At 30.1% G+C, this 144179-nt stretch overlaps 8 protein-coding genes across 8 annotated transcripts in view; 5 read left to right on the forward strand and 3 right to left on the reverse strand.

Annotated features, from left to right (window-relative positions):
• LOC121128025 (matrix metalloproteinase-9) overlaps positions 1 to 1593 on the reverse strand; it is a 2163-nt gene extending 570 nt beyond the window's left edge. Inside the window, exons 1-4 of the mRNA XM_040723602.2 lie at positions 1434 to 1593; positions 1155 to 1325; positions 1063 to 1083; positions 40 to 207 (exon numbers count right to left, since the gene is read on the reverse strand). Coding sequence (XP_040579536.1) covers positions 40 to 207; positions 1063 to 1083; positions 1155 to 1325; positions 1434 to 1485 — 412 coding nt within the window. The 5' untranslated portion in view covers positions 1486 to 1593. The remainder of the gene's footprint in view (positions 1 to 39; positions 208 to 1062; positions 1084 to 1154; positions 1326 to 1433) is intronic.
• A 32455-nt stretch (positions 1594 to 34048) lies between these two features.
• Positions 34049 to 61150, reverse strand: LOC121128458 (ephrin-A5). The gene is made up of 2 exons (XM_040724043.2): positions 60794 to 61150; positions 34049 to 35732 (listed from the first exon to the last, which is right to left on the reverse strand). The coding sequence occupies exons 1-2, from the start codon at positions 60904 to 60906 to the stop codon at positions 34976 to 34978; spliced, it is 870 nt and encodes a 289-aa protein (XP_040579977.1). The 5' UTR covers positions 60907 to 61150; the 3' UTR covers positions 34049 to 34975.
• An 8775-nt stretch (positions 61151 to 69925) lies between these two features.
• On the forward strand, positions 69926 to 72034 carry LOC121128355 (uncharacterized). Its single transcript, XM_040723936.2, has 7 exons — positions 69926 to 70038; positions 70095 to 70265; positions 70335 to 70361; positions 70427 to 70594; positions 70665 to 70688; positions 70748 to 70915; positions 70981 to 72034. Exons 1-7 carry the CDS (start codon positions 69987 to 69989, stop codon positions 71865 to 71867), a joined length of 1497 nt encoding a protein of 498 aa, XP_040579870.2. The 5' UTR covers positions 69926 to 69986; the 3' UTR covers positions 71868 to 72034.
• A 5679-nt stretch (positions 72035 to 77713) lies between these two features.
• Positions 77714 to 79861, forward strand: LOC139906998 (uncharacterized). The gene is made up of 7 exons (XM_071892924.1): positions 77714 to 77864; positions 77921 to 78091; positions 78161 to 78187; positions 78253 to 78420; positions 78491 to 78514; positions 78575 to 78742; positions 78808 to 79861. The coding sequence occupies exons 1-7, from the start codon at positions 77813 to 77815 to the stop codon at positions 79692 to 79694; spliced, it is 1497 nt and encodes a 498-aa protein (XP_071749025.1). The 5' UTR covers positions 77714 to 77812; the 3' UTR covers positions 79695 to 79861.
• Positions 79862 to 85312: 5451 nt separating this feature from the next.
• LOC139907002 (uncharacterized) lies at positions 85313 to 87427 on the forward strand. The gene is made up of 7 exons (XM_071892925.1): positions 85313 to 85463; positions 85520 to 85690; positions 85760 to 85786; positions 85852 to 86019; positions 86090 to 86113; positions 86174 to 86341; positions 86407 to 87427. The coding sequence occupies exons 1-7, from the start codon at positions 85412 to 85414 to the stop codon at positions 87258 to 87260; spliced, it is 1464 nt and encodes a 487-aa protein (XP_071749026.1). The 5' UTR covers positions 85313 to 85411; the 3' UTR covers positions 87261 to 87427.
• A 6297-nt stretch (positions 87428 to 93724) lies between these two features.
• On the reverse strand, positions 93725 to 95880 carry LOC121127531 (uncharacterized). The gene is made up of 7 exons (XM_040722929.2): positions 95788 to 95880; positions 95561 to 95731; positions 95465 to 95491; positions 95232 to 95399; positions 95138 to 95161; positions 94910 to 95077; positions 93725 to 94844 (listed from the first exon to the last, which is right to left on the reverse strand). The coding sequence occupies exons 1-7, from the start codon at positions 95837 to 95839 to the stop codon at positions 93892 to 93894; spliced, it is 1563 nt and encodes a 520-aa protein (XP_040578863.1). The 5' UTR covers positions 95840 to 95880; the 3' UTR covers positions 93725 to 93891.
• An 11405-nt stretch (positions 95881 to 107285) lies between these two features.
• Positions 107286 to 109214, forward strand: LOC121127532 (uncharacterized). The gene is made up of 7 exons (XM_040722934.2): positions 107286 to 107380; positions 107437 to 107607; positions 107677 to 107703; positions 107769 to 107936; positions 108007 to 108030; positions 108091 to 108258; positions 108322 to 109214. The coding sequence occupies exons 1-7, from the start codon at positions 107329 to 107331 to the stop codon at positions 109068 to 109070; spliced, it is 1359 nt and encodes a 452-aa protein (XP_040578868.1). The 5' UTR covers positions 107286 to 107328; the 3' UTR covers positions 109071 to 109214.
• Positions 109215 to 122715: 13501 nt separating this feature from the next.
• LOC121128353 (matrix metalloproteinase-9) lies at positions 122716 to 123940 on the forward strand. Its single transcript, XM_040723935.2, has 7 exons — positions 122716 to 122787; positions 122844 to 123014; positions 123084 to 123110; positions 123176 to 123343; positions 123414 to 123437; positions 123498 to 123665; positions 123729 to 123940. The coding sequence occupies exons 1-7, from the start codon at positions 122736 to 122738 to the stop codon at positions 123938 to 123940; spliced, it is 822 nt and encodes a 273-aa protein (XP_040579869.1). The 5' UTR covers positions 122716 to 122735.
• The last annotated feature ends 20239 nt before the right edge of the window (positions 123941 to 144179 follow it).

Consider the following 144179-nt stretch of genomic DNA (forward strand, 5'->3'; position numbering starts at 1 on the left):
TTAATATGTTTAGGTATAGCGTGCAAAGGTTCTACTTACTTAGACATCCCGGAGAACATACTCCGTAGGAGGTGTAAACATTTCCAGTCCCAACTGCAGTGGCACACCAAAATGTGGATCCAAAATCTGCATTTGTACAATTACTGTATGATGTACTTTGGTACACAAAAGGAAATACACAGCTAACTCCATCAACTGTTTGGCATGCTGAAAATGAAAGGAATACCTTAAATGATATCGACTCTAAAAATAATTAGAGCAGGGACAGTTGCAATACTTTTTGATTTCGGCTTTTTTCTATATCATTGATCAGATAATTTTTATTGCAATTTAGTACATGTACCCTATCACACTCAATGGCCTTTTCGAAAGCCCAGCAATGACTAATAATCTATTATCTCCCTTAAAATTATTTTGCTTATTTTTTTGCTTCATCCATTGAAAATATTCGCAATTTTATCAAATCAGTTATATCCAGTGGCATCAATAACTATTATTACAACTAAATATGTATATTGTATGATAGTTATTTGCTAATATATTTTTATATCACAAAACAAATATAATTAATTGAAAGAAATGTCAGATTTAAAGACAATTGCATCTATATGTACTTGTAATCGAATGGAAAGCAATGAATGCATCAATTATCTATTTGGTATTTGGAGCAAAATGTTCTTTTCCTTGAGTTGCATATACTGATATTTTTTTTTAAATTTTTGTTGCTTAATACTCATATGTCCTTCATCGACCCTTTGAATTCATGTGGGATTTTAAAGAGGACCAGGAAAATATTATTTTCTATTGAAGAGTATATATTAACTTAATTCTTTCAAATAAATTCTGTAAGTAATTCCTTGATCAGTTGTACAAATATGTTTTTATCCAATATCTCAAAGAAAAATTAATAAAATGACTAGTTTTTGATTCACAATATGTCTCAATATATAATCAAAATGTGATGTAAATGTTTTGAACATCACTTTTTAATTTTTGAAGGAAAACGCTCTTGCAATTGTTTTTAGGTTTCAAATATTAATTGATATAAAGGTAATGACTTACCACCGGCTGTGGTTGGAGATTCTGTAAGTACAATAGAGTAAAAAATCATATTCGATTCAGTTTTTTTAAAGGTATTTTTATTTTTTACTAACGTGCACAAGATGGAGGGCAATAATCGTAGTTTGTATAAGTTCTGCCTGCATCTACTGAGGTAGCACACCAAGGTAATGTCGAATCCATCATAGAACATTCTGAGTAACTTACTCCTAAATATTTGAATGGAAAGACACAGGGCCCACTAGCCGTCTGACAAGTTTGACTAGCTAAAAAGTAATACAATTTGAATATTCACTTTTTGAAAATTATACTTTAATTCACAAACGATAGGGGAATATTTGTCAGTGTTCAACAACAAATACTTATTAACTTACACACAGAAGTAGCTAGCGAAAAAATGCAAATAGAAGCAATCCAAATATTCATTTTGATCTTGAGTCCTTAAGAATTAGATATCTAATGATTTCTTTAGGAATATTTTTCTAAAAAGTAAACTTATTTTAATTATTTTGCATCTGGAGGAGGGAACACAAGTGTTGATCTTTTTTTTATCAGTATATTAATTATACCCATTGGGCATTTAGTGTAGTATTTGATAACAACCTTTAACAAGAAAAAAAAACTTTTTATTCTGTATCTAATTATATAGTAGTACTTGCTGAGGTAATTATAGATTTGTAACCCGGCTTTTGATTATATTTTTTTGGAACTTCTTACTACCTTGACACTTTTCATAAATTAGATACTTTTTATAAGTAAAAAATTTAATTGAGGCATGAGTAAATAGTTTTTGGATATGAAAAAATATTTAATTCTAAAAGATCCAATTAACGAGTAATATTGATTTTATTATAAGCACCGTTGTTCCATATAATTTATTTAGTTCTTTTTTAATAAAAACCAATGTATTATCATTGGATTTTCACAATTATATAATTTCAGCATAATTAATCTTTTATCAAAAAACCGGTTAGAATTAGAAGCAATGCCTCTTTTGTAAATAATAGAAAAGTAATTTTTTTAATTAAAATCACCTTGTTTTTAAATTAACAAAGTCTTATTCTTTACCCAACAAAATCTGCTTCTACAGCCTCAAATGCTTTATTTAATTATTTGTATTTGATAGGTAATTTTTTTCTCCTTTAAATTGTAATTTTTCAGAATTGGATATCCCACATAAAATATAAATCAATTTTAAAAATAGACTAACAATGTCACAAGAAAAATTTTAATGTTATTTTTTTTTGTCCAAAGTTGGTTCAAACTATTAAAAAGTGTAAAAATACTCCAAAAAAATCAGAATTGAAAATTCACAAAAATGGAACCGAACAGATCAATGACCAGGTCAAATTTGATTGCCTGTTAAAAAATTATTACCATTTGTATGACGACATAAGATTATAAAATTAATAATTAAGGTTCTGCTCTTCAAAAGTTTCCAAAAAGTGTGGCAAATAATTAATAAAACTAATTACGAGCCTGGGACTAAAAATAGAAACATAGTATGTCATATTGAAAATATACAAGAAGAAACTATCAATTTTGACAACAATCATCTTTAACATAGTTTTCCAAGAGATGATTATATTTAATTTTTGGAACTCACAATGATATTTTTGGGTGGTACTCCAAAACATAAAATAAAATTTTATGTGTATCGGTCCAATACACCACGCATGTTGGTTGTCTAAAGTATTGTTTTAGCTTCTTAAATTTGGTTATTTAAGTCACAATTTAAATTAACATCAAATGAGAAACAAGGATAGCAGAATATTTTTATCTTAATTCAAAGCATAGATCTCTGTTTCTACAGCCTCAAATACTTTATTTAATTATTTGAATTTGATAATATAACTTAACAATTATTCCAGAATTAATATTCTAAATTCAAGACGGTATAAAATTTATTTTTATTCTATTTAGTGTATTTATCTAATGATATTATAAGTTTGGCTCAATTTTATCGTCGAGTGAGTTTGGCATCGAAAAAATAATATTATTCGAATGAAAATATTGAAAAATAAAACCAAAATTCAACTCAAAAAAGTATCCATATAAAGTTTGAAGACTTTCTTACAGAAAAGTCAAATAAATTCATTGAGATACTGAAACTCCCAGAAGAGTTCTTAAAATTTGATCCAAAATTGAGGAAAAGTAACAATTATTATAAGAAATCCCTTGAACTAATTAATGCTCTTGAAGTTGTCAATGACCAAGTAGAACGAGGATTGCTACTTATTAAAGAATACAGTGGGTGATTAAAAGCGGATAAATCACAGCTTCAATTCTTATAGCAAGTTGTTGAAGAGCATTCAGAGATGTATCCGGACTAAAAAAAAAAAATATATCTGGGATATCTTAAAATATTATTCATATTACTAGGAAAAAAGGATAACCATTTATTAATATGCAAATTGTATAATGATGCTTGATAGTGTAGAAACTATTATTTTTATGATATAAATTATCTCATTTTAATGAAGTTATATTCTAGTTAAATATATTTGTATCACAGAGAAAATTAAATAATTAGTAAGGATAATTGAGTCTCATTTATTAATAATAATCAGTATAAAAAATCAGTCTAAACTTACACTTTACAAATTGGATTCCTTTTTACATAAAAAAATTAATCGTCACTCTAAAACTCTAACAATTCAACCAAATGAAAATATATCATGAAATTTGGTTCTTTTGTAGGGAAAAAATATAAAAACGAAGCGCAAAACGCTCTTTATGTATTATTTTTCTTTTCAAATATTTTCATTATAATTCAAATTAATAATATTTTTACAAAAAAAAAAAAAAAAATATATAGGTAATGTATAGGTAACCATTAGTAATTATGTTTCTAAATACAGAATGCTAGCTACCATTTGTTTTGATTTTTTTAAATATTTACTTTCCTTTTCGACTGTTGTGTTTGAAGATGGATAATTAAGGGAACATTAAAGAAAAAAATAATATTAATATATCTCTAACAGTGAAACTGTGTTACAAAAGCATTGCATATGGTCCCTGAAAATTGCAGTTAACTTTATGTTTCATATAGTTATTTTTCATTTGAGATTACAACTTGATAATTTGCAGGTCTTTTGATATTGGTAATAAGTGTAGATATAAGTAAGTACAGGTGTACAGGAGGTGTTCGCTTAAATGATCTGAATAGGTGGATAAGTAAGTGTATATGAATATTAGGTCGGTTTGATTTTCAACTTTATTCGAATTTTGATCACTGTAAACCCTTAAACATCCTCACCCAAAAGAAAAAAAAAAAAAAAAAAGATGTTGCTTTTTTAACAGGCCCCACAGGTTTTTTGATAGGCCTCTACAAAAGAGTTCAGATGTTGATTCATGGTAAAAGTGCATTCTAAAGAATGTGCATAATTTTTATGCATTGAACTAAAAGAAAATATATTTGTATGTATATATCCAGATATGGTGACTCAAAATGTTCTCTACCAAACAGCAGTCGAGTAGGGGATTAAAGGATTAATGTGGAAAAGTTGCTTTTTGGTATAAAAATTACCTATACAATACTGCATTGTCATAAGAGGTCATCTTTAGGTACATACCTCGATCAAAGAAGAGATTAAAGGAAAAAATTATTTACTTAGTGAATATAAACTTTTAGTTATTTGCATAAATAGCTTTGATACACATTTTTCTAACCTATAAAATGTATCGAAAATGTTTTCTTTCTAAAAAATAATGAATATATGATTCAACATGTATTGTTTAACATTTTCAAAAAGAAAAAAAACTAATTTTTCATTTACTAATTTTTTTTTAGTATTAGTAGGATAGCTTTAGAAAAAAGCTTTTTAATATTTTTATAGGTAAAAGCAGTGGTCAGAGAACAGGGTTAAATTAGAAAATTTTGGGAATAATAGAAGTACTACTTCCTAGTGTTAAATGAAATAAATAATAGGGGCATCCACAAGGGCGGTATAGAGGGGCCATACCCCTTCCCCAAATAAAAATTAAGATTTTTTTGCTTTATTCCAGAATTTTTATTGGTAAAGTTAAAAAAAAATTACACGAAATTAGGTATAAATTTTTTTTTTTGAATGGGCATAGATTTTAGAAGTTTTTTTTCAGATTTTTTGATTTATTTTCAAAAGAAATCCAAAAACCAATCTGCTCCTCTACCCTTGCACAGATGCTCCTACACTAGTATAGGTTAAATTAATTTTACAACAAGTTTTTTTTGGGTAAAGCCAAAAAAAGTTACAGACCTCTGAAAAAAGTTGAAAAACAAACCGGCCTAATATATATAAACACGTAGGTACAAATGTATTGATGAATCTTTTTTCTTTGTTCTAATATTTATTATTTGCTTATATGTACGTAGATCCAAGATATCAAATATATTTTATTTTAACGCTGTTCACTCTAATACTCTGCTTTTCTTTCTATGAAGGTGGGCTAGCACAACTCTCATGTGTGTACACTTGTATTGAATACAACTGACAAAAATTGGATTTTTAATTTTTTTTGTTGCATTTTCGAACCAACAACCCATACATTTAAAAAACTTTGATACACGGAGAATCGATCTTGTTTTAGAAAAAAGCAACTTATTAGTGAAAAAAAAACTTGACTTCCAGAGCCGAGGAATGGGGTCTGATATAAATAATTCTTACATAGCTCAGAATTCTGAACAACTTTTAATTATTGTCTATAGGATGTATCTGTCTCTGTTTTTGATATAAATACCAAATAAGTTTTTATTATAAGACATAAAACTATATAATTATATTTTAGTAAATACTACTGTATTATGAGCTTTGGAGTACATTTTAAATTTTAGTCTTAAAAAATTTAGATTGTATATTGTTGTTAGCGGTGGATTTGTCTGCTTCTTATCCAGTTATCCGAGTGCTGAACGTTCAATGGTTGAATTTGTAAAGTTGTATGCAGATTCATCGAATATTGATGTTGTAAATGTGGCAATTCGAGTAGGTTGAGTTGAACAACGCTGGTACCACATGAAAGTGCTCTATAATATGATGTCAATTAACTTTATAATATTAACTCTTACATAAATTCTAGTGTTGGCAGTTTAGTTTTAAAATAATTTGTGATTATTTGCTACTGTGTGTAAGGAAATTCCAATTGCTTGATATCATACACAATGTGGACCAAAAAAGAAGCGTGGCTAATTTACGAAAAACGTGATTATTATAGAATCAAGAAGAAAATAATTAAAAACCAATATGTGATATGTTTAAATACTATATTAAACAATATTTTCTATTCAAAATGTCTTCCGGTTGGTATCTCCATGCAGACTACCTATAACACAAAGAAGTCCATAATAGACCAATACAGCCATAACTTATGCAGCAATAATATTGATGACTTCTAGTCTCCCTGCATGTGACCTTTCTTTTCCCCTAATCTAAAACGCCTGTATTTTACAGTATGAGATGTCTTCCGCACCTCTCACCCAAATTTGAATTCGCTCCGAGGAGTCATAATGGCAGTGCAGTACGCCATATACACGGCCTTTATCGTCAAAAGCTGCCCATCGGATTGCCAGTATATCAGGCTGCGTTTGTTTGTATTTTTTTTTAAAGCTCATTAGGCATACCTTTATTTATAATTATGACTAACAAATACAAATGTTCTAACTGATTATAAGATATATCTGATATGGGTTAAAGAAAAAATAATAGATTAGGATCTGCGGGCACTACCCAATCAGTTTTTGACGTCAAGACTTGTAGTTTTTCTTTTAATTTTACATTACACAGTCTTAGCAAAGGACTCAGCCTATTACACTCGTGAAAAATATGTGCTGACTTTTTTATTTTCTCGCTACAGAATGTCCAATTCATACTCTCATCCTCTTTATTCGACTTATTCGTATAAACGGATGAGAAATCGATTCTGTAGCGGAGGAGCTATTTTTGCTTTGATGAAGTAATAAGGTTTTAAATAGTTTTTTTGTATCGATGTAAACCATAGGAGACCTAGTTTGTTCAAACGTTTGTTTACCAGCTTTTCCGCTGAGGTGTCTTCCTGACGTATTAGTTCCATTCTTATTCGTTTATTTTTAATGGACTTCATAGCTACGAAAAACGGAGTTGGTTGTCCAAAATACCTAGTTCCTTTGTACTTCAGGGCAAGTAAAAAACACAAAATTAAAATAAATATTTAAGTTTTCTTCTTTAAAAATCTTATGCGAACAATGGACAGAATGTCTGAAATGGTTAGTCGGAAGAACTTCTCCTTGCGTAGAAGACATTTTTTTCATTAAATAAAACTTAAAACTATAATTTATAAGATCAGCAACATATTTATTTATTTTTTAATGGGGGACATGCTAACAGAATAGAAAAACAATATTTCTCAAATAAAAGGATAACCTGGAAGATAATAACTTGTTTGAGAAAGTAGGGAGAATTGGAACTGCTTCAGATCAAATACTTTTGAAAATCATAGTTTTTTTTGTGATTGAGGAGACTGTTTTACAGGAGCATATTTTGGAGCATGCTAATGGAACATAATCTAGTGGAGAAAAATGGGAAGTGAAATTGATTTAATGAGAGGAAAAGGTCCTAATAAAATTATTGGAACACTAAAGACAATAAATTCGTTCTGAACCAGCGTTAGAATCATAAACCAAGACCTATCTTCAAAAAACCTCCCACTTATGAATTCGTAAGAGCCTGTACCGAGAAATCTATTAAACATGGCTGGAACGTCCATCAATCTGTCTAAAAGTCAAAAAATGGAAAGGCCAAGAATCATAAAAATATTGAGGTTTACAGGCGTGAAATAGGTGTCGGGCACAGCTTTTTCGACTTACAAAAAAAGATTAAAAATCGTACAGCGGGAGATGCACCAACTCGGAAAAATCCTTAAAAGCCTATCGAATGGGCAATTTGATTATTTTGTTTATAGGTTTAAATATGGAATTGTCACTTACACGTTCTCAACAAGAAGTATTTATGGAAAGAGCCTAGAAGGAAGACTTTATTTTTAATGTAACGCCTTTTTAGAGACACTTATTTTTTGTCAAAATATGAAGGCACAAGAGATTTAGGAAACAAAATATATATAAAGCTTTTTTTTGGTTGTGTTTTAATGTCCCTTTAATTGGTTGGATGGAGTTGCACTGATTAAGTATAAGGCCAACACTATAGTATTACAATTACTCCATCTAACCGAGGAATGTTGTTGTGAAATCCATTTACATATATGAAGAATTATATTTTGCTTTCTCTAGGAATCACCAGGGATCGAACGCACATTGAGTTCATGAGAATAATCTGAGAATCCCGAGCGCGTTGACACTGAGCTATGGCGATTCCAATCATAGTTTTGCATATGTATGGGTTTGTTTTATATCAGAGACACTTTTCTTTTATATACAAGGCCAAATGGGTCTCCATCAAGATGAAACTAATGCTTTTATTACAAAAGTTTTCATCATTGTGGATGAGCTTAGAAGTACTCGATCTCCAATATCATATAACTTTATTCAAGATATAGAAGTCATATTCAAATCAACAAGGACAAACACCAACGATGATTTGATCAAGGATATTTTAATGTTTTTTTTTTAAATTTTTGAGTATGGTCTTTATTTTCATGTAGTATGATGCTGTATTGTATTGTGGTTTTTGTTTTTTATTTTTAATTGTTTCGAATAATCTGCTTACATTGAAAATAGATTTTAAATAAAGTTATACGTGTGCACAATCATTTTTAAGTTCAGCAACAGATTGATAAAGATGATTTAAGAATTTTTCAATTATATATGTAAATAAATGATAGAATCGCCCTAGCTCATGGACAATGCCCTTGGGATGCCCTTGGGACAAGTTATTCTCTTGAACTTGGTGATTCCAAGAGAAAAAATATATTTAATGTTCATATATTTCACCAAAAGGTTCATAGGTTACTTGGAGTAAATGTACTATTGACATATACTTAATCTGTGCAACTCCATCTAACAAATTAAAGGAACATTTAAAAAAAAAAAAAGATCACTACACACACTCGGTGCGACAAAAAAACAGAACAAAAGAAAAGAAAACACTTGCGATGTTCCATGAATTACTAGATTTATGGATGAGTTTAAATTTTAAAAGGCAACGAAAACACAGAAGCTCACCTTTGTATTTCTATTAATAATAACGAAAGACAAATATTTTAACTCTTAAGTATTCCTTCATAAATACATTAAATAATGAAATAAAAAAAAATCTTTTTATTTGAATTTTTAAACAGAGAGTGAGCTACAAGTCATCTATTAGAATATTTTGAATTAAAAAAATTAATGTAAATATATTAAACAATATAAATATAGCTGACTATAAATTCAGATTACCAAATACTAAATGTTATAATAGTATTTTTTAATAAAAAATATAGATGTCATCTACATGCGTAGGTACATTTTGTAAAATTGGAAAATATGTTAAAAAGCTTTTTTCATCGATTTCGTAGAAGAAATGGTGAGTTATAGAAAAATACAAATCTATAGAAATTAAATGTTTATTAAGTCTATTTTGATAACTCTCTTAACTTTGTAATAAATAGAATTTAACACAAATAAAGAATCGAATTGTACTTAAAAAACTAAATTCACTTGTAATAAACACATAAAAAATTTAAGAGACATAATAACTATTATAAATTTGCAACAAGACATTTCAAATATATGTATCAGCTTTTAAAAATTGTATTATAAAAGTATAAAAATAATCATCACTCTATTAAAAAACAAATTTCCTTATTTGGTAAGGTAAAGCAGTTTTAAATTAAATAATTAGAAACTATTTAGATCAGACTATGTAAATAGTAGGTGTAAAGGTAAATTAATATACTATTATCGTTCTTAAAATTGAAATTATTACAAAACGCATTTGACAGGGAAATATAGGACTTGTAATAGGCGTTTACTCCCCAAAAACACTTGTGTAGTTGGAATAACCATATTTTCATGAGCGACATTGAATGAAAATTACAACAGTAATCTCAAGTCCATTTTTTTTTGTTCTTTTTAAACAATCAAACTGTTTAAATTTTTGTTTAACCAATCAATTCTCCCAACATTTAAAAAATACAATTTAAGAAAAAAATCTAATATAAATATGGGTGATTCCAGTTTAACTTGAAATACAAGGTATGCCAATAACATACACGGGCCAGCTCTCCTTTTCAAATTGTTGCATCATACGGATTGAGGGTCAAGCTAAATAGAAGGACTGCTTTAGTGGCGTCAAGCCGGTATGAAAAGTTTAAAAGAATATTGAATATTGTTTTGTAATCATAGTAAGTAATTTGATGAAATTTATAATATTTCTCATACGTTTGTATAGTAACTGGCGGTGGAGTCTCGCAATAAAAAAAAATATAAAAAAAAGAGAATTTCTATGAAATAGAAAAATAACTGATATATTTATAGAAATATTAAACCCGTTGTTGATTATTTGAAGGAGAATAAATTTTTTGGAGTAATCATTGCGGTGGATTTTCACAAGACATTCGATTCCATTAAACACTGCCATATACTTCGGGCTGTGAAAAGCTATTGCTTAAGCGTTTTTTCAATCTCATAAAAGCCTTGCTTTTTAATGGATTATCTACAATCGAGATTGCCAGTTGTGTATTCTTCTCAAAAGAAGCCGTATACAAGGATTTCCAGTAGCACCTTTGTTATCTATTACCTTCAATTGAAGAATTTGGTATATCTCTGCATAGGAGATATAGGGGCTATGGAGTTTCCTTAGGAAATTCTAAAGATGTACTTGATACTTATACAGATGATGTCAAATTATTTATCGAAGCCAACACTGAACGTTAGTAAGTTAGAAGAATTGAATTCATTTTTAAGTCTTTTGAAAAATATTCCCACAGGTCTGGCTTGATAATTAATAAAAGTAAAAATGCTGTTCTCCCAGCAAGGATTTGGAAGCCAGACTCCTCGACTAAACTTTTAGTTTGGAATATCAAAAATTTTAGTCATTGATTGGCAAAGACAATGTGAAACTTTCACAAATTGGTGTATAAAAAAAATAAGAGAATTGAGGAAATGTTTTACAATAGTTGAATTGTATCGTGCTAAAATAGTTTCCCTGGTTTTATATAAGGCCCATTCTCTGCCTTTTCTAGCTGAAAAGGCAATCAATTAAGAAAATTCGTGGCTGAAGGCCCTGTTTTATTCTCTCAAAAAAAATTCTTGGAGGTAGGCAATTATACTATCTTCTATTATCCCTTAGATATTTTAGATCTCTCGTAATCTTGGAATGAAACAATAGAGATAACTTAACTATATATTTATAACGACAAAAAATGTACTGCAAGATTTCAAATTCCAGATGGCATAATTTTCTTAAAGCTACATGTAAAGACTGTGGAAAACTTTTAACTCCTCCATACGCACTTTCTTAGATTATCCCAGTCTTCGAATTCCAAAACTATTTATTCCCTTAAACGTAAAGGGAGTAGATGACCAAGAATCAAAATTCACAAAACACTAGTTTTTGTTTGGGCTTTCAAAACGAAAGGGATCCCCAGGAAAGACAAAGGCATCGGAAGTAACGTTGTTGAACTCCAAAGCTTGAACATTTTTTTTTAACTCAAAGAGCCAGAATCTGGTAAAGAAGATAAAAAAGGAAACTACAAGGCAGAATATTTTGCAAGTATTCCCAACAAAATCAACTGTCAGAAAGAGGGATTTATATATGTTATTGGGTATATTGCCAAATGTATCCTCCCAAAATAAGAAATCCATACCTGCCAACATAATGTTCCACTTATTATAATTTGAGAATTTGTCTCTATTTTTCTAAATTTATGACAATTAAATATGTTTCATAATTATTGAGCAATATATTAGAAGAACTCTCTACAAATTTAAATGATTCCCTAAAATATTAAACTAATCAGCTTTATTCCTTTTTTTTCAATGCAATTTATATGCATGGTTTTTATTTTAATATTCCCCTTAGAAGTCTTACATAAAGTTATTAATTGTCTAATTACATCATTTTTCCATAAATATCTCAAGTTACCACCATTGTTGAGAAACGGTTTTATTTGTTGAGAAGACTTATGTTATATGTATTTGATTCCAAATATAAAGAAGTTCAACATTTTTTGAAAGCTTAGAATGGATAATACCCTTGTTAGCTCTTGCATTAACTAGGGGCCAAATTTTTTGATTCAATGATATCTTGTAAATATTTCTATGACAATTTTCTTTTGAAGAAATTATTCCTCTACAATTCCTAACACAATTATTTTTGTAATGCGATAAACATAAAATTGATTATTAGACAAATTATCAACGACAATTTCAGAAATTTCACGTGAGGGGAAATTTGTGTTTATTTGTCTAAATTTATAATTTAATTCGATGTCGTGAACGTTACTAAAAAAATATTTCCCAAGTTTCCCTATTTATAATAAATAAGCGTATATTTAATTTGATATACATATATTATTAATATAATCTAGGACACATGAAAACGAGTTAGCTCAATTTTTGGACCATTGAGCTCAGTTATTATGTGGCATAGCAGTAATTTATTGGTAAGAAGTTCACCCACAATTCAAACAAGTCTATGGACCAAAAGTTTCTCTATTAGTTGCACTCTGAACATGTTCTACAATGTTTACTATCAAGCTCCAAGCACGAAGATAGACCATTCGCGATATCAAAAATTTGATACATAAGAAATGGAAGTGATTTGGGGGCATCATACTGTTCATCTAAGTCAATCGGGATTATACTTCAATTATTAAATAAAACCATTAAGTCTATATCAAGGTAGTCATTCCTTAAAGTCAACAGATTATTTTTATCGAAAGAAAAAAATATTTAATATGAATGAATAATATCAAACTTATAAATATAAAAATATGCTGAAATAAAAACAAATCAATGCTAGAAACTTAGGAATAATAAATGAAAGGTCAAATTTTTATAATTCGACAATTTTTGTAGTCTAAAATTATAAATTGGTATAAATGAGTGACTTATTTGTCATAAATGAGTAACGAAAGAATATTTTTACTAATAGTATATTAGACACGTGCTATCAACAAACGGGATTTGAGTATTTAAATTGAAGAGAAAACATATAAATCAATGCGCGCTACACGCGATACAAAAAGAAAATATTTATTTATTGTCTGCATGTTTGGAAATAAAATACTCATTCTTGGGCAAGTTCAAGAAAGATTGTTTTATTTTTATTGCAAAATAAATGCTCCATCAATAATACTTAATAAAATAAAAATCCTCTAAGTAGATTCAAATAAAAAATTTTAAAGGAGAAATATCAAAATTTCCGTTTTTTTCAACATTTTACATATTTTTTAATCAAAACACATCCATGAAGAACCATTTGTTAGAACGTTTGATGGTCATTTTCTTATTTAGAGTAATTTTATGCAAAATAAAAATTTACCGAATCCTCAACTTATGTCATTACGGTACACCCTAATATATATATATAAAGATCCAAAATTAGTCTCTTTTTTTAATTATATCGCGGAATTTAAAGACAAGGAACAATCTCTGAAAGACGTAATAAAATCTCAAATTACTCCAATACATCTCTCCTTCCTCTTTAATAAAAATAAATAACCAGATTCAACGACGTAGCTCATTGGATAACGTGCTCAGGAGACATTTTTATCTTGGTGCCAATGTGCGTGCGTAGATTATCACACAGGTGATTATCAAAGAAAGAAATATAAATTATGTATATGGACTTTAAATAAGATTCCTAGGTCAGATGGATTAATTGTAATTCTATAATGTTTACTTATACTTAATCAATACAACTCCCTCTCACAAATTTAAAGAACAAAAAAAAAAAAAAAAAATTTAATTACATATCCTCTAATATCAAATTAAATTTCATTTTCTAACATCCGTATTTGCTACATTTTGAAAGTATTGAGGATTTGTTTAATAATGTATAACTTAAACCAGTGGATGATGATACTTGGACTCAACTTGATCACACAATAAAATACTTAAACTTGACATGCGCTCTAAAACTAAGTGTCAAAACTAAAATAATGTAATTTCTTTCTTTGAATGTAAGGTACGCCTTTAGAGTATCTACTTTTTTTTCTGAGGATTTGAATTGGACTCGATGAAAAGGTTGAATTACTTGCACTTGTAAGAAAAGACTTGAGGCTCAAATCGGATGGTATTATAGAAACTTTTCATGAAGAGTATCATTTATTCTTGTGAAATTCACTCATAAAATATGACTAATGATATCAACCTTCATTTGATTGTGTTTATGTAACTTTGTCTTTGCTAATATTTTTTTCGATAATGTAGAATGGACGTAAATCAACAGATTATATTTAATTGAATAATTCTCGCTCAATTTACAAACTATTATTTAATTTTGGCCGACATAGCTATCAATAGATCGTAAGAAAAATATTTTTTAATAATAGCCTTTTATAATTACTGGACTGAAATATAAGTATACTATCACGTATCAGTGAAATAATCATGTGTGTATACATTTGGGGAGTGCAATTAACTATCAGGATCATATTAATTATGTTTTCTTAAATTTTGCACCTGCAAATTTGTTTTTAAAGTAGTGACTTTACCCATCTCTATGTATATAAAAAAACCTAGAACGCCAATTAGAAAACTTATCAGTCTATCGGCAGAATAACTCAATCATTTTCAAGTTTTTGTGGAAAATAAAGGAAACTGCCTTCAGAGACGTTGGAACTAGGAGTGAAGGGGCGCAACCCTTCTTTTCACTTTTTATTGAAAACTTACATTAATGTTTACTCCTACAATAAAAAAAAAAAAAAAACGTTTTACCACACTTCAATGACTTGGACTTTTTCTACTCTTCCCACAACAGGTTTCCTAAAAATTATTCATATAAAGTCTAATGCCCTACTTCCAATAATGAAATTTGAATTGATTTTTTCATGAATATTGTGTTGAAGAATTTAGCCAAGTTGTTTCTTTTTAATGCGTATTATCAATTCATTCACGTGAAATTTAAGGGACACTATTGTTAAGTCGTATGTCGATTGAGATGCAGCTGGTTTTAAACCGTAGGCATTGAATAAAATATCTGCACGTTACAAGTGGGATAATAAAGATGATAAGAAAGACTCATGGGACAATGAATCAAGGGAATTGAAAGATATGGGTCAATCAAGAAAAACATGTGAAAACTTATCTGCTAATCAAGAAAAGAACAAAAAAATATATCGGAGATTTTTGCCAAAAGAAAGGCTCGTAAAAGTTATCAAATGGATGAAATGACCACTTAGAAAAATGAGAAGCATATGGTGAAACACCAGAGGGAAAAACTGAGGGGAAGCTTTGATTAATTTAATTGTAAGAAAGAGTCTAAAAATATGATGAATGTTTCTTCGAATTTGAATATCGATAGAATGAGCCCTTTAAAAAAAGATGATTTTGCTCAGTTTGAAAAATCCATAAATAAAAAAAATGGATATATTATAGGTTGCACCATACGACAGTGATTTTATCAATAATTATTTGAGGAATTTGTGTCCTAACTTAACTTTAACTACGCTTAAAAACGTCAATTTCCATTTCAAAAACTTTATTCTTCAAAACATTAAGAAGAAAAGCTGCAAAAAAAAAAAAAAAAGGCTACTGTCAAAATGGATATATATATTTTTTTTTTTTTTTAGATTATGGCTCATTCGATATAGATGACTTTTTGTGAACTGTTTCATTTTTTCCTCTTCTTCTTCCTATTACATGAAAGTTAATGAAAAATTGTGTGAAACATATTCCCGAGCTTCAACTTATTTCAGTATGGCTTTGAAAATATTTTTTTTTACACTAGAAATTTTTTTTTTTATCAATTCAAAAAAAGAGCCAAACCATTGATCAAATTTTAATTATATAACAATCTACTTTAATTATATTATTTTATTTTTTTTAATTGGAAACTGAGAAAAAATATATTTTCTATATATTTGGTGGTTCAACTTAAAAGAATACTTGAGTAAAAATTAAGTTATGGAGAAAAACCACTTTTATATATTGGCATATAAATATTAAAGGCCAAATAGTTTTTAGATGTATTTGGTTCAATATGGGATTTACGTTGAAATTCGTGGGATGAGCTGTTCGAAAAAATTAGTTATAGTATAGAGCTTCAATTTATTAATTTTTACTATAATTGACCTTGGTTATGAACTTTTAGATACAATCGATCATATTCATAGGCTAAGATATTTATTAAAATTGAGTGGTTATATTAATGGATTTCTCTATTTTATCATTGTTTTTAGTTACACAAATTCTCATAAATTGGTTGTCTTCTAAAGATTTGTATGTTATAAAATAAAAATATATCAAGTACTTATTTAATCCATTTGATTAACGCCATAATAGTTTATGTTGCATTGACTCCAGAAGAATTTTTCTAGACCCAAAAATTACACAGATTTGCATTCTTTTATCGGCCTGGCAATTCAGTTCTCTGATTTTGCAACTGATATTAAACATGCCAATCATCAATGTATTTTATGTATAAAGAATGCGTTTTTCTGGACCAATGAGCTAGATCGAGTCAAAGATGTTCTTATAAATCCTAATAGAACTGTTCTGAGTCATTTTACTTTAAGATACCGTTCAATGCAGACTGATCACTGCACTGAGATAACTTTTTTATATTTTAAAACAAAGTTTAAGTAATTTAAGCAAAAAATGATAGATAAATCAAATCATCACCTGGTTTTGAAGTCCTGCTGAAAATAATTAAGCTGTTTTTTAAGGGAAATGTCTCACCATTCAATAATCAGTGCTCCAGAGTCACCTTTACCTCGGAGGTAAGCAGTTTGACATTATCATTTATCATAAACTTCTCCTCCGTTTAATAATGGGGAAAATAAAGAACGTGATTGGTAATACAAGGGAATACTGCTAAAGGGGTCCCTGGTAATTACAAAGCATAGGAGACGATCTTTATCGTCCCTCTGTTTAAGTAACCATCAGAAAAACTTGATTTACTTATACAGTCTGCGGCACAGCAAGCAGAACAACTAGAGCCTGCTCTGAAATCAATAACTGATACTGCTAACTCAGATACTGAATATCAAATATCTTTCAAACGTTGAATAACTATAAAGATTTGAATAGTTTGACAAAGAATCATATTGTTCTCAATTACCAATCTCCATGGAGTGGATTATCTATCGATTATGATTATGTCTAATTCTTTATCATTTAAGAATTTTTTTGTCCAAACTGAAGCAAGAAAAAAGTTATTACATATACTCTACTTTTGACCGAAGATGAAAAATTATGTCAGTTGAATTATTTCATCTGTCTTGAATGTTAAAGAATATTTTCTTCACAAACAATTGAGCTTCTAATGTGAAAAAATGCTTCTCACCCTTTTTGAATATGTTTCTTTTTACTAAGGGAAACAGGATTGAACTAATTATCAAATTCTTGCCAACAAACAATGTGTTTGCCCAATGGTTACACCTTTACGTCGTCTAGATGCTAATACAGTTGGCTCTGCTCTCAAAAATTGGTTTTTAGATATTGGGAAGCCTTTAAAATTAAGATCGGATGGTGTTCCTCAATTTCAAGAAGAATTTGAGTACTTGTACAATAGCAATAATTTTAATCACGAGCTCTCTTCTGTCTACCATCACGAGTCTAATTGTGACCGTGAAATGAAGCATTTTTTTTTGGAGAATATCAAAAACTTTAAAGGGTTTCGTTTTGTTCCTTTGGAATGGAGAAACACACCTCGTTGTGGCGGTTCTTTACTAGCTCAATGGTTACTTGGACGTTACCAGAAAACCAAAGCTCTTGCATTACCTTCAACTTATGAACGTAATAATGGATAAGGGAAAAACAAAAGCCATTAGTCAATACACGATCTAAGCCCTTTTAGCCTCTTGAAGTTGGATCATCTGTATTTTTGCTAAATCCTTTTACCAAGCTATGGAATCAAGAGTCAACAATAATATCAAAACGTAATACGAGGTTGTACGTGGTTTGTCATAACGGCAGAAGCTATGTACGATATTGAAAAATCTTAAGTCCATTACCTATCCAATTAAAGCGTAATAATACTTTTAATAGCATTGATCCGTTTCTGTTTTTTTAAAGATACATTATGTTTTTTATGTTTTTTATCACCTGTAAATTTAGAAGAGATGATATAATCCCCCCAATTTAATCATTGTTTTTATTTATACATTAAGATATCATGAATTAGTTGTCTTCTAGAGACTCACACGGATTCATGTCTTTTTTATAGTAGAGTTACATCTCATTCATTCAATCAATTTCCTTAACCACGGAATAGTTTACATATGAATAAAAAAAAGTTGAAGAGCATAGATTTTGTCACCGAGAAAGCAAATTATTTTTATTTGTTTCAATATTCTTTACAATTAAACCATACACAGTGACAATTACTATTAGACACCATTTTTATTCAGTTTCTAAGTGTTATTTGTTATTACTCATATAAATTATGTCAAACAACATGTTTTTACCCTCCAAAGTCAATATGTGACCTTTACACCTTGACGTGACAATTCGTTCTGTGGACAAGAAAGAGCAATTGATGGTTAATATTTTTTTGTGAAATTAGATGCTATTACAAATTAGGACCTCAAGAAACACATATCTTTTGTTCAATCCTTTAAACAGCTTTTACAATAGAAGCCATGAGAAGGTTTCAACATTTTTCTTGAAAAATTCATGAATGAATATGGTGATTTAATTCTTGGAGGTTACCTCTTTATACAGATTTGAGGGTTTTCCCCTTTCTAAGTCATTGGAATGGACAGATGATATACCAAAGTTATGCTCTATTTTGCGAAGATGTTGGTTATGAAATATATTGATGTAAAAATAGTTATATAAACCATCGGAAACCCAGTGACCATATGTCAACAATTACGAATTACGGGAGGAAGAAGGGACGTTTACCATATATCTTAGGATAATTAAACAACTTTACCCTCTTTGCTTAAGAAATTTATCTTTCTTTTTTGAAGACGATAGGACATTAAAAAATCAAAAAAAAGCAAACATTTGGATTGTTTTTAAATGAAAAGCAAAGACACACACGAGCTAGTTATTGCTAAAGATAATATGGATACAATTCAATTTTGGACGATGGACTTTTCATAATAATCTATTCAAGTAGGAAAGACTAATTTCTTATTTTTAAATAAAATCATTCTATTTGTAGTTGAAAATTAAGAGCATAGACATCTTAAATATAAATATTTGATGAATCGGAACAAATTAAGTTGTATATTGTAGCTGTTAAAAATATTTAAATGTTCCTACTTCCCCCATATTTAGTACAAGAAAGGATTTAATTGTATTACTTTTGTTGAAAATGATTACGGGGCATTAAAAATATCACATCACTTTTAAATCATAAAATATTGCATTTTTTTCGTCTAGTTGAAATTCAATCCACAACTATCGGTGAGTGATTTCTTAGGATAATATTGTAATTGGCAATTTATTTTGGAATTGTTTTTTAGGGGTCAGTACCATAATTACCTTAGTATTGGCCTTGAGCTTACATTGCAATTTAGGGAAGAGTTTGATACATTTTTGTTTATTTTCCAAGTTTTCTGCTGATCGAAGCTTTGGAATGACTTAAAAATATTTTTATAATCAGCAATTTATTGATTCCTTTGATGATTTAATTGAACTAGAAAATAATACTCCCCCAAAATTGTCTGCATTGTCTATAAAATAAGATGGAGTCTATACATATTTACTATGGAACACCGTATTTATTTTAAGTTCGATATAAATGATATTTTATAATATTAATTAACAATATAATAATTAATTAAATTTTAATTAGTTCTATAAGAACAACTTCTATAAAAAGCCATATATAGCATAAAATGGCTCCTATATTTTTTTCATTTATCAACAATTTATATGAAAGAAACCAATTGAAAATATATATAAATTTAGATTATAATGTGCTTGATTATGTTGGACGATTTATCAAAGTCTTAGTTTTGGCTTTATAGATCTATTTTTGTAAATGAATAACTTGTTTACAGAATGGCCACTGTAGCTATAAATTTCAATTCATTGAAGTGAGAAGGACTGAACAAAATCTATTTCACTAAGGCCAACACATCTCTGAAAAAAATTCGATAAGATTGGATTCTTCTCGATGTTGATAGAGAGAATCACTTTTATTTTTTTTTGAAATCCTGAATGACTTTGATGGCGTGAAAGATCAAATTTGCCAGTTTTCTTGGGTTCCCCTTTTAAAAAAAAGGTTAGATCATCTGAATATAATAAGCGCATCAGTGACTTTATATATTTTTTGTTCAGACTTTTAAGACTGGAGTTGATTATCTCGTTTAATCAATTTATTGTGCTGAATGTAAAACATAAAGTGATCACCGAGAATGTCAATGATGGATAATGAATTCCTAAGAAAGGCTGAAACCTTGTAAACAAACCTATGGGGCAGTCAATGTCTGTTCGACAATGGACTTGAATGAGACTGGATCGAATGCCTTTTTGAAGTCGACAAAAATTGTAGCCTACTTGAATTATGCACAAAAGTCTACTCTATATTGTATAGAGTGTAGTATATTCTCTAACAGGCGTGACAACACAAATCCTTTATGATTCATTCATATAATGTATGGAATAATTTTTGAAAGTCTTCGGAATATCCCAGTGAGTATTTTATATGAGGTATTCAGGAGAAAAATCTGTTTGTCATTTTTAATGTGATACATTGAATTGTTCTTCTTAAGGACTAAAGTTAAGGATCCATTGTTCATGAAGTCAGGAACAAAAACATTCTTGAATATTTTCTTACAAACTTCTTCGAGGATTGGAGAAAGTAAATTTTTTAACCTTTTAAAAAATTTATAAGGCAACCCTGATTGTGCAGGGCTTTTATATTATTGTCATAACCTGGAATGAAGATCATAATTTCTTCTTCAGTGATGGGTGTCTATATATATAAATATATCATAATTTTGATCAATTTTCAGTTCTTCCAGGACCCCAATTTTTAGACAACAAAGGTTTCCATTTTGTATAATCTTTCATAATCCTCAGTTTTTGATAGTAATACATAGTCTGACCGACTTGTATACCAAACAGCTATAGTATTTGGAATCTGCATGTTTTTATGGATACTTTCTCCAGAGTCTCCGATATTTTGCCCGAGGAAAGTTTTATGGAAGTCATTTTCCCTGTGGAAAGCGATTTCTCCAGATCTTTAAAAGGAAGATATGCTTTTTACATTAAACTCCAACAATTTATTCCTTATAATGGTCAGTGTTTCCATATTCTATAATCTCCTCCAATTTTGTATTCGTGATATTATTATCCCCCTTATGTTTTCCAGACGCCTATTAGTTTTTTTTTTTAAGGCAGCCTCTCTTCCTTATGCATGAATATTTTCCTTGCTGAATTTCCGATACTTCCTAGACAATCCTATGTATAAATTATTCCAGGATGTACTAATAATCTGTTCCTATTAATGATTTCAGATATAGCATTACAAGTTCCTCCTGCTTCTAGGATAGACACATTCAATTTCCAGAAATAACTTCATGGTCTTGAAGGATTATTGAATGTGGCAAAAACTGGAGAATGGCTAATTAGTTATTAATACTATCATGAGTTCCCCAAATGGTTTTTTATCTGTTAGCGATATCTCTGATATCAGATGTTCAGAAAATGGAAATGTAACACTTAGCAATGTTGATGTGGAAGAATGACAAGGACTTTGAAGGTTCCTCGAAAATGGCTGTTCTTGTTTTGTGAGACTTTGGATACTTTTGAAATAAAAATAACCTTGTTAAATCGGTTTAGACACGAACACGTTTCTAAATGGAGAGTTTATCTGACAATGTTTGATGTGGCCGAACAAGTACATTTTTTTTTTTTTCTTGGCTATGGATAGATCTACAGTTCGGAGACTATATACTCATTATTTATAGTATGGATTCAAACATAAACAGAATAAAATGACTAGAAATTCATCTAATAACCTTTACAATCGGGTACGAACATTTTCTGGAGTGATTAATGAAAAATTATTGTATTTTTGTATTGGGAAAGTTGCCTCTCTTTGGAAGTAGTTGAAAAAGCATCTACTACATTAAGTGTGATATCTTCCAAGACGGACAGATGCCCACTATTTCAGTGATAGGATTGCAAAACATTTTGGAAAAATATTTCGGACCTTTAAAAGGAATAATAAATTATCACATATCTACATTCATATATACTTTTTTTGGAGCTGTATATGTTAAAAATGGTTGGATAGTACACAAGCTATTCCTATCAATTTATTATAACTTGTAAATTCTGTAGTCTGATTTGCCATTATCTATTCCTGAAGAATTGTATATTTTGACCAAAAACAAATTCCCGGAGGAAAGAATGGAATATATAATGTGGAATACTGTTCTTTTGGTTGATTGTAAGGAAAAAAAGACAAGCTTTTCTTAAAGTCTATAAAAAACGAATTGAACTTATCTGGTGGGCTACCTTGAACTTTGCGTGTAAGGTGGCCCACCAGTAGATCACTGTCGCTTCAAATACAGTGCAGGTGACCCACCCGTGAGTCATTTAAAAAAATATAAGCAACTTCAAAAAACATTGAAAAATGGGAGAATTTTTAATTTTTTCACCATTATTTTTTTTAAACATATTGAGTATACAAATGAATGAATCAATATAGTTCAAAATCCCATTAATAGGCAATATCTTAAATAATTTCCTTTTTTTTCAAGTATTGCCATTGTAGAACTTGTAAATTCCTGTAACAAAGGATATACGTATCTATTGAACCTCACACGCAACGTGTTGAAATTGTAAAGCAATAAACAAGAAATATAAAACTGTCCTTGATTTATTTTTAGGAAAAACAGTCGTATAATCTTTTTTTGTATTCTTGATACATGTTACAATTTAAGAGAGCTGATATTTAAATATTCGTGAATGTGATATTTTGCCAATAATTAGATACACTCATATTGCTGAAAACATAAGTTTTGCTTTGTCACAATTGGTTTGTTTCGTTTGATATATGTCAATTTGGCTTATTAAAGGTAAAAACCGTTTTTCAAAAAGGGAACTTAGTAAACGAATAAATTTTATCCTAGATTTTTACTTAATATAATGATTAGGGTGGCCAAATTTGTGTTGCACTCTTGTTAAGAAGGGCATTAGTCGTTACAGATACATCTATTCATTCATTCATCTATGAATGAGTACTCTTAAATCATTAAAAAAAAATTAACTAAACATGACCGTTAGCTTGAAGAGATACAATGGTGCAACGTTTTAATATTTTTTTATAAACTGTTGCATTTAATATGACGTCACTCAGCTATTTCCTTCCTGACGCAGATAGTTCATTTATTCTTACAAAATAATCTTACGTTTTTTCCTATTTCTTTGTAGCCTTAATGGTAATATAGATTTTTTCAAGATTTAGATATTACCTACGTAATTAATTTTTAATTATTATTGAATGATTTCGAAAATTTACAACCACAAAGATGAACTTAGATCTTCAGGTCGGTTTGAAAAAAAAAGAAGGGACTGCCTTAGTTTTGCTATTGCAGGGTGTACTTCTTTGTGTTTTCTTATATAAGTGAATTATGATCACCGTGTTTCCTTGAATCTGTATATCACTCCCATTCTCTGTCAATATATTTTCTTGATATTTGTTTCCGGTACTAGGATTTTCCATAGAATTTGATTAGTTGTGTTCTCAAAATTTCCCTAACAGACTTCATATAAAATAATTTTTCAGGGGAAATTTGACCTTAAATACACTTTAAACCCTGTAACTCACAATACATGATATGGCCGTATAATATTTTAATATGCATACATTCAAAATAGATGCTAAAGATCTAATGAGTAATACACGAGATATGAAAGTTAATAAAAACAGCATTAGTAATAGAAAACATAAGAAAGAAATAAAAATTGTCATATATTGATAAATTCTTTATTTATTAGCATTGGAGCATCTTCTAAAAAAATAAAGTCTATTTGATAACATCAGAACTCCTAATTATCTCTCCAAAACATAAATAAAACGGTACTTCTAGCTAAAAAAGAAGTTTTGGTGCACTAATATATTTTTCAAGTATTGATCACACGGATCCCCGTTTGGCTACTTAGTTAAAAGCTTTAAGACTCTTTGTATTAAACAGTACCTGGCTACAAAATTAAAACAACATCTTTTTTTTTCTATTCCCTCCTTTATTCAGAATTTTCCCCTATACCACAATATTTGATACCTTGCTCAATGCATTTTCTCTAAGGAATTACCAATTTCGAATCCTGAAAACTATTTATATAGAAGCAATTCTAACAGAAGAAAGGAAATAATACATTGAAATACATATTGTTCTTTTAATCAATTGTTAGAACAGCAGGAAAAAAGTTATTATGGGACTTATGGATCACTTTTCAGGCCCCTGCCTACATCAATCTCGTTTTCCTTAAATCTGTTTTCTACCTTAACTCTTTTTCTACCCCAAAATCACAGTCAACTTTGAAACAATTTCCTAACTCGAGCATTAAGCCTATCTTAGTTAATTTCCTGTCTCGCACTCTCTTCATACTTTAGACATGTTTTCTAAATAAATCCCTATTTCTACTTAAAGATCTTTTCCCATCATAAAAATGTTCCCTACCTCAAACTATCCCCCTACTCTAAGTCAGTATTCTAACTCCAGCCTTCCAAGCTCACCTCTTACCTTAGCACTAATTCTAATTTAAGTTAGTTTCCTACCTCAAAATCTCCTCTTATTATTTATGGTTTTTTTTTCTGCCTCAAGTTCCCCTCATACCATATATCCCTTTCTTACCTCGACCCTTCCTTCAACCTTAAATTTGTTTCTTACCCTTCTCCTATCTTGATTCTATTTCTTACCTCCAGTCCCACACATATTTTGAATCCGTTTCTTACCTCAAGCCGTGGACACTATTAAATCAGCTACCTCATCTTCAAAAGAACTAAAGAACGGTGCTTTAATTCTATTAGATTTTCCGTATATGAACAATATTTAAATAAAGATAGTATAATTTTTGCTTAAGCAAACATTTTAAACAGTCTTGTAAAAAGATAATATCCAGCAACATTAAAAAATATGTAGTTGAATCCCAGATATCTCGATACTGATTTTGTGTATAAAAATAAATCAATCTGTTATGCTCAAAATTTAAAATCTGGGTAAATCACAGCGATATAAGTTTTATAGACCGAAATCACAGTATAATTTATTCTATTACATGGGCTTATGGAATCACCTAAAAACTTAACATACATAGGAAAACCTGAATACTCAAATAAATTCTTTTTTTTTCTTTGATAATGCTACAATCAATTTCTCAGAATTAAAAATCCTCGGCTATTCTCAAAAAATTATATCTTTAAATTTAAAAATTTTCTGCTTGTCACAAAAATAAATTCAAAAATCCACAACTTTACTAAGAACTAAAATTTTTAGAAAAATTTCATAAATTAATTTTTCTCTAAAATCCTTAGATTTTCCCAAAAAATCATTTTTTTTCATAAAAAAAAATCGAAAATCTATAATTATGCTAAGAATTTTAAATTTTTTGGAAAAAAATTTCAAAAATCCTAAGCTGGTCACTAAAATTTAATTTTCTTGGAAAAAGATTTCAAATAATTAATTTTTTTTTAAATATTTCGAAAATCCACAATTGTTTAAAAAAAAGTTAAACTTTTGGGAAATAATTTCAAATAGTAATTGTTTTGGAATGAAAATTGAAAAATTCAAACTTATTTTTAGAAAGTCATTTTTTTTTTAAATAATTTGAAATTTTAATTAAACATCAAATATTGAATTTCATTGTAAACAGGGAAAATTCCTTATTCTGGGGGTAGGGGCATCCCATCGCCTAAGGACGCCCCTGCCTTTAGTTCATTCCCACAGAGTTACAAATTTGACTCTTCTCTCCTATCTACACCCCTGCTCGATTTTTTTGTAACCAAACATGTATATTGCAGATATTTGATAAGTCAAATACTTTCCCTTGATAAAACATTATAGATGAAAAAATATTAAGACAATATTGCAACATCCATTTAGAGGGATTAGTCACCGATGAGAATAAAACATGTTTTGTCAGAGTAGTCAAGATAAAATGCAATTATATAAGGTATTGATGAAACATAATTGTATGCTTGTATTGTATTAACTCAAGGTCAAAATAATATATCAATGACTGTGTTTCTTCATACTAAGCAATATATTTCTGTTACACGATACGTCCATATTTGTTCATTAAAGAAACAAATACAACAAGAAAAATAGAAAAACTTATGCAACGTGGAACATTATGATCAATTAAAGCTTCGTTTACACCTTTTTCAATATTATCATTGTTATATTGATTGTTCATAGGAGTTCATACTACCTCACAACAAAAGAAGAAAATTGCCATTATAATAGATTTCTAATAAGAATATTTTTTCAGCAATATTCTGAAACAAATGTTAAGTTAATTTTTGTTGTTATCACAAAGAAGAAACAGAAATACAATAACTACTATAGAGAAAGTGTGACATCATTAGACGACATTTGAATCTTACACATTAATAGATAATTTGTCTTTTTACCAATTTGCTCAACCCTACAAAATTCTGCATTTAAACAAATGCCATTGAGATGAATATTTTGACCCATGATTTTCCTATTAAACTCCTCATCAGATTGTGTGCTATAAAACCAACTTAATCCAAACCAAAATCTAGACTCACCACCACGCTATGAATTTAGGTATTCGTAAAAATACCCTGCAATTTTTTTTTTCGTGCCGGACGGGCTCCATCCGATTAAAACTTCTCCCCAGTAATAAAACTCCTGCAAAAGTGATCAAAATTGGATAACAATAAAGTTTTATTTCAAAAAATGGTTATGGAAGAAAATCTTATTTTATAAAAAAAATTGTTTTTTTTGTTAAAAACATGTTAATTTAGTTCAATCATTGATGGATTCCATGTACCGTAGCAAATATAGTAAAAATGAATGTAAACTCTAATACTTTTCTTATACAAAATACAATACCTGCAAGGCAGTATGAATTTGTGAAATAAGTAAGAGCGAATAGAAACTTCAAATTTTTTATTATTTGTGCCTTCAAGCTATAAAATGATTTATGTATTTTCTATTTCGGATAATGTACCGAAATATTCACGTTAATCCCTCCATTTCAAGCAGTATGCTGCTCCCAAACGGATTTTATAGTTAGCCCACCTCCTCTAAATTTGTTTGACCTTTTGAGTGAAGGGAGGTACTTTGAATAAAAATGGGTCTTCAGCCACGAATTTCTTCATTAATTGTCTTCTCAGCTAAAAGAGGTAGAGAATGTGCTTTATATTAGTTTTTAAGACTATATAAAGCTTTAAGTACAATATACTGAAACTTTATAAAAGATTTTAAATTTATGAAACGCTTTTAAATAGGTTTTATTCAATATATTTTTCATTTTCAACTTCTTCTTTTTTTTTTCGAAAAAAGATAATAGTGAACAGAGTATTCGAGTACAATTGCTAAAAGCCTGGATTACTTAGCAAGTAGACTTGAGTTCTAAAACTTATATCAATATTGGATTTGGTTATAATTTTATTCATACTATCATGCGAAGACTGTGATAGGAAGCTATCGAATAAAGAACTATTGTAGAGTTTTGAGAGAGCCATTGATCTCGAGTGAGTGGCCCCGAAGAGGATATGCAATATCTGCGGCGCGTTTCAGAGGTGCTTGCCCTTAATCGAGAATGACGGAGATGACTCTGGGCAAGTTTAAATTCCTTGATTATTGTGAAATTTTTTTTTAGATTTTATTTATTGTATGTTTTTTTAAATAATATAGTGTTTGTAGCAACTTAAATATCTATATTTTATATTAAATTGTGCCATTAACTACACTAAGAGCAATTGGCCAGTACTGCAGTTTCCTTCAATTCATCTAAAGGCAGTTAAGTAGCTACAGTTAACAGTAAAATACAATTAGTGTTGGTCTCCTCTCCAAAACAACCACTACGTACGTACGTACGCGTACGCTGAATGATAATGTGTGGGAGACGGTGAAAGGAGATGAACTTAGGAGGAGGGGGGGTAGGGAATCTTCTTCATGCGTCCAAAAAAGTCTGAAAAAAGTTACCGTATATCAGTAATGACCTTATATCCAAGATTATTATGCATTTTAATTATTTTATAACTTTAAATGTTAATTAGATTGTAAAAAAAAAACAAAGACTGTATTTTACAATACTATGCATGCTTTTTTTTTCACTACCTTGTATTGTCTGTTTTGGGGGTTTTTATATTCCTTAACCAAAGCAAAATAAGATATTTTGAACCAAATCTTTAGAAAACTCTTTGTATGTTTGGATGAAGACACAGCCATTTAGAAACTGTAGATATTTCATAGCTCAGTGTAGCGCAAAGGATGGAGTGATTGATGGGACAGATCTGAGGGTTATTTTTATATCTGTTGCTACTAGATATTCAACTTTTTGTGAGAATATTCCCTATTTGTAAGGTGCATCCTGTAATTAGGCTTTAAATCCTATTAGTAACAAGTACAAAGGATACTATACGGATATTAAAAGTTTAGAAATTAGCATTTTATATTATGTGGTTTCAAGGAATACAAAAATGTTGCTCGGAATCAATTTTTAATCATTTTCATTCATACTTCTATATCTTGATTTCATTTTTTAAAATCATATGGTTCAAAATTTAAACTCTAACCAGTAGTGCAAGCACACTAATTGATAAGAATATATTGTTTTCATAGGAAATATCCTACTATTAACGAAATTTCAGAGACAATTTCAAAGATATTGTATTTTTTAAGGCGAAAAGGTAGAATAGAGTTGAAAAAAATGTTAGTAAATCTGAAATGTCCTATTAGCGTTTCCAAATATAGGAAGGACATAAATGAGTTGATCTCTTGGATACAATAACAGCACAGGACGGAGAATTAAATCAAGGAGAGGGTAATGCCCTATACTTAATTGACTGGTAATGCTTCTGCTGGTCAAGCTTGACGACTCATGAAAATTAAAATACATGTATCCTTGACTGGGCACGGAAAACTGCCCTGGGGAAAATTGCCCATGGAGGATTGCCCTATAGGAAAATTGCAAGGGAGAAAAATGCCTGTATTTTGTTCAAACTTCATGATGAATAATAACACATTATAAACTACCTTTAAGCGTAAGTAAAATGATTGCAATATTAGAGGAAGATGGAGGAGGAATAAAGAGCCAAGAAATTCCTAAATTATTGTTGAATACTCTCCAGCTATGAATTGGCCCAGGGGTAGTGTGGGATTTTAAAAAACCTCCGCCAATTCATCCAAGGAATCCCTTTAATTTTAATAAATAGTTACAGGCCTTCGGGTTGTACAGGGTACTTGGAGGTACCCCTGGATGCTTAAAAACACTGTCAGCTTAGCCAATACATCTAAGGGGCCCCTCTAATCCCAAAAAATAGATTACACCATCAGGTTCGGCGTGAAAGTCTTGGTAGTGGTAAAGATCAAATGCCATGGGTCGAATTTCTATATTCTAATTGGACCAATGCTATTAATCCCTCCTCCTCCTTACCAATCCTCCCGATCCATTTATTAAAGGATTGCATTGAATTCAAAAAATGGCAAGGAAAATATATTCCAATAATATTAATCAGACTTGAAGGTACTAACTTGGGGTATGGAACAAATAAATATGTTTAGATATTTGTGATTAATAATATTAAGTGAATTAAAAATGTGTTATTATTCATCATGAAGGTTGAACGGGCAATTATCTAAACTGGCAATTTTCTCGAGGCTAATTTTCCCAAAGGCAGTTTTCTAGTACCATCCTTGCCCTCTTTATAATTCCTCTGTCATACTGAACCAGTCTCTATTTATTTTTGAGAAGAGCAGCTAGTGAGAGCTTCGTCCACAATCCATTTGTTTATAATTACCACAAATAATAGAAATTATACATGTATTCATGATATTTATCTTGAAATTTGACTCAAGCACCAAATACAAAATTGACATTTTCGAAATATGCTTATATAATTTTTCAAGATTCCACACAATAATTAATTAAAAAATGTCTATTCAAATCCTATGTCTCAACTTACATCGAAATGCTACTGATATTGGCGATAAGTTAATTAATTAGCAGGATCTTATTGGGATCCTATGGATCTTTTGAAATTTCTCTATAAATATCTTATTTGAGTCATAAATAGACAAACTATATCATTGAAGTTTCTCCAACAGTTTTATATAATTATTATAATGTAATGTGTTAATGTACGTGTGACTTAACACGCAAAGCAATTAATTGCGTTAGAATATGAAAATAAGAAATGGTGGTTATCTTGTATAATTTTTTTTTTGTACAACTTTTGCACAATATACAAAATTAATGAATTTACTGGTACCTTGTTAGTGTCATAAATAAGATCAATTCGAATTGTTTTGTATTTTTACACAAAAAAATACCCAATATAACAAAAAAGGCTTTCGTTCCATAAAATATTATTTATTGATTACTGTTTTATGAACATTGCACAATGGCCATATGAATATTTACATTGTTCACGTATTAATAGTTTGATGCATTGTTAATTTTCAAAAGGGTAAAAAGTTTCGTTAAGAGTTATCAATTAAAAAGTTGAAAAAAAGCAGCTCCTTCAAAAATTAAATATGTAATTAAATTATGCAAACAAAATCGTAGGAACTCTAACATTTAAAAAAAAAATATCATGTAAAAGCTTTTCTTAGCCTATAACTCTGCTTCGGGGCTTTACTACTTTTTAAATATGCTCCGAGCCAGTGAGTTGTGCTTTTTTGCAAAATAAAGCTCAGCTATTTTTTTTATATTTCTTGATGAATAAATATTTTTTTAAAGATTGAACACCTTAGGGATTTAGGGTAAAATAGTTTATGTTTCAAATTATTATTAGATGTTCATTAGCTTAAACGTTTCTAGGACTATTTTCTGAAATTTTTTTTTGCAAAATGACTTTACGCCAAAGGTCAATTTGGTACATTTGGCTGAGAAATTATATTAAACATGTAATTGTATATTTTTATTCAGCTTATGAATGCTCCTGTGCAGATTATGATTGTATTATTAATTACTAGGACGTACATATATATTGTATTTTGTTTCAAATTATATTATTAATACTTTAAGTAACTCCACAATTTAGTAAAACTTCTTGATAGACAATATTTGAAGTTCTTCCACCCCATTAGCCATTATAATTGGAAATATTTTTCTCCATTACAATTATAATATTATATTATAGTAAATATTCAAAAATAATTGCACATCCAATTCTTAACGTTATTATTTAGATTTAGAAATTTACATCTCTCGTAATATGAGATTTAAGAAGGATTTACTGAGTCTTGAATATAAATTTGCAGCTAATTTAACTGTTTCTAGATCAATAAAGGTTGCAAGTTGAACATAATTGTAATAATTCAATTTATTTTATATTTTATTGATAATAATATTATTCAATGTGCTCTTCATTTTTGGCAACCATTCTCTTGATTCTTTGCCTGAAGGTCTTGTACCCCTTGACAACTTCTGTGGGATCCATAGCCGTCGAATGAGAGGACTTTAAAAGCTTGATGCTGTTGTGCCTGTTAGCACAAATCTATCTCTTTAACTTCCCCTATATGTAGAAGTCCAAGGGGGCATATAAGGCGTGTTGAAGGTTTGGTTTTGTAGCTCCAAAAAAGAGATTGTTTTGCTGTTAAGAACGTCCTGAGTCTTTTTGGCCGTGTTTGCAGGAGCAGAGTCTAGCTGAATCACGAACTGGATTCTATTAGCCTCCCTGATCATCCAATGAATGATAATATTCTTTAAAAACTTACAGTATCTATCTGACCCGACAGTTTATTCGATTTAAAGAAGAATGGGGGCATCACTGACCCGTTGATCCACCGGGCACTCAAGGCCATAATGGATGCCATAAACTTGCTCTAATGAGGTGTGAGGAATGGCGGACTTCTCATGGGACAGCCACCTATCATTTTTGTCTGTTGTATGTCTTGTCCACGATACAGTTTTTCCTTCATTCTAGCAAGAGGATCGTTCCCCTGCGTCATCAAGTGGGACAATTGTTGACCTTCTTTGCTGCTCCATCGTTAGTTATTGTCTGATCACACCAGAAAAAGGACTCAATCAAAAAGTAATAGTATAACTTCTCAAATGGTATATTAAAATGATTATTCATGCTCTTTTTATTGATATGGATGCAGTTAAAGTCAGTCCTAATTTATCTGCAAGACCCTGTAACTATGTTAAATGGAAGGCTAATCAAAACATGGGAATCATTCAAAGAAGTTTCATAACACGTAACTCTTTGATCGTAGTAAAGTTTTATGTCTTCCCGATCATAATGAGACAGAAAAAAGCTTGATAAATGTTCAGGTGACTCTACAACTTGTATTAGAACAGTTTATAAGTGGTTTCAAAATTTTCAGAGTGGCCATATGGAATAAGTGAGACTAAACGTTCTGGACACCTTGTTGAGGTTACTACTCCATAAATCATAAACACATACTGTCATAACTATTGAATAGGACTTACGGTACAGGACCCCCCCCTCCATGCAGGCTCCCTGATGACGTCACCATATCTAATTTATCCCCCCTCTCTCAGTATAAGAGCAAAATTATTAATTGATGTTTAAAGTATTGCTATTATACTTTTTTCAAAAATAAGTCGAGAGGGTTGAGATCAGGACGTACCGGGTGGAAACTTGAAACTTACACATTTGTATTATACTGATTTGATAGGTTCCGCTTTTTGGAAATTAAATCTGTCTGTAGTTGTATTTGTAGCCATGAATATCAAGCATTTGCTACTTTTTCAATTTTTTAAATCGAACGAGAAATGTAATTGCATCGATATACCAGGCATAGAGCGTCAACTCTTTTTCGTGCGGGTCAAACTTCAACAAAGGTTGCCAGGCAGAGTGGAAGGCTCGTGGAAGGCTCGTAGGACCATTTATAATGTTAAAAAGAGGATAAAACACAACAAGACCATAGACAAGAATGAGGGCTCCTGATATGATTCCCGGAGGATTACAGGCTCATGGCAGACATATTCATCAAAATTTTCAAGGCCAACCTTCTCTTCAGGGTCCTAGCAAATTGCTCCTATGGCAACGGGGTTTCAGCAGGATGGATCCCTGCTCACACTACAAAAATTACTTAGCCGATTTTAGCTAAAAGCATGCCTTCTGGGACAAGGGAATGTAACTACCATACATTCGGGATGTTAATCCCCTTGACTTTTCTTTCTGGCCACACATCGAAGACAACATGTCGCATCTGTCACCTAAATATCAAAGCCATGAATGCCTCCTTCGACAAGACGTGGGCTGTCATGGAGCCGACCTTCATTTGCAATACTTGCGACTCTTTTTGAAAGAGACTTTTCGCCATCTGTAATGCCAATAGAAGAAGAATGGAATAAATCAATTTTATATTGGCTATGTACCAGAAAAAAATAAAGAAAGATTTATTTTTAAATTTATAATTAAAGGATGACAAGCTATTTTTTTGTTCTTTCCAAAAGTGTGTAAACTTCAAGTTTCCACCTGGTATATTGATTTGATTAAAATTATATTGAGAGACAAATATTATTCGAGGTTAAGTGTTAAAAAAGTTAAAGTTCCGGCGTATGGGTATAACAGTAATATTTTACCAAAATAAAAATAGTAAAATAACAATAATTTAAATAGGTAATGAAAAGAAACATTTTTAAGAATAACTAAGTCGATCTTTTATATGTTGTTGTTTTATTGTTAAATTTCCAAAAGTCTAATTTATTCCAACTTGGAAATATATGACTATTATTCCTAAATGTAGAGACAATAAAAGTTAGATTTAAAAATAAAGATAGACTTCAAAGTACGAGATTTAAGTTTATTAATAAGATCATGGATTGAAAATAGATAGACAAGAAAAAGCTTTTATCAATTCTCCTTTTTTTCTTCTCATGATCGATACAACAGAATTGTATGCAACGATTTATTAATTTAGTTGTTACAAAATAAAGATCCATTAATTTAGTCATTGATAAATAAAACACGACTTTTAAAAGACAACGATACGTACATTTTATATTTTTAAGCTACAAAAAAGTTGTGAAATATTTTTTTAAAAATCTTATTGATTAAGAAAATTATCTTTTCAGGATAATTAATTATTTTAACCCACTACAATTTTTTTATTACAATTGATTTAAAAAAAAATAATAATTTATGTATTTAACAAAAAAAAACATAATTAAAATGATTTTTTTTTTTTTCAAAATTATTAATACATATTATTATGGAGATCACAGTAAAAGGTACAAGACAAAAATATATAGATATTTTTATAGAATAGGTTTTTTTATACTTAAATTGTTATTATATTATAATTTATTAATAATATGAATCACAGTTTTCATCCATTTCCAATTTCTTGAATGGATAAATCTACAAAGATGTATATTTAATGATTACTTAAAGTAAGCTTCAAGGCAAGTAATTTTAAATACATTATATATATATATATTTGTATTCATTTAGCCATGTGTATTTTAAGTGCAGAACAGATGAGTTATTGATTTATATATATTCTAAATAAGTAAGAGTCTATCAGTCGGTGATGGATTGAAAGTGGTGGTGACAAACGTATGTATGTAGTTATATGTATATAGGTAAAAATAATGAAGTGTAACACTCAACATCAAATAAAAACCAAAAAGACTTTGGAGAGGGGGTGTTGTTTGACTGTCTCTTTTTGAAGGATTCTTTGTACTCTAATGTTAACTCACAAATCTTAGACTTATTTATCTTATTCGACTGATGGCAAACAGAAGAAAAGATAGAAAAGCTAAGGAGTAGCGAGGATGACAAGAGTCATTGGAACGGATAACTTCTTGTTTCATGAGATTATTCACTTTTTCAACATATGAGGCCTCTCGACTCGTTTGATCGTTGAGTATGCTGTTTTGTGAACTATTCTTCCATGGTTTTTTCCTCCGTCGCTGTTTTTTGGGTAGCTCTTCCTTTCCATCGTCGTTGTAGTAGGTATCCCTCACGTAGAAAGGATCAATTCGTTGACTTGTAGAATTGTAGGCAGCATAGTAATTCCTCTCCGTGTTGATTGACGGTGTTGAGGTTTTTACTACAGGTGTAGATGTAGCCGTTTTGTCCGTTACTTTAAAGACGACTTTCATATTATTCGAGAGGCAAGATCCACCCAAACGTCGATGTATGTCGTCCTTTGAAGAGGTTGAAATGAAATAATAGTCCTTCCCTGGATGGAACTCTAGTGCCCCGGGTGTGGGGCTAAAGGAACGGAAACTAATTGTGAAATATCCAGGTTTAAAAGGAGTATTGCATTTGGCAATGATCCGAGGATAAGGCTTCATTATTCTACATGTATCGTATTCCTCTTTATTCACATGATAGATTACAAATTGTTCTGTATTCTCTTCAGAAATAGAGCCAGGACTGTATACAGGACAGACAATATTGACTTGATCATAGACCATGGGAGAGCTTCCTACGTCGATGATGTTGTCATTATTGTCGATTCGGAATCTGGAAAATAAAGAAGATAAATAAGATTCAGGGATGTGTTACCTTTGAGTATGTTATTTGTGGATAAAAATTTTTGACAACTTTTCAATGGAATAAATATTCATTATAAGTACACACATTTCAATTATCAAACAATATTCTACGAGTTGTACTTCAGCATTTTTTAAGTGTTTAGTGTTTAAGTGTTTCGGCTCTGGACATCGTTTTTGAATGTAGGAAGGGGGAGGGCTATAACTAGTGATGCATAATATATGAACTATTTAATTCTACTGCAAGTCCATTAAAGACTTGCATTTCTCAAATCTTTCCTCATGAGAGAACAAAAAGCAATAAAGCAGAGGATTTCAGACTTCTGGATGCCAAAATTGAGGTGGTAGAGATTATTGACATTGTGAAGTGCTCTAGGAGCCTCATTTTTAAGGTGGCTAAGATGAAAAAGGATGGAAAATACCTCTCAAGGAAAGAAAGAAGTATGGGACACAACTTGAAAAGGGATTCTGAGTTTCTGGGGGCCCTGAAGAAGAAAATCAAGGAGGACCCTACAAAATCCATGAATCGCCTCTCTGACGAGTTCGACGTGGACGAGGGGACAATAAGGAGAGATGTGAAGGAGGACTTGGGGTTGTCTTTGCACACAAAAATCCCACGCCCCGGTTGATGGACACTTTGAAGGAAAGGAGACTGCAGTGCAAGAAAGTTCGTACGTATCCACAGTAAAAATTTTCCCTGACGAGAAGATTTTCACCGTGGACCAAGTCTACAACCGTCGAAACGACTGTTGGCTTCGGAGATCACCAGAGGAGGTCAAAAAGGTGTTCCGTACAAAAAAATCACCCCAAAAAATGGTCCTGGGAGTCGTGGCGTCCGACGGCAAAAAGATGCCTCCCTTCCTTTTTAAGGCTGGGGAGAAAATCAGCTAGGAATCCTACTAAAAGGTACTGAGGTTCACCATACTGCCATGGCTCAAGGTCAACTACCCAGAGGACAACTATGTTTGGACCCAAGATGGTGCACCCTCATCCACCAAATGCCAGAAGTTCTTTCACCGACAACATGGCTGATTTTCTCCCCATCCTTAAAAAGGAAGAGAAACATCTTCCTGCCATCGGACACCAAGGCTTTCCGCCGCCGTTTGGAGGCTATGATTACTGCTGAGGGTGACCATATTGAGTCAACATGTTCACAAAGATCGTGCCTCAAATTTTTGTTTGAAGAAATTTCAAAATTGTTTATCAAAAAATAAAATAATTGACATTTTTCTAAAATCAGACATTCAGTCTACGTTTTGCTTCCGAACCCTGTACGCTATAAAATTGTAGTTTTCAGGCTCGTGATCACAGTTTTTTAAAAAAAAAAAAAATATTAAGTGTTAATACAATGAATATTATGGAGGACCATTATAGACATAATTGAGTAAGCTGTTGATTGTAATCATTTAGCTTTACTCATTATTATTTAAGGGGTTATAAAGTATAAAACAATAAAAAAATTATATATCAAAGACAAATAGGATATGTATTTCCAAACTGTATCAATTATGTCTCCATTCCTTCTTTCTAGTAGTCCTAGGTCAATTCTAATTACAAAAACTGAAAAATAAATACCCCAAGATGCCTTTTACATTTTTTTTGGTTGAATAAATGTTTCAAATATAAATATTTATGTTTAAATGTGTTTCTTTCTTATAATATGAGTAAATCTATTGCGGAAAATGTTGTTACTATATAAATCAATGGCTTAGAAATGCAGAATATTAAGTTTTTATTTATTTATATATCCATACATAGCTTCTTTATTACATATATTTGAACAGGAACTTAACTAAACTTTTTACACATACATGTTTAAACAATAATAAACCATTGTGTAAAAAGAAAGTATCTTGAAGAAGGAAAAAAAAAGAAGTTATATTAGTAAATTATAAGTCTTTTCTGTTCTTTCAATATGAAAGCCACAGCAGTTGAATTTTTCTTAACAATATTTATAAATAGGGAAATAGCGGGGCAAGTTGGGTAACTGGTCACTTTTTGCCAGTTTGTACAAGTAATAATAAAATCAATGTTTTATTTTTACAAAGTTTAAAACAATGTACAACATTTGGTACCAAATTCATAACATACATAATAGTTGAAATGATATTTTTTGAATAAAAGCTTATAGATAAGTCTGAAATCTTGTGCAAATATTTCCTAACTATAATAATATAAAAATACCGAGTAGCCAATTGTTAATTATACATTAAACAAAATTATTTATTAATCTTTTTCCGAAACATAGCCAATGTCAAAATGATTAATTATATTCGGCCGCTATTGGTTTCACAGATGGCAACAATCCTCTTGCAAGTATTTTGAATGAAATTCAGGTTCATTTCAGTCTATTCCTCGTTGAAGGAGGCCTTCATGGCTTTAACGTTCGGGTGAAAGATGCTACATGCCCTCCTCTTGATCAGTGGATCGAAATAACAAGGTGAGGGAATTGACGTTCAGACTGTATGATGACCACATTTTTGTACCAGAAAGCTAAGAAGGTCTGAGAAATTTTCACAGGGGTACAGGGCCCCCATTTCTTCTAGAGCCGATGTTGCCGTTGGGGATATTTGCCTGAGCCTAGGAACGCAATTGGCATTGAAAAAATCCGAGTATTTTGCTTCTGTGGGCATGTAAACCTCTGATATCCAGATTGGGGGAGCCCTTGAGGGCATCCACATTAATGATGGGATTTTTCCAGGAGCTCTCCTTCCTCTAAAAGGCCCCCTCTTAACATTTTAAATGGTCTGAAAGCCATTCCTGTCGCCCTGGCTACATCTGTTGGAGTCTTATAATAAACACTGAGAAAAGTTGATTCACTCAGACTTAAATCTCATTACTTAGATATTTCTCTTCCGATTTAAAACAAATTCAAAAAATAGGAAGTCGTTGATGTACATGACCACATATACAATTACAGAAAGTTCGAATTTCCTGATACAGAATCTCTCAAATCAATACTACACAAGTGATTATGGTCAAGTTTCCACCTGGAAGTTCCTGCATTCATACGCACCATTATTTAATTATATCCCATGGGCAGAAGTTTTATACAATATCCTTTTTCTAGTTGTTAAATCATTATTATTTAATTCTTGAGATAGGAAAATCTAAATATAAAGTAATAACTAGTGTCTGTGCTCATGAAAGACGAAGAGTAAAAGTGAGGTTTTGCTCGGGAGATGTAAGTGTAAGTCCTTCATGGTCCTGGAGTAGAATTAAGGATCACATGAGTGTAATTCCAACCAATATGTCCTTGCTGAATACAAAAAGGAATTTTTGTTTATTTAACTTTCTTTCATGGCTGCAATGCAACTGATCTTATAATAGGTAAGCTATTCCCTTCTCAAACATTTTTCAAATTGTCAGGATTATCACGTTCATTTTCAGTTTACTTTATTTTGAAATACCGGAAGGACATGTTTCTTACATCACTTCATTTAAATTAGGCTACAAATTTTTTGATATACCTGATATCTAAGAATAAATTACTTAAATTATTAATTTAGATCAGCAAAAACAAATATTTATCGACATATTTAATGTTTAAACTAATTTAAATACAGAGGTGTTTAAAGATCTCATCGGCACTAACAGGTATTGATATATGTACATAATAATGATTGCTTTAAAAAATATTTGACCCATGAAATGGTACTATACAAGAAGAAAAGTACATATCTTTTTCTTAGTTTCTGTTTATAAAGAATGCACAATTGTAAAATAAATATCCATATACTTAAATATATTTATTACTTTTTTGTATACTTATCTTTCAACAAATACTTTTTTGTTCATTTAATTACTTATAATGATTGCTGTTGCGTTACGATGTGTATTAGTTGTATAGGAACTTAGTAGAAAAGAACAATAGGACTTATTTTATTATCCAAACTCTCAAAATTATATATATATACATTTATATTGCAAATATTGTATAACAAAAGATACCTATTGATCAGCTGGAAAACATATATCAACCTTCATTGCATCTCTCAAAGTTTTCTCCCCCGAAAAGTGATAGAAAAGTACCCAATGTTATATGGTATAAATTTAACAATATTTTGGCCCAGCACTTCACATGTACGACCTGATATACGTTGTATATTTTGTGATATTAAGAGAGTTTCGTGATGAGAAGTGAAGCGGCGGGGGAGAAATTTAACTTGACTCTCACCCATTAGTTCACCCACACATCCTGTTGGCTGGGGTGTATTATAGCATATTTTCCTTGGTGTATAGAAACGAAGCAGCAATAGAGTTCAAACTATATTTTGGCCAAGTAATTCACCTGTACAATTTGATATCCAGAGGGTTTTTTAGGATATCAAGAGGGTTCCTTACTGCTCAGGAAAGCGATTGCAAGACTGTGAGTTAAACGTCTGATCCATAATAAAGCAGCCACTTATTAATTGTGTGAAAGAAAAGTGCCTATATATTTCTATAATTATACTCATAAAACCAACATGAGAATAATTCTTAAAATTTTACGATCTTTATTTTAAATTAGGCAGAAGAGTTCTTCATTAATCTTGATTTTTAAATTTCCTGGGCAACACCGGGAATTTTTTATTATTTAGGGATTTGTGAAGGAGTTGCTATTGAATTATACTACTTTAATCTTATTTTTCTTAGTTTAAATATATTGATCTGTTTTTGATGTGCCAAATTTATTTTATATTTTTTGTGAAAAATACTTTCCTAGATGGACAAAAGGCCTTTCTTGCAACTCAATTAATACATAACCTTTTTATCATCATACTTTTTACGATAAATACTTTGCTTACTCTAAGTTTGACAATAAATTTAATGGCTTTTTGCTAATATCAATATTTTTGACTGTTTAAGTTTTGAAAATACACATTTTTACATTATCGAATTTGATTGTAAATAGTTTTGGTTATCATGAAATACTCTAATAAATTAGGGTTAAGAAATCGATTTATCGTCACATTCAATGGCAAATTGAACAATTTGCATAATTGGCACATTAATAAAAATGAGATTAAAATAAAAATAAATAATGGTTACGTCTGTTGTTTGTATAATTTTGTATAATGTTTTTATGAAATTACAACGCAGATATAAATATTCATGTTTTTTTTCATTTTTATCTTTGAAAAATTCATATGTATGTCTTTTCAGGCATTGATTGATCTATTGTAGCCTCTTATTCATGTTCTAAGCCTTGATTTGTTTCCTCAAATATTCTTTATGCTACTATCTAGTAAGAAGTTAATATTAGTTTCTCAAATCAATATTCAGAACAGGAAAAAAGATCAATATTTGTCAAATAAAAAGCTGAAAAAAGATACGTACAAGTGGTTGATTTTTTGGATAGTGTTGCTTTAGCACTCAATTTTCAGGCTTGCTTAAGTCAAACTTTAACGTGATTTCTAATTAACCAATTGATTTTTTCTACTTCATTTCTTTGCAATTTTTTAGTAACAAGAATTATGATAATTTATCTCTAGCACAAAAACATAACCCGTATTTTTTGTCAATTTTCATGTTTCTATTATTTTAATCAGTGTTTTAAACGTTGATTGGTTGAATTCCAATTACCTGCTTTTGTTAAGCTGCGCGGTAAACCAAGCAGTTATTGAATAATATTTTCATAACTGATTTTAAGCCTATATTACTTTTATTTTTTTTCTGATAAAAGGTTGGAATGTATCACAAAGGTAACAATCTGTCATATAAATTTATAATAATGTATATATGGTGCGTCAAGAAACATACAATCTTGAACAAAAATTAGGAAATGAAGAAATGCAAAATAATTTAGTCACTTAATACATTCATTAAGGTCAATATTGCATAAACATTTTTCAGTTAATTATCGGCCTATTATTCAAATTTGTGTAATGTGTTAAGATATCCTAAATGTTTACCTATGGATTAAAATCTTTAATTGATTTAAGATACTTATATTTCTCCCAATGAGGCCTTTTAAATAAAATCTATTAATTTCTTATTCTTTTATTCTGACAATCAATTTTGAGTACTTTAAGTACAATTTACGGCACATCTAAAGGGTAAATGAGAATAGTTTTTGGGTAAAAATGAAGAATAATTTATTTAAAAATACATTTGTGTTTCAAACTCTATACTAAAACAATTCTTGCTTTTTATGTATAAGCTAATTTATTGAAGTTATTGAAGACATTTAATATTCATATCAATTTAGCCACTTTTTAGCTATTTAATTTCTATATTAATTTGATTTTTAGCCGTTTAAAAAGCTATTTATAACCGATTTCCCTTTTAACTATTTTGCATCACTGATTTTGAGGGCACTATTTTGCAAGATGTTACATTTAATCTCGACTTTACTTTTCCTTTAATCATAGATATCATTTGCAAAGCCGTTTCTGTAATTGCAGGTTTGTTATTTTGTAACATTAGTAATTAGGTTTGAAGATTGTCCTCCTTTCATCATTAGTAGCCTTTTATATTTGACACCCCACTCCTATTTCTCTCCTTTAACAACTAACACAAAAAGGAAATGAGAAGAAAAACACAAAAGAACTAGCTTCACGAAGAGAGAACAAAGGATCAACCCTTCCATTCTAATTTATAACTGCATCAGTCTTCTAATTTAAATATAAATTGCTATTCACGTGAAAAGATTAAATATCCATGAATATAAAGAAAGCTTTTATGTTGGAAGGGTTGTTTGTTTGTTACTTTCCGATGGTTGTTTATCTTTCATGTTATTTGCAATCATTTTATATTCATATAGACGAATTTATAAAACATATTTTTATTTGTTAAATGCTTTAAAAAAAAAAGGACTCAAACTTAAAGCAAATTTAAATAAAACTATGTCAAAAAGTATTGGCAATTACTATAACTACAAGTATGCCACGTCAATATAAAAACAATCTTGAACAAAAACTAAATTGTAAAAATTGATTTTTTTTTATCTCCTTGGTAATGAAACATTTTTTTGATGACAGTCGGACTCGACAATTTTCATTATTTTATGCACATTTTCGATAATTGGCCTTCCAGAGCCTAGTACATCTTTGACATTAAAACTACTGGAATGTAATCAACGAACGCCAATTTGGTTGCAATAGACTTTGTCCAATAATAGTTGAGAGAAGACTTTAAGTACAGAAGTTCCATGCAGGACGTCAATGATTATAATCCACGAACCGTCATGCGGAATCCTTTTTCAAACACGAGATAAAAATGGTTTCCCTATAGGATGGCTACTTCAAGCCTCTTCACGAACAAATCTAATCCAGAAAAGGATAGGCAGAGTTATTCACTCTAAAAGGAAGGAAAAGAAACGGTATGGCAATTCTTCTTACGACTGCTCAAGACCCTCGGAATCTGTACCAACCTATTTGAGAAAATTAAATAAGAATACAGAGTGGATGTGAACATAATAGACTAGATAATTACTACCTCATGTCAACCCACAGCCTATTTTAAAATTTTGACTCTTTAATTACACGAATTTTAAACATAGTTTACGCTGTTTGATGTAAATACAGAGGCCTTACTATAGGATTCGAAGCTTTTAATCAACGGGATATTACCCTAATGATGAGGTTTGACGACAAAGGGTCAAGGAAAATCCATTGTTAATGTTGTTGTTAGACATTTTACTTCTTTTAATAACACCGACCCCATATATAAATATCAATAATATCAATTTAATTTAACAATTTAAAAAAACAAACAAAATATAATTTAGAACCTTTATTGACTTGAAGATACATATATTAGCCCCGATATGGCTTCTTTTTCAAAGACCATCTGTCATAATCTCATTATTTTATTGCCACGATGAAATTTAGCTACTTTAAGTGCAAATGGCAGGGCTTCCAAAGGGTTAATCAGAATAGTTTGTTAATAGAAACCGACTATAATTCGTCAAAAAATACAAATGTAATTCAAGCTTAATTTTGAGAAAAATCATTCTAGCATGCTTTTTTGTCGACTAAGATGTACATGTAGTGATATTGGCATTTAAATAATAAAAATTGAGTGCTTGTTATATATTCCAATCAAATCATTAATTCATGGACTTATTTAGATCATTTATGTATTTTGTAATCATGTTTGTGGGATTACTTAACATACCATATAATGTAAGGGATGGTTTAGTACTCTTATTTGATTTAAAGGACTTAATTTGGTCGGATATGGTCTTTCAAATAAAATCTGTCAATTTCTAATTGTTTGTTGCAACTAGGAACTTAAGTTACTTCTAATTCCATTTATGGTGTACCTATATAAATAATTCTAATAATTTATCGAAAATTTCAAATGTAGTTTAAAAGGATTTTTTAAGATTGATCCTTCTAGCTTAATTTTGTGTTGAGAGACCACAAATGTACATACGGAATAAGTCTATTAGTTTGATTTGAATGAGTGTTTTTTTAGAACAATGTGTACGCTTTGAGACATTATGTAAACACAAATATATATATAGGCTGTTACAAGTAACTTTTTATTTATTTGAAAGTATACTTAATTTGTTTACGTCTATATAAGCATAAAACTTTTCACTTTCCCATAAAAGGGTTTGATTTTTCAATAATATTTCAAATCTCTTGCGAATTAGTATTTTTTTACTTTGCTTATTTTTATTTCAACAAAAGTTTGAAAACGAAACTAATTTTTTTTTTTTTGTGCCGTAGTACAGCGGAAGAGGGGGAATGCTATTAAAAAAAACTAAAATTTTGAGAAAAGCATGAACAAAGCAATCAAAACTACAAAATGGTGTAGATTTCCTGAATATACATAGTAATCAAAAAACCAAGTCAAAAATGTTCATATTCTATAAGGAAAACATTGCCATAGAAAATTAATTATTGTAAACTTTCTTTAATGTTATAACTAATTGTATACCACTTTGACTTTAAGCTGCATTTTAGTTGATTAAACAGGAATTTTCAAACTTTTAGTTTTTTATCAAAAAATAAATGTTAATAAAAAAAAAGTTCTTAAATGAAGCAAAAAAACAGAAAGACTTGGTTTTAATAACATTATATAATTTTTTGTTACCTTAATTTCACAGACCCTGATAACATGAAGGGTGAAAAACACCTAATTTAATTATTAATTGAGCTATATTTACCTTGTATTTTGTGTAATTATTATTTAAATCTCTAACCCTCCGATATTCAGCCTATTCCTTATAACGCAGTTAGTGAACTGGGGAAAAAATAAACCCCCAAAACAAAACGTATTTAGTACAGTTTAAATAGTTGAAAGATATTTATAATTACGTAATTTGAATTTTGTATTATTTTTGTAAACTATTCTTTCTACTTTGCACTCCTAAATATCCATTAAAATGCTGAAAAACTTGTAAAAATTAAAAACATAAATAAAAAATAAATCATAATTTTAAAACCATCTTAACAGCATGAGTTAGTGTTTTTAAAAGCTATAATTAGTTATTCTTGGAGTAAAAACATTCAATTTTTGATAAATACTATTATGAATTATTTATTACTTAATTACAATTTATGGAATCAAATTAGTACTCATCAGTTTTGATGAGGTTGCATGTATTATATAAAATAAAATATAGACAATTAAAATATTGATTTTCAATTTCCTTTTTTAACTGGATATTCATCACTACTAAAAACACTGATAATTTGAAGAATGTCTTGGAGGAAAGCAATAATAATGCTCATGGCGTACATTAGAACAGCTACAATCAGCTATGACAAAGGAGGAAGGAGAAAATTATATAAGTAAGGATGTGTAGAAGAATTACTCCTTTGTCGATCTCCGATTCTACTTTGAGTCCAACAAGGACTTACAATTATAACTCCGCAACAAATCCTCAGGGTTACGCTCCATATTTTATGAACACACACGAATGCACAATCAGGTTTTGAATATTATTGAAACCATTTAGAAAAGGATGTTCACTACTCAGGAGTTCAATAATAATAATTACAACTGCTGCTAAGGAAAAGAAAATTCATTTTGAGACTATCAACTCTAAAAAAAATTGGGCAACTAAAAAATTCACCGGATTTACAACACTATAGTGTAGGTACAACTGTAATTCTTCGTCTTCAAATTGAATAAATAATAAGGAAAATAGTTAATCAACTTAACTTAACGTCGATTAAAAACTGCTAAATATACGAATAAATTATAATTAAGACATTATCAAGATAAATAACGAGAGGTATAAATATGATTTAATATTTCTGGAACAAAAGTATTCCCAATTAAATTTAGATTAATAAGAAATAAGAAGCATATTTAAAAATCTCAGGGTGTATAATATTTCAGTTTACTAAAGGAGGGTCAATAAATTGAGTAAACAAGGATTGACACACACAATGATACAATTCTATTCTAGCTATAACTAGAATGGACCCTCCTCCGTTTAGTATAAGCCTTCACCTAAATGTATTTTCTCTAAATATTCATTTTCATTTGTGTACTGTATCTCATTTTGTTGTTAACTTATGGTCATTTTTGTATTTTCACGTTTCTGTGATATTGACCTCATAAAATTTAATTTCAAATATGTATCTCAATTTGATCAAACGTATCAGTCAGTTTTTTTTGTGATCAGGACTTCTTATAATTTAATGATATCTTACTACTAGTATATATAATTTTCTTACAAGGCTTAACCAAATATTTTTGATAACTTTTTTCGTAATTCCACTTACAAACAAACACAACAAGGCAAAAATTTATAAATATACTTTGTTTGCGGAGGTAATAATAATTTATAGCATAGCTTTGGTATACATTAATGAGTATACCATACCAATATACATATTACATACAAAATGGGGTTTCATACAGGGAACCAAATAAATCCTAATATATGAACGATAATCAAATACTTCATTACAAATCAACAGTATCCTTATGTGATAGCCATGTGACTCAATATCTAATTAATATATTTGTATTGAATACATTATATCTGTTTTACAATTTATGATTTCATAAAATGTCATGTTTTTTCTTTTAAGATTTGTCCATTATTAATAGTTGCAAATTTTGTAGCATAAAATTTAATACTGGTTGCAACAAGCATGGGGTTATTATGTCACAGTAACAAAATTTATGTATCGGTTTTAGTACTAGAATTGGTAATGGTTTACTTAACATTGTCAGTTTTCCAGTAATACTAAATGACCGATATCGCAAACAAAACTTTGTATTCTCCTGATAAGTCAATGTTTTCCATTTAAAGAATGATGTGCGCCATTGTAACGTAATTAAATATACAGGGTTGATCTTATCCAGTGATAGAGAGCTTTTTTTCTTCAATATTTCTAAAGTAAAGTTTGTGAGGACATATATCCAACTACATTGCTCGGCACAACTTTTATTCAAAATGTGAGTCCTCAATTACCTCATTACAACTCAAAAATCACTTTTCAGACCTTGACTCTGTTGACAGACTCGAGCTGCGTCCACTCCTTCTTCATGGAAGCCACTAGAGACTCCTTGTGAGAAGCAGCACACACCTTCTCTTTCAGTTATGCCAAGATAAAATAGTCTAAACGCTTCATATCTGTAAAGGAGGGCAGCCACATGTTGACATCCCAAAAGAATGGAAAGTTGTCTCTCATTAAGGCCTAGATTATAACGGCGCGATTATCCAGAGTTCTGTCTTGAGTGAAAACAAATTTGTCTACGAACTTTTTTCTATCCAGAAGTTCGATAAAAACATCTGAATTGAGCCCCTCCTTCCTCTCCATCAAAATGAAAGGCCATACTTCACAATATCCATGCCTAAGGTTCTGGCTGGATTTTTTGTTTTGAAGACATGTCTAAATGAAGCAGAGAAATTGTCTGGATCTTCGGTTGTACTACTTATTCTATGTGGCGTCAACGGTGAACATTTTTTCATCAGAAAAGAGTTTTTTTTTAATGTTCCTTTAATTGGTGAGATGGAGTTGCACTGATTAAGTATAAGGCCAACACTATAGTATTACAATTACTCCATCTAACCTAGGAATCTTGTTGTGAAATCCATATACATACATAAAGTATTAAATATTTATTTCTCTAGGAATCACCTGGGATAGAACGCACATTGAGTTTAAGAGAATAATATCTTCCGAGCGCGTTGTCACTGAGCTATGGTGATTCCATAAAAGCAACTTTCCCTAAATTTTTGTTAACCTCGAAAAATTTAGAATATCCTTTTTCTTTCCCACTATGTCATCTTGTTCTGTTCGGAGAGAAGTTCTCATGTGATTTTGCATCAATGTCATTCCGGATTGAAAATAGCGAAATGTGATAAGAGCAATCTTGTATATACAGGTATTAGAGTATGTATGTATGTAAAAAAAATATACTTATATTCATGGATAAAGCCCCCTGTTACATTTATTTATTGAAGTTAAGCCTTTATCATAAAAAATACATAATATTGCAAATAAATAAAGCAAAATAAAAGTTTTGGAGATGAACATAATATAAATTTATTAATAATATTGCTACTACAAAACAAAAACTTTTTACATATATTTATTTATATACTCTCTTTATTTTACATACAATAACCAAACAGAGAACAAACTACCAAAGAAATAAATAAACAAACAAAACCATAGCTCTTGTCTTATCAATACAATTGCTTTATCATAAATAAGAAATCTTTTCCAGTCTTTTTCTTAATATACATGTTGTTATGAAAATTATGAAGATTTTTTCCATAGCATAACCGGTGCTTATAGAGGTTATGTTTAATTAGTAGCATGTCTTGGAATGACTCACACCATTTTTCAGCCAAATTCGTCAATTTATTTCTATGGGCTTATAAGTTCCTATGATAATTCCATATCTACACTTCCAGTTAGGTGCAAATCCTCTATTTAAGTTACTACACTTTTTTTTTAGAATTGAAGATACACAATTCTCATACCACTTTATAAAAACGAGCTTCACCCTAATCCACATTCACTAAAGTCAGCGATTCTTTAATAGAACGTGTAGAATATATGTATACCAATTCTGAAATTTTCATATCATTTGCATCATTAATTATAAGGATATGAAAATTTACATTAACTAAAAGTAAATAACATATTTTTCCCCCCTCCAAAGAAGACCTACCCATTCACGACAGCATAAATAACTAGCTCATTTGGAAAATTTATATACATATATCCTCAAAAGTTATATACAGGTTCATTAAAGCACATTCATTTAAATAAATGATGCATCTACAATGAAGTAGTATAGAGTTAAAATAATTCAAAACGTATTTTTTTTGGAATTACTATCATCCTTTCTGAACGATCAATTTTAAGCATGTAGAGCGTAAAATATCAATTGTGTATTCGTAAATACATAAACTAAGCGACATTGAAGATCTTAAATTATATCATAAACCAAATTACAAATACATCATTTTGTCCCACTGTAGGACGACTGTTCCTTATTTGATAGTAAGGAATTTAAAATCAATCAGTAAAAATATTTATAACACGAATAAGAATCTAGAGGAGACACTTCGATAGCTGAGGAAAATATATACAGAGTGGGGAACCAAAAGTTGCAGTAGAATGACTGAATTATGAAAAACTTTACTTTTATGGAATCAATAAAGTACAAAAAAAAACTCAAATTCTTTACCGTGCTGTAATAATGGCAGCTCGGATCGAATCAAAATTTGGATGTGTGTTGTAGCAAACATTCTTCTCCATGACACTCGAAACTGTAAAGTCCAGGGGATTGAGGTCAAGGCTGCAGGAGGGTTAATTGGAGGAAGCCCAGAAGTGATACTTATTGTTCCAGAGGAAGTCTTGGATCTACTTGGCTTTATGAGACTAGAATTGACTTTTATCCCGCGGGTGGGGTTATATATTTTACAATAATACAGACTCTTTCTCCAACAAAATTAGCTTTTTCATCACTCACACACGTTTAAGTGTTTTTGTTTCTTTTTTTTTTTTTTGCTGGCAGGGTCAGATTTCAGATTCAAAAAGTGTGACATGGGCCTTTAAAAAATCCCGTACCCATTTCTTATATTGATGAAATGAGAATTAAAAACATATGGCTATGAATAGCAAAGAAAATTGTTCATTCTTTAGAAATTATAAAAGTAAATACTTAAATTTCATTTACAAACAGGATTACAATATTTCAATTGAAAATAAAGGAAACAGTTTAATAAAATGTATACGTATATTTCTAAAGTAAATTACCAACTTGTCTTCTATTTCTTGCTTTTATTCTGGAAATATGTCAAAACATTTTTTTATATACATAAATATCGTGTTTTTGTGGAAGTTAGGACACTCCTACTAATTCTTTTAACTCAAAAACACTTTCCTCACCCATGCTATTGTTCTACAGCTGGATGGCGCTCCTGAAATTATGACACCACACAGAAGTTTCTTTGTGAACACAACAATAAGGCAAACTTATGGCTAATGTCGATGTAGGTTCCCTACACCCCTAACTTGAATCTGTCTTACATTACTTGCTTACTGTACGTGGAGTCAAGGACCTACACTATTCTTCTCCAAAAAAATATTATTGCCCTGAAGGCCTCCATCAATGAGTACAGGGAGGGAACAAGCGTAGAATATACAAGGTCAGGACTCAGAAATTAGGAAATTTTGAAAGTCGTTTTTACTTATACATATTTTTATTTTGTGTCATTTTAATTGCAAACTTTTAAAGCAAAAAATGGTAATTTAACAAATTTCTAAACTTTTTATTAAATATGTGCCACTCCATTCTGAATGAGGGCTTCAATATAGTGACGAACATAGCAACAGCTGGCTTTGATGAAGTCTGAGGGCAAGTTGTTCAACTCTTCCGTGATTACGCCCTTCAGGGCATCGAAATTTGGGTGAGAAGTTATGTTCGTTTTACCTTCCAAGACCCGCCAAATAGATAAGTCCAAGGGGTTCACGCCTTGTAAGGACAAAGTACAGAAGTCTGCCACCAAGAAGGTAGCCATGGTCTCCCTTGAATGTGTGTGCAGGGTCGCCTTCTTGTGTAAACATATAGTTGTCTCTGCCTATCGTGCTCTTCAACCATGCCAAGACATGGTACCTGAAGACCTTATAGTAGACGTACGTGCTATTTTTCTCATTCCCCTTGAAGAAGTAGTGAGGTACATTGCTACTGTCGTACCTCACAACGCCAAGTACCATGGCCTGAGCTGGATGTTTGGTCTAGATGGTTCTCTCAACTTGGACTCTTGATTCAGCCAAGAACCAATCAATTCTCTTGTTCAGAAAAGTGTCTACTCTGAATGTCTTTTTGTCGGATATTGCACACCCTCTACCATTTGGCTTGTTGCGCGGACATTTTTGATCGCACAAAACCAAAAACAACATACAAGCGTAGATTTTTGTCAGTCTTTCGAATGGGGGCAAGGACATGATTATTAAGCTTTTAAAACTGAAGCTAAACGCCATCAAAAAAAATTCTAATTTTTGATTCCTCACCCTTTAATGTAATCTCTGAACTACTCTTGGTGTTAGAATCCCCACGAAGGGCAACTCCATTAAAAAGTAATTGTTTTCTTTGAGTTTGTAAAGAAATTAGAAAAAAATATAACTGGAGCGTACCTATTTATTATTAAAATATAAGCTATTGAAATTATATATTAAAAGTGTCCTAATTTCCAGGTAACACTCAGGTCATAAGATTAGTATAAATGAAAATGCCACTACAACTTGAGTGTATCCTGGAACAAAGCTTTTGTTCTTATTTAGTGTCGTCATTGTCATAAAAATAAATCTTCGTTACCAAATACTTTTCGTCCCGTTCTTTTTTTGATTTTATTATTATTTATTCATTCACACTTGGGGTCATTTATTTTTTATGTTATGCTTTGGTAACTTTTGGTTATTGTCGTTGAAACATTCATGATCTTGAAGTACATAGATAAAGGATCATTATTTTATAAATCGGTTCGAAATATTCTCAATATTTACAAAGGCATTAGACAAGACTTTTAAAAGTAACTTTTTAGTTTTTTCAAATCGATAAATGTATCTTTAACTTATTATAAGAACATAGTATGTATAGAACGATGCTCAAGCACAGCTCATCCTTTTCTCATCATAAATACATTTATCTTTGTAACCAACATGTCTTCAGACTTATAGTAACAAAGACAAATGCTATTATTATCATCCATGCTCTACTTTTTCAAATCTTAATCCATCTGTTAATCCCTTTTCCATTTTGATTCTTTTTATGAGCCCATTGTTGTATGTTCTGTTTATGACAATCACCTCTTTTTATGATAATTTGTTAGATACATATGTTCGTTATTGTTTCTATTGTTAAGTCTGCCATAGGTAGGTATGGGATTTTTGTAAAAATTGTTTAGAAATAAAAAGAAAAAATGCACGTGCTTTTTTTTTTTTTTTTTTGTTAATTCTTACATGAATCTTCGCAGTGTTCACATTTATCTATAAAGAAATAATTTCCTCTTCTCTAAAATGTATTTTTTTTTAACTGTATAAAAATTATATTTTTTAAATAACTATAAAAGTCTTCCTTACACTTATGCTTTTTCAAATCTGAAAGTGTTTCCTCCTGAAAGTAGTATATCATTTTTTCCACTCAAAATAATAATACAGGCAACTCATCTTTACAAGTTTTTTAATACAGTAAAAACCATTAAAACTGCTCTAACTGTCTCCCTACGACCCCAAAAATCAAATCCTTTATTATATGCAATTTCAAAAAATATTTTAGATAAATTTGTATAGTTGGTGAGAGGGACAAGTTGATAATAAATAGACTCGAAGGAAAGAGGCCACATAACAGTTGAAATAAAGAGTAAATCAAAAGATAGGGATTCAAATTCGGCTCACGCAACCTCGATTAAAAAATGTTTAAGGGTATGAATATTGTAGAGAAAGAGGATGATAAAACTGCGGGTAATATTTATCAACAAATTCCTATGAAAATACGTGGATAACAGATGACCATAGCATTTAAAAAATAGTTTTGTCTTTAATTTGCTATAATTACAGCATTTTTATTTTTTGGAATGTGAAGAACAATATGCAAATTTTGGAACCAATATCAGACCATAGTTTAGTTGTAGTATCGATTATCTTGCTTGAAACTTTTTTAACTAACTTAACCCATCTATGCAGTAAGCTGTTACAGCTCAATAATTTATGATGCGTCAACATAAATATAATCCACTAAGCTCAGTCGACAGCTTTCATGGTAGAAAATATTTTCTTGACCTCAATGTGTGTGTGGCGTTGATTCTAGGGAAGTCCATATACATACATTATGTATATGGACTTCAAAAGACAATTATGAGGTCAGTTGGAGTAAATTATAATACTAAAATATTTACATATATATATACTAAACAGTGTAATTCTATCCAATCAATTAAAGGAACATTAAACTTAATATAAAAAATGCTTTGAACTAAAATCAATATAAGAAGAAAACCCAAGAAAATTTTTAAACTTCTTACAAACATCCTATTCAATATTTCATAGATATATTTGAGTCAATTATAACATATTACTTAAATTTTTGAGATGAGTTCAGATACTCATGAATTTCAACTAAATTTAGAGCCTTTATTTGATCTAAGAAAATATTGTCCTCAATTTTGTTTTTCAAATAAAATCCATTAATTTATCATTCCTTTATTTTGACAATAAATTTTGCACATTTTAAGTACAATTTGCAATACCTCCAAAGAGTTGATAAGAATAATTTGGTGATATAAATTGAAGATAATTTGCCGAAGAATAAAAGTTTTAATCAACACTCAATTTGGAAAGAAAAATCATTCTAGCTTACTTTTGTGTTGACCCGCCACATATGCTGATAAAAGACAAAAAATATAAATCGATAAATAACAATAATTTATTTATATTATATTAAAGATGTAGATGTCAATTTAAAAAAAGTATGTATGGATTTCGACTATTTAACATGTATTTTTAACTTGAAAAAGTAACTTATAAATGAACTTTTTTGAATTTTTAACAAAAATAATAGTACCGCCGGGGGGGGAGGGATATTCCCGAATGTGAAACAAATTGACTAAATTTAACATTAACAACTAAAATGCTCATAAAATGAAGTTTTATATGCATAAATGAAGCAGTATATTATTAGGACTTTCTTGCCATTTTAGTTCTAGAAGTACTTTTTTTTTAAATAACAATTATTTTAATAAAATAAAAGCTTTACTAAAATTTTCATTTTAATCATTGCTGAACAAATAAAAAAGATATCAATATTTTTTTCTAACACCCTTTGTAGTAATACAGTTCACGCGTATTTGGTTATTTTATTTTATGGGCATTTCAGGTTTAAAAATATTTATATTATTCAATTTAATTATAAAATAGAAATTATTCCGCGTTAGGATAAGTTTTTACTTGACTTTATATTTTGTTAATCCGTTGACATTGATATGCAATATGAATAAACTGGCATTTTCCTCCTATGGGCTCTTATTTGTTTTTATTTATAATTGTTGAAGGAAGTTTTATTAATAATTGCAAAAATGCAATAAATATTCTTTATTTTAACATAAACTTTCAGGATTAAAAGTTGTTTCACATAAATATGTTAAATGACTCAAAAACATTATTAACTCAAGGAGACATAGCTGATGAATTCGACTACAGTTTATTTGTTTATTAAGAATTACGTACTTTCATTTTGTAAACATATATGAAAATAATATATAAATGCCGGCATGTTAAATAAATGAAATGGTTAATTAACGTGGTTGTCATTTCGTTCCATTAAGTTAGCTGTAAGAAGCTATCAGTCGAAGGAGATAAATACAAAAATCACTCTGGCAATTAAATAGGTAGAAATTGTTCAGCATTATGTCCGTCCTCAAATTCAGTAATAGAGTCCAACAAGGACTTTTTTTAGTGCAAAGGTCCTGGCGAAACCTGCTTTTTCGAGGGCAACCCCGAATCCTCAAAGTTTTTAATATGTATATCTGCTGGGACATGTAACCTTCTAGGCATGATGGAATTCTTCTTTCATCAACCTTCGCTGGCCTAAGATCATGTCTTGAGACTTAACCTTTACAATAATTCTTTAAAATTTTGCAGAGATTGGACAATATCTCGTGTTTGCACATTTGGATAATTATCATTTTATTTCATAACAAAAACAATTAGTATTGTTTAACAATCTTCAATAATTTAAATTGTCTTGTAATTTAGGTTTTAATGGAGTTGGATATCACCTTTTATTATCCAATTGATTTGTTTGCTGCTCAGTTTTGCGACCACGACAACTATCGCCAACTTGTAGTAGGTATTGAAAGTGTTTATTGTTTTTGAATATTTCTATAAAGTCATTGCAATGCTTCAATCCCCTTTCTGCTGCTAATTTTTTTTACTTATATGTAGAAATTTTCATTTCCAAACCCAGTTCCATTTCTATTCAAACATTTTAAAGGGTTTCCTATTTTAAGAATTTTCTTCCTTATCTTAATTTTTGCTGCTTTATCGATAGACTCACTAAACAATACAAATGGAACCTATTCTTATGGCAAATACCATTTATGTAACACAATTGCTTTGATAGAACTTCCTGATAAAGTAGGCTCTACATTTTTAAATTATAGTATGAATAAGGTTTAATTCATTTATAGAAACAGAAGACTGTTGACTTATCCACCAAGGAATATAAAAATCTACGAAGAAATCTACAAATTATTTTAATCTTCCAATTTTATAGGCAATTAATTTATTTGACTTGATAGTAGAATAATTTTAATTGAGCATAACATTGTAGCTATTTACCTAGCATTGTTAGGTATTTTGTTTATTTTTATTTCTGAGATAATGATAAAAAGGTAAATGAGTGGGTGAGTGGGAGCTCATTTAATTATTTATTGATCTCTCTTGAAAAGTTAAACTCCAAAGTTTGCTTGAAGTGTGTGAGTTTATCATACATTTTTTTCTGTTTTGATTTCTCTACTTCTTGTAGGTACTATAAGTCAATCAGTTTTGTGTGGTTTGGTATTTGATAACTTTTAAAATCTTTTATATTAAAAACTTCAGGACTTTTTGATACTTCAATCCTTAAGGCATCCCCAAAATGGGTATGTAACCATTCTGCAATATGACGTCTACAAGCAATTCAACATAACTTTTTCTTACACAATTGTTGAATGAATTTACAAGCTGCATATATTTTCCGAGTATTAGATGCAGTTGTGTATATTCTATATATTTTCTGTAAATAATAATTAGTTAAAAAGTGACCTTGTCCGAATATATCGTGTTTTTTTTTTTTTTTTTTTTGTGAGGTACTGTAGGAACACATTAAGTAATTTTACTTCTCTGTATGAAAAAGAGAAAACGAAGATTAAGGAATTAACCTCAGTATGTTGAGCTTTAAGACTATGCATATGGTGAAGAAGATCGGAATATATATATGAAAAATAATGAGGGCTTACTGTAGATCTTTATAAAGATATTTATCTATTAGTTGAAGTGATATCTTACAAAAATATTTATAATTAAAATGCATTTAAATGTAAAAAATATAAGAATACTTATATCAAAATATACTTTAATTTCCCATCAAACAGTTTACGAACCATGTAATTATATATAAGTATACATGTAATGCATTTTTAAATGATTAAAAATACATTTTATTGTATGTTGAAACATTTTATGCTTATAAAAATAATCTATTTTTTATGGACTTAAATATAACACATAGGCTGAAAAGTACCGAGCTTCACAAAGAAAACATGTTGTTTTTTTTTAATTCAAAATTGATGTATTTATTAATATAATCTCCATCAAGAGCCTTTAAACCATTCCAGTGCCTCTTTACCGTTTCAATACCACTTTTATAAAATCTTTTTCCTAAAGATAGTCTTCAGTTTCAGAAATAAACTCATCATTGAATTGAAATTTATTGTTACTTTTTGTCAGCTGTCGATGTGTTTACTTTTTTTAAAGTTGAGAATACTTAATGCAGAACTGACTTACGATCATTTTGATTGATGGTTTTTTTTTTCTGTTTCCTTCCGTATGAAAGGTTGCGATATACAATAAAATAAGGATGTGATATATAAAAAAATAAATAAATATACATAAAAGTAAAAAACATTTGTTATCAAATTAAAGTATTTTTTTGTGTATATGCAGAACAAATATTGACTTTGCGGAGTATACATTCATACTTATATACCTATAGAAGGAATAATATTCATAATCTTAATGTATTAGTAAAGAAATGAATAATGATTTAAAACTTTAACAAAATCAAAGACATTTCAATGAGGATAGCATAAGATGTAATATTCCCCCTTCATTTTCTCTCTTTTCCCTAATCAATCCTAAAATATTCATTCCTATGTTATAAACATATTTATTATGCATACATATTGTGTTTGAATTTATACACAATACATAGGTATATATATTTATATTTTTGTATATCTATAGAGGGAAAATGATGAAAGCAGTTTGAATCTTCTTCTTAAAATGGATTTCTATTTTCGAGACAGTGTTTTTACATCCATTGTATACAAAATAAATACTTTGTACTTTATTCAAATGATTTAATCATTTACGTATTAAATTGTAAATCTATATTAATAAAACAAAGTCTGGCTGTATAAACGTTAAAATTAAGTCATTTTTTAGAGTAGATACTAGTCATGGGACAATTAAACGGAATTGGAGAATCGGATGTTATTTTCTGGAATCAAAATCGGGGAAATAATGTTTAATTTGCATTATTGATTCTTATTTATTACTAGTATTTAACAATTTTTACTTTTCTAACTTATAAAAAAAATATTAGAAAATTTGTCCGTCCAGAAAAAATTTGTCATTTGAAAACTCCATGCAAAGTGTGAGAGATTACACCACTGGCATGTATCGAGGTTATGTTTAGTTAGAAGCATCTCTTGGATGGCACACACACCACTTTCAGCCCGATTGGTCTTTTCCTTTCGGTTTGGGATTAGTTTGAATCGAGGAATTGTCAAGCAAAATTATGGTGACTGTCTTTTGGATTCACAAAAAATAATCCCCATCGCCCGTCTGGAAAAGGGTAAAATTATTGTAGGTATATATTATTCATCATTTTGGGACCGTTTGAAAACCGAGCTGCAAGAAAAACGCCCACAATTTGTCAACAAATAAGTTTTTGCCTTCATGAAAATGCACCAGCTCACACCTCAGCATTTGTGGTCGCAAAATTAATGGCAATAGGTTTCCAAGTCCAGATATACACATCACTATCAATCTCACGCATTGTCACTACTCTGTCATACATCATCATATCATAGATTGTATCAATGATATAAGGAGTAGTAACCTCAACAGAGCGTTCAAAACGTTCAACATCACTTGTGCCCAAACTGCCTCTCTGAAAATTTTACAACCACTTATAAACTGTCATAATCGAAGGTACAGATTCCTCATAATGTTTATCAAGTTTGTTTTTGTCTCCTGAGGCATTTTGCCTTCCATAAAGTAATGTTTAATCAACACACGAAATTTCCATTTTTTGAAAATCACTCCACTTCCTCGATTCAAACGAATGCCAAAAAGAAAGAAATTGAACTGAAAGTTCATGTGTGTTCATCCAAGAGATGCTAGGAACTAAAAATAACCCCAATACGAGCCAGTAGTGTCATTTCTCGGACTCTGCAAATACTTTTCTTATAACTCTTTAAAAAAATCTTCAGTCGTAATATTTGCCTTCGTTATTTTTTCTATTCAAAAATTAGTGAATAATTATAAAAACATTTAATAATAAAAAATATTGTTGAGGTCGCAACTACAAATTGTACTGCCCGTGTTTTACATAATATTTCCTACAACTATATTAATAAAGAAAGTTTTATGGTGAAAGTATTAAATATATGCGCTGTCGGTAGTATCTTGTGATAAACACAAATTTATGTTATATAACTATGATATTTTTACTTCTTTTTTTTTACCTATCGACAACGCTTATTGAATACAATTTTACTAAAGGACTGATTTACGCTGATTGCTAACTTAAAATTTGTATTTACATTTTATGCAAGCCTCTATTCAGTATTTTTTACAGCTCAATTTATGAGTGATTACACGCTTTAGCCGCGACTCATTTTCTGAATTCACACTTTAGGAAAAAAAAAATCATTTTTATATCGTTTTCTTTTGATAAGAAAATATATGGTTTGTGGTAAAAAAATCCAGTTGAGTACATAGCAATCAATTTAAAGAATAAATTGTGGAATGAAATTCAGGCTAATTAATTGATAAAAAAAAACATAAGTCTGTTGTATTGAAGTGCATTTTGAATATCACTTTACCAATTGGAAATATATTATCGATTAACAAGGGTTAATTATTCGTAAATCCTCAAATTGTATGAAAATGTAATTGGTTGTGATTAATCCAAGAGTTCAGTAATGTTTCATGAAGATATGAGGATATAAGTTTAAAGAGTTGCTTGGATCTACTTGATACATTATAGTTGAGGCAAATTGATATGTTTTCAGAAAATCGCCATAACAACTTCTCGAGGATATATTTACAAATATTCATACGTCTTCTGTAAATAGGGACACTATAATCGGAGATATCCCTATCAGCAGATATATTTTCTCTCAGAACCAACGATATATAACTCAACCTGGATTCAGGACCATATTTTAAAGATTTGCAACTCAATCTGATCGCATAATCAAAGAATCAAGTTTTTAAATAGACTCCAAAGTTATTTCTATTTTTAAAGCATTCTTTAAAGTCTCTTTTATATTTCGGAGCAAAGGGTTCACACTCCAAATGACCTTTGTAGTAGAATAAAAATCATTCTATAAATGTAATTTTTAATTATGTTTTAAACATTTTCCCCATTTAAAAAAAAATTAAACACTAAAATGTCCAAACCCATAACCAAGTTCAAACAAATTTTAGTTTTCATCAGTCTTTGAGATTAATAAACTGGTACAAAATTCAAAAATGTACTGAAAAACCCATAAAATATGTTTCTAAAGCTCCTGATAAAAAACAATTATTAATTTTGTGAGATTTTTTTAATTTCAAACAATTTTATCTTTTGCATAAAAAGTTTTATGGGTCTATATTTTTTTCGTATCGACAACCATTTTATTTTAGTTTTAATATAGTTAAGTAAATTTTCAATATGAGTAAGTTTATTTTACATAAATGGAGATCCAAGAGTCCGAAATGCAAAATTACAATATTTTTTAGACTCAACAGAATTCCTTCATATTTAAATCGAACTTACTGCAAATGATCGAAATTCCTATTTAAAGTGCGAATGACCGTTTATTTCACTATGTGAACACTGAAAATATGTTTGAATTTTTTTGTATGTGGATCTAAATAATCATACATATAAAAGTGTACACTTTTAGAACAATAATATTATAAGATATAACTATTATCTTTTTTTTTAACATTCCTAATAAATTTGACAGAAATATGGACATTTATATTCTTCAGATTTTCTTATATATAAATCTAAGTTTCACATAAACAAATTTGTAAATATCTAAGTCTTTCACAAATAATGTATTTTTAATAAATTTGAACTCTGTAAAAAATAAGGATCTTAAAATTCATCATAAATAAGCGACATAGTACTTTTAATAAATATTTAAAAAAGTAATAATATGACATTTTTAATTAGTAAGATCTATATGTAAAAATCTTTTGTTTATTTGAAATAACCTTTTTCAAATACTAATTGCCCAAATATCTATTAAAAATTAGTTTTTTATAGTGTTTTAATTTCAATCCATCTTTATTTGTGTAGGTTAGTCAATCATTCTATGATTTGATTAACTTTTATGTGGTTAATTTGAAACACATTAACTAATTATAAGAATATCCCAATTGTTAACAATTGTTTTATATTTTTTTATGATTTGTAACAAACAATACAAGACTTATTTACCCAAAACTTAACATGGGATTCCTTAATAATTTATCCAGGTACTAAAATTTAATGACATATGTCCACAGTAATTTACATACTATGAAATACATTTTGAATAAGCAAAGATGATATATATTAAAATTCACTTACATGGGGTTAGTTGTATTCCAATAGAGTATTATGACCTCTTTTGTGAGCCCATAACCTGCTGAAGAGGTTCGTAACAAAATTGCAAGGCATATGAACTCTGCAGCCCACCACATTTTACAGACGAAGAAATAAATGCGGTGAAATCCCTTTCCCCCAAAAAATCAATTTGTGATGTAATATTATATATCTAAATATTTAAAAAGTTAAAAAAAAAATCAGTTTTTGTAAAAATATTGTTGTAGTCACTTCATATTGGATTTGGAAAAGAGATCAGAGAAAAGCGCTCACTTCACAAGATTTAATTCTTAAAATACATACACATTCAACCGTTCATTGAAGAGTCTAAATCGTAACTGAAAAGAGCAGAAGAAATGAATGGTTTATGAATAACAATAATAAAGAAGAAGCACGTATATGAAACGGAGAGAGAGAAGAGAGGAAAGATTTGAAACTCCTACTACGGCTCTCCACTTTCTTTCTCCTCAAAGGGGTATCTGAGTAATATACAAATATATAACCGGTTCTGCGCCTTTATTTTCAAAGAAAGGGAAGGAGGTAAGGAGGAAGAAGGTATGCAACTTGTAGGAAAACATATTATTCAATACCTTTTTGAAGAAAATGGTTTATACATCAACAGAATTATACATAGAGTTGTAAAACACATGATATTAAATACGTACAAGGGTTTTAAATTCTCAAAAGCCGTTTTCTTTCATTTTTCAAGAGATAATATCTACCGAGTGGTCTATTGAAATCTGAGCAATTTGAGTTTTAAACTACAACACGATATAATTTATTAGTTAAACATAGAATTTCAACAAAACTAATAATATAAATAGATCTGTGTCTGAGCTCAATTAATCATTAATGTAGTCGTCCTTAGCGCCTATGATAGCTTCTAGGCAGCAGCGGAAGGGTGGGCATCCACTGGCAATGTAGTTTTCTGTCATAACAACACAGTGATGGCGGACAGTGGCTGTGAGGGTATAGGTGTATGATGATAGACTCTGCGAGCCTTCCCCTTGATATGCACGCAACAATAGTTAAAAAGAGTTTTGCATTGGAGGAGATGGGTTTCTTTCCTTGTTGGTATCAAAAGTGCCCTCTCGACCTTCACAAGGCTCTTTCCCCCCACTTTTTTGATTGCTCTCTGAACTGTCTTGTCTGAAACCACGAGATTTCTTACATGGGCCCTAATGAACATGAAGGGATTGACCTGAGCTGTTTTCTTTAACTCCTGTGGCTCCAACTTGGCCTTTTTAACAGAGCCTCACTTCCTTTCCAAGTCTTGGACTTGCTGACGGCGTACACGGTAGTCATGGATAGGTGCATTGTCAAGGAGTGTGCGAATGGGAATTTGTCAATCAAGTTCAAGTGTCATTTTCTCGAGTTGTACGTATGCTAGACCTTAATGAATTATTGAATTAGTATTCAGATTTTAATGCCCTCCCCCCTAAGTATAAAATACATTTACTATCTGAAAGACAAAGATTAACACTAATGGGTTCTTTGCGCAAGTCCTTCTAAGAAGTGTCATTGAAGATGGTGTAGGAAATGTAAGGACAGTCAAAAGATTTACAACATAACAATTGCGTTTTCGAGTTGCCAAACATTACATATTTTGTAATATTGTATTCCGCATCATATAGCTGGAACTATGCAAAAAGTTATAATCCATTAAATTTAAATTTGTATCTCCTCAAAAATTTAAAGTGCCTTCAAAAAAATAAATTATAGAGTTTATCTAATTAAATTGTAATAAGTAATTAATATTTTAGAGGCAATATGATTAAACTTTATTTAAATATGTCTTATTCTCTCTGTGTTTGAGAACTATTTATTGACATGAAATAATTAATTAAATTGACTTATTTATAAATCATTTTTGAACTTTTCCCACATGTAAAATAATCATTACTCATTATAGTTAATAAAATAATTAACTTATTTATATTTAATTCCTGAACTCTTAAGCATTCTCAAACAACTTTAAAAGAAAATTAAAAGTGAAAAAATCAATCAAAATCAAACTTTTTTTGACAGTAAATCTTTTTAAGTTGTAATATAAGATTTATTAATTAGTTTTAGCTATAATATAATGCCATTGAAAAGAAATATATAAATTTCCAAATTATATTTTGTACAAACTGTTTTTAAGATAACTTAATAAATACTTTTTTTTCGAATGCTAGAATGTTTTGTATCACTTGTCATTACATTAACTATTTATTTTGATAAAGATATTGTATTTTGAAATACGGCTCTAAATTCAAATTACACCCTAAAAACGTGATTTTATAAATGAACATACTGAAACTGTACCTGAGCTTCTTGGATATGGCCGTAGGGGCATGCTGCATGAGAGAAGCGTTAAAAGTGCATCCCTTTATTGCTCCATTTTTCTCGTCGTCGTTTTTTTTGCTTTTAATTGAGTCAAAACTTTACATAAGGAATATTGTGTCACAAAACCTATCGTTCATTGAGTTTGAAGAGAAGATTTCCGATTGATTAAAATTTAAATTAATTGTACCACTAGATAAAATTAAATGTTTTACGTAGTTTTTTTATATTATTCGGTTCCTTCATATTAATATATATAAATATACAAAAAATATAATAAATGTAAAATAATAATAAAGTCCAGAACAATTACGTACAGATAGATAAAAAACATTGTAGTTTAAAATTAGTACCCTGGAGTTGAACCATATCTACTATAAATAAAAATGCAGAACAAATTCACTAAAACGAACTAAAATATCCAAATCAAGTGCAGTACATAATATTAAAACGATAAAATAGGATACTATCACAACCTTTTCCCAAAAAATTGTTGATTATTCTGTTAAAAACTCTTCTTTTGTTGGATCCTATAACTTGAATAACCTTGATCACTTCTGATGCAGTCAACCATGTATCCGTTCCTATGTTTGGAAATTTTAAGCAATAATGTAGTTCCAGACTTTAAACAAAACATATCAAATTTTTATGACAATCAGACTATTTGTTTACAAGTTACAATGCTTGAAGTGACGCTACTTCTGGTGTTTGTATAAAAATGGATTCAAAGGAAATTCCCTCTGTTGGTATATCATTGCTTCTTGATGGGAAAAAATACTATAAACGCAAAAGTTTGGCTTGATAAGTGTTATACGAACTCTACTCCATTTAAAGGACTGTAGAACGTTGGTTTGCTGAGTTTAAATGTGGAAGTACATATACAAATAATGAGGAACGGTCTGGTTGCCAAAATTCTGCTAATTTTCCCTTAAACATACAAAAAGTCCTCAAAATAGTTTTGTCTAATGGTAAAATGAAAATGTACAAGATAGCTGACATCCTAAAGATATCAAATGGCAAGGTGTTTACTATTTTGCATGAAAAAATTGTTATAAAAAAGGTATTCCAAGTTCATTTTTAGTCTCAAGCCTTTGCTCACAAGTTTAAGTCAAGTCCAAGTCCTTTAACATATTTTCCTAGTCATGCTGATATATTTAATATCGTTTTGAGTTCATTCTTAGTCAATAATTATATATTTATTTTTTTAAACTTCCAAATTTAAATTTCTTAAAATTAATTTGAAAAATATACAATTTGATATTGAAAATTTATTCAAAATTCACAACTATTCACAAAAAGAAAAATATTTTGGAAAAAATTACAAAATAGCAGGGCTATTCTCAAAAAATTAAATTTTTTGAAGAAAAATTTCAAAAATCTATAATTGTTCACAAAAAATAAATTTTTTTAGACCATTTTTTCCAAAAACATATTTATACAAAATTTATTTTGTGAAAAAAAATTCAAATTTTATATTTTTTAGTAAAAAGCAAAAGTTCCTTAATGTAGGAGGGGGTAGGGCTACTTTTTTTTATTTTTTTACATAACTAAAAAAAATTATAAACACTTAAATATCAGTTATAAATTAGAATCAAACTCGCAAATTAAACATTATTTTCCTAACGCCCATCCCTATTCAAGAAAAAACATCCGATTCCAATTTATGGTCTTATCACTTATTATAATATAGTGTTGTTAAGGAAAATTATTAGAAAATTCAGTGGAATCCCAGCTAAAGCGTTCAATAGTTTTGCTGACAACATCCACGCAACGTCCTATTCAACTGTACATTGTGTCATGAATGAAGACCTATAGTACCATAGCTATGAACGTCTTAAGGGACAACTTCTAACTCCGTCAAACCGGGAGAAAAGATAACTCGAACCAGGGCTTTGATCAACTATCAGTAGAAGCCTCAAGTGAAAATTTTGGTCTGATTTCTACACAATTCTTTTGCAGTTATAAATTGGAAAACAAACGGTGAATTGGAAGCGAAATAGAAATAAAGTATCGCATTTTTATTTTTTGTTTTTACGGGAGTGATGTATTAGGTTTCATAAATTACTGTAAAATACAACAAGAATTGGTTTGAGTTTAAAGTATAAAAAAATGCTACAGAGAATGTGTACGGAAATGTGATCATGCTTAGAATGATATTTTGGTTGAAATTACAGCTTTGATCCATGAATTTGAATAAAAAAATTAACAAAGATATTATGTTTTTACTTATAGCCTTCAATACAGATATTACATAAATTATTGAAAGAATGATCATATTGGAGAAAACTAGGTTTTGAAATAAAATACAAAAATTTTCCTAAATGATTATAAATTTTGGAATTTATATCAAGCCTTTATAATTATTTGAAATGTCAACATTCAATGTATGTATGTAAATATATATATTCAAGTATAAAATGAGTATATGTATTATTGAAATACATGACAAAATAAATAGACAACTCATGTAAACTTTCATTTGAAATTAACATAATTTGTTCTTAGGTGTATAGTTCAAAAGTGCATTAAATATTTCTATTTTTATACACTTTCAATACATATTTAATATATGTAGCAGTATATCCTATCTCTTCGAAAAATAAAATGTTTTTGCATGCAATAAAATTTTGGGAGAGGACCCACGCTTTTATTCCTTTATAAATATTATAGCTATATACCAAGTAGTTTTTTAAAATCAGAATGGTGAATTTTAAACCTAAAAAAGACATAATATATTAATTAAGAAAATAATTTCAACAAAATGAATACTTTAAATAGATGTGTGTCTGAGCTCTCTTACTCATTAATGTAGCCCCCCTTAGTGGCAATATCTTCTTTAAGGTGGTGCCTGAAAACCTGGCACCCATTGCAGATGTATCTCTCCATTATCCCAGACCCAGAGTTGCGGGAAATCGAAGGATTCGGTGTGAAGTTAAAATGGACTGCAGGGCTTCCCCTCGACAGGCATATAAAAGGTATAGTCCAGGAGACTGGCCTAAGGGGCTAAAAGTGTCAAAAAAGATTTCAAAAGAAAACAAAAGACTCATTGAAAAGAGGTTTGTAACGGAGAGATGGGTATCTTTCATTGCTGGTGTCAAAAGTGGCCTCTCCACCCTAACAAGACTCTTTCCACGCACTTTTATAGCTCTCTGGACAGTCTTGTGTGAAACTACGAGTTTTTTTACATAAGCCCTAATGTACAGTAGTGAATTGACCTGGGCTGTTTTATTAACTCCTTTTGGTCCAGTTTAGAGTTTATGATAGAGACAATCTTCTTCTCCAATATTTTTGACTTGCCTTCGGCGTAGATGGTGATCTTTCGGATGCCCAAGTGCTTGGAGAGTGCAAACGGAAATTTGTCAATCACGTTCAAATGTCATTTTCTCAACTTGTACGTACACTAAAGAGCTTTTGTTTTTTAATATTTTTTATCTTTTAATATATCTGAATAAGAATTAATTTTAATAACTCAATCTTTGTGAGTGATTGAACTAATCAGTGCATTGATTTCAGAGGTAGATTCACAAAAAAAAAAAAAAAAAAGAACAGGATGTTAATTGGGAAATTGAAAATCAAAATTCGTAAATCTTTGAAAAACTACTTTACGCCAAATTGTAAAAATATTGGACGTATTCTTTAGATTCTCCAATCCAGTTGAAATGATATTTAGATACATTTAATAGATTATATAAATACATTTCCTGTTAAATGTTGTTCACTTTATATTTATGTATCAAGAGACAAAAATAATATATCGTTTATATCCAACATTGTACTAATTATCGATAATACATAGACTTTCAATTCGAATAATTTTTGTGGCCAAAAAATAGATTCTTAATGTTGAACAATGAGAGCCAAATATATCAAAATTGAGCAATATGTATTAAAAGAAAAATACAGTCTCATTGCCATAATTGTAACTAATTAGTTTTCTTTTATATTTATGATATTTCTTAAATCATTTTTGTAAAACTAAATGAACAAATCAAGGTTTTACGAAGATTTCATTAATATTAATTTTTGCTTTCAATCAGTATCAATAGTTTTAAACAAACTTGAAGAACATTTTGCGCCGACATGAGTAAGTTGAATAAATTTGAAGTTGGCAAAATCTTCCAACGTCTTTTTAAACTCAGGCATGTGTTCATCTCCAACTTTGACTCTATTTCCAATCTTTCGCATACATCATCAGGATTTCTGTGAAAGACAAAAATTATATTTCAAATATAAAGACAAAAATAATATTTGGTTTTATTTCAAATAGATGAACGACAAATTGCTTCGAATGGATGGATCTTCAAGACCTTGATGTCCATTTTCAATGGCACCGGATTCTTTTTTATTCCAATCATTACAAATTTTGTTGATCACTTCAAAAAATTACAATAGTTATGACCCTAAAGATTATAACTGAAATTAGGTGTCCTGCCTTAAAATGACAAAAATGAAATAATTAATCCTTCATTTATATAATGATAAAAATTTTATATAATTTTTTTAATGAATGTTTGTTTTTATCAGTGGATAAAACAAAAACTGTTGTTTAATCTTACTATGAAACTTGTATCCTTTTATTTTATACCAGTCTAGAAAAATAAGGCAAAATATCAATTCTTTGATTGGCTTAATCTTATTTAAAAAAATTAGAATTGAAGGTTAGTCATCAATCAAAAAAAAAAAAAAATTATATGAAAAATGTATCATTTGTTTTGGGAACCTAAATCATATTTTTTCAAATTATTAATTTATTCATAACACAATAAAACTATGCTTTTGAAAAAGTTGAACAAACCCCTCAAAACAACCATTATACAGGAGTTTTTAAATTTAAAACTTTTTTAGCAAAAAAAAAGTTTATTTATTTAAGTGTGTTGGAAATTTATTAAAATCTCAGATTCAATATTGAGACTAATTATTAAAATAAAAAATGAAATAAAACACTTATTAAAAGTCAGAGGGTATAAGGCATAAATTGAAAATATCCATGTAAATCTCTTAATTATGTTTAGGCCATTATACTTTATTAGAAAATTTATATTTAAGTGTTGGAAATTTGTAACAGATTCACAAACACAAAAAGTCTTACCCTTCCTAATTGATACTAATGCTGGGAGATTACTAATTCCACTACAAGATGAAATTAGTATAAAACACACAAACTATGGCAGCTTCATTCAATCGTTAGAGTTACTTAGTGTAGAAAATGTACAAAGACTCAGACTTCATTGTCAGTGAGACTAAGTTAAGATTATTTTATTTCGATTTTTTTTATGTATCTGGCAAAATACATAAAAAAAATCAAAGTGCTTTTAAGGAACGAAAATTGCTCTTAGGGTTTCTTACACTTCAGGATAAGTTTTTTTTCAAGGAATGGTTTGCTTTGTATAATGTCTAATTTCGAGATCACAGGTATATCTGTTATTTCTTCGATCAAGAAAATATTAGGAAAAAAGAATCAAATTATATATATTTTTAAAAATAATTATGTATAGTATTTGCTAACCACGTTGTTTTAGGTTTGTGTCTTTTCGTAAAGGAAATATGAAAAAATACCCAAAATGTTTTGGTAGTCAGCAAATTATTATTCCACCTATTAAATTATTATTCAAGAAAATATAATAATTTTTCACAGCTAAATAATAACTAATTCAAATCAAATCACGGCAAATTCTATAGCGAGAAAATAGAAACGTCAACACATATTTTCTACGAGTTTAATAGGGTGAATCCTTTTGTAAGTGTGTGTCAAATAAAATTAAAAGAAAAACTACAAGTCTCGACGTAAGAAACAGATTGGGTAGTAGCCACCGATCCGAATCTTGCCAAGGCTTTTAAGGAGGATGCCATCATCAATAAAGTGCATTTCATAATATATTCTTGCAGATGTAATAGGAAACCCATACCAACAAATTTGGAAGGTATAATAGTGAAAGAAACTCGATGTTGTAGCTAACTTTTCCTATTATTGTTATTAATTTGGTCTTTTGGGTACTTGTATGGAATAATTTTTTTTTTGAAAAAAGCTGTGATTTTTATTGTCATTTTTCTTATTATTGTTTTTTATTGAACCCATATCAGTTATGTGCAAGGATTGTGTTATGTTCAGTTAGAATGTTTGTTTGTCAGAATTATATATAAAGGTATGCCTATTGGGATTTAAAAAAAAAAATTATTTCAAATTAAATCCAATTAGCTAACTACACACTGATTTGGGGAATATAACCTTTTCTTTTCAAAGAAAAGATTTAGTGATGCCATAAATTAACTGTGTGCACAATGTAATTGTTTATGTAGATGTCGCTCCAAGTATTTATTAAGATAAATAGGGATGCTGAGTTCAACGTGGATCATATCATTTTTGAAACTGGTGTTAAGAAATAATATTACCTTCTTAAGATTTTTTTAAGATTCGTATTAAGGTCGCATCTTCCAAACCAGTATGTGTCTCAGATCCTTTCGGATAATATTAATTTATTCATACTTTGTCTCCAGGTACTCAGCATCACTTGAAAGATTTATTCTAAATGAAACAGATAATTTTTTATGGATATGTCACATTGAAATGAAAAGCTTTGCAAAATACATTTCAAATAAAATGGATACAAATCCGAATATCTATGTATGTTATCTAGTTTAAATATGCCAATTTCAGAAGTTAATGATGCAAATTTGCTATCAATTACAATTGTCAGAAATACAATGTTGATGAAACTGTTTGACCTAATATTTTAACAAGCGGAATAAAATTTTATTTGACACCAATTCAAATCATCGAAGTTTACTTTTTATTAAAATTTGAAACAAATATCATTCACAATTTGAAGAACTCTATAGGAACATTAAAAACAAAATGAAGACTTTGTCTGTTTTAGTCGTAATAGTATCCCTATCTGCTGATGTCTGTAAGTACATAAAGAGGCTCTGAGTGATGATGAGAGGAATTGTATTCTTATTACAGATGCTCAAAATTGTGGCACAAATTCGGGACCCTGTCAGTTTCCATTCAAGTATAATGGAGTAACTTATGAAGGATGTACCTTGGAAGACAGCCAACAACCTTGGTGCGCCACTTCAGTTGATGCCAATCGAAACTACTTAAACTACGACTATTGCTCTCAAGACTGTAAACGTAAGTAATTATTTAGTTATCTCTCTAATGGAATAGATGTTATTTTCCTATTATTTATATTATATATAGAAGCTTCCACGACAACTATTGCAGGAGGTAAGTTAGAAAGCTAAAGTACATATAAAAACTGTTTATCTTGAAAACCTTTTATCTGGTTCTAGGATGTAAAACACTCGGTGGAATCAATTGTAAATTTCCATTTCAGTATTTAGGAATTACATTTACTACATGTACAGCTGCAGGATTTGGAGGATTGAACTGGTGTGCTACTTCAACTGGACCAGATAATATTTTGACCTCTTATGGAATATGCTCTTCTAGCTGTGCAAGTAAGTGACATAATAAAATGGGTTTATTTCACCAAAATTCATATTTACGTACAATTTCTATATTGTTTAGCTGAATCAACAGTGGGAGCAAATGGTAAGATCTAGATTGATACTATATATTTTTTTAAACAATTGGTACTATTTGATTTGTAGTGTGTGGAACTGTTGATAGGAGGAGTTGTATTTTTCCATTTGTTTATAATGGTAAGAGCTACAGTACTTGTACAACTGTCGAAAGCACTGTTCCATGGTGTTCCACAAGTGTCGAACCTGTATCTAACGAATCCCTGGGATTTGGATACTGTAATAAAAACTGTCAGGGTAATTTATAAAATAAATAGTAAAAGAAACAAAAATAAATTGCAAATATGAACTATTACTTATAGTAAGTGAATCAGGAGTACCTGTTACTACAACTACTGGATCTTCCACAACTGCAACGACGACTAATGGAGGATCTTCAACAACTGCAACGGCGACTAATACTGTATCTTCTACAACTGAAACGACGAACAATATTGGATCTTCCACAACTGCAGTGACCACTAATACTGGATCTCCAACAATGACTAATTCAGGATCCTCAACAACTGCAACGGACACAACTACAGGATCTTCAAAAGCAACGACGATATCTAATACAGGATCTTCAACAACTACAACGACGATCAATACTGAATCTTCAACAACTACAACGACGAACAATATTGAATCTTCAACAACTTCATCGACGACTAGTACAGGATCTTCAACAACTGCATCGATGTCTAACACGGGATCTTCAACAACTGTATCGACTTCTAATACAGGATCTTCAACAACTGCAACGACAAACAATACTGAATCTTCAACAACTTCATCGACGACTACTACAGGGTTTCCAACAACAACAACGACGACTACTACAGGATTTCCAACAACTACATCTACGACTACTACAGGATTTCCAACAACTACATCGACGACTACTACAGGATCTTCAACAACTGCAACGACAAACAATACTGAATCTTCAACAACTTCATCGACGACTACTTCAGGGTTTCCAACAACAACATCGACGACTACTACAGGATTTCCAACAACAACAACGACGACTACTACTGGATTTCCCACAACTACATCGACGACTACTACAGGATTTCCAACATCTACATCGACGACTACTACAGTATCTTCGACAACTACATCGACTACTACTACAGGATTTCAAACATCTACATCGACGACTACTACTGTATCTTCGACAACTACAAATGCAACTTCTGGGTAAAATTTATCAACAAACACAGGCAATATGTTAATGTTTTCATGGCATTTTGTTTTTTCCATTGATGCCTCTTCAATGTATTCTTGGATATTATATATGAATATTCATTATTGTAGTAACCCTAATGTGATTTAAATTATTTTATAATATATTTATGACTTAGCAGACCATTCCTTTTGTATATTTTATTATAAACATATTTTTCTTTTGAACATGAGATGATGTGGTGCTCCTGATGGGTTAACGCCCTGTTAAATCCCGAAGAATTAAGAAATTATACATATGTCGATAGCATTGATGATAATAATTTTATCACTCTATTTTTTTATATTAAGGCCTTGTCTTTCACTGTTTAACATTTCAGTGATAATATGTTATGAACATTTACAATGAAATTACCATGACATACGGTAAATTTTATTCAAAGTATCACTTCAACTATACATAAGGTAAATTTTATTCAAACTATGAACTTACCACAACATAACTGGTATACACGACCGATCATAGATTTACTTTAACTCCTAAGAATAGGAAATATCCTTGGTGAATCAAGTATATCAACCTTCCTACTATAATTAATACAGCTTACATAATTTACAGTAACAGATTACCAAAAGTTATGCAGTAGACTTAACAAAAGGTTTAAACCTATAACTGATCGTATATCGAAGGTGTGGCAATTGGAATAAAACATTGGTTATCAACTACGAATTAGAATGGCCTTGAGATAATGGTTTAGGATTTAAAAAGGATTTTACTACATATGACTTGAGCTGATCATGATATGTCTCCAATTTAATTACTTTTTTTATCCCTTCATTCCAATGTTGAGAGTTTTATACACACAATGGCATGCAGAGTATTCAATTGGAAATAAGTAAAGGATGTTGAAAAAGAGATATGATATCTTCAAATCATTCATCTCTCTCAAAATCGACTGATTGAAGAGATTAACTTTTCTGGGCATAAAAATGGAGGTCATGAACATATTATTGCCGTTTTGGGGTCTGGGGTAGCGACCATATTTGGTAGTTGGTATTGCCAAGAGTATCAAAATCCTAAGGGAACTGAAATAATCAAAAACAAAAATATTTCAACCACTAAAATTAAACTTTTCTGCCAGTACATTAATCGAATCTGAAATTAAAGATCCAACGATTTTCGAAATGTTTATAATGAGTACATTCAAATCATGGCAAAAGGTAAGAAATTATAATTTATTGATTTTTTTTGTCACACACACTCAGTGGAAAATATGTTCAACAGGTAAAGGATGAATCAAAATCTGTCAAAATTACTTTTTGTATTTATTATAGACAATGTTTAAAATTTTGAAAAGTAAATTTTTATAAAACGTTAAATGTTGCATAATAATTAAATTATGTTTAAAAGATGCGTATTTTTGAATTCAATAAAGTTAATTCATATTTTCTGGAGTGCATTTTGTGATGAAGTACTTTGTACTTTTACTAGTCACGTTAGCCAGAAATTAGACATAGGTACATTTTGTATAATTTTTTCAATTCATATTTAATATATGTAGCAGTATATCCTATCTCTTCGAAAAATAAAATGTTTTTGCATGCAATAAAATTTTGGGAGAGGACCCACGCTTTTATTCCTTTATAAATATTATAGCTATATACCAAGTAGTTTTTAAAATCAGAATGGTGAATTTTAAACCTAAAAAAGACATAATATATTAATTAAGAAAATAATTTCAACAAAATGAATACTTTAAATAGATGTGTGTCTGAGCTCTCTTACTCATTAATGTAGCCCCCCTTAGTGGCAATATCTTCTTTAAGGTGGTGCCTGAAAACCTGGCACCCATTGCAGATGTATCTCTCCATTATCCCAGACCCAGAGTTGCGGGAAATCGAAGGATTCGGTGTGAAGTTAAAAGGACTGCAGGGCTTCCCCTCGACAGGCATATAAAAGGTATAGTCCAGGAGACTGGCCTAAGGGGCTAAAAGTGTCAAAAAAGATTTCAAAAGAAAACAAAAGACTCATTGAAAAGAGGTTTGTAACGGAGAGATGGGTATCTTTCATTGCTGGTGTCAAAAGTGGCCTCTCCACCCTAACAAGACTCTTTCCACGCACTTTTTATAGCTCTCTGGACAGTCTTGTGTGAAACTACGAGTTTTTTTACATAAGCCCTAATGTACAGTAGTGAATTGACCTGGGCTGTTTTATTAACTCCTTTTGGTCCAGTTTAGAGTTTATGATAGAGACAATCTTCTTCTCCAATATTTTTGACTTGCCTTCGGCGTAGATGGTGATCTTTCGGATGCCCAAGTGCTTGGAGAGTGCAAACGGAAATTTGTCAATCACGTTCAAATGTCATTTTCTCAACTTGTACGTACACTAAAGAGCTTTTGTTTTTTTAATATTTTTTATCTTTTAATATATCTGAATAAGAATTAATTTTAATAACTCAATCTTTGTGAGTGATTGAACTAATCAGTGCATTGATTTCAGAGGTAGATTCACACAAAAAAAAAAAAAAAAAAAAAGAACAGGATGTTAATTGGGAAATTGAAAATCAAAATTCGTAAATCTTTGAAAAACTACTTTACGCCAAATTGTAAAAATATTGGACGTATTCTTTAGATTCTCCAATCCAGTTGAAATGATATTTAGATACATTTAATAGATTATATAAATACATTTCCTGTTAAATGTTGTTCACTTTATATTTATGTATCAAGAGACAAAAATAATATATCGTTTATATCCAACATTGTACTAATTATCGATAATACATAGACTTTCAATTCGAATAATTTTTGTGGCCAAAAAATAGATTCTTAATGTTGAACAATGAGAGCCAAATATATCAAAATTGAGCAATATGTATTAAAAGAAAAATACAGTCTCATTGCCATAATTGAAACTAATTAGTTTTCTTTTATATTTATGATATTTTTTAAATATTTTTTAAAACTTGAACAAAAATCATTTTTTGTAAAACTAAATGAACAAATCCGACATGGTTTTAAATTTGAAGCAAAATCTTCAACGTCTTTTTAAACTCAGGCATGTGTTCATCTTTTGACTCTTTCAATCTTTCATACATCATCAATGAAAGACAAAAATTATATTTCAAATAACAATTTTTTTACTTGAAAGTATAATCATTTTGTAATAACTACCAATAAAAATGTAAAATTACCTTAGACATGGATGGATCTTCAAGACTTTGATGTCCATTTTCAATGAATTCGTTTTTAAATCATATACAAATTTTGTTGATCACTTCAAAATCAATGTGTTCCAGTATGAAAGTCGGTCAAGGTGTCCTTTAACAATGAACTAGACGATTTAATAAGAATGTTTTAGTTAAGAATTTAGATCCTTCACTTATATGATCTGATTGTCATTGTCTTCCAACACAAAAGATAAAAATTTTATATAATTTTTATCCCCGCCTAATGAATGTTTGTTTTTATCAGTGGATGTTTGCTTCAAACATATAACCTATGCTGTTGTTTAATCTTTACTATGATCTAACTTGTATCCTTTTATTTTATCAGTCTAGAAAAATAAGGCAAAATAATTTCTTTGATTGCTCATCATTTCTTAAGCTTAATCTTATTCATAAAAATTAGAATCGTGATCTTGAGGTTAGTCATCAATACAAAAAAAAAAAAATTATATGAAAAATGTATCATTTGTTTTGGGAACCTCCAAAGACCCACTCATTTGTGCACATATTTTTTACAAATTATTAATTTATTCATAACACAACTTTTCCTAAAACTATGCTTTCAAAACATGAAAAAGTTGAACAAACCCCCTCAAAACAACCACCTTAAAGTACAGGAGTTTTTAAATAAATTAAAACTTTTTTAAAATAGAGCAAAAAATAGTCCAGGAGTAAACAAATATTTATTATTCGGAAGTGTGAGATTTGGTAATTGAGAGTATATATTAAAATCTCATATAAAATCAATATTGAGACTAATTATTAAAATAAAAAATGAAATAATTAACATTTATATAATGTTTAATGATAATATAAAAAAACTTATTAAAAGTCAGAGGGTATAAGGCATAAATTGAAAATATCCATGTAAATCTCTTAATTATGTTTAGGCCATTATACTTTATTAGAAAATTTATATTTAAGTGTTGGAAATTTGTAACAGATTCACAAACACAAAAAGTCTTACCCTTCCTAATTGATACTAATGCTGGGAGATTACTAATTCCACTACAAGATGAAATTAGTATAAAACCTACAAACTATGGCAGCTTCATTCAATCGTTAGAGTTACTTAGTGTAGAAAATGTACAAAGACTCAGACTTCATTGTCAGTGAGACTAAGTTAAGATTATTTTATTTCGATTTTTTTTATGTATCTGGCAAAATACATAAAAAAAATCAAAGTGCTTTTAAGGAACGAAAATTGCTCTTAGGGTTTCTTGCACTTCAGGATAAGTTTTTTTTCAAGGAATGGTTTGCTTTGTATAATGTCTAATTTCGAGATCACAGGTATATCTGTTATTTCTTCGATCAAGAAAATATTAGGAAAAAAAGAATCAAATTATATATATCTTTAAAAATAATTATGTATAGTATTTGCTAACCACGTTGTTTTAGGTTTGTGTCTTTTCGTAAAGGAAATATGAAAAAATACCCAAAATGTTTTAGTAGTCAGCAAATTATTATTCCACCTATTAAATTATTATTCAAGAAAATATAATAATTTTTCACAGCTAAATAATAACTAATTCAAATCAAATCACGGCAAATTCTATAGCGAGAAAATAGAAACGTCAGCACATATTTTCTACGAGTTTAATAGGGTGAATCCTTTTGTAAGTGTGTGTCAAATAAAATTAAAAGAAAAACTACAAGTCTCGACGTAAGAAACAGATTGGGTAGTAGCCACCGATCCGAATCTTCCCAAGGCTTTTAAGGAGGATGCCATCATCAATAAAGTGCATTTCATAATATATTCTTGCAGATGTAATAGGAAACCCATACCAACAAATTTGGAAGGTATAATAGTGAAAGAAACTCGATGTTGTAGCTAACTTTTCCTATTATTGTTATTAATTTGGTCTTTTGGGTACTTGTATGGAAGAATTTTTTTTTGAAAAAAGCTGTGATTTTTATTGTCATTTTTCTTATTATTGTTTTTATTGAACCCATATCAGTTATGTGCAAGGATTGTGTTATGTTCAGTTAGAATGTTTGTTTGTCAGAATTATATATAAAGGTATGCCTATTGGGATTTAAAAAAAAAAAAAAAAATTATTTCAAATTAAATCCAATTAGCTAACTACACACTGATTTGGGGGAATATAACCTTTTCTTTTCAAAGAAAAGATTTAGTGATGCCATAAATTAACTGTGTGCACAATGTAATTGTTTATGTAGATGTCGCTCCAAGTATTTATTAAGATAAATAGGGATGCTGAGTTCAACGTGGATCATATCATTTTTGAAACTGGTGTTAAGAAATAATATTTGCTTCTTAAGATTTTTTAAGATTCGTATTAAGGTCGCATCTTCCAAACCAGTATGTGTCTCAGATCCTTTCGGATAATATTAATTTATTCATACTTTGTCTCCAGGTACTCAGCATCACTTGAAAGATGCATTCTAAATGAAACAGATAATTTTTTATGGATATGTCACATTGAAATGAAAAGCTTTGCAAAATACATTTCAAATAAAATGGATACAAATCCGAATATCTATGTATGTTATCTAGTTTAAATATGCCAATTTCAGAAGTTGATGATGCAAATTTGCTATCAATTACAATTGTCAGAAATACAATGTTGATGAAACTGTTTGACCTAATATTTTAACAAGCGGAATAAAATTTTATTTGACACCAATTCAAATCATCGAAGTTTACTTTTTTATTAAAATTTGAAACAAATATCATTCACAATTTGAAGAACTCTATAGGAACATTAAAAACAAAATGAAGACTTTGTCTGTTTTAGTCGTAATAGTATCCCTATCTGCTGATGTCTGTAAGTACATAAAGAGGCTCTGAGTGATGATGAGAGGAATTGTATTCTTATTACAGATGCTCAAAATTGTGGCACAAATTCGGGACCCTGTCAGTTTCCATTCAAGTATAATGGAGTAACTTATGAAGGATGTACCCTGGAAGACAGCCAACAACCTTGGTGCGCCACTTCAGTTGATGCCAATCGAAACTACTTAAACTACGACTATTGCTCTCAAGACTGTAAACGTAAGTAATTATTTAGTTATCTCTCTAATGGAATAGATGTTATTTTCCTATTATTTATATTATATATAGAAGCTTCCACGACAACTATTGCAGGAGGTAAGTTAGAAAGCTAAAGTACATATAAAAACTGTTTATCTTGAAAACCTTTTATCTGGTTCTAGGATGTAAAACACTCGGTGGAATCAATTGTAAATTTCCATTTCAGTATTTAGGAATTACATTTACTACATGTACAGCTGCAGGATTTGGAGGATTGAACTGGTGTGCTACTTCAACTGGACCAGATAATATTTTGACCTCTTATGGAATATGCTCTTCTAGCTGTGCAAGTAAGTGACATAATAAAATGGGTTTATTTCACCAAAATTCATATTTACGTACAATTTCTATATTGTTTAGCTGAATCAACAGTGGGAGCAAATGGTAAGATCTAGATTTGATACTATATATTTTTTTAAACAATTGGTACTATTTGATTTGTAGTGTGTGGAACTGTTGATAGGAGGAGTTGTATTTTTCCATTTGTTTATAATGGTAAGAGCTACAGTACTTGTACAACTGTCGAAAGCACTGTTCCATGGTGTTCCACAAGTGTCGAACCTGTATCTAACGAATCCCTGGGATTTGGATACTGTAATAAAAACTGTCAGGGTAATTTATAAAATAAATAGTAAAAGAAACAAAAATAAATTGCAAATATGAACTATTACTTATAGTAAGTGAATCAGGAGTACCTGTTACTACAACTACTGGATCTTCCACAACTGCAACGACGACTAATGGAGGATCTTCAACAACTGCAACGGCGACTAATACTGTATCTTCTACAACTGAAACGACGAACAATATTGGATCTTCCACAACTGCAGTGACCACTAATACTGGATCTCCAACAATGACTAATTCAGGATCCTCAACAACTGCAACGGACACAACTACAGGATCTTCAAAAGCAACGACGATATCTAATACAGGATCTTCAACAACTACAACGACGATCAATACTGAATCTTCAACAACTACAACGACGAACAATATTGAATCTTCAACAACTTCATCGACGACTAGTACAGGATCTTCAACAACTGCATCGATGTCTAACACGGGATCTTCAACAACTGTATCGACTTCTAATACAGGATCTTCAACAACTGCAACGACAAACAATACTGAATCTTCAACAACTTCATCGACGACTACTACAGGGTTTCCAACAACAACAACGACGACTACTACAGGATTTCCAACAACTACATCTACGACTACTACAGGATTTCCAACAACTACATCGACGACTACTACAGGATCTTCAACAACTGCAACGACAAACAATACTGAATCTTCAACAACTTCATCGACGACTACTTCAGGGTTTCCAACAACAACATCGACGACTACTACAGGATTTCCAACAACAACAACGACGACTACTACTGGATTTCCCACAACTACATCGACGACTACTACAGGATTTCCAACATCTACATCGACGACTACTACAGTATCTTCGACAACTACATCGACTACTACTACAGGATTTCAAACATCTACATCGACGACTACTACTGTATCTTCGACAACTACAAATGCAACTTCTGGGTAACATTTATCAACAAACACAGGCAATATGTTAATGTTTTCATGGCATTTTGTTTTTTCCATTGATGCCTCTTCAATGTATTCTTGGATATTATATATGAATATTCATTATTGTAGTAACCCTAATGTGATTTAAATTATTTTATAATATATTTATGACTTAGCAGACCATTCCTTTTGTATATTTTATTATAAACATATTTTTCTTTTGAACATGAGATGATGTGGTGCTCCTGATGGGTTAACGCCCTGTTAAATCCCGAAGAATTAAGAAATTATACATATGTCGATAGCATTGATGATAATAATTTTATCACTCTATTTTTTTATATTAAGGCCTTGTCTTTCACTGTTTAACATTTCAGTGATAATATGTTATGAACATTTACAATGAAATTACCATGACATACGGTAAATTTTATTCAAAGTATCACTTCAACTATACATAAGGTAAATTTTATTCAAACTATGAACTTACCACAACATAACTGGTATACACGACCGATCATAGATTTACTTTAACTCCTAAGAATAGGAAATATCCTTGGTGAATCAAGTATATCAACCTTCCTACTATAATTAATACAGCTTACATAATTTACAGTAACAGATTACCAAAAGTTATGCAGTAGACTTAACAAAAGGTTTAAACCTATAACTGATCGTATATCGAAGGTGTGGCAATTGGAATAAAACATTGGTTATCAACTACGAATTAGAATGGCCTTGAGATAATGGTTTAGGATTTAAAAAAGGATTTTACTACATATGACTTGAGCTGATCATGATATGTCTCCAATTTAATTACTTTTTTTATCCCTTCATTCCAATGTTGAGAGTTTTATACACACAATGGCATGCAGAGTATTCAATTGGAAATAAGTAAAGGATGTTGAAAAAGAGATATGATATCTTCAAATCATTCATCTCTCTCAAAATCGACTGATTGAAGAGATTAACTTTTCTGGGCATAAAAATGGAGGTCATGAACATATTATTGCCGTTTTGGGGTCTGGGGTAGCGACCATATTTGGTAGTTGGTATTGCCAAGAGTATCAAAATCCTAAGGGAACTGAAATAATCAAAAACAAAAATATTTCAACCACTAAAATTAAACTTTTCTGCCAGTACATTAATCGAATCTGAAATTAAAGATCCAACGATTTTCGAAATGTTTATAATGAGTACATTCAAATCATGGCAAAAGGTAAGAAATTATAATTTATTGATTTTTTTTGTCACACACACTCAGTGGAAAATATGTTCAACAGGTAAAGGATGAATCAAAATCTGTCAAAATTACTTTTTGTATTTATTATAGACAATGTTTAAAATCTTTGAAAAGTAAATTTTTATAAAACGTTAAATGTTGCATAATAATTAAATTATGTTTAAAAGATGCGTATTTTTGAATTCAATAAAGTTAATTCATATTTTCTGGAGTGCATTTTGTGATGAAGTACTTTGTACTTTTACTAGTCACGTTAGCCAGAAATTAGACATAGGTACATTTTGTATAATTTTTTCAATTCATATTTAATATATGTAGCAGTATATCCTATCTCTTCGAAAAATAAAATGTTTTTGCATGCAATAAAATTTTGGGAGAGGACCCACGCTTTTATTCCTTTATAAATATTATAGCTATATACCAAGTAGTTTTTTAAAATCAGAATGGTGAATTTTAAACCTAAAAAAGACATAATATATTAATTAAGAAAATAATTTCAACAAAATGAATACTTTAAATAGATGTGTGTCTGAGCTCTCTTACTCATTAATGTAGCCCCCCTTAGTGGCAATATCTTCTTTAAGGTGGTGCCTGAAAACCTGGCACCCATTGCAGATGTATCTCTCCATTATCCCAGACCCAGAGTTGCGGGAAATCGAAGGATTCGGTGTGAAGTTAAAATGGACTGCAGGGCTTCCCCTCGACAGGCATATAAAAGGTATAGTCCAGGAGACTGGCCTAAGGGGCTAAAAGTGTCAAAAAAGATTTCAAAAGAAAACAAAAGACTCATTGAAAAGAGGTTTGTAACGGAGAGATGGGTATCTTTCATTGCTGGTGTCAAAAGTGGCCTCTCCACCCTAACAAGACTCTTTCCACGCACTTTTTTATAGCTCTCTGGACAGTCTTGTGTGAAACTACGAGTTTTTTTACATAAGCCCTAATGTACAGTAGTGAATTGACCTGGGCTGTTTTATTAACTCCTTTTGGTCCAGTTTAGAGTTTATGATAGAGACAATCTTCTTCTCCAATATTTTTGACTTGCCTTCGGCGTAGATGGTGATCTTTCGGATGCCCAAGTGCTTGGAGAGTGCAAACGGAAATTTGTCAATCACGTTCAAATGTCATTTTCTCAACTTGTACGTACACTAAAGAGCTTTTGTTTTTTTAATATTTTTTATCTTTTAATATATCTGAATAAGAATTAATTTTAATAACTCAATCTTTGTGAGTGATTGAACTAATCAGTGCATTGATTTCAGAGGTAGATTCACACAAAAAAAAAAAAAAAAACAGGATGTTAATTGGGAAATTGAAAATCAAAATTCGTAAATCTTTGAAAAACTACTTTACGCCAAATTGTAAAAATATTGGACGTATTCTTTAGATTCTCCAATCCAGTTGAAATGATATTTAGATACATTTAATAGATTATATAAATACATTTCCTGTTAAATGTTGTTCACTTTATATTTATGTATCAAGAGACAAAAATAATATATCGTTTATATCCAACATTGTACTAATTATCGATAATACATAGACTTTCAATTCGAATAATTTTTGTGGCCAAAAAATAGATTCTTAATGTTGAACAATGAGAGCCAAATATATCAAAATTGAGCAATATGTATTAAAAGAAAAATACAGTCTCATTGCCATAATTGAAACTAATTAGTTTTCTTTTATATTTATGATATTTCTTAAATCATTTTTGTAAAACTAAATGAACAAATCAAGGTTTTACGAAGATTTCATTAATATTAATTTTTGCTTTCAATCAGTATCAATAGTTTTAAACAAACTTGAAGAACATTTTGCGCCGACATGAGTAAGTTGAATAAATTTGAAGTTGGCAAAATCTTCCAACGTCTTTTTAAACTCAGGCATGTGTTCATCTCCACCTTTGACTCTATTTCCAATCTTTCGCATACATCATCAGAAAGACAAAAATTATATTTCAAATATATTTCCTAAGGATTTTTTTATTTTTGTTTGGCTTCAGAAAGTATAATCAGAGATTTGGTTTTAGATTTTGTAATAACTACCAATAAAAATGTAAAATTACCTTAGATGAACGACAAATTGCTTCGAATGGATGGATCTTCAAGACCTTGATGTCCATTTTCAATGGCACCGGATTCGTTTTTATTCAATCATTACAAATTTTGTTGATCACTTCAAAAAATTACAGATTACAATGTGTTCAGTATGAAAGTCGGTCAGGTGTCCTGCCTTAACAATGAGTTTTAGACGATTTAATAAGAATGTTTTAGTTAAGAATTTAGAAATAATTATTGTATTGTTCAAAAGATAAAAATTTTATATATTTTTATCCCCGCCTAATGAATGTTTGTTTTTATCAGTGGATGTTTGCTTCAAACATTTATGCTGTTGTTTAATCTTACTATGATCTAACTTGTATCAATATTGAGACTAATTATTAAAATAAAAAATGAATCAATATTGAGACTAATTATTAAAATAAAAAATAATTAACATTTATATAATGTTTAATGATAATATAACAAAAAAACTTATTAAAAGTCAGAGGGTATAACTTTTAAATTGAATATAAACATATAAATCTCTGAATTATGTTTAGGCCATTATACTTTATTAGAAAATTTATATTTAAGTGTTGGAAATTTGTCAAAACAGATTCACAAACACTTTTTAAAATAGAGCAAAAAATAAAAGTCTTATCTCCTTCCTAATGTTTTGATACTAATGCTTTTAAATTGGGAGATTACTAATTCCACTACAAGATGAAATTAGTATAAAACCTACAAACTATGGCAGCTTCATTCAATCGTTAGAGTTACTTAGTGTAGAAAATGTACAAAGACTCAGACTTCATTGTCAGTGAGACTAAGTTAAGATTATTTTATTTCGATTTTTTTTTTTATGTATCTGGCAAAATACATAAAAAAAATCAAAGTGCTTTTAAGGAACGAAAATTGCTCTTAGGGTTTCTTGCACTTCAGGATAAGTTTTTTTTCAAGGAATGGTTTGCTTTGTATAATGTCTAATTTCGAGATCACAGGTATATCTGTTATTTCTTCGATCAAGAAAATATTAGGAAAAAAAGAATCAAATTATATATATCTTTAAAAATAATTATGTATAGTATTTGCTAACCACGTTGTTTTAGGTTTGTGTCTTTTCGTAAAGGAAATATGAAAAAATACCCAAAATGTTTTGGTAGTCAGCAAATTATTATTCCACCTATTAAATTATTATTCAAGAAAATATAATAATTTTTCACAGCTAAATAATAACTAATTCAAATCAAATCACGGCAAATTCTATAGCGAGAAAATAAAAAACGTCAGCACATATTTTCTACGAGTTTAATAGGGTGAATCCTTTTGTAAGTGTGTGTCAAATAAAATTAAAAGAAAAACTACAAGTCTCGACGTAAGAAACAGATTGGGTAGTAGCCACCGATCCGAATCTTCCCAAGGCTTTTAAGGAGGATGCCATCATCAATAAAGTGCATTTCATAATATATTCTTGCAGATGTAATAGGAAACCCATACCAACAAATTTGGAAGGTATAATAGTGAAAGAAACTCGATGTTGTAGCTAACTTTTCCTATTATTGTTATTAATTTGGACTTTTGGGTACTTGTATGGAAGAATTTTTTTTTTTTTGAAAAAAGCTGTGATTTTTATTGTCATTTTTCTTATTATTGTTTTTTATTGAACCCATATCAGTTATGTGCAAGGATTGTGTTATGTTCAGTTAGAATGTTTGTTTGTCAGAATTATATATAAAGGTATGCCTATTGGGATTTAAAAAAAAAAATTATTTCAAATTAAATCCAATTAGCTAACTACACACTGATTTGGGGAATATAACCTTTTCTTTTCAAAGAAAAGATTTAGTGATGCCATAAATTAACTGTGTGCACAATGTAATTGTTTATGTAGATGTCGCTCCAAGTATTTATTAAGATAAATAGGGATGCTGAGTTCAACGTGGATCATATCATTTTTGAAACTGGTGTTAAGAAATAATATTACCTTCTTAAGATTTTTTTAAGATTCGTATTAAGGTCGCATCTTCCAAACCAGTATGTGTCTCAGATCCTTTCGGATAATATTAATTTATTCATACTTTGTCTCCAGGTACTCAGCATCACTTGAAAGATGCATTCTAAATGAAACAGATAATTTTTTATGGATATGTCACATTGAAATGAAAAGCTTTGCAAAATACATTTCAAATAAAATGGATACAAATCCGAATATCTATGTATGTTATCTAGTTTAAATATGGCAATTTCAGAAGTTGATGATGCAAATTTGCTATCAATTACAATTGTCAGAAATACAATGTTGATGAAACTGTTTGACCTAATATTTTAACAGGCGGAATAAAATTTTATTTGACACCAATTCAAATCATCGAAGTTTACTTTTTTATTAAAATTTGAAACAAATATCATTCACAATTTGAAGAACTCTATAGGAACATTAAAAACAAAATGAAGACTTTGTCTGTTTTAGTCGTAATAGTATCCCTATCTGCTGATGTCTGTAAGTACATAAAGAGGCTCTGAGTGATGATGAGAGGAATTGTATTCTTATTACAGATGCTCAAAATTGTGGCACAAATTCGGGACCCTGTCAGTTTCCATTCAAGTATAATGGAGTAACTTATGAAGGATGTACCCTGGAAGACAGCCAACAACCTTGGTGCGCCACTTCAGTTGATGCCAATCGAAACTACTTAAACTACGACTATTGCTCTCAAGACTGTAAACGTAAGTAATTATTTAGTTATCTCTCTAATGGAATAGATGTTATTTTCCTATTATTTATATTATATATAGAAGCTTCCACGACAACTATTGCAGGAGGTAAGTTAGAAAGCTAAAGTACATATAAAAACTGTTCAACTTGAAAACCTTTTATCTGGTTCTAGGATGTAAAACACTCGGTGGAATCAATTGTAAATTTCCATTTCAGTATTTAGGAATTACATTTACTACATGTACAGCTGCAGGATTTGGAGGATTGAACTGGTGTGCTACTTCAACTGGACCAGATAATATTTTGACCTCTTATGGAATATGCTCTTCTAGCTGTGCAAGTAAGTGACATAATAAAATGGGTTTATTTCACCAAAATTCATATTTACGTACAATTTCTATATTGTTTAGCTGAATCAACAGTGGGAGCAAATGGTAAGATCTAGATTTGATACTATATATTTTTTTAAACAATTGGTACTATTTGATTTGTAGTGTGTGGAACTGTTGATAGGAGGAGTTGTATTTTTCCATTTGTTTATAATGGTAAGAGCTACAGTACTTGTACAACTGTCGAAAGCACTGTTCCATGGTGTTCCACAAGTGTCGAACCTGTATCTAACGAATCCCTGGGATTTGGATACTGTAATAAAAACTGTCAGGGTAATTTATAAAATAAATAGTAAAAGAAACAAAAATAAATTGCAAATATGAACTATTACTTATAGTAAGTGAATCAGGAGTACCTGTTACTACAACTACTGGATCTTCAACAACTGCAACGGCGACTAATACTGTATCTTCTACAACTGAAACGATGAACAATACTGGATCTTCCACAACTGCAGTAACCACTAATACTAGATCTCCAACAATGACTAATTCAGGATCCTCAACAACTGCAACGGACACAACTACAGGATCTTCAAAAGCAACGACGATATCTAATACAGGATCTTCAACAACTACAACGACGATCAATACTGAATCTTCAACAACTACAACGACGAACAATATTGAATCTTCAACAACTTCATCGACGACTAGTACAGGATCTTCAACAACTGCATCGATGTCTAACACGGGATCTTCAACAACTGTATCGACTTCTAATACAGGATCTTCAACAACTGCAACGACGAACAATACTGAATCTTCAACAACTTCATCGACGACTACTACAGGGTTTCCAACAACAACAACGACGACTACTACAGGATTTCCAACAACTACATCTACGACTACTACAGGATTTCCAACAACTACATCGACGACTACTACAGGATCTTCAACAACTGCAACGACAAACAATACTGAATCTTCAACAACTTCATCGACGACTACTTCAGGGTTTCCAACAACAACATCGACGACTACTACAGGATTTCCAACAACAACAACGACGACTACTACTGGATTTCCCACAACTACATCGACGACTACTACAGGATTTCCAACATCTACATCGACGACTACTACAGTATCTTCGACAACTACATCGACTACTACTACAGGATTTCCAACATCTACATCGACGACTACTACAGTATCTTCGACAACTACAAATGCAACTTCTGGGTAACATTTATCAACAAACACAGGCAATATGTTAATGTTTTCATGGCATTTTGTTTTTTCCATTGATGCCTCTTCAATGTATTCTTGGATATTATATATGAATATTCATTATTGTAGTAACCCTAATGTGATTTAAATTATTTTATAATATATTTATGACTTAGCAGACCATTCCTTTTGTATATTTTATTATAAACATATTTTTCTTTTGAACATGAGATGATGTGGTGCTCCTGATGGGTTAACGCCCTGTTAAATCCCGAAGAATTAAGAAATTATACATATGTCGATAGCATTGATGATAATAATTTTATCACTCTATTTTTTTATATTAAGGCCTTGTCTTTCACTGTTTAACATTTCAGTGATAATATGTTATGAATATTTACAATGAAATTACCATGACATACGGTAAATTTTATTTAACTATCACTTCAACTATACATAAGGTAAATTTTATTCAAACTATGAACTTAATAACATAACTGGTATACACGACAGATCATAGATTTACTTTAACTCCTAAGAATAGGAAATATCCTTGGTGAATCAAGTATATCAACCTTCCTACTATAATTAATACAGCTTACATAATTTACAGTAACAGATTACCAAAAGTTATGCAGTAGACTTAACAAAAGGTTTAAACCTATAACTGATCGTATATCGAAGGTGTGGCAATTGGAATAAAACATTGGTTATCAACTACGAATTAGAATGGCCTTGAGATAATGGTTTGGATTTAAAAAAGGATTTTGACTACATATGACTTGAGCTGATCATGATATGTCTCCAATTTAATTACTTTTTGTATCCCTTCATTCCAATGTTGAGAGTTTTATACACACAATGGCATGCAGAGTATTCAATTGGAAATAAGTAAAGGATGTTGAAAAAGAGATATGATATCTTCAAATCATTCATCTCTCTCAAAATCAACTGATTGAAGAGATTAACTTTTCTGGGCATAAAAATGGAGGTCATGAACATATTATTGCAGTCTTGGGGTCTGGGGTAGCGACCATATTTGGTAGTTGGTATTGCCAAGAGTATCAAAATCCTAAGGGAACTGAAAGAATCAAAAACACAAAATATTTCAACCACTAAAATTAAACTTTTCTGGCAGTGCATAAATCGAATGTGAAATTAGAGATCCAACGATTTTCGAAATATTTATAATGAGTACATTCAAATCATGGCAAAAGGTAAGAAATTATAATTTATTGAATTTTTTTGTCACACACAGGCAGTGGAAAATATGTTTAACAGGTAAAGGATGAATCAAAATCTGTCAAAATTACTTTTTGTATTTATTATAGACATATGTTTAAAATCTTTGAAAAGTAAATTTTTATAAAACGTTAAATGTTGCATAATAATTAAATTATGTTTAAAAGATGCGTATTTTTGAATTCAATAAAGTTAATACGTATTTTCTGGAGTGCATTTTGTGATGAAGTACTTTACACTTTTACTAGTCACGTTAGCCAGAAATTAGACATAGGTACATTTTTTAAATTTTTTCAATACATATTTTTATTCAAAGTTCTGCACATCTTTTTTTTCAACATATAAAAAGTGTTAACCAATAGAGACATACTTTTTTTTTCTTGCCATAGGCATTCTTTATTTCATAAATTGTGATATAAAAACATCATAGTTCATTTTTACCATTTATTCGTAAAACTATAATAAAAAGATCATTATAAGGAACATTAATATAAAATAACAAACTAATTAAAAGGAATATCAAATGCAGCATTTAAATAAAAATTTTAAGCTGCTGTAACATTTTTTGAAGAACCTTGATTGCAAATTTAATCTTAGGAATTACACTTATACGAATGATATTTTTTGTCGTCCTTTTAGAATAAATAATTTCCGTTTGTACATGTCCTTATATATGTCACAGAAGAGTTGGTGTATTGTTTCGTTATCTGTGTTGCAAAAATGACTGCAAACAACTATGGTCTTTAAATTTGGCTCCAACTTCTAAAGTTCTTGATAAACGGCATTATGTAAACCACTTCTCAGTACTCTTAAGCGTTAGTTTTGCACGGAATGGATGCTCTCTTTTGGCTCTTTTTGTATGTTTCTACTCCCCAAATTACTTTGAAATGGTTTATTTGTTAGTTTTTTCCACATTTTCTCATATATGCAGTTGACATGCCCTCATTCAAAATAGAAAAAAAATCATCTAAACAAATTGGAAGATTCTGAATCTGGCTTTGAAGGCTTGCCTGGCTATTCTGTCCATCAAGTTGGCTGAGGGTATAACAATCACTGCAATGTAAGCATTGTCCATCTGGATTTCAGATATACTATGTTACAGGCTAATTCTGAAAGACAATTAACTAAACGGATTGAGAATACATCAGACTGATGAAAAAAATAAAGTGTGTCTGGAAAACTGTCATGGAGAAAATTGGAAGTGGAAAACTGCACTGAAGGAAAATTGCCAGTTTGGAAAATTGCCCGTATTTCGTACCAACTTCATTTTGAATGATAACACATTATAAATTCGCTTAATATTATTAACGACAAATATCTAAACATATTTTTTTGTTCCATCCTCCAAGGAGTACCTTCAAGTGTGAGTAATAGTATAGCAATACAATTTCCTTGCATTTTTTAAAATTTAATCCAATCTTGTAAAAAATGGATCGAGAGGATTGGAAAAGAGGAAAAGGGGGAATAAATAGCTTAGGGCATCTTAAAATATGGTTGAATACCCTTTGCCCTCGGATTTGCCCGGGGGTAGTGTGGGATTGCAAAAAAAAACACTACTCTTGTGATTGGATTAAACTATTATTTTGGTATTAGCGTGGTTCCTTGGATGTATAAGATGCTTCGACAGTATTTTTAAAGTATCCAGGGGTACCCTAAAGTACCCTTCAAAACCCGAGGGCTTGGAACTAGTTTGTGGTGTTAGAAGAGTTCCTTGAATGTATTGGATAAATTGAAATGGAACAAACAAATATGTTTAGATATTTTTCAAAAATAGTTATAAGCTAATTTATAATTAGTTATTAATCATAATATTGTCTATACAAAATACGGGCAATTTTCCTAACTGGCAATTTTCCTCCAGGGCAATTTTCTACTGCCAATTTTCTCCATGACAGTATTCCGGACACACTTTATTTTTTTCATCAGTCTGATGTATTTTACTATACCTTAGTCCTTCAGCAATAGCTATCTTTAAATCTATTCTTCACTCATAATATAATATTCATTAATATAAAAACGAAGAAAATTATTAATTATAGCTAGAACGTATTTAATATATTCTCGCTAAACACTTCCTAGTTTAAATTCAGCTATCTTGTATTTCGAAAGAGATTATGTTGAACAACTAAAGAGACATAGTTAGTGAATAAAAATATGTATTGAAAAAATTATACAAAATGTACCTATGTCTAATTTCTGGCTAACGTGACTAGTAAAAGTACAAAGTACTTCATCACAAAATGCACTCCAGAAAATACGTATTAACTTTATTGAATTCAAAAATACGCACCTTTTAAACATAATTTAATTTAGTATGCAACATTTAACGTTTTATAAATAATTTACTTTTCAAAGATTTTAAACATATGTCTATAATAAATACAAAAAGTAATTTTGACAGATTTTTTTATCATTAAAATCATGGTAAAAGTCAAATAAAATTAAATAATACAAGTATCAATTATAATCCACGACAAAAAAGTTGAATGGAAACTTCCTTTTGAGTCCAAAATTTAATACTTCTACTCAAGATTGTAGTCTGGATCTAGTAAAGCCATATCCTAGAACAGCGTTATTTCCACATTGTGATTCATCCTTTACTTGTTAAACAAAAAAAATCAATAAATTATAATTTCGTACCTTTTGCCATGATTTGAATTACTCATTATAAATATTCGAAAATTGTTGGATCTTTAATTTCACATTCGATTCATGCACTGGCAGAAAAGTTTAATTTTAGGGGTTTAAATATTCTGTGTTTTTGATTATTTCAGTTCTCTTAAGATTTTGATATTCTTGGCAATACCAACTGCTAAATATGGTCGCTACCCCAGACTGCAATAATATGTTCATGACCTCCATTTTTATGCCCAGAAATGTTAATCTCTTCAATCAGTTGATTTTGAGAGAGTATGAATGATTTGAAGATTTCACATCTCTTTTTTAACATCCTTTACTTATTTCAAATTGAATACTCTGTATGTCATTGTGTGTATGAAACAACTAAAGAGACATAGTTAGTGACTATGTCATTTCAGCTGCTGCAATTGACATCAAAGACTGATAAGTAACAGTCCTTGGACTGACAAATTTTATTTGAGACAGTGTGATAGGACTGCAGTTTTTTTTAGACCCATCTAACTCTAGTACTCTCTCAAGAAATGAAATGAAAAGTAAAGGCATGCATGCAAAAAGAAGAAGATGAAAATTTGGAAGTTGCAAAACAAACACTTAAACAGCGTACGTGTTAAAAATGATTACATTGGATCATAATGTTTTATAAAATAGAAATTACAAAAAGTATATAAAATTTTGTATAAAATATCAGATGAAAACTAGTTTAAATCACCCAAAAGGTAATTTTTTAATCTTTTAAATATGTTTTATATTAAAATATATAAATGATAGACATTTACTAAACAGAATAATGAACATATGCAAATTAAAATTTGAGTTTACTTTTCAATTAACATAATTACTGAGGAAAGTACATATGCAGATAGTCAAAATATAATGCTTCTTAATTGCACTTTAATTAAAAATAATGCATTTTAAATTTTTTCTCACGTTTCTTGTCAAATATACATTAATTTTTACAACAATAGCAATATTAAGAAGTGTTTCAATGTTTTTGTCATCATATTAAGTATCTGAGCAATACCCTACATATTTTCTCTGAAATTGGGACTTTCTTTGATTTATAAAAATGGGTTATTCCATGATAAACTTTAACAAGAAAATTGATTTCACTAAATTTGGTATGTGTGGACCCAAAAAATGCAGTAGTATGACTTGTTTAAAATAAGCGTAATTTTGATAAAATCAAGAAAAGACAACTCTAAACCAATTTGCAATTAGCTATATTTTTTATTCAATATTTCCTCCTTCACAAGCAATTACGTCCTAGACACGCAAGCAAATACATTGTAGGCTTTTCACGGTTAAGGCTGCGTACCACACGGTTATGATTGCAACTCGAAACAAATCTAAATTTGGATGATAATTGTGTCATACATTATTCTCCATGACGCCCGAAACTCCACTGTCTCGGTGGTTGGAATTTAATACATCTACTCAAGATTGTACTCTGGATCTAGTAAAGCCATATCTAGAACAGCGTTATTTCCACGTTGTTATTCATCCTTTACTTGTTAAACATATTTTCCACTGCCTGTGTGTGACAAAAAAATTATAAATTATAATTTCTTACCTTTTGCCATGATTTGAATGTACTCATTATAAATATTTCGAAAATTGTTGGATCTCTAATTTCACATTCGATTCATACACTGGCAGAAAAGTTTAATTTTAGTGGTTGAAATATTTTGTGTTTTTGATTCTTTCAGTTCTCTTAGGATATTGATACTCTTGGCAATACCAACTACCAAATATGGCCGCTACCCCAGACCCCAAGACTGCAATAATATGTTCATGACCTCCATTTTTATGCCCAGAAAAGTTAATCTCTTCAATCAGTTGATTTTGAGACAGTATGAATTATTTGGAGATGTCATATCTCTTTTTCAACATCCTTTACTTATTTCCAATTGAATACTCTGCATGCCATTGTGTGTATAAAACTCTCAACATTGCAATGAAGGAATACAAAAAATAATTAAATTGGAGACATATCATGATCAGCTCAAGTCATATGTAGTCAAAAACCTTAAACCATTATCTCAAGGCCATTCTAATTCGTAGTTGATAACCAATGTTTTATTCCAATTGCCACACCTTCGATATACGATCAGTTATAGATTTAAACCTTTTGTTAAAATCTTCTGCATAACTTTTGGTAATCTGTTACTGTAAATTATGTAAGCCGTATTAATTATAGTAGGAGGGTTGATATTCCAGATTCACCAAGGATATTTCCCATTCTTAGGAGTTAAAGTAAATCTACCATCTGTCGTGTATACCAGTTATGTAGTATTAAATTCATAGTTTGAATAAAATTTACCTTATATATAGTTGAATTCATAGTTAAAATAAAATTTACCGTATGTCATGGTAATTTCATTGTAAATATTCATATATATTATCACTGAAATGTTAAACAGTGAAAGACAAGGCCTTAATATAAAAAAATAGAGTGATAAAATTATTATCATCAATGCTATCGACGTATGTATAATTTCTTAATTCTTCGGGATTTAACAGGGCGTTAACCCATCAGGAGCACCACATCATCTCATGTTCAAAAGAAAAATATGTTTAAAATAAAATATACAAAAGGAATGGTCTGCTAAGTCATAAATATATTATAAAATAATTTAAATCACATTAGGGTTACTACAATAATGAATATTCATATATAATATCCAAGAATATATTGAAGAGGCATCAATGGAAAAAACAAAATGCCATGAAAACATTAACATATTGACTGTGTTTGTTGATAAATTTTACCCAGAAGTTGCATTTGTAGTTGTCGAAGATACTGTAGTAGTCGTCGATGTAGATGTTGGAAATCCTGTAGTAGTAGTCGATGTAGTTGTCGAAGATACTGTAGTAGTCGTCGATGTAGATGTTGGAAATCCTGTAGTAGTCGTCGATGTAGTTGTGGGAAATCCAGTAGTAGTCGTCGTTGTTGTTGTTGGAAATCCTGTAGTAGTCGTCGATGTTGTTGTTGGAAACCCTGTAGTAGTCGTCGATGAAGTTGTTGAAGATTCAGTATTGTTCGTCGTTGCAGTTGTTGAAGATCCTGTAGTAGTCGTCGATGTAGTTGTTGGAAATCCTGTAGTAGTCGTTGATGTAGTTGTTGGAAATCCTGTAGTAGTCGTCGTTGTTGTTGTTGGAAATCCTGTAGTAGTCGTCGTTGTTGTTGTTGGAAACCCTGTAGTAGTCGTCGATGAAGTTGTTGAAGATTCAGTATTGTTCGTCGTTGCAGTTGTTGAAGATCCTGTATTAGAAGTCGATGCAGTTGTTGAAGATCCTGTGTTAGACATCGATGCAGTTGTTGAAGATCCTGTACTAGTCGTCGATGAAGTTGTTGAAGATTCAATATTGTTCGTCGTTGCAGTTGTTGAAGATTCAGTATTGATCGGTGTTGTAGTTGTTGAAGATCCTGTATTAGATATCGTCGTTGCTTTTGAAGATCCTGTAGTTGTGTCCGTTGCAGTTGTGGAAGATCCTAAAGTAGTCGTCGTTGTAGTTGTTGAGGATCCTGAATTAGTCATTGTTGGAGATCCAGTATTAGTGGTCACTGCAGTTGTGGAAGATCCAATATTGTTCGTCGTTTCAGTTGTAGAAGATACAGTATTAGTCGCCGTTGCAGTTGTTGAAGATCCTCCATTAGTCGTCGTTGCAGTTGTGGAAGATCCAGTAGTTGTAGTAACAGGTACTCCTGATTCACTTACTATAAGTAATAGTTCATATTTGCAATTTATTTTTGTTTCTTTTACTATTTATTTTATAAATTACCCTGACAGTTTTTATTACAGTATCCAAATCCCAGGGATTCGTTAGATACAGGTTCGACACTTGTGGAACACCATGGAACAGTGCTTTCGACAGTTGTACAAGTACTGTAGCTCTTACCATTATAAACAAATGGAAAAATACAACTCCTCCTATCAACAGTTCCACACACTACAAATCAAATAGTACCAATTGTTTAAAAAAATATATAGTATCAAATCTAGATCTTACCATTTGCTCCCACTGTTGATTCAGCTAAACAATATAGAAATTGTACGTAAATATAAATTTTGGTGAAATAAACCCATTTTATTATGTCACTTACTTGCACAGCTAGAAGAGCATATTCCATAAGAGGTCAAAATATTATCTGGTCCAGTTGAAGTAGCACACCAGTTCAATCCTCCAAATCCTGCAGCTGTACATGTAGTAAATGTAATTCCTAAATACTGAAATGGAAATTTACAATTGATTCCACCTAGCGTTTTACATCCTAGAACCAGATAAAAGGTTTTCAAGTTGAATAGTTTTTATATGTACTTTAGCTTTCTAACTTACCTCCTGCAATAGTTGTCGTGGAAGCTTCTATATATAATATAAATAATAGGAAAATGACATTTATTCTATTAGAGAGATAACTAAATAATTACTTACGTTTACAGTCTTGAGAGCAATAGTCGTAGTTTAAGTAGTTTCGATTGGCATCAACTGAAGTGGCGCACCAAGGTTGTTGGCTGTCTTCCAGGGTACATCCTTCATAAGTTACTCCATTATACTTGAATGGAAACTGACAGGGTCCCGAATTTGTGCCACAATTTTGAGCATCTGTAATAAGAATACAATTCCTCTCATCATCACTCAGAGCCTCTTTATGTACTTACAGACATCAGCAGATAGGGATACTATTACGACTAAAACAGACAAAGTCTTCATTTTGTTTTTAATGTTCCTATAGAGTTCTTCAAATTGTGAATGATATTTGTTTCACATTTTAATAAAAAAGTAAACTTCGCTTATTTGAATTGGTGTCAAATAAAATTTTATTCCGCCTGTTAAAATATTAGGTCAAACAGTTTCATCAACATTGTATTTCTGACAATTGTAATTGATAGCAAATTTGCATCATCAACTTCTGAAATTGGCATATTTAAACTAGATAACATACATAGATATTCGGATTTGTATCCATTTTATTTGAAATGTATTTTGCAAAGCTTTTCATTTCAATGTGACATATCCATAAAAAATTATTTGTTTAATTTAGAATGCATCTTTCAAGTGATGCTGAGTACCCGGAGACAAAGTATGAATAAATTAATATTATCCGAAAGGATCTGAGACACATACTGATTTTGAGGATGCGACCTTTATACGAATCTTTAAAAAAATCTTAAGAAGCTAATATTATTGCTTAACACCCGTTTCAAAAATGATATCATCCAAGTTTAACTACTACCCAATCTGTTTCTTACGTCGAGACTTGTAGTTTTTCTTTCAATTTTATTTGACACACACTTACAAAAGGATTCACCCTATTAAACTCGTAGAAAATATGTGCTGACGTTTCTATTTTCTCGCTATAAAATTTGCGGTGATTTGATTGGAATTAGTTATTATTTAGCTGTGAAAAGTTGTCATATTTTCTTGAATAATAATTTAATTATAATAATAATTTGCTGACTACTAAAACATTTTGGGTATTTTTTCATATTTGCTTTACGAAAAGAGATTGCGAAATGTAGTATAGATAACGATGTTTGCAATGTATTCAACAATAATTATAAAAATAACTAATAAAAATCTTATAATATTAATAAAATTGGGCTACTTAATCTTTCAGAGTAAAATTGTATCCCTTATCCGGATTCTATTTTAAAAAGGTTCGAACTGTGGATAAAATATTTAAAACATTTTAGACAAATATTTATCTAATTTTGGTTTTGGATATAGATCCGAAGTTTATTTTTCTAAAATGTACCCGAACATTATATTTAAAGATCCCAAATTTGAGGAAATAAAGATTCATAGCATTTTTAGAGTCAAATTAAGGTGTTTTCTACTTTAATACAATGATACAGTTACTATTGAAGGAAATATAATTGATTTATTTAATTTGTAGATTTTAGTATTTTTCGCCAGACAACCGCCTATCTAAATACTTTTAACTTTACAATACTTCCTGTAATTGCTCTTTGGTTATTTTTTAAAAGTAAAAGTCAAGCAAAATTAACAAGAAAATTGCAATATAATTATTCGTAACACAAACCTAAAACAACGAGGTTAGCAAATACTATATATAATTATTTTTAAAGATATATATAATTTGATTCTTTTTTTCCTATTATTTTCTTGATCGAAGAAATAACAGATATGCCTGTGATCTCGAAATTAGACATTATACAAAGCAAACCATTCCTTGAAAAAAAACTTATCCTGAAGTGCAAGAAACCCTAAGAGCAATTTTCGTTCCTTAAAAGCACTTTGATTTTTTTATGTATTTTGCCAGATACATAAAAAAAATCGAAGTAAAATAATCTTAACTTAGTATCACTGACAATGAAGTCTGAGTCTTTGTACATTTTCTACACTAAGTAACTCTAACGATTGAATGAAGCTGCCATAGTTTGTAGGTTTTATACTACTTTCATCCTGGAGTGGAATTAGTAATCTCCCAGCATTAGTATCAATTAGGAAGGATAATTCAGAGATTTACATGTATATATTCAATTTATGAGTTATACCCTCTGACTTTTAATAGGTTTTTTATATTTTTATATTATCATTAAACATTATATAAATGTTAGGTATTTCATTTTTTATTTTGATAATTAGTCTCAATATTGATTTTATATGATATTTTAATATATAATCTCAAACACCAAATTTCACACTTCCGAATAATAAATGTTTGTATACTCCTGGATTATTTTTTTGCTTTATTTAAAAACTCCTGTACATTAAGGTGGTTGTTTTGAGGGGGTTTGATCAACTTTTTCAAGTTTTGAAAGCAAAGTTTTAGGAAAAGTTGTGTTATGAGTAAATTAATAATTTGTGAAAAATATGTGCGCTAATGAGTGGGTCTTTGGAGGTTCCCAAAAACAAATGATAAATTTTTGTTTCCATATTTTTTTTGTATGTATGACTAACCTCTTTTACATTATTGTAAATACAAGCTCACGATTCTAATTTTTATGAATATGATTAAGCTTAAGAAATTATGAGCAATCAAAAAATTTATTATTCTGCTTTTTTTGTGTGAAAATTGCTCATTTTTCTAGATTGGTATAAAATAAAAGGATACAATTTAGATCATAGTAAGATTAAACAACAGCAAAGATCATATATATTAAGCAAAACTCCACTGATAAAAACTAACATTCATTATACGGGAAAAAAATTATATAAAACTTTATCTTTTGTGTGGGAAAACTATGGCAATCAGATAATATAAGTGAGGGATCCAGATTATTAACTAAAATACTCTTATTAAATCGTCCAGACAAACTGTCATTGTTAAGTCATGAAACCTTGACCTACTTTCATACTGGAACACATTGTAATCTTTAGGGTCATAAGTCAAGACTGAAATGTAATTTTTTGAAGTGATCAACAAAATTTGTATATGATTGGAATAATAAAGAATTCGGTGCCATTGAAAATGGACATCAAGGTCTTGAAGATCCATCCATTCGAAGCAATTTGTCGTTCATTTAAGGTAATCTTTCATTTTTTATTGGTAGATCTAAAACTGAATCTCTGATTATACTTTCTGAAGCCAAAAAAATAAAAAATCCTTGAGAAATATATCTGAAATATAATTTGTATCTTTCACAGAAATCCTGATGCTCTATATAAGGAAAAGTTTGGAAATAGAGTCAAAGGTGGAGATGAACACATGCCTGAGTTTAAAAAGACTTTGGAAGATTTTGCAAACTTCCAATTTATTCAACTTACTTATATATTATTTTTTTCTCTTGATACATAAATATAAAGTGAACAACATTTAACAGAAAAAAATATATATATTTTGTGGGTCCATAAATATTTTAAAGATTTAAGTGAAAACTACCATTATAGTTTCTCCAAAAATGGTTGTAATTGGTAATAATGTAAAACATATTTATATAATCTAGAAAATATATATAAATATAATTTCAAATGGATTTGTGAATCTCAAAAATACATCCAATATTTTTACGATTTGGATTAAAGTAGTCTGTCAAAGATTTACGAATTTTGATTTTCAAATTCCTAATTTACATCATTTTTTTTTTGTGTGTGAATCTACCTAATGGTCCACTGAAATCAATGCACTAACTAATTCAAACACTGACAAAGATTGAGTGATTAAAATTAATTCATTTTTATATATATTAAAAGATAAAAAAAATTAAATAAACTTGATCTCTTTAGTTTACGTACAAGTTGAGAAAATGACATTTGAACGTAATTGACAAATTTCCGTTTGCACTCTCCAATCACTTGGGCATCTACGCCGAAAGCAAGCCAAAAACATTAGAAAAGAAGATTGTCTCTATCATAAACTCCAAACTGGATCAAAAGGAGTTAATAGAAACCGCCCAGGCCAATTAAGTATAGTACATTAGGGCTTATGCAAGAGATCTCGGAGTTTCACACCAGATTGTCCAGAGAGCTATAAAAAAGTGCGTGGAAAGAGTCTTGTGAGGGTGGAGAGGACACTTTTGACACCAGCAATGAAAGATACCCATCTCTCCGTTACAAACCTCTTTTCAATGAGTCTTTTGAAATCTTTTTTTGGACACTTTTTGCCCCTTATAGCCCTTATGCCAGTCTCCTGGACTATACCTTGTCTTTTTTAACTTCACACCGATTCCTTCAATTTCCTCTTCCGGCAACTCTGGGTCTGGGATAATGGAGGGATACATCTACAATGGGTGCCATGTTTTCAGGCACCACCTTGAAGCCAAAATTGCCACTAAGGGGGCTACATTAATGAGTAAGAGAGCTCAGACACACATCTATTTAAAGTATTCATTTTGTTGAAATTATTTTCTTAATTAATATATTATGTCTTTTTTAGGTTTAAAAATCACTGTTCTGACTTTAATAAACTACTTGGTATATAGCTATAATATTTATAAAGGAATAAAAGCGTGGGTCCTCTCCCAAAATTTTATTGCATGCAAAAACATTTTATTTTTCGAAGAGATAGGATATACTGCTACATATATTAAATATGTATTGAAAGTGTATAAAAATAGAAATATTTAATGCACTTTTGAACTATAGACCTAAGAACAAATTATGTTAATTTCAAATAAAAGTTTACATGAGTTGTCTATTTATTGTGTCATGTATTTCAATTATACATATAGTCATTTTATACTTGAATATATATATTTACATACATACATACATACATTGAATGTTGACATTTCAAACAACTATAAAGGCTTGATATAAATTCCAAATTTTTTAATCAATGAGGAAATTTTTTGTATTTTATTTCAAAAACCTAGTTTTCTACAATATGATAACTCTTTCAATAATTTATGCATTATGTGTTTTGAAGGCTATAATTAACAACATAATATATTTGTCAATTTTTTGATTTGAATTGATGGAGCAAAGCTGATAATTTCGACCAAAATATCATCCTGAGCATGATCACATTTCCGTACACCTTCTCTTTAGCATTTTTTTATACTTTAAACTCAAACCGATTCTTGCTGTATTTTACAGTAATTTATGAAACTTAATATATCTCTACCGTAAAAACAAAAGAAAAACTGCTATTTTATTGCTATTCCGCTACCGATTCACCGTTTGTTTTCCAATTTGTAACTGCAAATGAATTGTGTGGAAATCAGCTTTTCATGTAAACAATTAATTAATAGGGCGAACACTGTGTGTGATGAAGAAAAAATAACATTTGTGATTTTTGAAAGTAACCACTCCGTACATTCCTTATTAATACTATTATAATATTAGTGATTTATTGAATTTACAAGTCACATTTTAACTTTCTTTTACAATGTACAAATGACTCACTCACATTTGGAAAAAAAAAATATTTTCAAAAAGTTAATATAGACATCCATATGACATATGACATTATTATGACCCTTGCTACTAACAACCCGAAGAAACATAACTTATTATTGATACTTGGCCTTCATGATAATAAGTACATTACGATGACTTTATGCAAACCACTTATTGTTCCATGAACTATGCTTCTGGGTTTGACAGAAATTGATCAAATATTGCAACCAGACAAAAAATTTCACTTGAGGCTTCTGCTGATAGTTGATCAAAGCCCTGGCTCGAGTGATCTTTTCTCCCGATTTGACAGAGTTAGAAGCTGTCCCTTGTGACGTTCATAGCTATGGTACTATAGGTCTTCATTCATGACACAATGGACAGTTGAACAGGACGTTGCATGGATGTTGTCAGCAAAACTATTCAACGCTTTGGCTGGGACTCCTCTAAATTTTTATGTTAACTTTCCCTAACAACTCTTTATTATAATAAGTGATAAATTAGAATCGGATGTTTTTTCTAATCGGGATGTGCCTTAGGGAAATAATGTTTAATTTGCGATTTTGATTCTAATTTATAAATGATATTTAACTGTTTATCACTTTTTTTAGTTATGAAAAAAAAAAGTAGCCCCCCCCCCCCTTCTAACTTAAGGAATTTTTGCTTTTTACTAAACAATATAATATTTGATTTTTTTTTTGTCAAATGAAGTTTTTTTAACTATATTTTAGGAAAAAATTGTCTAAAAAATAAACTTTTTGTGAGCAATTGCAGATTTTAGAAATTTTTCTTCAAAAAATTTAATTTTTTGAAACTAGGCATGCTATATTTAATTGTTTCCAGAAATATCTTTTTTTTGTGAATAGTTTTGAATTTTGAATACATTTTAAATATCAAATTGTATTTTTGAAATTTTTTTATTAAATGAAATTTTTCAAATTAATTTTAAGAAATTTAAATTTGGAAGTTTAAAAAAATATACATATATATAATTATTGACTAAGAATGAACTCAAAACGATATTAAATATATCAACAAGACTAGATAAATATGTTAAAGGACTTGGACTTGACTTAAACTTGTGAGAAAAGGCTTGAAACTAAAAAATGAAATTGGAATATAAGGACCCCACTTTAGGTGTTTGATACTTTCATTACTAGAAGTTCCTGAAATCAACAGTTCCCTCATTATTATTGAACTATCATAGTTGGTAGGTAGTAGCTATAAAACAGCTCCATTTGTCATTTTGAGTTTATTTTTCGTTCTCATTTTGGAAACAAGTGTTGGAGAATGTAATTTTTAAGTTACTATTTTATTTCACTATTTGTTGAATTATCTGCCAAATGTAAGTTATATTTGCATTCAATTAGTATACCAATGTTTTACTTTCACGAACTAGTAAATTTGATTGGATATGTCATTTTAATCATTCTATAAAATGTAATTAGGATTAATTATGTCTCAACAAAGTTAATTGCATTGTCCTAAATACATACTAGGCAGCATGTGTTCAGAATATTATTTTTTTACACCACTGCCATAGAAAAATAAATAAAAAGGATTTGACAAATTACTTTATTAAAAAGTACTTTTTATACAAAAATAATGAAATTTTGAAATCAATACAAACTTTGACAACATATTTTCGTTTATTGACAAAAGATGATGTTTTTCGACAAATTTTACGAAAAGATTTTAGTCCAAGAGTGAAGGAGTCAGAATCCTGCTTCTATAAACTTACTGTACACTTATAATGGAATTTACATCAAAAGGTTCCCACTGAATTATTTATTGTGAGGATCTGGTAAGTGTTATGTTTAGATCGATCCAATAATGATGACGGCAGATTATTATCTTATGTACACATTTTTATTATGTAAAATCATTTACTAATAAGCAATACATTATATAAAATCAAGTTCAATCACAAATAATTATCGATTATTTAGTCCAGTACTTAGTGCTAGATAAATCGGCGTTCCAGGCTGTTTATTAAACTACTGAAACCGCAGCAGTAAGTTGGCACACTGATAAAGATTTTTATGGAAGTAAGTTCTGGAGACTGCCAAGGTCACTCCATAACCTTAATGAAATTCTTCTTGAGCCACTCTTGGCCGTGAGTTTCGTAACATTGTCATGATAAAAGACCCATTACATGGGTCATTTTCAGTGTCTTACTCTAAGAAAAGTGACTGTGAATAGAAAATAAAGAATGAGTATTGAAGGGCAACACTAGGAGTTAGGGTTTTACCCAACTAGGAAGGTTGTCTTGACATTTATTAATAATACTAGTTAACAAATTTTTGCACTTCGATTGAAATGGTGTGCATCTGATTGTTTTTACCTTGAGAAATTACATTTGTAATCAATCAAAACTTTTATCAAAACCTTGTTTTCAAGCATAAATAATTGCTATGGATCCCCTAACAGGTGCTCATACCAACATTAAGTTTAACTGGATTAACGCGACTATTCCCCTTGAAGCATTTTCAATGTGGGAGTTGAATTTTGAAGTTATTTAGATGAATATCTTTTATTGAGGGAAAAATATAAGGAAACGACAAAAGAATCTGTAGCCAATATTTTGCTCCACCTTTCCCAATGATTTATTACTCAATCAAGGCAATATATTTGAACTAATTAAGAAATCAAATTAATTCCTTTATGAATTGTATATTATAATATTAAATTACTTGATTATTAAAACAATAAATTAGACAATAGGAAAACAATCTTTAATCATTCAATCAATGAGAAACTGAATTCTGCAATAACGGAGTGGCAAATTGTAATTGATTTGTCTTACTTGCTTATTAGTAAATCGTACATAAATCTTCCAAGTTAGTGAATGAACCCTTTCTCAACAAAGGGGATACCTTGGGTCTTGTCGAAGGGTAATGCAAAATATCTATGCAGATAATGATTCTGTATTTATTAATTAATATTGATACATGAAACCAAATAAGTTGCTTTCGTACAGATGTCTACCTTATGATTAGAATGTAGAACAGAACATAAATTTTGGCTGAAATAAGGAAATAAAGTGAACGGAATGCCAAAATAGTAGAAAACTCACAAGCATAGTTATTTCAATCTATAGATTGTCGAAAATGCAGTTCGAAAAAAAGGTGGAAAAACAAGTCGTCCTATTATACATACGTATTTTGATATAGAGTAAATCACTTCAAAAGAAATATTTTATCTTCACTTTATCTTTCTTTTTTTATTAAGATAAAAAAATAAAAAAATATATAGATCTTGAAGAAATAAAAAAATAGTATTTTCTTATCTGGGTTTATAATATGTATATTTTCATAACCATGTATGTACTTTTTCTCATGTATAAATTCCTTTTAGTGATCAGTGAAGCAGAAAGCATGTTGAAGTTTCTTACTCATTCAATCTTGTTTTAATAACTTTATACATATAAAAAGACATACTCTTTCTGTCTTCAATGAACATTTATTCCTCATAATGTAAATTATAAATACATAGATACGTATTTAATTTATAATTCTGTAGTTAATATTAATTGAATGAAGAGGAACTTCTAATTAACCAAATATATATTATATATCTGCAGCTTCTAAATACTAAAAATGTAACTTGAACCACAATTATATCTTGTTGCAATCAATTATACTTAAAAACTACTTATATTCCTTGCCTCAAACAAACTATTGTAAGCTCCATCTGTTTTATCTAGTTGATAGCTTGTTAATTACAAGTACTGGCTTTATAATAAATTTTTGTTATTTACGCGGGATTTGAGTATTTTAAAGTGATTAAAAATATTATTTCCAGTAAAAAAATGAAATTAAGTCGTGAAAAATATGGTCGACTCATTTTTCATAAATTTTGACTCAGATTATCAAGGGAACTGTACAATGATAAAATTAATTCATTTGGGGATCAGTATGTTCAGCTACTACAGAATATTAAATGAAAAGTGGCTTTCAAGAAGATTTGTTTGGTTGAACGGTGCCTGGAAATTCTAATAAAAATTGTTAGAGGTTTATCATAGCTTTTTTTTTAGTATTTACAAAGGTGAGAAACCTTAGATCTATGCATATGAGCCTAAAAAAACAACAGCAATCGACTTAAGGGGTCTTACAAAAAGAGTCAAATTCAACAAAAGTTATTTGTGGGATAAGTACTTCAAAGCAAATGGTTGCCTGTTTTTTTGTTTTTTGTTTTTTTCGGTAGCTACGTACCATTTAGTTAAGGTGGCATTCGAGCAACATAGAACAGTTAAATTTGAATGTTACACTACTATTTGTTCTGCCAAAAATCTCCAAGAAATCCGTATAAACGGTAGAAGATGCGAAAAACTTTTCCAAGGCAAGTGTTCATATTTCGGCTCCAACAAAGATCTTTTTGATCAGTCAAAACATGGAAATGTGAAAGGCTTATTTTCTGGACAGCCCTGATTTAACCACTAATGACTTTATTCTATTCCCAGACATCAATAATAAATTTAATTGGTCAGCAATTTTCATCACCAGAAGAAGAAGCCACTGTGATACATTGAAACCTATGTTTTAATTTACATCAATCATAATGGAAAAACTACTTCGAAAACTGAGTAAAACTTATGCAAAAGTGTATAGATCTTCATAGATAATTTTTTGAAAAGGAATAAACTAATTTCGCCGGTAAATATTTTCTCATTATAAGAACAGAAACCTAAAAAATAATCTACGCACATTTAAAGGAATTAATTTACTCATCTGTTGCTCATCTACAAATTGGAAACAGAGAAATACAGAGGTTATATCCAAGAACTCCTAGAAAAATTGCCTATGCTCTTGGACAACAGGATGCCCAGTATAAGCTTGAAGCGTCGAAGGAAATAAAAAACCACCTCAGGAGTTTCAAGATCCACAAAGGCACCTCCTAATTTCTTAATAGTTTATACAATGATAGATTTGACAGCTTATATAATTTTCTAAGAAATGACGACCAAAGATCAGTCATTAGCGAGTGGCTTAATGAAATCTGAAGACTTTTAATATTAAAATTAAAAAAAGATACAATTTATTAATTAGCAATGTAATTTTAACAAAACTAATCCAAAAATATATATATTTCTGAGCTCTTCTAATCATGAATATAGACGCCCTTAGAGGCAAGGAAGGCTTCTAGGTGGTGGCAGAAGTCCTGTCATCATCTGTGGATGTAGTTCTTTGGCATGGCATCCTAGTACTTGCTGACAGTAGGTTTGTGGGACTCTGTGTTTGGATGGAAGACACTGCCGGCCTTTCCCTCGACATGCACTATAAAGATGTAGTCATGAGGATTAGAATCAGGGCCGTAGAGTGGCAATAAGTGTAAAAAAAAGATTTTAAAAGTAGTCAAAAGACTCATTCAATAGTCATCCAACGGAGGAGATGCATTTTTTTCATTGCCGGTGTCAAAAGTTGCCTTTCAACCCTCACAAGACACATACCACCAACTTTTTTATTGCTTTCTGGACAGTTTGGTGTGAAACTTCGACTTCTCGTGTATGTGCCTCAATTGACTTGAGGGGATTGGACTGGGATGTCTGGCTGAATACGATGCACAAATATATATATATATATATTTTTTTTTTTGCAATAAGATTCTCTTTATTGTTGTATCTGTACAGAAAATTCATTTTATTTTATAGTTTTAGTTTGATAAAAAAGTGGTGTTAATTTTTTCAATGTGATTGGTTACTAAGGACTCTGTAAAAGCTCGTGTAAAATAGATTTATGAAATATTTTTTTTTCTTTTAAATTCAAAATTAGTTTTTAAAATATCGAAAATGAACTATTTGCACATTTAAAGTAATAAAATACCAACATAATTTTTTTCCATGCCAAAATTTGTTCACCCAAAGAATTGCCTAAGACAAACTTAATGGAGGATTTATGGATTATTTATCCGTATGATATGAAATTAATTTAATAATGGTATTCATGAATTAAACAAAATAAAAAAAAAGATACAGACGCAGTGAAAAAAAGTTTTATATCCTACACAAACCAAAAGGAAAAAATAATTTTCTGCACAAAAATATTTATTAAACCGTTTATGAAATTAGATTTTTTTTCAAAAAGGTGAAATTCTACAAATAAGATCCTGCCAATTTAATTTTTAACATAACACAAATTCAAATAGGAACAAAAACAAATGTTTGTAAGTATGTTATCTAGCTTCTAAATTGCAAATTTGTGAATTTTATAAAAGGTATACAATTATTATTGCCTTAATGGATGTGTCATATAAATTGATTGACCTAATATTTTAATTAGATAAGTAATTTTTTTTGACACATGTGTAATGAAATTCAAATGATCAGAGTTTACTTTTTGATCAAACTTTGAAACAAATATCACTCACAATTTGAAGAACTTCATATTCACACTCAAAAAATGAAGAGTTTGTCTGTTTTAGTCGTAATAGTATCCCTATCTGCTGATGTCTGTAAGTACATAAAGAGGGTCTGAGTGATGATGAGAGGAATTGTATTCTTGTTACAGATGCTCAAAATTGTGGCACAAATTCAGGACCCTGTCAGTTTCCATTCAAGTATAATGGAGTAACTTATGAAGGATGTACCCTGGAAGACAGCCAACAACCTTGGTGCGCCACTTCAGTTGATGCCAATCGAAACTACTTAAACTACGACTATTGCTCTCAAGACTGTAAACGTAAGTAATTACTTAGTTATCTCTCTAATAGAATAGATGTTATTTTCCTATTATTTATATTATATATAGAAGCTTCCACAACAACTATTGCAGGAGGTAAGTTAGAAAGCTAAAGTACATATAAAAACTGTTCAACTTGAAAACCTTTTATCTGGTTCTAGGATGTAAAACACTCGATGGAATCAATTGTAAATTTCCATTTCAGTATTTAGGAATTACCTTTACTACATGTACAGCTGTAGGATTTGGAGGATTGAACTGGTGTGCTACTTCAACTGGACAAGATAATATTTTGACTTCTTATGGAATATGCTCTTCTAGCTGTGCAAGTGAGTGACATTATATAATGTGTTAATTCCACCAAAATTCATTTATACATTTCATTCCTGTATTATTCAGGTGAATCAACAGTGGGAGCAAACGGTAAAATCTAGATTTGATGCAATAATAACTTTTAAACAATTTTTACAATTTGATTTGTAGTGTGTGGAACTGTTGATAGGAGGAGTTGTATTTTTCCATTTGTTTATAATGGTCAGAGCTACAGCACTTGCACAACTGTCGATAGCACCATTCCTTGGTGTGCCACAAGGGTGGAACCTGTATCTAACGAACCCATACTATATGGATACTGTAATAATAACTGTCAGGGTAATTAATAAATAAATACTAAAAGAAAAAAATATATTTGCAAATATGAACTATTACTTATAGTAAGTGAATCAGGAGTACCTGTTACTACAACTACTGGATCTTCAACAACTGCAACGACGACTAATACAGGATCTTCTACAACTGTATCAACGACTAATGCAGGATCTTCAACAACTGCAACAGTTACGGCTAATACAGGATCTTCCACAACTGCAGCAACAACTAATGCAGGATCTTCGACAACTGTATCGACGACTAATGGAGGATCTTCAACAACTGCAACGACGACTAATACAGGATCTTCTACAACTGCAGCAACAACTAATGCAGGATCTTCGACAACTGTATCGACGACTAATACAGGATCTTCCACAACTGCAACGACGACTAATGGAGGATCTTCAACAACTGTATCGACAACTAATACAGGATCTTCCACAACTGCAACGACGACTAATGGAGGATCTTCAACAACTGTATCGACCAATAATACAGTATCTTCAACAACTGCAACGACGACTAATGGAGGATCTTCAACAACTGCAACGACGGCTACTACAGGATCTTCCACAACTACAGAGACGACTAATGCCGGATCTTCCACAACTGCAAATGCCACTACTATAGGATCTTCAAACACTACCACGACGTCTAATACAGGATCTTCCAAAACTGCAGCGACGACTAATGGAGGATCTTCAACAACTATATCAGCAAATAGTACAGAATTTATAAGTTCAACTAAAACAATGTCTGGAAAATCATCTACTACAGTATCGTCGACAATGACAAATGCAACTTCTGGTTAAAGTTGACCACCCAACATAGTCAATATGCTAATATTTTAATGATTTTTTTTTTTTCATTGATGCCTCCTGATTGAGTTTTTGGATTTTTTATCAATATTTGTTTTTGTTGTAGCCTTATTATGTATTAATTTATTTTGTTATATATTTACGACTTAGCATAACATTTCTTTCATATTCTTAATTTAAAAATCTTTTGAACGCCAAAAGATTTGGTGCTCCTAATTTTTTAACTCTATCTTAAAACACAAATTATTAATAAATTATGCTTACGTCCATTGCATTGTCTATATTTTTATATTGAAGCTGCATATTTTACTGTATAACATTTAAGTGATATGAGATATCAATATTTATGAGGATATTACTAGTCATAATGTAAATTTTTTTATTACTAAGAATTCAACAATTCATTATTGATACATTTGCTATGAAGATATATATGACAGATGATAGATTAAGTCTAAAACCTAAGGAAAGAAAATATTCCGGATGGATCGAAAATATCAGGCCTCCTACAATATTTTACTCCAACGATGACTATTACAATATCCTCAAAAACTGTAAAAACGACTTATCTAAAACTACAATTACGAATGATACTGTATTTTCCACATCTACATGATCTTCCACAACTGTTACAGTATCTTTAACAATTGCAACGACGACTACTACAGCATCTTCTACATCTACAACGACTTGACCCTCCGAGTAGGTAAAGTCTGGAAATACATCCTTATTTCAGCTCTCAGAGATATTGTGGTGATGTGACAGCCTTCATTGGAAACCTGTTTAATATTTTACCAGACAAAATAGCCTAAAAGGTGCAAATACTGCAAGTTTGGAGGCCAAAACTCGGCAGAACGTACATCAAATTTTCAGAGTTAAAGAAAAATTAGCTTTATTTGCAGATGGCATATGGTGCTTCTACTGTTTCTTTGCCCAAAAGAAGACAAAGATCGCATGTGCAACCAAGTTTACTGTCTTGGTTATAATGCTGTGGTCATGGGTTCAAGGGGACAGTGATGCTGCTTATCTTCTTTAACCAAAAGAGTGGGTTGGCGCTGAAAAGTACTGCATGTTACTAAAGTACAAAATCATCACATGGATATAAGTCAACAATGAAAGAAACAAGTTCACCTTCCAACAAGACCCAGCCCCTCTCACATGACCAAGAAGACCCTCTACATGCTCAAGGTGGAAAACATCGCCTTCTGGTGCCAGCAGACTTGGCCCTCTAGCTCTCCTAACTTGAACCCTATAGATTTCTTCTTTTAAGGGGAATTAGTTAGGCAGTCTGCTTGAAGTACCACAATAATTTGGCCGACCTCAATAAATAGACCGTGAAGATCTGGGTCCAGGCAAATACCGAACACGCTGTATCGGCTTGCTCTTCCTTCTGGAGCCCCCTTGACAAGATAATTGCCACAAACTGCGGACACATCAAATAATCCTTTACTTCATCGATGCATGAATAACTTGTGTACAAAAAAATTCTCTAAAATTATAATTTTGGGAGTTATAGACTATTAAAAATGTCCCAATTTACATGAACATCCCTGCATATAGTGTTTTTCCAATTATACTTCTGGGTTTTACAAAGATGTTCAACGTTTGAGCAGAACCAGCCAATATCTTTCACAAGGGGTTTCTGTTTTAGCTTGATCAAAACCTTGTTTTGGGTAACTTTTCTGTCTGTTTTTCTATACAGTGTTAGAAGATGCCCCTTGCATCATGCACAGCTTTGATACCGTATATTTTCATGGATGATACAATAGACTGTTGTATAGAACGATAAGTTTTGTTAAAGAAAATGATATTTTACTATTTATAACACCTAGGAACTGTTTTAATAAATTATATTATATTTTTCAATTGTTACTATCCCTCTACAAGTTCCGGGAGAGCATCATCCAATCTAAGCGACATGTCTCTTAAAAGTTCAGGTTAGTCCTGTAAATGAACCAAATGGATCAAAACTTTAACCCATGAAATAGCCAAAATTTTCTACTTTTGTGGGAACTTCATTTTAAACATGATTTTTCAAAAAATTTTTTGAGCGATACATTTTACTATATGAGCGAACATATTAGATACATTTTAAATACAACTTAACTAATAAATATTTGATCTAATTACAATTTCGAGATTGACATACAAACTACTTATTGTCAACATCAAAGTTTTTAATAACCCATTCAAGTCTCCATAATGAGGTAAATAATGAAGTACATTAGAAATTTATTTTATGGAGTGAGATAAAATTTCAAATAATGTTTTTTATTTACAAATGTTTGAATAAAAAACTATGTTGAATATATAAGAAACAGAATACCGGTTTATAAGTGTTGAAGGTGTATTAGATCTCATTGCACCTAGTACTCCTTCTCAAATTGTCCGTGAGGTCAAAACTAGTAAAAAACTATCCATGACCACTATGGTGATAATAAAATCAATTTATTGGGAAAAGTAAGTGGCTAAAAAATGGTTCCTAATTGTACAAAAAACATTGAAAAAAAGTTTCAACAGTTTTGGAAATATTTAGAGATAGCTCAACTTTGGATAATTTATACTTTGATGGAAAGAACTGCGTATTTTTTGATACTGTCCATATACGTCAAATTAAAGATTTTTAAAACAATAAATTGAGCTTACTAACTTTACAATAAAATATATTCTATAATTATTTCAGCAAAAATAATTTTGATATTTTTAAAATAACTTCAATTGAAGATGATTGAAATTTAGCACATCTCTTTTTTATTTCTTCTGCATATCGCAGCCCCTCTATTGGACTAAACTATATTTCAAAATTTCTAATTAAGGTTCAGTAATTTAACTGAAAAATTAAAAAATTAATTATAAATTTGAAAAAAGTGAGGAAAAAAAAACAACAATGTGTTTTGACACTACAAGTTTAAATACTGGCAACAATAATGGAACTTGTGTTCTACTAAAAAATTACTAGTCAAAAAACTTCTACCATTTGCTTGAAGACACCATATAATGGAATTAGTTATTGGATAGTCATTTGGGGCAAAAAAAAATGGTGTGTTGATTTTGTTGTTGTTGGCAACTTGAAGACTGTTAATTATTTTGTAAAGCTTGATGGAGTTATTTTGCCATAACTAAATTTTTCTAAAAAAAAGAAGATCTTTAGTCAGATACTTGAACTTTAAAACTTTTTTCATTGGATGCACAGGGGCTTTAAAAAAAGCCCACTCCCTTCAAGTAGTTTAAAAGCTTAGTACAACAATAAGCTATTATGCCATTAGCTTTCACTGTAAATAAAGTATTATATGAAAGATATCATTGAGTCAGTCACAGCAAGGATAACATTATAGTCAGAAATTCAAAGTGAGAGCTGAAATATAAGAATTTGAAAAATTCACAATTTATCTGTAATTCCCTTTATTATTACATAGTTACGAAAAAAAAATTCATTCTAACTGTGATGTTATAGTTAGAAAAAAGAATAAAAATACAATTTAACTAATTCATTTCTCCATCAAATTTTTTTTAATGGATTTAGCCTGGGATAGTAGTGCACAAAATGGTAGTTTTTAAGTAACATCTTTATTTCTACCTTATAAAATAATAAATAAATATCGTCCAGATATCACAGCAGTTCTTGAGATATTACATTTTTAAACATCAGCCTTGTTCAGAATCCTGTTCAAAATTGCAACATTTAAAATATCATTTTTGGTCATAAAATCTGTTGTAGATGTGCACTAGACTTGAAATTGGGAACACAAAATCTTATTGATACAAACAATTCAAAAAATATATTTATTTGGCTGAAAAACTTTCTATTTTTTCAGATATGAAACTAATTCTTTTTTTTTTTTTTTCATCCACAGTTCATCGAAAAAATTGATGTTATAATTAATTTATCACCAAAGTCTAAATTTAACATACCTTCCTAAGTCCCTAAACTTCATGTTTACTAAATATTTATTTTAGGAAACAATTCCTTCTTCCAAAATTAATACCTTCAATTGGGTCCAAAATTTGTAAATTCACTACTAATTTTTGGATATAGAATTAAAGTACCAATCTGCAAGGGAGCTACTGATCCCTCTAATGACCATCTACTACCAACAGACCCAGGAACCACCTCTTAGTATATTTGGACCGGGAATCAATAAACGACAATGCTCACATGAAAAGTTCAACATTTTCAATAATTCATTAAATCAGCAATTGTTTGTACTCATCGCAGGTTGTTTTGAGAGTGGTAAGAATTGCTCGCTCTGTGGTTTGCCATTGGGAATAGTGGAACTTTGCGTTAGAATAAAAGTCTTCCAGTTCTTTGACCTGTAATTGACATAGGGCATCAGAACTGGGGTTGGAGATCGATTGACCTTCCTTTTTGGTGTTTCACAAATAGCAAAATGTAAGTCATCTTCTATTCATAAAACATTTGTATGGAGTTGTGTGATCGTTTTTTAATGTTTTTAAATCCAAACTTTTGTCCTGGTGCGACGTTGTGACCCTTTTCTTTTAACATTTGCGCCGTTTCCAGTTAGATCAAGTGATCATCAGTAACTTTTCGTTTGTGTTTGGACAATACATCAAAAACTTTTTTCTATTTATTTAGTAGTTATCGCCAAAGAAATATTCATGATGTTTGCAGATTGATGTTTGCTCGATTCTTTAGCAAACTAGCTCTCCACAACACCTCCTCACAAACGTTTGGATGAAAATGTGTCATGCTGAGCATCCCTTTAGTTCTATTGAAGTCCAATTAATGACACTTCTGCTTGAGCATTTCTCCAACATCGTATTTCTCCTCCATGATTATTCATTGTTTTGGATTTATAATTGAAAATCACTTTTAAAGTATTCTTCTGATTTGATTTTATTATTTTTGTCATAGAAAGCAAGCTTTATTATTATTTAAATTCGTGTGCCCAAAAAGAGCTTCATTATAATTTTTTTTTTTTTTGAGTACCCAAGAGCCAGCTTATTATTGTTTATTTTCTTCTTCGAATTTACGAATTTTGGACCAAACTGAAGGTATTAATTTTTTAAGAAAGAATGGTTTCCCATAGCAAATATTTGGTGAAAATAAAGTTTAGACACTTTGGAAAGGTTGTTAATAATCAGTTTTGGTCAGATATTTATTCCAACATCAATTTTTTCGATGAAATGTGATTTGAACAAAATAAAAATTTAGATTTCTTGCATAAATTAGCTTCACTGGTCCAAATTTCGGATATATTGTAACTCTAGAACAGATTTTATGAGCAAAAATGTCATATAAATGTTGCAATTTTCTTAATGTCTTATATTCCCAGGAACTAAAATGAGGGTCTGGATCTGTTCTTATTTTCACTGAAATCCAGGTTTAAAAAAATATTTTTTTAATGTCACTATTACTTCTCCCGAAGATGGAAGTCTTTTGAATTTGAGGATATCCTGAAAGATGATCTCCATATACCAAGAATGTTTTCCTCGATACTAAAAAAAATCTGCAGACGTGCTCTCAAATGGCCTCATTGGACTTGGGGCCTTAGGTAGCTAGGTTTTTTTATACATTTTCTACATGCACTAATCATTTCTTCAATTTCTGATTTCATTCAAGCCAAAAAAACGTGCTTTTTTTCGATACCTGGATGTGAACTGTGCAATCCCTGAAGAACTTGAACTTGGTTTTCTTTTCGATTTACCAGCCTATTCCTTTATAAAAAAATACCATTTTCAGTACTTAAATCATTTAATAATTTATTTTTCAACTGCACTGACTAAATTTTTATATATTTGATCTTTAATTGCCTCTTTTCAACGAATGGATCAACGAATATTTCTTCATTTTCTAAATGAGTCGTTCTAACAAGAGCAACTCTAATAACTTGTTATCTGTGACATTCTAGATCTCTGTTCAATTCTTCATCTTCCTCCGGATGATAAATCGGTGATCTCGATAATGCATGTGGTACTTTATGATATTATCCCTTTATCCATTTATTTTCAAATAGGTACATGGATATTTTCAATTTAAATCTAATTATCTAACTTATCTATGGTGTAATAATTAAGAATAGGAACCAGTGGATTGTGATCCGTAATTACACTAAATGTAAGTAATCCTCCTAGATATATGTGACATTTCTTTATAGCCCACTCTACACCCAAACATTATAATTTATCATGGAGTATTTGGTTTCAGCACTTGATAATAATCGGGAAACACATTGAATTAATTTCCATTCTTCTTCATGCTTCTCAATCAATTTATTCTTGATGGATGAGCTTCAAGTTTGTGTCTTACATTGGATCAAACGGTGATAATCTTGGTGGTGAAGTTAAAACTTATATAATTTCCTTCATTGATAAAGGATTATCAGTGGACCTACAACTTCACTAATTCTTGGTGAGAACTGTGCCAATTGGTATACTAATCCCAAAAAACTTCTCAATTTCTTTTTAGATGATGGCTCTGAAAATTCTTTCAATAAAATTCAAATGAATTGGATCCACTTCAATACTCCTCTTGGATAAAATATAATCATAATATTTTAACTCTTTCTTTCCCAATGATGAAATATGGCATCATGAACTTCAAATTCGATTTCTGGCTTATTGAACATTACGATGTGCCTAGCTAAGATTCCCATAGGTACATGTCATATTTTGTATAAGTTTTGTTGTTAGTTGAAGGTTATTCTTCTTCCATAGCTGATCTGTTGCACATTAAGTGTTCTCGAGGGAGTTTTTCGACACTGCTCTGTATACAACCACAGATAACTAACAAGGCATACAGAATATTAGTATGTTTATTTATTATAATTGAATGTAAAGATCCTATAGATGATGCTAGAATTTCAAGTTTGCTCAGAATATCAATATTTTTTTGTCTAGATTTTTTTACAGTAGCTTGACACCATATGGCATCAAAGTGATTTTTGTAATGATTTCCATTATAAAATAAAAATCCTTTTTGTATGTTAGTTATGGGAATTCTTTTAAAACTAGTTATAAATCTTCATAAATTTGCTTTCATCACTGATTCTTTGTATTTATGACACGTAATTGATTTGAACAACTTCTAAGTTTTCTTCATCTAAACAAAAATGACAATATAAAAACCAGAGAACCAGTATGATACACTATTCAAAGTTAGACCATTCATTGACTCTTTGAACAATAACTTTGGTGAAATTGAACCAGAAGAACGTAATTCAGTAAACAAAATGATAATACACTTCCACGAACGTAACTACTTGAAGCAAAACACGAAAAATAAACCTCATACATTCAAAGTTTATGCTAGTTGTAGTACAAGTCGCAAACTAAATGACTTTGATATGATATGTAGGAAAAGGAACAAAGGGGGCTCATAGTACGCAGTTGGGGATAAGTGGAGATATTGTTATTAGGCTGTATAGTTAACTTCCAAAGAATTAAAACTCTTAACATCAAGCAATATGGCTAAATTTTAACTAGAAGAAACATTTAAAGACAATGTTTCTTTACAATCAGAACAGAAATACTTTATACGTTAGTTTTGATGTGAAATGTCTTGTTGAATCAAATACAAAGTTTTACTTTTCACTTGAAATGGTAAATTCTAACAACCCCTTAACGTAAAAATATTTTGCATTGAAATTTGCATTTTTTCAATTCCATTAAGCAATATATTGACATATTATAAGTGAAACATAACTAAACTTCTTCTTTTTAAATAATACCTTAATCAAAAACTATGTCTGGTTCATCATAACTCTTTACAATATCAAGCCAATTATCAGAAATGGCTTGGTACTAAAACGATTATATTAGGAGTTTTAAAGGGAATTTATTTTGTCTTAATGAAGAACATAATTGTTTCAATGAAATTCAATCAGAAAGAATGCTTAAACTCTTTTAAAATTTAGTTGACATATGCATTACTTTATATTTTTAAGGGATAAGGAATTCATTTCAACAAAGGTGATTATAGCTCAGTACAAGCTGAATAAATTGATTTGCAATCAAATTACACATTTTTGGCTTAGAGTTATAAGTAATTTTTATTTGCTTGGTTTTTTTTAACGAGTGAGTTAAGTATTGAGGCAATTAAGTAGTTTAACTTTAAGCCAAAGTGCTTATTCATGTTCTTATTTCACAAATATAAAATATAATTTATCCATCTATATATATATTTCAATATCAATTGTGTGCATTTATTTAAATTATTTGAAAATAAAGACCCCTGGGGAAACAGGGGGGGTGTAAAGAAATGTAATTTAAACAATTTCGACAGTATGAAAATTTTTCGTGTATGGGCCTCAATGGACTTGATGGAATTGGACTGTGCTGTCTTTTTTAACTCCTATGGGTCAAGTTTGGCCTTTTAGACAGATTTTTAGGCAGCATAGACAATGGTCTTGGAGACGCCCAACTGCTTGAAATGCACGAATGAAATTTTGTCTATCACGTTAATGTCTCCTTTTCTCAACATGAACGTAAGCAAAAGAGCTCAGGTTTGATTTAAAACTAATTTTTAATACGTTAATACATCGAAATAAAAATTAATTTCAATCAGGAAATCTTCATTAATTATTGAATTAGTAAGTGTTCCGATTAAAGGAACCACTCGCTATACCATCAATTTTAAGATATAATATATGTTCTATAGATTGCAATACCAAGCAAATATAAATATCATTATACTTTGATGTGGAACTTAATACTTTTGTGTCCTTTTGATGAAACTATTGGTTAAGTTAGAATCTTAATTTATAAACGAACTTTAAAATTAACAATGAATAAAGAAATTAAATTATTTTAATGTTATTTTTGGGAAGGGCAGGATTTTATTTGAATAATGCAATGAAAAATTATGATTTATTATGGGGTATGACGTCATAGTTGAAATCATATTGAATATTTTATGGATAATGGTGTTTCTTTGCTAGTAAACCAGGGATAACATCAACAGGGGGAAATACTTTTGAATTTGGAGATTTTGGTTTATCATATCCAGCCAAAAGAAGTTTAGAAATGTATGAAACGATTTTTTAAGACAAGCAATGGAGCATCATTAAATATAATTTCAATTTGTGTTTTTTTTTTTCTCGGCCAACTGTCATTTTTTTATTCTATTAGTCTTAATAGTGGTCAAAAATTATTCAAAATTTAAATCGTAAAACAATTCGGGGAAAAAATAGCCCCAACAGTATTTTTACGAAAATGGACGCAGTTATCATAAAATAAAAAAAGAATACTTACACATACACAAACCCGAAAACAAAGTAACAACAACCGAAAGTCAAATCAAAACATAACACACACTAAATTATCCTTTTGAAAACTTTAATTAATAATTTCATCGCTGGGATGATGCCATTGATATTTGATTTTACTGCTGATCTTTTCGTTAAATCATCTTATGAGTTTTGGTAATTATGACATTAAATATAATTTCAATATGCCTTTATGGTAATGTCGTACAAAATTAAAACTATCCTGACATAATAACTTTATTTTAATACTATCTTTTTTTCTGGACATTGAAAGTTTACAATAAATAAAAAAAAAGTGCTAATTGTTATTCTTAATCATGCCCAAGTTTTATATTTTATGAAATTGTTAAAAAAACTGGATTTATTTTCAATTATAAAAACGGCTTCATTTATTAAACAAAGTAATAATTTTTTGTAATATACTATAGATACGGGATTTCTGACCGCCTTGTATTTACATTTTACACCTTCACTAATAATCAATGAGAATGGCTTCCAGGAACTGAAAAAAATATTTAATAGCATCAATCCCAAAATATATATTACAAATATTTAAAATTCACTTTATAATATTTGTATAGAAGTTTCTTCAGCAATATTGCATCATTTTTGTACGAAATTTACTTATGACTAAATAGTTGCTCTTATGATCAACTATGTAAAAATATTGTTATAACACTACACATAAGAATAATTTATGTAACCTGTGCCATTTGCAATAACATTTAGGATTCACCTTTGATACCAATTCAATTCTATACGAAGGTCAGTACAGTGTTCATTTGAGTAGTCAAAGTAGTTTGTTGGCTACAAATTGTTTTTCTTTAAAATGAAAAATTTGTATTATGTTTTTTTTTTGTTACTTACAGTAATGAGCTTTCTTGAAACTTAGGAAATTAACCCACATAACTTTAAATTTGCAACCACCTGAATTATTTTAAATAGAGAGTTTTGTTAAAAAAGTCATTTTCAAATGGCTATAAAGGACACAAAAACAAACTTTGAAGACAAAATCTATTTAAAATAACTTTTTCATCAATATAGACTAGCAGATCACTCTAAAAAAAAGGACACTCAAGTATATATTAAATTAAAATTTAGAAAAAGTTAACATTTAATATTACTTTTAAGATATATTTTATGAATTTAGTTTAGTAAAAAGCTATTGATTGATGATATTCAAACTTCAAAGGAAGTTGACATAATTGTAATTGAAAAATTTATTAGTTGAATTATGATTTTGTATAAAAGGAGTTGAAAATTAACCACAATCGCGATTTTTTCTGATTAATTTTTCAATAGGTGTTATAAACGGTAGTAGAAAATTTGGCATAAAATATTAAATAAAAAAGGGGAATTAGACAAACAGATGTATTGTCAGAAAAGAAGATTTAATATTTTGTTGTTTATAATTGTATGTTTTAATTCAATTTAAAATGTTAGTTTGATAATTAGTTATTGTTTTTTTTTTAATTACAAACTTATCAATCATATTCATATTATAAACAATTTTTGAAATTAAAAAAATTATTTAAGATATAAGTATATTACTGGCATAAGTGAACTTTTTCCTGGGCGTATTTTTAGTTTTAAAATCTACTTAAAAATTTGTGGAAATACATCCATTAATCTAGGCGTTATACAAGGACTCACACACATATAGGCATTCACATTTAATAGATAGAATATACTTATAATTACACTGTACGTTAAGAATGACACTTTTGTGTCCTTCTCATGAGTTCATTATTTAATTTAGAATCTGTAATACTAAAAAAAAAACTTGTAAATAATAATGAGTAAAGAATTTACCTTGTTTAAATATTTTCATTCTTTATTTTATTGGTATTTGTACAGGATTATAATTTAAAATGCAATGAAATTTTATAATTTATTATTTGGTACAACGTAATGATTGAAAGCATTATTAATATTAAGGTAATGTTTTTTGTACACCAATAAAAATAAAAACACACATAAATATATATATCAAACAAAAACTCTTGGAGATGCATATTTTAAAGTAAGTTTTTTTTAAATAAACATGCAATATTTTTTAAAATACCAGTATAAGGTATGTTATTTTTTATCAGTATCAATGATGAATAAGTTTTAAAAGCCCAATGAAGAGTGTCGTTTTTCATCTCCCAAATAAAAAGTAAATCTTTTAATTTCTAAATAAAATATGGAATTTATAAAAAAAAACTTTCATAACCGAAATGGCAACATGGTAGAGGGACATTCCTCCATTTAAATTCAAATTTAGCTATGTACATATTTGAATTTGTCCAAAAATTATTATCGATTTTGCAATTCTTACTTTATTTAGTCCTTTGATTTTAATATTTGTTACTTGTGACTAATTTTGAAAATTAATTTATTACTTGATAATTTGAAAACTTTTTAGAAAAAAAATAAAGAAGATGATAAAATTTTTATCAAGAGAGATTTTGCAAAGGAAACATAAACTTTTTAATTTTTGATATAAAAAGAAGTTGCGTAAGTAACTGCAAGAACCCATTTCAATAATGTGTATTAAATATTATATTACTGTAATTATAACAATTCTCTCCATACAAACATCAAAGAATTATTACCAGCATTATAACAATTTTTTGGTTAAATTCATCATTAAATTTTGATAATAGATGTAAAGAAAATAAATCCATTATTTTGAGTAGATTTTGTTGATTTTTTTTATTACTGTTTATCTCCTCGGGAATCAAAATAGTGCTCGACAAAATCAAAACTTTACTTATATCAGGACCATAAACACTATTCACATTTTCAGCCGCCTGGCTTGCAGTTTTTCTTCGATAAAAGTTTGTTGTAATATATCTTAGACAACTAAAGGTTGGTCATTTTGACTTCTCCCGAAGATGTTCCTGAGATTATTTAGATTGCTAATGGGTTGTCTGTCACTGATACCCTCTCTTGTAATACTCCTATTCTGTTACATCTGTGCGTGAAATGCTGCCTTGGAGAAAATTGCCATGGAGTAAAATTGTTCCGAAGAAAATTACCCGTATTTTCTTCAAACTTCATGATAAATGATAATACATTATAAATTCTCTTCATATTGCTTATGACAATTATCTAAACAAAACTGATAGTTCTATCCCACATCGAATTACCCTTAAGTGTGAGTAATATTCTTGAAAAAGAGGAGGAGGAGGGGGGATAATAGCTTAGGGTCACTTAAAATATTGTTCCCGGAGTAGTCTGGGATTGATAAAAATCACCACCAAAGCATGCCTTGTATCCAAGAAACCCCTCTAATATCAAAAAAATAGTTCGAAACTCTCTGTCAGAAAGGCAAAACTGTACACAATGAGTTAAAGAAAAACCCCTATACCAATTTCCTCAAGTCCATGAGGACCCATGAAAGAGATCTCAGGGATTCCACACAAGGCTGTACAAAAAGGTAACAAATAGTGGATGTAAAGAGCCTTGTGAGAATGGCTACTTTTCACACCAATCATGAAGGAAGTCCATTTCTCTGTCGCAAAACTCTTTTAAATGAGTCTTTTAAATTCTTTTAAACGCTTTTTTTACACTTTAGCCTCACTCTTCCTAGGCCTTGATGCGTACCCCTTGACTACACCTTTTGGGTTTATTAAGAGGGGAAGGCCTGTAGTGTTCATCATCCAAACACTGAGGTATTTAACAACACTGTTAGCCACCACTGGGACACCATGACAGAGGACTACATCCGCAGCGGGTGCCAGGCCTTCCGTAACCGCCTGCAAACCATCTTTGATTCTAAGTGTGGCTACATTAAAGATTAAGAGAGACACACCTCAATTTACGCATATTATTAATTTGGTCGAAATTCTATCTTTAATTATTAAATTCTATCATTGTGAAGCTTAAATTTCAAAGTCTCAGATTTCAATGGTCCCTTCCGTATAAGTAAAAATAGTAATTTTATAAAAAATAGGGTTATTACTAATTTTGGTATTGTTTTACTCCAAGTTAACTCTATTTTGATAAATAGAATATCAAGAAATTCCGATATTAATTAATACATATTACTTACATTTATTGAACATGGTATTTTTCAAAAAAAAGCCCTAAAACCACGTCCCACTTTTTGAATATTTATATATGTATTAAGACGAATACGATGCACAAATATATTTTTTGACATTTTAATTTTTCACATAAAACAAATTCAAATAGGAACAATAACAAATATTTATAAGTATGTTATCTAGCTTTTAAATTGCCAATTTGTGACTTTTATAAAAGGTATACAATTATTATTGCCTAAATGGGTGTGTCATATAAATTGATTGACCTAATATTTTAATTAGATAAGTAACTTTTTTGACACATGTGTAATGAAATTCAAATGATCAGAGTTTACTTTTTGATCAAACTTTGAAACAAATATCACTCACAATTTGAAGAACTTCATATTAACACTCAAAAAATGAAGAGTTTGTCTGTTTTAGTCGTAATAGTATCCCTATCTGCTGATGTCTGTAAGTACATAAAGAGGGTCTGAGTGATGATGAGAGGAATTGTATTCTTGTTACAGATGCTCAAAATTGTGGCACAAATTCAGGACCCTGTCAGTTTCCATTCAAGTATAATGGAGTAACTTATGAAGGATGTACCCTGGAAGACAGCCAACAACCTTGGTGCGCCACTTCAGTTGATGCCAATCGAAACTACTTAAACTACGACTATTGCTCTCAAGACTGTAAACGTAAGTAATTACTTAGTTATCTCTCTAATAGAATAAATGTTATTTTCCTATTATTTATATTATATATAGAAGCTTCCACAACAACTATTGCAGGAGGTAAGTTAAAAAGCTAAAGTACATATAAAAACTGTTCAACTTGAAAACCTTCTATCTGGTTCTAGGATGTAAAACACTCGATGGAATCAATTGTAAATTTCCATTTCAGTATTTAGGAAATACCTTTAGTACATGTACAGCTGTAGGATTTGGAGGATTGAACTGGTGTGCTACTTCAACTGGACAAGATAATATTTTGACTTCTTATGGAATATGCTCTTCTAGCTGTGCAAGTGAGTGACATTATATAATGTGTTAATTCCACCAAAATTCATTTATACATTTCATTCCTGTATTATTTAGGTGAATCAACAGTGGGAGCAAACGGTAAAATCTAGATTTGATGCAATAATAACTTTTAAACAATTTTTACAATTTGATTTGTAGTGTGTGGAACTTTTGATAGGAGGAGTTGTATTTTTCCATTTGTTTATAATGGTCAGAGCTACAGCACTTGCACAACTGTCGATAGCACCATTCCTTGGTGTGCCACAAGGGTGGAACCTGTATCTAACGAACCCATACTATATGGATACTGTAATAATAACTGTCAGGGTAATTAATAAATAAATACTAAAAGAAAAAAATATATTTGCAAATATGAACTATTACTTATAGTAAGTGAATCAGGAGTACCTGTTACTACAACTACTGGATCTTCAACAACTGCAACGACGACTAATGGAGGATCTTCAACAACTGCCACGACGACTAATACAGGATCTTCCACAACTGCAACGACGACTACAACAGGATTTTGCAGGATCTTCAACAAACTGCAGCAACAACTAATGCAGGATCTTATCTTCCACAACTGCAACGACGACTAATGGAGGACGACTAACACAGGATCTTCAACAACTACAGTTAGGGCTAATACAGGATCTTCCACGACTGCAGCAACAACTAATGCAGGATCTTCGACAACTGTATCGATCCACGACGACTAATGCAGGATCTTCTTCGACAACTGACGACTATCGACAAAACTGCAACAGGATCTTTGACAACTGTAGCGACAACTAATGGAGGATCTTCAACAACTATATCGACGACTAATGGAGGATCTTCACAACTCATCTACTACAGTATCGTCGACAATGACAAATGTAACTTCTGGTTAAAACAACTAATATCAATATTTGTTTTTGTTGTAGGATCTTCTTTCATACAACTGTATCGACTAATTTGTTAACTAATCTTAAAACAGGATCTTCCACAACTGCAACGACGACTAATGGAGGATCTTCAACAACTTCATTATCGACAATAATGACAGGATCTTCTAAAACAACTGCAACGACGACTAATGGAGGATCTTCAACAACTGTAAAAACGACATCTAATACAGGATCTTCTATATGATCTTCTTCAACTGTTACAGTATCTTTAACAATTGCAACGTCGACTACTACTGCATCTTCTACATCTACAACGAGTTGACCCTCCGAGTAGGTAAAGTCTGGAAATACATCCTTATTTCAGCTCTCAGAGATATTGTGGTGCTGTGACGACCTTCATTGGAAACCTAAAAGGTGCAATTACTGCAAGTTTGGAGGCCAAAACTCGCCAGAACGTACATCACATTCTCAGAGTTAAAGAAAGATTAGCTTTATTTGCAGATGTCATATGGTGCTTCGTCTTCTTGCCCGATCCAAGGTTGGTTTTTCATGATACTATGGATCCAGGGAAAGACTTTGGTGTGCAGAACACTAATCCAAATCTTGGTTACTTTATACTTTACTTTACTTTTAGACCCGCTTTGAAGTTGAAGGGCGTTATAACGTTACCATCACTGTTTACAATGCCAGGAACCCTAACATGCTCTGGTTACTTTGGCTTCATCAAGCATATAAGGACTTTTTGTTTTCAGGGATATGTATGGAAATTGACACATTTTTTAATGCACTTTAACTTGGAAAAGTTTAATTTTACAGGATTTTTTTAACCGAACATTTGAGATTGGGGTGTCTAGTTTAAACAAAAAAAGTTTCTTTCAAATAATTACTAAAACAAAAATTGAGTAAGGAAAAACTATAGATTGAGGCGAACCTTCAAAAAAAAAAATGGATTCAGCATGATGAGAAGTGGACCTAAAAATGCTATACAACAGTTTAAACTACCGTTTCTTTGCCCAAAAGAAGACAAAGGTCCCATGCACAACCAAATTTACCGTCTTGGTTATGATGCTGTGGTCATGGGTTCAAGGAGGCAGTGATGCTGCTTATCTTCTTTAACCAAAAGAGTGGGTTGGCGCTGAAAATTACTGCTTTTTTGATACTGTCCATATACGTAAAATTAAAGATTTTTAAAACAATAAATTGAGATTACTAACTTTACAATAAAATATATTTTATAATTATTTCAGCAAAAATAATTTTGATATTTTTAAAATAACTTCAATTGAAGATGATTGAAATTTAGCACATGTCTCTTTTTTTTATTTCTTCTGCATATCGCAGCCCCTCTATTGGACTAAACTATATTTCAAAATTTCTAATTAAGGTTCAGTAATTTAACTGAAAAATTAAAAAAATTAATTATAAATTTGAAAAAAGTAAAAAAAACAACAATGTGTTTTGACACTACAAGTTTAAATACTGGCAACAATAATGGAACTTGTGTGCAACTAAAAAATTACTTATCAAAAAACTTCTACCATTTGCTTGAAGACACCATATAATGAAATTAGTTATTGGATAGTCATTTTGGGCAACATGTGTACACCTTAAAAGTTCATGCAATTGAATTTTTTATTAAGATATTACTTGAATCTTTGTCAACGCATAATTATTTGCTCTACTTTGAGATAGTAACTTAAGTACATGATGACACTTAATTTTCGAATTGTATCATTGTTTCCATTGTCGCTAAATGTTTGATAGTTTGAATAACAGGCAACTCGTTTCGTCTGAAGTGATATTTTTTCTACACAAGAAAACGGTATGAATAGTTTAATTTTAAAAGTTGAGGTAGGATCAGTCTCAAAACACTTTTTCGATTTTGAACTTTTATTTCGTGGAATTTTACTAAAGTAGCGATATTTGGAAAAGGACGTACTATTTAATATGAAATGTCCATCACATTCCGAGATCAAGGTTTCTCGACAGATTCTTGGGATACGGAAACTTTTAAGTAAGACGAATAAATTTTTTTGAATTTAATGAGCAGAAGATTTAATGATGATGTAATCAATACAATTTTCTAAAACAGTTTTGCCTACTTGTACAAACCTAAGCCTGTTCGAAGAAGTCAAATATTTTTTTTGCAAGCTGTTTACAACATTTGATATATTTTTTAATATGTCAATATTTGAAACATCTAAATCCCTGATGTTCTCTATCTCAGTTTATACTAATGACTGTTTATTTTATTCAGATCTTATGCACATTCTATAAGCACGCTGAGTCTATGTTGTTGGAATGTCATCTTTACGACTAAACAACAAGCAATTTGTAATTATAATTTTGGAAGAGGCAACTACGACGATGAGGTAGTAGACCTTGCTCCTCTCAGATGAAGGAACTCCTCGAGAACACTCACCCCTAGAAATGCTGGCTTCAAACAATCTTTTGACATATTGTATATCTTGGATCCAAAATCTAAGGGGTAGTAGTGATCCGTGTGTTTTATCACCCTATAGGCCCCAGGTAAGTAGGTTTACAAAGACGCTCTTATTGGCTCGTCTTTCACATACGTCATCTTTCTAATACATAGAAGCCTATAAAGCACAAAAATGATTATAGTTTTTACACATCTTTAATCTACCTTATGGTAAAAACTTCATCAAATCATCCGGAAAAAAAGTGGGCGTCTAACTCCCAGCAGTTCTTGAGATATCACATTTTTAAACATCAGCCGTGTCCAGAATCCTGTTCTAAATCACAACATTTAAAATATCATTTTTGGTCATAAAATCCGTTGTAGATGTGCACTAGATCTGAAATTTGGAACACAAAAGCTAATTGATACAAGGAATTCAGTAAATGTATTTATTTGGCTGAAAAACTTTTTTTTTTTTCAGACATGACCTTAATTCTTTTTTTTTCCGTTTAATCCACAATTCATCGAAAAAATTGATGTTATAATTAATATATCACCAAAGTCTATTGTTAACATACCTTCCTAAGTCCCTAAACTTCATGTTTACTAAATATTTATTTTAGGAAACAATTCCTTCTTCCAAAATTAATACCTTCAATAGGGTCCAAAATTTGTAAATTCACTACCAATTTTTGGATATAGAATAAAAGTACCAATCTGGAAGGGAGCTATTGATCCCTCTAATGCCCATCTACCACCAACTGAAATTGCATCCACCAAAAGATTGACATACTTGCGATGCGTACATACACAGACAGAGTGTGTCGCACTTGCTCCAGCCATAATGCACGATTTGGGTTGCAAAGAACAGAGATTCGACAATCTAATATTCACCCCCAGATTATTCTCCTTAAAGATGATAGGGAGTTCATTTAGGTTACCCAACACCAATCATTTCTGTTGATATTGTTTGTGCCTAACACTTTCAAAATCCTTTCCCTGGTAATTACCGACTGTACTCATAGACTGGATAAGAGGCAGTGACGAAAAGCATAATTTCTGGAGACACAGTCTTACCTCGTTTAAGATTTGGAAAAGCTAAAATTCCCTTTTCCTGTTTGAGATCCTTGGCTTATCGGATGAGGTACTCGTACACACTGAACTGTTGGACCTTCTCGGGGTAAGAAGCTTGGGGCAACTTCCCTTTTATTACATTGTGCAAAAGATCAAGTTCTGGAGCTTTTCAAATACTGTCTTGATAAACTGTTGCGTCACTGGAAGTGGAGGGAAAATTGAGATCATCGATTCTATATGCACCACAGGTATCAGTTTGCAATTTGTCCACCACTTTGGATAATTTCACTTTTGCTGCCGATAGTCGAGCATGCTGTGGGATGGCATGTAAGTGGATATGAGATACACCCGCAGCCTCCAGAAATAGATTGATCTATGTAAGTGTATGGAACATACACCAGCAGCCTCCAGAGATCGATTGACCTTCCTTTTTGGTGTTTCACAAATAGCAAAATGTAAGTTATCTTCTATTCATAAAACATTTGTATGGGTTGTGTGATCGTTTTTTAATGTTTTTAAATCCAAACTTTTGTCCTGGCGCGATGTTGTGAAACTTTTCTTTTAACATTTGCGCCGTTTCCAGTGAGATCAAGTGGTCATCAGTAACTTTTCGTTTGTGTTTGGACAATACATCAAAAACTTTTTTCTATTTATTTAGTAGTTATCGCCAAAGAAATATTCATGATGTTTGCAGATTGATGTTTGCTCGATTCTTTAGCAAACTAGCTCTCCACAATGTCTCCTCACAAACGTTTGGATGAAAATGTGTCATGCTGAGCATCCCTTTAGTTCTATTGAAGTCCAATTAATGACAATTCTACTTGAGCATTTCCCCAACATCGTATTTCTCCTCCATGATTATTCATTGTTTTGGATTTATAATTGAAAATCACTTTTAAAGTATTCTTCTGATTTGATTTTATTATTTTTGTCATAGAAAGCAAGCTTTATTATTATTTAAATTCGTGTACCCAAAAAAGAGCTTCATTATAAATTTTTTTTTTTTTTTGAGTACCCAAGAGCCAGCTTATTATTGCTTATTTTCTTTTTCGAATTTAAGAATTTTGGACCAAACTGAAGGTAATAATTTTTTAAGAAAGAATGGTTTTCCAAAGTAAATATTTGGTGAAAATAAAGTTTAGACACTTTGGAAAGGTTGTTAATAATCAGTTTTGATCAGATATTTATTCCAACATCAATTTTTTCGATGAAATGTGGATTGAACAAAATAAAAAATTTAGATTTCTTGCATAAATTAGCTTCACTGGTCCAAATTTCGGATATATTGTAACTCTAGAACAGATTTTATGAGCAAAAATGTCATATAAATGTTGCAATTTTCTTAATGTCTTATATTCCCAGGAACTAAAATGAGGGTCTGGATCTGTTCTTATTTTCACTGAAATCCGGGTTTAAAAAAATATTTTTTTTAATGTCACTATTACTTCTCCCGAAGATGGAAGTCTTTTGAATTTGAGGATATCCTGAAAGATGATCTCCATATACCAAGAATGTTTTCTTCGATACTAAAAAAAATCTGCAGACGAGCTCTCAAATGGCCACATTGGACTTGGGGCCTTAGGTAATTTTTTTATACATTTTCTACATGCACTAATCATTTCTTCAATTTCTGATTTCATTCAACGCCAAAAAAACGCTATCTTTTTTCGATACCTGGATGTGAACTGTGCAATCCCTGAAGAACTTGAACTTGGTTTTCTTTTCGATTTACCAGCCTATTCCTTTATAAAAAAATACCATTTTCAGTACTTAAATCATTTAATAATTTATTTTTCAACTGGACTGACTAAATTTTTATATATTTGATCTTTAATTGCCTCTTTTCAACGAATGGATCAACGAATATTTCTTCATTTTCTAAATGAGTCGTTCTAACAAGAGCAACTCTAATAACTTGTTATCTGTGACATTCTAGATCTCTGTTCAATTCTTCATCTTCCTCCGGATGATAAATCGGTGATCTCGATAATGCATGTGGTACTTTATGATATTATCCCTTTATCCATTTATTTTCAAATAGGTACATGGATATTTTCAATTTAAATCTAATTATCTAACTTATCTATGGTGTTATAATTAAGAATAGGAACAATTGGTTTGTGATCCGTAATTACACTAAATGTAAGTAATCCTCCTAGATATATGTGACATTTCTTTATAGCCCACTCTACACCCAAACATTATAATTTATCATGGAGTATTTGGTTTCAGCACTTGATAATAATCGGGAAACACATTGAATTAATTTCCATTCTTCTTCATGCTTCTCAATCAATTTATTCTTGATGGATGAGCTTCAAGTTTGTGTCTTACATTGGATCAAACGGTGATAATCTTGGTGGTGAAGTTAAAACTTATATAATTTCCTTCATTGATAAAGGATTATCAGTGGACCTACAACTTCACTAATTCTTGGTGAGAACTGTGCCAATTGGTATACTAATCCCAAAAAACTTCTCAATTTCTTTTTAGATGATGGCTCTGAAAATTCTTTCAATAAAATTCAAATGAATTGGATCCACTTCAATACTCCTCTTGGATAAAATATAATCATAATATTTTAACTCTTTCTTTCCCAATGATGAAATATGGCATCATGAACTTCAAATTCGATTTCTGGCTTATTGAACATTACGATGTGCCTAGCTAAGATTCCTATAGGTACATGTCATATTTTGCATAAGTTTTGTTGTTAGTTGAAGGTTATTCTTCTTCCATAGCTGATCTGTTGCACATTAAGTGTTCTCGAGGGAGTTTGTCGACACTGCTCTGTATACAACCACAGATAACTAACAAGGCATACAGAATATTAGTATGTTTATTTATTATAATTGAATGTAAAGATCCTATAGATGATGCTAGAATTTCAAGTTTGCTCAGAATATCAATATTCTTTTGTCTAGATTTTTTTACAGTAGCTTGACACCATATGGCATCAAAGTGATTTTTGTAATGATTTCCATTATAAAATAAAAATCCTTTTTTGTATGTTAGTTATGGGAATTCTTTTAAAACTAGTTATAAATCTTCATAAATTTGCTTTCATCACTGATTCTTTGTATTTATGACACGTAATTGATTTGAACAACTTCTAAGTTTTCTTCATCTAAAAATAATGACAATATAAAAACCAGAGAACCAGTATGATACACAATTCAAAGTTAGACCATTCATTGACTCTTTGAACAATAACTTTGGTGAAATTGAACCAGAAGAACGTAATTCAGTAAACAAAATGATAATACACTTCCACGAACGTAACTACTTGAAGCAAAACACCAAAAATAAACCTCATACATTCAAAGTTTATGCTAGTTGTAGTACAAGTCGCAAACTAAATGACTTTGATATGATATGTAGGAAAAGGAACAAAGGGGGCTCATAGTACGCAGTTGGGGATAAGTGGAGATATTGTTATTAGGCTGTATAGTTAACTTCCAAAGAATTAAAACTCTTAACATCAAGCAATATGGCTAAATTTTAACTAGAAGAAACATTTAAAGACAATGTTTCTTTACAATCAGAACAGAAATACTTTATACGTTAGTTTTGATGTGAAATGTCTTGTTGAATCAAATACAAAGTTTTACTTTTCACTTGAAATGGTAAACTCTAACAACCCCTTAACGTAAAAATATTTTGCATTGAAATTTGCATTTTTTCAATTCCATTAAGCAATATATTGACATATTATAAGTGAAACATAACTAAACTTCTTCTTTTTAAATAATACCTTAATCAAAAACTCTGTCTGGTTCATCATAACTCTTTACAATATCAAGCCAATTATCAGAAATGACTTGGTACTAAAACGATTATATTAGGAGTTTTAAAGGGAATTTATTTTGTCTCAATGAAGAACATAATTGTTTCAATGAAATTCAATCAGAAAGAATGCTTAAACTCTTTTAAAATTTAGTTGACATATGCATTACTTTATATTTTTAAGGGATAAGGAATTCATTTCAACAAAGGTGATTATAGCTCAGTACAAGCTGAATAAATTGATTTGCAATCAAATTACACATTTTTGGCTTAGAGTTATAAGTAATTTTTATTTGCTTGGTTTTTTTTTAACGAGTGAGTTAAGTTATTGAGGCAATTGTAGTTTAATTAAGTAGTTTATGTTCTTATTTCACAAATATAAAATATAATTTATCCATCTTATTTCAATATCAATTGTGTGCATTTATTTAAATTATTTGAAAATAAAGACCCCTGGGGAAACAGCAAATATAAATATCATTATACTTTGGGGGGGGGTGTAAAGAAATGTAATATAAACAATTTCGACAGTATGAAAATTTGTCGTGTATGGGCCTTAATGGACTTGATGGAATTGGACTGTGCTGTCTTTTTTAACTCCTATGGGTCAAGTTTGGCATTTTAGACAGATTTTTAGGCAGCATAGACAATGGTCTTGGAGACGCCCAACTGCTTGAAATGCACTAATGAAATTTTGTCTATCACGTTAATGTCTCCTTTTCTCAACATGAACGTAAGCAAAAGAGCTCAGGTTTGATTTAAAACTAATTTTTAATACGTTAATACATCGAAATAAAAATTAATTTCAATCAGGAAATCTTCATTAATTATTGAATAAGTAAGTGTTCAGATTAAAGGAACCACTCGCTATACCATCAATTTTAAGATACAATAGATGTTCTATAGATTGCAATACCAAGCAAATATAAATATCATTATACTTTGATGAGGAACTTAATACTTTTGTGTCCTTTTGATGAAACTATTGGTTAAGTTAGAATCTTAATTTATAAACGAACTTATCAATCATATTTATATTATAAACAATTTTTGAAATTAAAAAAAATTTTTTTAGTTTTAACGTACATCACATTCTCAGAGTTAAAGAAAGATTAGCTTTATTTGCAGATGTCATATGGTGCTTCGTCTTCTTGCCCGATCCAAGGTTGGTTTTTCATGATACTATGGATCCAGGGAAAGACTTTGGTGTGCAGAACACTAATCCAAATCTTGGTTAGTTTATACTTTACTTTATTTTTTGACCCGCTTTGAAGTTGAAGGGCGTTATAACGTTACCATCACTGTTTACAATGCCAGGAACCCTAACATGCTCTGGTTACTTTGGCTTCATCGTTTTAGGGACGATATAAGGACTTTTTGTTTTCAGGGATATGTATGTAAATTGAGACATTTTTTAATGCACTTTAACTTGGAAAAGTTTAATTTTACAGGATTTATTGAACAGAAGATTTGAAATTGGGGTGTCTAGTTTAAACAAAAAAAGATTCTTTCAAATAATTACTAAAACAAAAATTGAGTAAGGAAAAACAATTGATTGAGGCAAACCTTCAAAAAAAAATGGATTCAGCATGATGAGAAGTGGACCTAAAAATGCTATACAACAGTCTAAACTACTGTTTCTTTGCCCAAAAGAAGACAAAGGTCCCATGCACAACCAAGTTTACCATCTTGGTTATGATGCTGTGGTCATGGGTTCAAGGAGGCAGTGATGCTGCTTATCTTCTTTAACCAAAAGAGTGGGTTGGCGCTGAAAATTACTGCAAGGTACTAAAGTACAAAATCCTCACATGGATAAAAGTCAACAATGAAAGAAACAAGTTCACCTTCCAACAAGACTCAGCCCCCAGCCACATGACCAAGAAGACCCTGTACATGCTCAACAACGAAAACGTCGCCTTCTGGTGCCAGCAGACTTGGCCCTCTAGCTCTCCTAACTTGAACCCTATAGACTACTTCTTTTAAGGGGAATTAGTAAGGCAGTCTGCTTGAAGCACCACAATAATTTGGCCGACCTCAATAAATAGACCGTGAAGATCTGGGTCCAGGCAAATACCGGACACGCTGTATCGGCTTGCTCTTCCTTCCGGAGCCCCCTTGACAAGATCATTGCCACAAACTGCGGACACATCAAATAATCCTTTACTTCATCGATGAATGAATAACTTGTGTACAAAAAAAAAGCTCTAAAATTACAAATTTTGGGAGTTATAGACTATTAAAAATGTCCCAATTTACATGAACATCCCCGCATATAGTGTTTTTCCAATTATACTTCTGGGTTTTACAAAGATGTTCAACTTTTGAGCAGAACCAGCCAATATCTGTCACAAGGGGTTTCTGTTTTAGCTTGATCAAAGCTATATATATAAGAAACGGAATACCGGTTTATAAGTGTTGAAGGTGTATTAGATCTCATTGCACCTAGTACTCCTTCTCAAATTGTCCGTGAGCTCAAAACTAGTAAAAAGCTATCCATGACCACTATGGTGATAATAAAATCAATTTATTGGGAAAAGTAAGTGGCTAAAAAATGGTTCCTAATTGTACAAAAAACATTGAAGAAAAGTTTCAACAGTTTTGGAAATATTTAGAGATAGCTCAACTTTGGATAATTTATACTTTTATGGAAAGAACTGAGTATTTTTTGATACTGTCCATATACGTCAAATTAAAGATTTTTCAAAACAATAAATTGAGCTTACTAACTTTACAATAAAATATATTCGATAATTATTTCAGCAAAAATAATTTTGATATTTTTAAAATAACTTCAATTGAAGATGATTGAAATTTAGCACATGACTCTTTTTTATTTCTTCTCCATATCGCAGACCCTCTATTGGACTAAACTATATTTCAAAATTTCTAATTACGGTTCAGTAGTTTAAATTAAAAATTAAAAAAATTAATTATAAATTTTAAAAAAAAGTAAAAAAACAAAACAAAAAAAAACAATGTGTTTTGACACTACAAGTTTGAATACTGGCAACAATAATGGAACTTGTGTTCTACTAAAAAATTACTAGTCAAAAAACTTCTACCATTTGCTTGAAGACACTATATAATGGAATTAGTTATTAGATAGTCATTTTGGGCAACATGTGTACACCTTAAAAGTTCATGCAATCTCTTTCGGGAGATTGGATTTTTATTAAGATATTACTTGAGTCTTTGTTGTCAACGCATAATTATTTGCTCTACTTTGAGATAGTAACTTAATTATATGATTGCACTTAATGCTCGAATTGTATCATTGTTTCCCTTGTCGCTAAATGTTTGATAGTTTGAATAACAGGCAACTCGTTTCGTCTGAAGTGATATTTTTTCTACACAAGAAAACGGTATGAATAATTTAATTTTAAATAATTTTAAGATGTCGACGGGAGTTGAGGTATGATCAGTCTCATAAGCAATTTTTGACTTGTTCGATTTTGAACTTTTATTTCATGGAATTTTACTAAAGGAGCGATATTTGGAATAAGACGTATTATTTGATAAAAAATGTCCATCACATTCCCAGATCAAGGTTTCTTGACATATTCCTGGGATACGGAAATTTTTTTTCCAAGCTGTTTATAACATTTTTTACCATGTCAATATTTGAAACATCTAAATCCCTGATGTTCTCTATCTCAGTTTATACTAATTACTTTTTATTTTATTCAGATCATTTGCACATTCTATAAGCACGCTGAGTCTATCTTGTTGGAATGTCATCTTTACGAGTAAACAACAAGCAATTTGTAATTATAATTTTGGAAGAGGGAACTACGACGATGAGGTAGTAGACCTTGCTCCTCTCAGATGAAGGAACTCCTCGAGAACACTCACCCGTAGAAATGCTGGCTTCAAACAATCTTTTGACATATTGTATATCTTGAATCCACAATCTAAGGGGTAGTAGTGATCCGTGTGTTTTATCACCCTATAGGCCCCAGGTAAGTAAGTTTACAAAGACGCTCTTATTGGCTCGTCTTTCACATACGTCATCATTCTAATACATAGAAGCCTATAAAGCACACAAATGATTATAGTTTTTACAAATCTTTATTTCTACCTTATGGTAAATACTTCATCAAATCATCTGGAAAAAAAGTGGGCGTCTAACTTCCAGCAGTTCTTGAGATATCACATTTTTAAACATCAGCCGTGTCTAGAATCCTGTTCTAAATCACAACATTTAAAATATCATTTTTGGTCATAAAATCCGTTGTAGATGTGCACTAGATCTGAAATTGGGAACACAAAAGCCAATTGATACAAGGAATTCAAAAAATGTATTTATTTGGCTGAAAAACTTTCTATTTTTTCTGATATGACACTAATTCTTTTTTTCTTTTTCGTTTAATCCACAATTCATCGAAAAAATTGATGTTATAATTAATTTATCACCAAAGTCTAAATTTAACATACCTTCCTAAGTCCCTAAACTTCATGTTTACTAAATATTTATTTTAGGAAACAATTCCTTCTTCCAAAATTAATACCTTCAATTGGGTCCAAAATTTGTAAATTCACTACCAATTTTTGGATATAGAATAAAAGTACCAATCTGGAAGGGAGCTATTGATCCCTCTAATGACCATCTACCACCAACCGACCGAGGAACCACCTCTTAGTATATTTGGCCTGGGAATCAATAAACGACAATGCTCACTTTAATAATAAAAAACAAAACAAGTCATAATTGCAGTCAATTTAAAACAATAAAATAAAATAAAAAATATTAGATAAAACAATAATAATATTAACTTTTAAAAATTCAGTTTTATTATAACATTTTACATTAATAACTTTGTTCTAATAAGATAAAAAAATTCAGAAGGGGAGATAAGATAATACAGTTTTTTAATCCGACGTTTGGTAAATATTTTCTCTTTTTTTCTTTGGTCCAAATAGTTATACACATATATTAATATATAATTGTTCTAAACAATGATATAAATCCAGTGAGTGTTTTTTAGCTGGCCCATTAATTTGTAATTGGTAGTATAAAAAAGGAATTTTCTTTTCCTTATCAGTTGTCATTATTCTTTCAAACTTCAAAATATTGATATATGAATATATCAAAAATCATACCATTAACTGCTTCAATTTCTAAATTACAAAAAATAATTTTTCATTTCATTTTCATAATTTAAAAAGTACAAAATTATTTGAACATATATCACCCCACAGATAATTATGCTATAGAGCTTACATTAATGTTTTCAGATCTGGTGTGATGTAAGAATTCTGTATTAATGCAGTTCGTTTAAATCAAATAATTAAAACAGAACTATTTTTGGAAAGACAAATATTTTCTTTAAATGACCAATATTTAACTATTAAAGGGTAGTTCCATTATATTTCAACAAATTTTCAAACAATTTATTCTATCTGCACTGTTGCATAGAGTATTATTTAACATGATCACCTAAACAAATAATTTTAAAATTAGCCAAACGGGTAGCAATATATGCCCCTTTTTAAAATTTTAACCACTAAGTTACTTTATTACAACTTATTATTCACAGTTACGGAATGAAATATATTTAGTTTTAAATTATACCTTTTTGTTAAGCAAAACTATCCCTCTAAAACTCCAAATAAAAAGTCATTTAAAGAAAAACAAATATAGAGAAAAATCACTGTGTTGGAAAATACCAAAGTTTGGACAATAAGGGACGTCACTTATTTGATATGATTTTTAAACTTTAGCTAAATATGTACTATTATTATTGAACAAAAATTAAACTTTTCTGATATAAAAACTTAATTAATATTGATAAAATATCTACTTTCATGGAATTATATTTTCATGGAGGTGCCTAGACACTCCAAAAAAGTAATCATGTTTGTAATTGAGGTAAGGTAGAGAAGAGCAAGTTTAAACAAAAATTTACTTAAATTAAACGTAAACTCTTCTTGTTTTTACAAAATAATTAAGGTCAACACATGTATCAAGGAGTATTCAAAATATTGTATAAAATACATAGTTTAAAATTACATTTTATTACTAGAAGATGTTTGCCCGGCGTTGCACACGGCATTAAGAAATCAAAACTAATTAAAAACTCTTCTTTTTAATATAAAACAAAAAAAGAAGACCGCAAAATTTTAAGAATTATTTTAATGTTGGCTTGTTAAGTATGAGTATAATGTGTTTTAATCACTCCTCTTTCACGAGATGAGGAAGTAGTTGTTTTATTCAAGGACAGACGTCAAACTCACAGTCTCGCCGCCGCTTCCTTGAGCATCAAGAAAATTTCCTAATATCCCAAAATACAGCCCGAGTCTCAGTTTGTACAGATGAAGTACTGGGCCAAAATACAGTTTAAAATCTACCGCCACTTCTATTCTAGTCACCAAATAACCTTTCTAATATACCCAGCCCACAGGTTGTACACGTTAACTGCTGGGCCCTAGTAAAGTTAAATGTCTCCGCCGCCGCTTCCCTGAGCATCAATGAATCCTCGTAATATCCCAAAAATATACCCCAGCTCTCAGGTTGTAAAGGTTAGGTGCTGGCCCAAAATACAGTATAAAATCTACTGCCGCCGTATTTCCAGGCACCAAGGAATCCTTATAATATTCTATGATGCACTCTAGCTCACGGGTAGTTCAGTTGCATAGCTGGGCCGGAGGAAAGTTAAATTTAATAGTATATTTATAAATGTATCATTAATAAATTTTTTTCCTTTATACACTTAAATACATACAAAACATTACGATCCACATAATAAAGTTTGAGCTCTAACGATTTCTAAATTATTCAAAACATATTTTTTAGTCGTCACTGATATTAATTATTATGTTGATAGTTTTTTGAGACGAGGTTATATTTTGAATGATTAATGCAATTTTGATAACGGTACTATTTGGTTTAATACTTTGAATCATTAATCGATTAAGATTTGGCAATATTGTAAATGTCTGACAATTTTTTTTTTTTTTTTTAATCAATATGCTTCCAATTAAATGATTGGAGAAAATTCGGACATATCAAAATTCTTGCATGATGTTGAATCTGACATTTTTAGTTTTAGCATCTAGTATACTTATTTGAGGAGTTATTAACGTCCAAATCATTTTAAAAATTTCAATTTATAATAATGCATTGAAATATTCGTCTCCAGAGATTGTTTAAAATGATTGATAAACATGTTTTTTTATCGATATTTTACCATATAGGTACACTACCTAAGGATAGTAAGTTGCTATCTAATCTGGGTGAGAAGTAGATTTCTTTTTTACACAGTAGTACTATAGTTCAGATTTGATTACTGCATCTCTGATTCGATAAAATATTAAGAAAAAATGTGTATAGTTAATACAGTAGAGATTCTTAATTTTGATTTCAACTTATTTGGATTCGGTTCAATAAATCGATGACTATTTGCTTATGTGATGCAAATTATCAAGTATAATTATCTTTAGAGTTGTAAAGTTAAAAAAATGGCGTGTTGGTTTTGTTGTTGTTGGCAACTTGAAGACTGTTTATTATTTTGTAAAGCTGCATTTTTAAGGAAAGAAAATCTAGGTATGAAGTGTAACGACATATGTGTTGTCTCTTTAATGTAATACTGAAGATTATTTGTGACCCTATAAAGTCTAAGTCCCTGTTTTGGACTCAGAGTAAAATAAAGGTATTGGGAGCTATAGGTACTCAGTTGTATTGATCTTAAGTCTAGACACGATGAAATATGGCAGCTTGATGGAGCTAGTGCTTGCCATAACTAAAAGAAAAAAAGAAGATCTTTAGTCAGATACTTGAACTTTAAAACATTTTCTCATTGGCGTGCACAATGGCTTTTGTAGCCCCCTTCCGCTTCAAGTAGTTTAAAAGCTTAGTACAACAATAAGCTATTATGCCATTAGCTTTCACTGTAAATAAAGTATTATATGAAAGATATCATTGAGTCAGTCACAGCAAATAAACTTATAGTCAGAAATTCAAAGTGAGCGCTAAGATATAAGAATTTGAAAAATTCACAATTTATCTGTAATTCCCTTTATTATTACATAGTTACGAAAAAAATTGATTGAATTCTAACTGTGATGTTATAGTTAGAAAAAAGAATAAAAATAAAATTTAACAAATTCATTTCTCCATCAATTTTTTTTTAATGGATTCAGTGGGATGAGTAGTGCTGCCAGGTGGATTTAAGCAACATCGGCTAGTTTCCGCATAAAAAAATTAAAAAAATATCGACCAGATATATTTCATGGTTTATTGTTTAAGGGCCTTTATTTTTTTGTACTTTTTAATATATCATTTTTCGAAATTTCAGCTACTCTGAGAAAAAAATATATTAATCTCTAATAAAATTGAAAAGATATGAGACTGCCTACAAAAGAATAAATTACCCAAAAACTTATGTTGAGAAATTAAGATTGGTAAGATTTTTTTCTTTTGAGTGAAAGAAGGGGGGGGGGGTCTAATTTTTTTAAACAACTCTCTTTACTAGCCCCTAACTGATAGAAACGTTTTGCGAATGAATATAACACATCAGGAACCAATCATGTATAGAGTAACCCTTGCCTAGTCTGCCGCCTGGATTAGCCTCCTATAAAGTTGATCCGACTTTGAGTGTTCTATGGGGCATTACAGAAATACTTTTAATTTGAATGTAATCAATTTACCAAGCAAAAATTTATTTAATTATTGCAATTGACCTTGCTTTATTAGGACTGGAACTTGTGTTTATTTCCTTCATCTGAGAACTACTTGCATCTATTTAATGAAATTTTATAAGAGCGAATCTGCTCTCTCCTCAATCTTTATTTAAACTATTAGTTTTACCATGTTAAAATTCGATTGACTTTTCTTATGTACAGAATATTTTTAAGATTTAAAAGCCTAATTCTGTTGAAAAAATCTGAAGCATTTTTTTTTTTTTTTGTATATTGAAAATTTCCTATATTATCACGATATCAATATTTTTTTGAAACGGTTCCAGTACCTTTACCATATACGTATGGGTATTTTGTTACTTTTTGATATTTTTCCAAATAAAAATATGTCTTTAAAGGAAATTGACATGCACATACGGACCATTTTCCAGATTTTGTTCGTGTAAGCATCGAACTCAAACTTTCAATTACATTTTTTTATAAAAAAAAATGTTCATTTCTGCTCTTTTTATAAGAGGAAAGTTTATTTAAGTGAGGGTGTTAAAAAAATGAGGGTTTACGTCATTAAAAGATTATTATATCTTATAATACTGCAAGTACGGAATCCAATATCCGTTTAGTATAGTACCGTTCTAAATGCGTCAGTACCACTATACGGAAGTACACTCACTCTATTAATATATGTAAGCCAGAGCATGGAAAATCCGTATTGCATATTAGTAGAATTATATAAAGTATCAATAGTTGAATAGGAATATTGTTTTTATGCCTTAGTACTAGAATTGTAAACCCTTCTCTAATGTAAATCAAATTATAAATAAAAATATATTATGTCATTTTTTCAATTTTTTTAACATCTCAATTTTTAGTGATTAATTTTTTGTCGAATATGGTCAATTTTTTCTATAGAAATAAATTAAGATAGAAGATCTACATTTCCATTGGATTTACACATCTCTGAACTAAAGAAGATATAATATATAAATTCTAAACAATGAACACTATTTTTAGGGCATTGACTTCCACACAACACAAATAGATTTTTCTCTTCTTTTTTCTATTATATTGTATGATGGTTTTGTCTGTAATGTCGATGATGGTATTTTTATCATCATCGACGTGGGGAAGAAAAAGGAAGAAGAAAATCAAAAATAGTCTTCACATAAAATAAAACCAATTTTTATTATATATTTTTCTCGTTTATATCACTGACAGATTAATATCTAAAGAAGCAAAAGAAAGTAGGGAAAAAAATGTCAGTCAAACTTAAAAATAAAAAATAGAAAAAATTTATCGTCAGCAATTTTTTTTTTTCCTCATCCAATTTATTTCCACTTAGAGAAAGACTTCCTCTAAAATGAATGAATGAGTGAGTTTTGAAGGATATTTAAAATGATTTATTTTGCTATCTATCTAATTACATGTACATATATTTGAGAGATATCTGCTTTTCATCTCAACAGGAGATTTGTTAAAGTTACATATTTATTAGGAAATTAGAATCTTAATTTTATGCAGAGCATATTAATCTTTTTATTAATTAGTCCATTCTAAAAAAAAGATAATACGACTTCAATACATAACAATTGATTCGCAAACATTTTTTAAAACTTAATTATATAAATAATCTAATAATTTTGTTTAATTGGTTAGATAAAGTTGACAATAATTCAGAATAACTAAACATTATAATACATATGACCTAGGAATTTTGTTTGCAAAGTTAATAGACATTAAGTATATTTTCTTCTATAGAAACCCTACGCACAATGATTTCAAGATAATAATTTATCCCGAGCGCGTTGTCCATTAAGATATGTCGTTCCATGGTAAAATTTACTTATTTTGAAAGGAAAAGGGATTATTTTGATTAAGATTTTGTTTTCATCTGATTTTTTCCTCATTTTTGGCTTGGGCAAATAAATAAATTACATTTCCTTTATATAAAATCTTCCTAAATACAAAATATTTTGAGTATAATTTTTTGGACTTTTTGGAAATTACAAAATAGCACATCGATATTCCATTAATACAATCTGTATAACAATTATGAAAAAAGAAGAGATACACTAAATCGGATATAATCAAAAATTTCGATTAAGTCTTACAATAAGAAAGTTACCGTTCCAAAATTGGATCATTCTAAGTATACCATATATATTAAATAAATTGTTTGTTGTTTAATTTATATGTTTAGCTATATATTAAAACATTACAATTATTTCTATGTAATACAAAAATTAACATTTTGCAATTAATATACTTTTAAAAATAAAATAATATGTTATTTTATAAGTAATTACAACATACAAATTGATAACAAGTACTGACAGATTTAATAACATGATAAGATTAGTATTTAGTATATATCAAGTGTTTTCTAAGCAAAAAATATATAAATGTAATGATTAAATAATAGATATTCGATTATAAACAATATCTAATAAATAGGACACATAAGAACCAATGTAAACGCAGATAAAAGAGACACGTGGTTCTAGAGGAAGTTGAGTAAAGAATTATGAAAAAACATATTTATAAATGGTATTAATTGTTAAAAAATGATGGTTCCCCTCTACATAAAAAGATCTCCTATATGGAGATCGGAATCAGAATTGCAATATATCCTTGAAGTCCAAGTGGTACTATTTAATTCCATTCTTTAATACATATATTATTTGTCATATTCTATCTTTGGTTCATCTTTGTACATCGAAAATGTCACTACGAGCCAGTCTGAATAACAGATTTATAGTCTAAAGTAATTCTAAACCACATTTTTTACCTTTTTTAATAGAAAGAAATACTCAAGAAAATCGTGTGTATATCTCAGCTCGCCGATCTGTTCAAAGCCGGCAAACTGTGTCAACTTGTCAAGTTCTTATTCTATTACATTGAAATATATTCAAAGGCTGATTGAACATTTGTATTTACTCATACAAACCAGAGAGTAAACTACTTGAAGATATGAAGCGTACTTATAATTGAATGTCCTTGTTAGACTCAGAGTAGAATTAAAGATCGACATCGGAGTAATTATTACCCCTCTTCTTGTTTATTTCCAACTCTCTGCTACTCAGCTGCTAGTAGTTGATATACTGAAAGCTGCTCTACTTCAAAACATTCTTCAAAATTGTCAGGCTTACCATGTTGATTTTTGCATTCTTTTTGAACATGCTTATTATACACATAATATACATCACTAAATATAAACAATTCTTTCTTGCAGAATGCATATTCATTATCTCCCGGCCTCATATTTGATTTATAAAAACCGAGTAAAGATTTTATCATGTTTAGTATAATTGCCTCCATTTGCATGCAGTAATAATAAATAGGCTACGGACCGATTTTAGAAAAACTAACTAAGAAGATGATATACCCTATATAAAAAAAAATAATAATTAAATTTTGAGTGGTTCACGTATTTAAAACTCAAATCAACCATGACTATAGAACAAATTGAGATACATATCTCAAATTGGTTTCATTTTGTAAGAATAATAAATGCACTTTTTTTACAGAGAAAGGTAAAAAATGTTCAACATTACAACATTCAAGGTCATTCTGCATCTTTTGCCATTAATGGTGCCTTTGACTGGATCTACCTATTCCTTTGTCCTCTTTTCCTTTGATTTGGACCTTCTAAAAGCTGCTTTATTTTCAAAAAATACAATGTATTATTTTGACTAATAATACATTTTAAAAATGAATCTTAATATTGTCGGTAATTGATTATAGAAAGAGATTTTGTGCTCTGCTGAGTACACTCTAGTTTAAAAATAAGTTTAATTTTTTTTTGTCATTCGCTCCTTTTAAATTACTTCTGAGGGCTTTAATAAGTTCTTATTCAGATATATGATACTTTCTTCAAAACAAACTGTTTTGTAGACTTCTTTGAGCTTAGAAAGCAGGGCATTAATATTCCATAACTTGAATCAATAAAGAAAAATAAGTATTAAGCTATATGAGATACAATCATAAATTAATATAAAGTCTTAAAATAAGGATTATTAATATGTACATTGT

The sequence above is a fragment of the Lepeophtheirus salmonis genome, chromosome 13 (genome assembly GCF_016086655.4).
Source record: "Lepeophtheirus salmonis chromosome 13, UVic_Lsal_1.4, whole genome shotgun sequence".
NCBI classification, from domain to species: Eukaryota; Metazoa; Arthropoda; class Copepoda; order Siphonostomatoida; family Caligidae; genus Lepeophtheirus; species Lepeophtheirus salmonis.

Bases quoted from the DNA above. Each gene is read 5' to 3' on its own strand.
- LOC121128458 (XM_040724043.2), bottom strand. From the start codon at position 60,906: ATGTGGTGGGCTGCAGAGTTCATATGCCTTGCAATTTTGTTACGAACC. The intron at 35,733-60,793 runs GTAAGTGAATTT...TTTATTTTCCAG, and splicing joins TGGAATACAACTAACCCCAT to ATTCCGAATCGACAATAATG.
- LOC121128355 (XM_040723936.2), top strand. From the start codon at position 69,987: ATGAAGACTTTGTCTGTTTTAGTCGTAATAGTATCCCTATCTGCTGAT. The intron at 70,362-70,426 runs GTAAGTTAGAAA...ATCTGGTTCTAG, and splicing joins CACGACAACTATTGCAGGAG to GATGTAAAACACTCGGTGGA. The intron at 70,916-70,980 runs GTAATTTATAAA...TATTACTTATAG, and splicing joins CTGTAATAAAAACTGTCAGG to TAAGTGAATCAGGAGTACCT.
- LOC139906998 (XM_071892924.1), top strand. From the start codon at position 77,813: ATGAAGACTTTGTCTGTTTTAGTCGTAATAGTATCCCTATCTGCTGAT. The intron at 78,421-78,490 runs GTAAGTGACATA...TATATTGTTTAG, and splicing joins ATGCTCTTCTAGCTGTGCAA to CTGAATCAACAGTGGGAGCA. The intron at 78,515-78,574 runs GTAAGATCTAGA...TTTGATTTGTAG, and splicing joins ATCAACAGTGGGAGCAAATG to TGTGTGGAACTGTTGATAGG.
- LOC139907002 (XM_071892925.1), top strand. From the start codon at position 85,412: ATGAAGACTTTGTCTGTTTTAGTCGTAATAGTATCCCTATCTGCTGAT. The intron at 85,464-85,519 runs GTAAGTACATAA...TTCTTATTACAG, and splicing joins ATCCCTATCTGCTGATGTCT to ATGCTCAAAATTGTGGCACA. The intron at 85,787-85,851 runs GTAAGTTAGAAA...ATCTGGTTCTAG, and splicing joins CACGACAACTATTGCAGGAG to GATGTAAAACACTCGGTGGA.
- LOC121127531 (XM_040722929.2), bottom strand. From the start codon at position 95,839: ATGAAGACTTTGTCTGTTTTAGTCGTAATAGTATCCCTATCTGCTGAT. The intron at 95,162-95,231 runs GTAAGTGACATA...TATATTGTTTAG, and splicing joins ATGCTCTTCTAGCTGTGCAA to CTGAATCAACAGTGGGAGCA. The intron at 95,078-95,137 runs GTAAGATCTAGA...TTTGATTTGTAG, and splicing joins ATCAACAGTGGGAGCAAATG to TGTGTGGAACTGTTGATAGG.
- LOC121127532 (XM_040722934.2), top strand. From the start codon at position 107,329: ATGAAGAGTTTGTCTGTTTTAGTCGTAATAGTATCCCTATCTGCTGAT. The intron at 107,381-107,436 runs GTAAGTACATAA...TTCTTGTTACAG, and splicing joins ATCCCTATCTGCTGATGTCT to ATGCTCAAAATTGTGGCACA. The intron at 108,259-108,321 runs GTAATTAATAAA...TATTACTTATAG, and splicing joins CTGTAATAATAACTGTCAGG to TAAGTGAATCAGGAGTACCT.
- LOC121128353 (XM_040723935.2), top strand. From the start codon at position 122,736: ATGAAGAGTTTGTCTGTTTTAGTCGTAATAGTATCCCTATCTGCTGAT. The intron at 123,344-123,413 runs GTGAGTGACATT...TGTATTATTTAG, and splicing joins ATGCTCTTCTAGCTGTGCAA to GTGAATCAACAGTGGGAGCA. The intron at 123,438-123,497 runs GTAAAATCTAGA...TTTGATTTGTAG, and splicing joins ATCAACAGTGGGAGCAAACG to TGTGTGGAACTTTTGATAGG.